Source organism: Meleagris gallopavo, chromosome 9 (genome assembly GCF_905368555.1).
Source record: "Meleagris gallopavo chromosome 9, MGAL_WU_HG_1.1, whole genome shotgun sequence".
Lineage (NCBI taxonomy): Eukaryota > Metazoa > Chordata > Aves > Galliformes > Phasianidae > Meleagris > Meleagris gallopavo.
This window is the reverse complement of record NC_139412.1, coordinates 3,537,363-3,667,989: the sequence shown is the minus strand read 5'-3', so window position 1 is coordinate 3,667,989 and position 130,627 is coordinate 3,537,363. Positions and strand designations below refer to the sequence as shown.

At 46.9% G+C, this 130,627-nt stretch overlaps 1 protein-coding gene across 2 annotated transcripts; it reads left to right on the top strand.

Annotated features, from left to right (window-relative positions):
• Positions 1-24,317: 24,317 nt before the first annotated feature.
• HS6ST2 (heparan sulfate 6-O-sulfotransferase 2) lies at positions 24,318-126,664 on the top strand. 2 transcript variants are annotated; one of them, XM_085230560.1, is made up of 3 exons: positions 24,318-24,985; positions 110,262-110,315; positions 124,010-126,664. In XM_085230560.1, exons 1-3 carry the CDS (start codon positions 24,471-24,473, stop codon positions 124,707-124,709), a joined length of 1,269 nt encoding a protein of 422 aa, XP_085086686.1. In that variant the 5' UTR covers positions 24,318-24,470; the 3' UTR covers positions 124,710-126,664. The 2 variants fall into 2 exon arrangements, with proteins under 2 accessions (XP_085086686.1, XP_003208379.2); XM_003208331.4 differs by lacking the exon at positions 110,262-110,315 and having other exon boundaries at positions 24,319-24,985.
• Positions 126,665-130,627: the final 3,963 nt, after the last annotated feature.

Genomic DNA, 130,627 nt, shown 5'->3' with positions numbered 1-130,627 from the left:
CTTCATCTGTGCACAGTTCCAGGGGGAATGCTCTCACTCTTAGATGATATTCAAAAGGAGTTGGTTTCACATCACACAGCTCCTTGGTGGTTTGCTTTTTGCAGCTCCCCAAGCTGTGCTGCAGAGCGCTACAGCTTCCAGAAAGCCTTGATTTATCTGCAGGGAGACGGCCAGCACATCTCTCCCTCCCACTCCCCCACATCAGAATATTTTCAATCAAAAACTTGGTTGGAATATCTGGGCACCAAGAACCACCATGCCACTGCAGCGGATACAGCCGCATGCATGATGGGCATCCAGGGAGCATCAGCACCTCCCATGCCTGCGGAGCAGAGATCCTACTCCCCTCACCTTGATCATACAAAAACTTTGCTTTGTGGTTCTGGAGATGGCAATTTTGGCATTTTCAGAGCACGAGGTTCACAGAGGGACAGAGGTTGCAGGAGTTCTGTTTGCAGTGGGGTTGGGAGAGCAAATAGCAGTGTTGCGTCCTGCCTGCTGTGTGCATCCCTGGCAGAGCAGAGAATGGGCAGCAGTAAAGCTATGCTTGCCACGTGGATTAGTAATGCCTCTTTTACAGCTCAGTTTTAATGTTTTTTTTTTTTGCTCTGTTGTTATTCTGCTGGTGCTTTGTTAGTTCCATTTAGTGCTTAGCAGGGAGACCGTCACAGTCCTTGTTGCATGCAAAGCAAAGCAATTGCTGTTTGCTTCCAGAAGTTCCTGTTTGCATTTCTTCCTGTTCTCAGAGGCCCATTGGAGGACGATCAGGACCTGTTCCCATCCTGAGCACCACACAGGGTGTGGAGAGGGAAGGTTATTCGGATTTGTATGAGCAAATTCACAGTCTGGAGACATGCATCGATGCTAATTGATTTCCTGTCTCTTTTCCATGTCCAAATGATCTGCTATATCACTGCTATAAATACCAATAATCTCCTGGCTGGAAAACATGGCACAGTGTCATCACCTCGTTACAGGGTGTGCAAAGGGCAGGAGGAGCACCACCTGCTGCTCAGCTCACAGCAGCCTTCTCTCCTTGGTGACAGGTGCGTGCCCTTGTGCTTCTCCTCTCCACAGGGCACTGGGGGAGTTGCCTCCTCTTTTCTCCCCATGCAGGATTGACCAAGGACTTGTGTGACAGATATGTCTTGACATGTGTCTTAATGGAACAGTTGCAACTGGAAGATGCTGCTGCCCATTCAGTGGGCAGATGTGTGCAGAAGCAGTTCCAGGCAGCTGTGCCCATCCAGCCAACAGGGGATCCACGGGATTATTTTTACATTATATCTGTCATAAAGAGAGAAACAAAATCTCTGACCCTTGGAAAACAGAAATTAAGAAGGAACACAATGAAGAAGGAACATAAGGACCATGTGACCTCTTGTGAAGTGTCTGGAACAGGTTGGATATTAGGAAACACTTCTTCTCCAAAAGAGCAGTGCTGCACTGGCACAGCTGCCCAGGCAGTGGTGGTGTCACCATCCCTGGAGGTGTTACAGAACCACGGGGATGTGGCACTGAGGGATGTGGTTATGGGCATGGTGGGGGTGGGGTTGGGGATCTCAGTGGTCTTTCCGACATTAATGATTCTGTGGTTCTATGACACCACAGTGGGGAAGGCTGAGCAATGCATTTTGGCTTTTGCATTTGCTAGGACTGCTCTGATGGTTTGATCTGGCCTAGAAATCACATGGTTCTTCTGCTGAGTCTTGCATTATGCCAGATTTCTTTACTTGACCAAAGACGCTTCACTCGATATCTCTTGAAGTAGAAGTTCCAGGTGTCAAAGAATTCACCACTTCCAAACTTACAGAGATGTTTCCATGCTAACAGGTTACAGTATGGCACTCTTTACTGTGAGTACATGTGGGATGAAGAGCCTTGGATGCGTGGAAGATACGGCCCTCTCTCATGTACCCAAGAAAGACCTACTTTGCAACACAGTTCAATCAACTTGCTCAACGACTGACCTGATTCATTAGGCTACACAGAAATGTTTAATCTCAGAAATCAGGGACAATTCAAAGAGCCTAGAGGCAAGGTGAGTGACAGGGGCTGGGTGGTGATGTGGATCGAATAATGCAAGGGCAGATCCTGGTGAATAAGTGCTGAAGGAAAGTGAGATAATTCATGTCAGTCAATGTAAGGCTGTGAGAACAAGACCTTGTCACATTAACACGACGTTTTCTCATTAGATTACACTCAGACTCAATAAAAGCAATACTATTGACCTAAAATATGTAGATGTCTCTATGCAAACTTTTCCTATCCATCAAAAATGCTATTTAATCATTAGGGCACACATTTAATAATAATAGTGGCCTCTGTCCAAAATGAAATCTCTTTATCTTATTTTTGTTCCCAAGGATCAGCTTTTGTCCTGAGCTTTTTGTTATATTTTTATCTACAGTGTGGAAGAAAAAAATTTTGAATGTACTGATAAGATTTCCAAGTGATTACAAGACTGGGAATGTGGCGAACAAAAAACTGCTCACTGATACACAACCTGGGCAGTAGCTAAGCCAAGTGCAAGAAGACAAATATGCATTCCAAGACATGCAGATGCAAGGCTGAGCATTTAGAAAGAAAAAATGTAGGTCAGGCTAGTGGAGGAGGAGGACGCTGTCTCAGGAAGCAATAACTCAGTAAGGGAACAGTAGAAAACTGAATGCATGTGATTTCCCACTTGTGGTTGCAGCTGAAAGACCAGTATGTTTCCTGAGTATATGGCTAAGTATAGCAGGCAGTAGGAGTAGGGAGTTGTGTTACCTTCGTGTTTGGCTCTGGTGCACAGCTGCTGGGGGTTTGCTGGGTTCTGCTGTCCGCACGTCAGAAAGTATGGAGACACATATATCTCCTTCTCCTCCAAATGTCTGCAGTCACTGTGCAGTGCTGCACTCTGGTCCTTTGGTTTGACCACCCAGCATCCTACCACGTGGGCAGAGGGGCATGGGCTGCCCACTGGGCAGGGGCTGCGGCCACATCAGTGCTGCTGTAAGTGTGTGTTCACCCACACTTTGCATCTCACCGTGTTTGGTGCCTCTCTGGTCACTCCATCGGTCAATGTGACAGCTGAGTGGTTTTGTCTGTTATAATATCTGTTTGCATGCAATTTGTTTTCTCTTATCAGCTTGTCCCAGGTCTCTCTTACACATTTGCAGGAGTTATTTATATAGAACACTTCATTTTCCCACAGGTCTCTCTGCCTAAAGTAATATTGTAAGCTAATTCCCTCTGGTAAGCAGTCTTATCCAGACTTTCCTTGTTCATCTAGAATCCAGCAGCATAGTTTTTAGAGATCTGAAGCCCCAGGATATCATGCTGGAGCAGCTGAAGCCAGCACAGGAGATCAAATATTAAAGCAGACGGGTCAGAGCGAGGCATGGTGCTCCATGAGGCCTCCCGAAGCTCTCTGCAATGCTGCTGATTTCTGCAGAGACTTTTTTTATTGGATCCCATTTGCTGCATGTTTGTTTCACTCATTTTTACTGTAATTATTGTGTCTTGGATTTTTGGTTTGCCCTTCCTCACCAAAGACTTGTAGGCAGCCTTGCCAGTAACAAATAGCTCCTGCTTTTAGCATACTGTTATTCCAAAGGTTAGGTTATCTCCTTGACAGCTTGACATTCAAGGATCACAAAGCTTCTCCAGAACAACCATGCACGGGATGATCTAATAACGCTTTGACAGGTTATCCCACAAAACAATAGGTGGGACAGGAGGTATTTTATCTTGCTGCTCTGTGTGCTACATGTCAAAGGCATGAAGGCAGGAGAGCTTCAAAACAAACAGCGCTCTCAGGGCTGGTGGTTGCTGATGCAGTGACCTGTCTGATTCCCTTCCACCTCCCACTGCTTGGCTGGCACCAGCCTTGGTGCCCTTGCAGGCAATTTTATGCCAACTCCTGACTAAATGCTTCATAAGAAAAGCACCAGCCAGACCGAGCTGTTAGTTTTTCTATGAACTGTGCCTTTCAGCTCATTGCTGCCTCCTCTATTGTAATTTAGAATGAGATATTGTCGTGTTCTTGGCAGTAATTACACATGCATTATTATAAAGGTTTTGTTGATTAAAAAGGTAGAATGCATTATTTTAAATGGTCCAAATACTGTTTCCATTAAGATAAAGGGATTATTTAGTAGAATAGAATGTTGTTGAGCACTTATTTGGCATTTTTCCTCTTGAACGCACTTCAGCAATGTTTGTCTAGGAAAAAAAAGTCTTTTGTAAGCCTGGAAGACAGTGCTGGAGCTCAGAATTTGACATTTCATCATCTTCTGCTGGTAGACTGGAGCTCTTTAAAATGGCTTCCCAGTTTTGTGCAGTAGAGAAGGTAACCTGAACAGTTTCACATGCCTCCTGTGCAGGAGAATTGTCCAGTGCTATAATCACAAATCCAGAAGAAGACATTTCCCTTTTTACAGAGCCTGTGTCAAGGTTTGTGCCCAAGTGCTCAGGACTTTGAGTGGCCCTGAGCATTTGGAAATGTGCTATGGAAGGGGAGACACTGAGTACAAGGGGCTGCGAGGGGGGAAAGGTAAAAAATGTACCTTTAATTGCTTTTCAAATGATTATCCCGTTGTCCTTGGTAAATGTCACGTTGGAAGATGCCTCATACAACTTGTTATCTTCCCCTTTAAAATAAAGGTTAGTTTAAGCTTATTGAGTAAATTAATTGCCATTGCAATGTACCATGGAAAAAATGCTTTCACTCCATCCTGAAGACAGCTGTGAGGCTGTAACTCTCCTTCTGGATATAAGAATAAGTTCTTTGCCAGGATAGTAATTATCTCAGCATCTGTCTCTTCCTTTCTCTGCTCCGAGAGAATCGAAACCCCCTGACAGGGTTTGCAGATCAGAAAACACGAGGGAATTCTCAGGCTCACTCCCTGAGGATTGATATTTATGTCCTCACCTTCCCATATGCTGTCCCCTTTCCTTCAGACCAGAAATGGGAGCAGTGCCAGTGTGCACTAACGATGGCATGTTCCCCATAGTCTCCTGTCCTGGCATTCACTGCAGGTGAGTGTTTGCAGGAGACGAGAGGTAATGGCCTTAAATTATGCCAGGGGAGGATCAGGTTGGATATTACAAAAAAATTATTTCAGAAAGAGTGGTGCTGCAGTGGCTCAGGACTGCCCAGGGAGAGGTGGAGTCACCATCCCTGGAGGTGTTCCAGAACCATGGGGATATGGCACTGGGGGATGAAGTGAGGGGCATGGTGGGGTGGGCTGGGGGTTGGACTTGGGGATCTTGGAGATCTTTTCCAGCCATAATGATTCTATAATTCTGTGGTCCAAGGCAGAGCCATCACCTTGTGTGTTGACTGCTCTGCAGTGCTTGTTTTGTAGTGTGAACAGATTGCATAGCTGGCATGTGCCTTCCTCCTTCCAAGTTATTGACCATACAAATTAATTAAACCGATTCCAATATTGATCTCAATGGCAGTGTGTACTTTGCAGCCCAAACTGCTTTCTTTTAACTACTCATTGTCATCAATATCACAGCAAGTTCTTTCTCCACTTGGGCAACTCCATCTATACATTGTCCACATGATGACCACAAGAGGAGGCCTTGCAAATTCTTCCTCTTGTCCAAGCCTTTCCCTACTGTTGTCTAAAGTGTGATCACTTTTTCTTATGCTCCTGGCTGAAAAAAAGAGGGCAATATAGGCCTTGCAAATTCTGTAGATACAGAAACAATTATTGCTGAAAACAGTGAAATCACCCTCTATGTGTAAGGCAGCTTTCTCTTTGAAAGCCAGTGCTTGTCAGGATGTATCTTCCCAGGGCAGAGCTCCCTGATCCAGCCCAGGAGCACACGGAGCCTCTGGGACCCCTCCTTGTCCTCCTCAGAGGGTAAGGCTATGTCTGCTGCCTCTCCAATTGCACTGACCTTCCATTGGCAATCACCACCCTTGTCTTCTGCAGAGGTGTCAGTTTGAATTTGCGTAGCTCCCGGGGGTCTGATACATCTCTCTCCCCTCCCCCCCTAAGCTGAAGAGAGCCTCTCTGCCCATTTCCAGTTTATCACGATCCTCTGCCTTGGGACTGACACTGTAAGATCTATTAATTTCTCATTGCTCCAAGTTTAAACTGAAGACCCTCCTGTAACCCACTCATAACCTTCACAGGAGAGTGGAGTATCCTTGCCAATTATCTCAGAGATAGCTTTATAAACTCATTCCCTCCAAATACATTTTACAGCGGGAATAACTCATATGAAAAAAAGATTCACCTTCCTTTCAGCAATGTCACCCGAGTCACAGCACATTCAGAAAAAGTGGAGGCACCAGCAGGAGTTGTATGAAATCACACACGCTTCTTCCTTGCTCCTTCTTTTCTCTCCACCATCTCTCCTGGCTGTCAGAGCTCTCGGTCACACCTCCAGTAAAAGCATCCCTATTTCTAAGTCCTCACGCCCTTTGACATAGTCGATTTGTTCTTACCTCCCTAAGGACCAAAAATAAATGGGAGATTTCTTCATTATCTTCCAAATGAGATGTGAAACTGAGGTCCTGACCACTTGTGATCATTAGAAAAATCCCATTGGCACTTCTTGCAAGAGCAAGACCATTAGCCCTGATGTCCTGGCAGAAGTCCAGTTTGGGTGATTATAATTACATTTTGCCTGCTTTTGTAGCTTCAGATGGATATTATGCCTTCCTTCCTTGGTGTCCTGGGTCCCTGTGCAGGGCAGAGATTGCTGGTGCATCGGTGAGGGCAGGTTGAACCCAGGACTGCTTCGCCCAGGTGGGTTCCAGCAGAGACAGGTCACGGGCTGCTTCTCTCCCAGCCCCACATCTTGGCTTTTCATTCAGCCCATGACTTCTATTATATGGGACTGAATAGTAGGTGTTTATTTTTACGGTGCTTATTTTTGTGGTGTTTTTGAGTTTTTACAGGCATGCAATCAGGCCAAATAACATGCTCACCTGCCCCAGGTGGAGGAGTGTGATTTTTTTCCAATCTTTTGCATGTTTTCTTCTTGTACCTGTATATAACTAGTAGTTCTCTGATCATAGTAAACCCTAAGTACAGCCCGAGTTTGAACCATGCTGGAGAGGAACCGAACTGGGATGAGTTAGCCTTCAAAGCTGCCACAGTGGGAATTCGGCATCCCAATCCCTTTGAGGCTGTGTTTCAAAAGCATTCATGGGGGACTGTGAGCAGAATGCCACAAAGCTGGGGAACACAGCTGGCACCCTGTTTGCTGGCTGGGTTCTGGGTGGGCTTTAGGAAACTCGGAACATCTTGGGTAGGTTTTTCAGATACACACATGGCAAAAATGGTCCCAGTGCTAAAACTGCCTCTAACCACATTTAATGCAAACTCAGTTACATAGATGATAACTGCTGCTGCCTTTATCCTAAAACAGGCACTTTCTGTGAAATGCAGGTACTTTCTTCAGTTAGAAAATGCACTTTTAATGTGCCCGTGCGCTCAGTTCCTCCAGGGTATGGACACGCCAAGGACACTGCTCAGTCCTGGGCTTGCTGTCCGACTTTCCTGGAGCTGCAGATCCGCTGCCCTCCGGATGTGCTGGGAAGCTGCCCAGCTCTTTAAGACCTTTTCAATTCCCGTTTTAAATCCGGAGTTTTGGTCTGAGTTCATTTTTTCTAGCTTTTTCTCCTGTGTTTGTTTGCCCATTTGGCTGGCTTGGTATGTGTTTCATTTCCCTGGCTCCTTTGGCGTTTCTTTGAAGTCTGATGAGAGCAAACATTTGAGCTGCCTTTCCTAGTGGGAAATTCCTCCCGTAACCCCACGGGTGCCAGCCTGGCTCTGCAACAGCTTGGCGAGGCAAAGGGCTTAGGGGGGGCATTGCAGAGCCATGCACCCAACATCATCCACAATGCTGATTTCCAACGCCATCAAATGTGGATGTCCAAGCCAAGCCGAGGCCGTGAAGTCTTCCCAACAGCATCATCTTTGCCATTGTGCAGCACGGGGACAAGCAGTGGTCATGCTGGAGGCTGCATCCTGGGCACATTTGTGTGTGCTGTGTCACCAGGATTCCTCACCACTCACCGCTGCGTTGTGCCTCGGCATCTGTTGGCATTACCCCTCCTTGCTGTATTATGGAGTGGCCAAATACTGTGACAGAGAAGAACTTGTAGGAACAAAAGATATTTCTCCTTAAGCAAAGTGTCGCTGGGAAGGGCTAAGGCTGTAGGAAGCTTTTACTCCCCTATCTGTATTTGTAATTAAACTTTGCATTAATATCAGATGAAATTAAGGCTCAGAGCTCTTTCCGTACTAATCGGGAGGGTGGTTGCTGCTGAGCATCTGTGTTTAAAGCAGAATTGTACCTGCTGATCTTGATGAATGGGTCATTTGTGCTCTGAGTTTTCTCTGAAATGAGGAGGAGAGTACACAGCCCCGGTGCTGATAAGACATGCTGTTATTTTGTGTTCTGTAGCCACTTCTCCAGGAAGCCGTTGCTTCATTTGCATTGCTTTTTTAACCTTATATGCTCAGTGGGCCCAGGCGAGGCTTCTTTCTTCTTGAATTAAATGTAATCAGGCTGAGCAGTGAGGAAGAAATGATGAACGAGGACATCATTTTGGAAAACACATATCTCCTGACTGCTTATCTCAATGACATAAGAGGACTTGAATACAGTATGGAAAATATATGCAGATAGGGGCTCAGCATATCATGCTGGAGAATAATAGCTCAGAGGGCTAGACCTGGCCAGAAACTATTTATTATTTAGAGCATCACTGCTGTAATTTATAAAGGTTGATCATTAAAACTTTAATTCTCTTGGAGGAAAATGGCTGAGGAGTTCTGTCATTTGTCAAAGTTGCAGAGGAAAGGGACCAGGGGCAATGGAAGGAGCAACCTTGAGTGAAGAGTTGGTGGCAGTGGTGTGCAAATTTGGTGTCACTGGGGATGGAAAAACAAATTGCTGACCTGGCTGAGATTATACATGGTCCTTAACACACGGCCAGGCCCAGGACTGGATGGATTTGCAACAGGGAATCACAGGGGACAAGGACAGGTGGCAGGAGCGTGGTGCGAGGAGGGGACAGGTCAGCAGTGCACAAGGAGCAAGAACCAAGCATGGAGATCCTGGGCCGGCAGCGGCGACTCACAAAATGTTGCAGCATATGAAGACTGTGGGGGGCAAGAGGAAGAGGAAACTCAAAATAAAACTTCACAAAGTGCTGAGGTTGTCATTGGGAAGGCTGCTCTTCCAGCTCAGGGCGTACTTGTTAATGGCGCTGTAAACTGGGTGAATAAGGAGGAGAAGAAAGGGGGAATACCTGCCAAATAATTTGCTTTTAAAATACGCCAATGTACTGTTGAAGTTATTTATTTGTGATGTGACTTCCTCCAGATAGAATAAATCTGATAAAATCTGGCCATGCAGAACTGAAATAGCATTCAAGCAGGCTTGTTCAGCACAGGTCAGTGTGCAATTATGGAAACATCCACATCTTCATCTGGATCACAGTGAGCCATTATGCCATGAAAAGGAAGGAGATATTTTGCACTGATAATATGAATCCCGTGAGAAACAAAGTGCCTTTGCAAATCCAAACCATGGCCATGTTGTGGTGGGGAGTACAGAACATCCCAGAGCAAGGCCAGGGAGAGTCTGCATTAAGGGAGTACTAATCATGGTAAATAAAAATGGCAGAAAAGTCAGCATTTAGGAAATAAATGGAGGGCTTGGCCCCAGCTGAATGCCTGCTCAACCCCGAACAACCCCCAGACTCCCACTGTTTGAACTGCGAGACTACAGACAGTCTGCAGTGCTAATTGAAGAATGCTTATGAATGCAGCGTGGCACAGTTTGCCTGACCTCCATGCTGAACATATTTCATTGCAGGAAAAGGCCCTGAATGTTGTACGAATCCCGACACAGGAGCAGTAAATCAGCTCCCAAGGAGCAGCCAGGAAGCGTGCAGCCCTCCTCGAAAGTCTGCAGCAGCCGGATGCGGGAGAAGAAGAGCTTTGGTTAGCAAGCTGCGCCCTAAATGAATTGAATTATGAGAGGGTATTAATTAGTGTCTCTGCTTATTGGCATTGCCATAAGATTCGCCACTAATTCACGAAGCGACTGGTTTGCCTTGCTTATGAAATGTGTGCTCTGGGATGCAGCCCCCCGGTGCACTCCTCATGCTCCCGGTGTGCAGACACAGCCAAATGCAACTGTTGGGCATGAAATTTATGAGCTCATGTTTGCTGCTGGCCTCCCTCACTCCTGGGAGGTATCAGTCAGAGCCAGCCCAGCCTGGTGGTAGCTTGGAGGACTGCATTCAGAGTCTCTGAGGAATTGGGTGCAACACTCATGGCAAAATGATAGATCAAGGTTTGGCAGAGCAAACTGAGAACTGGGACTGGTTTTGGAAATCCACCAATGGCTTCCTCTCTGAAAATGACAGTTATCCTTTTGGTGTTTCTTTCCCCTTTCCTTTTTCTTTTATTTCACTTTCAGTGCATACAATTTCCAGTTTTTATTAGGTTCCCCTTTGTTTCTGATTTACCTTGGCCATTAACTCTAAGTCAGACTGCAATGCCACGAATCCAAGGTGTTCTTCTGCCTATCGAAAAGCTGCTGAATCTTGGAAACTGATCACGAAAACTCAGCACGAGAAAGGGACAGCAGCTGGAGCAACACCTCCTTGGAAAAGGAGTGGCAGAAAACTCCAACACAAATGAGGTCTTTGAGCATAAAATGGTGTGTGCAACAGGTGTCCTCCTGCACTGGGCTGTGGTGGCTGCTGTCTAAGATCCAGACTGTGCCTGGAGCTTCCTTAGGAAGATGCCATCCTCTCCTTTGTTCTCCTTCCATCTGTCAAATGGGAATAGAGATAGCACTTGCAAAGGAAAGTCAGGCAGGGGATGTGTTCAGCAGCACCCATTTGGAAGACCACTGTGTGTGATCTTAGAGATCACACAATAAATGGCAAAGTGTTATATATGGCAAAGGGAACCTCTGGCTTATAAAACAGCTGTTTTTGGGAGTGCCATAGAAATCTGTCAAGTGTTCTTCCTTCAAAAGATGTTACTGTGCAAGCCAACGGCTCCTCACTTGCATGGAGATCAAAAACAATGCCTATGAGTTCAGAAAGTGTGAAGGGGACATAGTCTTCCCCTCATATTTGCACACTGGTCCGTACATTGCATTATATAAATCAGCCCCCCTATGGAATGCGAGTGTTCTGAAATATTGTATTTGCTTTGGATCAGTTCACAACCAGATTGCTTTTATTTTGTTTCATAAGAAGTTGAGATTGGAGATGTATGGACATGTTACTCTTTATGTTTGCATCTGCCACGCTGGCAGGAGAAAAATGGTTGCTTGGGTTTTGTGAACGTTCTCCAATTATTTTTCTAAAATGGTTTGGATGAAATACTGTTGGTTCATATAATTAGCTGAAATAATAAACTGGCAAGAGTTTGTTTTTGTTTCCGTTCAGAAGGAAAAATACTGCAATGAGCTCAACACCCTGCATCTTGGCATGCACTGGAATGCTGTGATGTGTACAGTTCCATTCGGATCATGGGCTGCACCCAATCCACTGGTGGTCCTGGTAGGGGGCAGCGAGCCCTGTGAGCCCCCACCTGCAGAGACTTGGGGGAAACCTGAGGGCTGGGACTGGGATTCGAGTTCTGCAGACTGCAAAAGCGATCAAATTTTGAGTTTGCCTTGAAAGTGTGTTTTTTTTTCTTAACCCTTCTGGATGTGACAGTACCGATTTTTACCCTTGACTTCTGCAACAACCCTGCCTTCCCTCCCTGCTCTCAGAACACTCCTCCTGCACAGCATCTTCTGCTCCTCCATCCTGCAGGAGCTGTGTACACTTGGACTGAGGATCAATCACCATAATAGCTGTTGTCTTCAAGGTTTATTAATGCATTCCAACTGAATTCCTGTTTTCCTGCTAATAACCCTTCCAGTGAAACACTTTTGTGGATACACAATTATTCATGTGGCAAACTTGCCACTCGAATGCTGGTAGGTAATTAGTAAGCTTTGCATCCAACCAGAAGCAAGTCATTTTTAATTTCTGCAATAGGCTTGAAGCTGGGATTATTGCATTGCAGGATTTTTACTTAAAGCAACACTCTGGAAGGAGGAACAGCTGCTGTCTGTTGAGGGAATGAGGGGGGCACAGGTGCTCCCCATAGAGATTCATTTGGTCCCACAGTTCATATTAGTAGGCTGGTCTCTCTGCTTGTGTTTGCAGAGCTGTAACTGGAAGTACCAGAGGTCTGAAGTGAAGAAGGTGAAGAGAGGCGGGGTTGGTGTGCTGGCCTTTCCCCATTAAGGAGAATTACAGGTACTATTCTACCAGTTTAGTAAATAGCCACTATCTGTCCCCAGCTGATTTTGGTAGACAGGTGCTGCACAGGACTGGATGCTGAGCACAGCTTCAATTTCCCATAGCAGATGTGGCTGCAGGACAGCACGTGGGCTAAAGATAGTATGTGGTCCTCTGCTTTGTCATCCTCTGTCACGTTAATGCATGTTACATTGGATGGCCAGGATAGCTGGCTGAGCTAGGAGTCATCTCTCTGCTTCAAAATACCGCAACTTAAACGTGTTTATTCTTCACTAATTCATTTAGGTGGAAGCTGGAATTTGAGAAGGTTAAAAGTGAAAAGGCCCGATTGCTGTAAAGCACAGATTTAACTTGTGGTTTTCTATTTCTTCTTTACACTTTCCTTATTGGCCTGAGGCATGATAACAGAGCTGTCATTATCTTCAGGCTGACTGTAACAATCTCCTGAACTATTCACTCTTAGGAAGCCAGTGCCTCTCTCAAATGCAGCATTGCTGTGGCCAACATATCCTTCTTCCAGACAACTGAATATGGAAAAGAATACGAAAGCAGAGACAGTCAGTCACCCCGGATGGTTGTCAGCATCCGGATGGATGAATGCAGAACTTAAGAGCGGCCATCTTCATCCAGTCACCTGTGTGCCTGAGTCAGAGGTAACTCCTAGGGAAGTGGGGTGCAAATCCTCTGGGACTCGTCTGTGGACTTGTGGTAGAGCTTAATTATGAGTACCCTGTAATGCTTCTCCTCTTTCTGCCCTCCATATGTCACATAGATCCTGCAGGGTCCCCTCCAATACCCCTTGCCCACCCATCTCCTTCACTGTGAGCAATGCATCGCCCTGCACGTGCTGCTCCAGCCCTGACCCAGCAGCAGGCACCCATCACTCTGCTGAAGTCAGTTCAGCCTGCTTTTATTCATTTCTTTCACTATGCCATTATGGCCCTCATCAGACACAGTGCTAATTAACTCAGTCCCACCCTAACAACTCCTGCCTCCCGTATCATCTCCAGGGTTTCCAGTGCAGAGGGGTCTTCAGGCTGTGAGCACCTGGGGATTGTCCCCAGCTGTTGTGACAATCTATTGATGGGACACTGCTGGTCAGGAGGGGTTGGTGCTGCCCCTATCCACCTTGAGAGGGCAGAAAGCTCTCAGCACCTATTCTCAAATGGAAACCTTCTGTTTCCCTCTTGTTTTTATGCATTACAGTCACATTATAAAGAAGTCCTGTGGAACATTCAACTACTTACTGCACAATTAGAATCATATTTGTATACCTATAAGTAGGTCACCAGTCTCTTAGGTTAATGAATTATAGTGGCATACACACCGGTTTCTTTCATAAATCACTGGCTTTTAGCGTATCCACTGAGATAATGGAGGAAAACCGTCTAATTTTGATCTATCTAGAATGAAATGTGAACGTGTGTAATTTGCTCTTACAAAGTGTATCTAATGTTCTCTACATCTTTATTTATTTGTGCTGTTTCATGCTGCATATCGCCTAAGTGGCAAAAAAACGCAGAGGCTGTTGCACTTAGAACTAAATGACCCACAATAATACAATTTATCTGCGTTTATTTTACATTGTTCTTCATGACAGATATTTTAATCACCCATTGCTGATGCACTGATTACAAATCACGGTGAAATCTGGGGCCCAACTGCAAGCTCCTTGGGTGTGATGCAAGAATATTTGGGAGAGCTGTTTTGCTGTGTAAGCCAAGCAGTTAAGTGGGAAGGGAGGACTTGACTCAGGCTGGAGGCTGTGAATGCTTTAGGACATAGTGGGATGCCATTGTGTAGCATCTGCTGAGCTACAGCCACTGCAGCTGCTTTAATGCCTACCCAAGCTCAGTGCATGGGCTCCACCAGAACTGACTGTGTCTCTTTTATGCCTGCCTCACCCGTGTTTTGGCTGGCAAGGATGTTTGGACAGACCCATCAGCACCTCACTGAGGGATGCACCTCACCCTGGCAGACAGGTGGAGAGTGTGTCAGATGAGACCATTCCTTGCCATAAGCCTCGTGGTATGCTTGCTGCAAATAAACAGCATTTGTTGGGAAGTGCAAATGAACTGTCTGGATGAGGTGCTGGCTCATACCCATTGCCTAGCTGTAAGTCGCTGCTCTCCATTCAGCCCCTCTTGGAGCAAGCATAATGCAAAGCAGATTTAGCTTTCTGTCTGCATGAATGTCTGCCTAAGCATCCCCCTTAGCTGCCAGTCTGGAAAATGCTGCTGTTGGAGAGGTGACAATGCAGGGAGTGCATCCTGAGCCAAAGCAATGTGCAGGTGAAACAGGGCTGCTGGAGTCACCTTGTGCAGAGCTACTGACTGATCTGGAAATGAGTTATTGGTTAGGAAACGGGCTCTGCTTGGAGCTGTGGAGCAATTTTGTGTTGATTTCCAAACAAGATCTGAACAAGCAGGTGAGCATCTGAGTTTAGATGGCAAGCAGCTCCTTGGTCTTGCCCAACTTCCAGCCATGCTGCAAGCTTGCTCTGGCGTGCCATGCCTTACAGCTCACAGATGCGGGGTGAGCTCAGGGTCCCTGCAGACACCAGGGCTCTGCCAGCAGGTGGGTTTGGCCCCCCCCAGAGAGGGCTGTGTGCCTGCTGTGTGCTCCTTGCAGCCGAGCATCCCTGTGTGGGAGGTTGGTGCTGGGAGAGGATGCTGCCAGAAATACGCGTGGTGGGAGCCAGCTGCTGTCACATTGCTCATCCCAAACGAGTTTATGAAAGAGAGCTGGGTGGAAACAGTTCTTTTTTTAACCTTAGTTACAACCTTATGCTAAAAATACTCCTCTTTTCAGAAGCAGCTTCTACCTGAGAAATGAACAAACAGAGCCTTCAAAAACTCTTGTGAGTTTCTATGTGTGTTTTAGCAGAAAACCAAGAATTTTTATACTTGGGTTAGTCGGTTATTCTTGCTTCCCCTCCCTCCCCCCCCCCCACTTGAAATTGTTTTCTGACAAAAACTTCTCCAGCCTGTGTGGCCTGGCCAGCTGGAAAGCCTGGCTTATTACGAACATCATTACTTACTGTTTGGTTTTTGGTAGCCCCAGGAGCCCTCAGCCCATGGGTTGCACTGGTCTTGGGCGTTGAGTTGATTTGGATGCCATGTCTGGGGATGGAGGCACACAGAATGAAGTGGAGGGAGCTGCACTTTGCATTCAGCAAACAACCCTGGTGCCCCTCAGCGTGAGCAATGGGAAGCGGTGCAGCCCACCTCCGTGTGTCAGTTCTGCCACTGCTCAGCTCTGCTCTGGAGGAGCGTTCATGAAGATTTACATGTGTCAGGCTCCTACTTCAGGAGAGAAATCTGTCAGAAGATCATAAATGTTCTGAGCGATTTATGTTCACTGGTTTGGGCGCCTTAGCCCCAGGAGTAGATAAATTGTGGCTTAATGTTTTATTTCACACTTTCAGGGAATTTAGTGCCTTTGGAAAGCTCTGGGTTGATAGTCCCAGAGGGAAATTCTCTCTTGGTGGGATGGATAACTCATGGGAAGGGCGATCCCAGTGCTGCGGGCTGCTCCCTGGCACCAAGCAGTGCATAGCAGGAGGTGCTGGAAAGTGTCTTTTTTGGAAATATTATATCTGAGTAGAGAGCATTAATCTGTTTATAGTTCAATGGGAGTTTGGAAATCCTGCATGTCTGAAATGACAGCAGATGGCACAATAGAGGGTTTAGTTGAGTTTTAGGTACGCAGACAAGTTAAATTAATTAACAGTAATCTCTTTAAAATGCATGGCAGAGTAATACCAGCCTAGTCTATAGAAAGATTCTTAGGGACTTAATAAAGCTCTGAGAGTAATTAATTATGCAATAACCCATGGTTAAGCAGATATTATCATCCAGTCAGTGGGCAGAATTTGTGTTTGCTATTTGCCAAAGAGGACCATTAGTGTTTGCTTTGCTGGTGCCTACAAGGGGTGCCCACAGTTCCCCAAACGCCCACATGAGCACAGGATGTCATCAGCACAGAGGGTGAACTATTCCAGTGTAAAGCATGTGGTGTCAGAGCGGGTACATCGCTGGGGAAAATGGAGAATTTTGCTAAGAACAGACAGTTAGCTTATTACCTTATAAGCACCTATCTAAGCTCTGTTCAATTAATGAAACACGATTTAAAGTAAAAAGGATTGGTACCAACCAAACCACTGAAATATAAGCTCTTCTAATTATGCTATAAGATAATGTCTACCAGATTAAAAATTTAATTAGCTTAATTTAGGAACAGAAAAAGCATTAGACTTATAGCTCTGAAACACACAAATGATATCAAGGGGAAGGGGAAAGAAAGTGAAAATGGGTTGGGCTTTGAGCACGTCCCCGTGCCTGGTGTTTGCCATGGGAGCTCAGAAGATCCCATTGGGTTTGGGTGGCCAGGTTGGCTGCAGCAACTGCCTGGGATGAGGGGCTCTGGATGCGAGTGCCTGGGCACTGCAGTGTCCTTGGTCTTCTCCAGCACTCCTTTCTAACACCAGCTGTATGCAGTCCCTCCAGCTCTGCTTTCAGAAGGGAGAAACATGCTGGTTATAACAGGCACTTTTGTTCTGTTGGTTTTTTTGTTTTGTTTTGTTTTTCTCTTTCCTTTGCTCTATTCATAGATTTAAAGGCCAAAACAGACCATTAAGTCCAACTAATCCTACATCCTGCTTGACAAAGGCCATCCCGCCCATCCCCTAATTCCTCAATACCAGGCCTGACCATGACCGTGTGATTATATACAGTCAGGAAAATGCACTATGAGAGCCTCTGTGTGCCCGGGCACGGAGCAGGACCCCACTGCAAACACCCAACCTTGATTTAAAGACTTTAAGTGATGGATGATTGATCCCATTCCTCCCGAAACCATTCCAACGCTTAATTACATTTACAGTAAAATAAGTCATTGGGACTGATGGCATGGGGAGCTGTAACGTGCAAAGTGCACGATGTGTAGTTGTGTTTGGCTGTGAGGTAAGGAATCCAACAAATCTCTTTTATGCCTTTTCAGGGAAGAAACAAAGACATTTCAACCATTTGCACAACACAGAAGCTCTTCAGCGTGAGTCCTTAAAGGGCTGGAGGCTTGCTGGGAAGCTTTGAGGAGGAGAGTCATAAAGAACAGAAGGTTTTACGATGCAAGGTTGAATGGGAAACTTTTATTGGAGAGGCTTGGCCAGCTTCTGTCCCATGGGAGAAAGGCGGAGGAATCTGAATGTACTGTTTTCTCTTCTGGAAGGTCAAAGCTATTGCACACAACGGCAAAGCAGCATAGAAGAAATACCCTTTCTCCTCTGTCATCACTGTCAGAAATGGAGGAGGGGAAGAAGTCCCACACACCACATTTCAGCAAAGCCCTGAAGGTAAAACTGATCTGTCGGCTTGAAATTTATCTTAATGAGCAAAATCCAGCCAATGGAACAGGGTGCAGATGAAAGTGACAGATGGAATCATTTAAAGTTTGATTCTCTGCATGAAAGAAAACAATATTTCTGATAAGTTTGTGTGTGTTTTGTTTTTTTTTCTTTTGGTAGATAGTGTTCTGCACAGAGTCACAGCCTCCAACTGGCAATCCCAGCTCCTTGGCAGATGATTTTATCCAGGGTCAGACTCACAGCTCTTGAAAATTCAGAACCTGAGGGAGTTCTGGAACTCCTCAGCTCGTGATACACCACAGCACTGATCCAAAAGCCGGGGGCAGCATTCCTTGGCCAAGAGGTTTGTGCTGGATAGGAGCTGAGACCCTGAGTCTGAAGCTGCCCAGGATCAGTGTACTGAGAATACCAACAGCCATCAACCAGGCAGGCTGGGAGAGCATACAGAAACGTATCAATTTGTTCCCAAGTATTTTCAGGCACAACCAACTGCAAGAATTTACCACTGCTATATAAAAATATAGTCTGGGACCCAGGCAGGTCTGTAAAAATTGCGTGAAGCTGGAGGATGCATTTCCTTGTGGGAGATGTGCTGAATGTTGATGCTGAGAGGTGCTGTCATACACCCCTTGTAACAGTATCATGCTATTGCTTATCCTTAATAGGGGAAGGTAGGCAGAAGGAATAGAATCAGTGCTGTGCAATAAAATAATAGCTGTTTTACCATTTCCTTGCGCAGGTAATTTTGCTGGCTGTAATCTAGTGCAAACACAGCACAGTGTGTGCACAGCACCAGCAGACCATGCCACCCGTGGCTGAGCAGGAACAAAAGCATTACCATTCTCCTTTCCCCAATTATTTCCCGATTTGATCAATCAGCAGTTAACAAAGGTTCAAGACAAAATAAAAGAGGTTTTCTGTTAGCTCCTATAATTTAAAAGCCTTCTTGGGTTGGATTTTACAAAGCAAAAGGCAAGTGCTTGACCATGCATGAGCACCACCAGCAGCTTCCAAATCCTGCTGTCCTGTAAGACAGACCCACATGGGATGTGTTAGCACCCTGCCATGCTTCTGGGTCAGCTGGGAAGAGAAGAAAAGCTCTGCAAGGAATTTCTGCAGCTGGATTCCAGCAGCAGATGGAAATAGCTGCTCCTATTTTCATTTGGAGAAGTGGCAGCGCTGCACATGCAGGGCTGGCAGTCAGAGCTGGGATTCAAAGAGCAGCTGTGCCTCCGGGAATGCAAATGCAGAGCAGGGCAAAATGTGGCCCCAGGCCATCTGGCCCCAGTGGCTCCAATTTGGGATCAGGAGGTAAGGATTTGTGCTTCCTGTTTTCTTCCTTTTAGCTATTGCAAAGTGCGTTAACACTGAACACGAGGCATTCTCAGGAAGCAACGAGGCTGCTGTGCTCCATGTCCTTAATTTCCACGTGGCCCAGCTGGGGTTTGTCTGGTTTGTCTGCTGAGTTGTATGTTGATTCTTGCCTAAATCCAGAAGTTTCACTGCAATATAACATGCATATTCCAATTCCCTCATGGATTTGCGATAGCAGAGGAGGAAGATAGAGAGAAAGGTGACTTTTTTCTTCTTCTTCTTTTTCATTGTCTTTTGTGAGAAGTCTTTCACACATCAGGATAGTGGAAGTCTTGCTTAATGCCTCTTGTTTTTTTTATATGGAGGGGAACGTTTGCTGGATGCTCTTTTATAAGACTAGATTTGAAATAAAGGACTGAAAATTTATCACCACATCTACGTAAAAGGTGAATTATTCATCTGCTGTCTCTGGTAAATCTGCTGTTGCAGAATCTCACTGTGAAACAAGAGCAGCTCTTTGTTTCGCTGGGCTATGAGATCGCTCCCCGCAGATCCATCAGCTGCTGCTCGGAGGCTCCGCGTAGGAAGCCAGCCTCAGAGCTTCCTTTCCTTATTTGATTATGCTCAGAGTTCTTTTGACTTCACATTCATTTATTCTTCAGTTCGTTTTGCAAATGAGGTAACCACAGGAAACCATCTGTGGAAATTTAAGACTTCTTCCTGTGATTTTGTTGTTCCTCCGTGTGATTCCCCTCTCACACAGGGTTAATTCCCCAATTCTGTGGTTCCTGAATTCAGCATCAGTTTCAAGAAGCAAATGTTGCATCTGAGGTGCAATCTGTATGGAGAATGACTCCAAATTAAGTTATTCTTAACTACTCATGGAGTGAAGAGTGTCCAGGCAAAAGGGCAATACCATTTTACCTGCATCCTTTTCAAAGTCAATGAAATTAATTGCTCTATCCTTCACTAAGGAGGGCAGATTTCATAGGCTGCTCAGATTTCTGAGTGCCTTTGGACCAAATCCCTCTGTATTTATTCCATACAGGACTATCTATTGTAATAACATTAGGTAATATTGCGACTTTACTCACTGTTCCTTTCAGAGCAACACAAAATGATTTCCCTCTTGGCTTTAGAAAGATGCAACAAATATTGTGAGTGTTTTATAATCTTCCCTAAGGTGTGAAACTGCTTCTGAAGCCCACTTTGCATTACCTGAGTTAGGATTTTAGCTACCTTAATAGGGAGAATGCTGCAGGTTTTGTTCTGAAAGAAGTCACAAGGCTGACGTATACAAGTTGGTGTACAAGAAAGTAAAAAGAGGTGGGGGGATTTGGGAGGACGAGGGTTTTGCCAGGCTGCAGTAGCAGACTGGCCCCAATTTGATCTCAGTGCTAGGCACAAAATGTCTCTCAGGCCGTATGGCCTCTGTGCTCACCCCCTTTCTAATGCCAGCTAATCTGCTGGTAAGTCCCTCCAAAGAGGGTGCTTTGTACTTTGCACACCTCACCCATAATCTCTTTCAGGGCCTGGTTGCTCTTTGGCTCCAATGCCAGATGGAGTTAATATATCCATCGCTGTAATTATTCAGACAAGCAAACAGTGGCAGCAGTACGGCCGTCCCAACTTCTCACTTTTCCCACTGATTCAGTGGCATACTTGAAAGAGTCCTTTCATCCCCATGGATCCTGTTCCCTGGAGTTGTCCCAGGCTGTCCTCATCAAAAGGGAACTTGATGTTTCAGCAGTTTCTCGGCCAATTTCATGCTGGGATAAGAATCAGTGGTGATGAGATAGAGAGTGAATGAATGATACTGACTGTTGCCCAGAAGCTTGGTGCATGTCCAGCCCCTCCTAGGGTCCTCTAAAACCTTTCACAGATCTATGTGTGAAATGGGAATTCTGCTGACAGCTCGTAAGTTGAAAGTTAGCCTTCCTTTTGGCCAGCTCCAATGGATGGTGGAAATCCAAGGTTCATTGCAAAGAGCAGCCTGGATGGATGGCATCTGAGGCCATGCGTACAGAAGGAGGCAATTCTGAAAGCCTCCTGCACCCAGCAGATACTATACATGTACCTCCCACTGAGCCCATCACCCCACACGTGATTTCTGCAAAGCTTATTTAATAGTCAGCAGCGGAATGAAACCATCAAGGATTATCTTCCAATCTCAGGTAGGTCCTTTCCATTTCCAGCTCATTAGCTCCAGCCTTTAAAGGTTGTCCAGTTTCCTGCTCTTTGGTTCCAGCCTTCAAGGGTTGCCCAGTTCCCCATGCACCATAGAGCTTTGAGCAATGTTTGTATTTGTGAAGATGTACGGGGAGGGGTAACTGCTAGATGAGTTCAGAAGCTGGAAGAAAGAGGAGCTTTTGGACACTCCAGGCTCTCCTTGAAGCACTGCATGATCCAGAGAGAGACATTACGCTCTCGTCAAGTGTGCTTGGTGTTAGGAATGAGCAGTGGTGATGCCATAGTGACTAGAAGTGAGGCTTTGAGGGCTTTGATGCCCATGCTACAAAGAATATGCAAACTTGTATTATTCATTTGATTAGCTGCTCTCTGATATGTCAAGTCCATGAATAATCAAGCTTCATTTTCTAATTAGTTTTACTCATCACCCTGCTGCTCCATGCCTTTGCTTATTTGCATACCCTTTTTCCAGATAAGGGCCTTATGCTGTGAGGCACCAGGGAAGCTCCTGTCCCACGATCCCATTTCCCCAGCCCTTTGCTGGATGTTTCCTTGCTCCCAGCTGTTCTCCTCTTCCCACGTAGTGCTCTGGCTGCAGGTCTTTCTGCTCGTGCTTTTCTTAAGCCTCATTTCCTCCAGCAACAAGGTGGTGTGTTCACATTGCCTGGCTGACCTGGCTGACATGTTTTGACTCCAGGACTCTACCCAGAGTGGGCAGAGAAGAAAGACTATCAAAGTTTGTACAAAGCTTGTGGGAGCAGGAGGGGTCCTGCTGTGCAGTGGAGGGCAAAGCTGGAGCATGAGCTCCATCACTTTGGGGATGTGCTGCGGAAAGAATGGTTTTGAATGTCCTCAACACAAATGCGTTTAACCATTGGCTGTCTCCAGCCAAGAGAAATCATTCCATAAAAGCAAGCTGCAGAAACTAGGCTGGTGACAGTTATGATGATTGTTTTAAGAAATATGCTATTTTTGTAACATAGGAGGCTCTTCTATAGACATTTCATTTGTCTTCTCCACCTTCCTGCACAGATACTCAATAAGAATTATCATCTTACAAGCAGATTTAGCAAAGCAAAGGGCTTGCTTATGATTCATTTAACCAGGTTCTTCTAATTGTGCCATTGTACAAATATGGTTTCTCCTCTGATTTCAGAGTAACCCTACCTTGGCCGCTGTGGTTCCCAGCAGTTGGTGTGTCCCTGCCCATGGGGTTCGCAGCTCCTGCTGACATGAAACCACGATCCTCCCTATGAGGCAGAGGTGTTAATGCCCAGCAAAGCTCAGTTTGCACACTGACAGCCTGCTTACTTTGGAGCTGCCGTGTCTTTTCAAAGCAGTCACCATTTGTCAGCCAAACGCAGAGGTGAAATTCAGGTGCTGTGAAGGTCTTTATGAAAGAGACAGGGGTGTGATAATCTGTACCGCACAAAGAGCTAACAAGAGTTTCCTACAGCTGCAAAGATCAATTTTGTGCTTGAGGCACGAGGCTTTGCATTGATCCATCTCTGGGCAAATACCTGGTGCTTTTACATACAAACCACTGCTTTCAGAAAGGTTTGCAGGTGAACGGGGTCAGCCCAAGAGGAGTTCCTGCACCAGCTCAGTTTGATCCTGCTTTTATGTCCGTTTTGTCACTTTAGCTCCTTTTGTTCCAGCAGCTCCTTGCCTTGTGCCTGCTGACCAGGAGCTCTGCTCCCATAGGGAACCAGCAGACCTTCATCTCATTCGAGGCAATCTTCATTTTGCTGGTGGCCCCGGATGAAAGCTGGGAGCATCATTTGCATACAGCGGGTGAGAAGGCAGCAGGCTGGAGGCCATCACTCATCGCTGAAAGGATGATCATTGTTTGTTTAGCTCATTCCAGAATAATGGCTCTGCTGGGAACACCAACCCAGTATGCATCATATCTTTTATAGTATATATTAATTTAGCGTAGACATTAGGCCATCATTATTCCCTCCTTTTAATTCTCATGTCTTAGCATTTGGGATCAGTTTTAACCCAGCACACGTCTTTGTTATTTCATAGTAAAATAAATAAAGCTGGAGGCAAATACTTTTTTTTAAATACAAACGATTGTGAGGAAGTGATGGATATAAAGCATGGAAACGTCTTTATAATTTTAAAGCTTGAATTTCAGAACACAGCGTTTTCATTAAACGCTGCAATCCATTCATTTTGGAGAGACAGATATAAACACAAGCAAATTAACTCAGTAGTTCTCATGCCTGGAATCTTTGTGATAAAATTGCCTATTACTGTGAGTGTAAATGTTTTCAAATAGTTGAGGCATCAGGAAAAAAAAGCAGGAAGGGCAGGATAGGCTGCTCAGGAATAGAAACCATGAGGACATCCCCTCCAAACACCTCACATCTTTGGTGAAAGGACTTTAGGTGGGCTGTGAGAGTCCCATGGGAGGAGCAGAATGAAGGCTGGTTGGGATATATGTATATATTTTTTTGTTCTTTTTATGATCATTAACGGTCTGGGAGGGTGGTTTTGAATCATTTTATTTGCTAGCTGTTGTGAGCATTGGAAAATCCAGCTCTTAGCTGATCGGGTGAGCAGAGGAAAGGAGGCAGCACATGTGCCAGGGTGAGAGCAGTGCACACGCCAGGAGCCGAGGGATGAGCATCATTGGCATGGCATGAATACACGAAACGCTGGACCAGTGCTGAGTCCAGTGAGTCCTTGTGATTGTTGTATTTAGAGAGCTCACACGGCGCAGAGGGGTTTCAAAATACGCCGACAGAGATAGCGTGTTTGCCACCTGAACACAAGGAATCCACTCGGCGTGTGGAGCACCACGATGAGCCCGGCACCAAAATCTGGGGGTCGGGTGGAGAAAAAAGCGCAGCGGGAGCGGGACTGGGGGTGAGCACAGCACACGGGCACAGGGAGGGCCGCGGGACGGACTGGACTCTCTTCAGCGGAAAGGCGATCCGCAGGTTCAGGCCCGTACGTGCGGGGTGACCGCGCGGGACGAGCCGAGCGGTGCGGGCCGGCTCCAGGACCATTCGCTCCGATACCGGTACAGCACCTGCGCGGCAGCGCGCACGTGGAGCACCGCGGCACCCCCCCTTCGGCGGCGCCGGGCCCGCGGCGGGGCGGAGCGCGGGGCGGGGCCATGCCGAGCCGGGGCCGGGGGGGGCGGGCGGCGGCGCGGGGGCTGCCGGGAAGGGCCGGCGGCGGCGGCGGAGGGGCGATGGCGGCGGAGCGCGGCCGGGGCGGCCCCCGGCGGCGGTGGCGGCGGCTGTGAGCGGCGAGAGCGGTCGGCGGCGATGCGCGGCGCTCCCGGCGATGATGGAGGACCGGTCGCACAAGGTGCTGCTGGCGCTGGTGATGCTCTTCCTCTTCGCGGTGATCGTGCTGCAGTACGTCTGCCCCGGCACCGAGTGCCAGCTGCTGCGGCTTCGCGCCCTCAGCCCCGCCGCGGCCGCCGACCCGTACCGGGCGGAGGACGAGACGCCGGCCCGCTTCGTGCCTCGTTTCAATTTCTCCGCCGGCGATTTGCTGCGGAGGGTGGACTTCAACATCAAAGGGGACGACCTGATCGTCTTCCTGCACATCCAGAAGACGGGCGGCACCACCTTCGGCCGCCACCTGGTCCGCAACATCCAGCTGGAGCAGCCCTGCGAGTGCCGCGCCGGGCAGAAGAAGTGCACCTGCCACCGGCCCGGCAAGCGGGAGACGTGGCTCTTCTCGCGCTTCTCCACCGGCTGGAGCTGCGGGCTGCACGCCGACTGGACCGAGCTGACCAACTGCGTGCCCTCGGTGGTGGACAGCAAGAAGGAGGTGCGGCTCCGGCCCTCCAGGTGAGAGCTGCGGCGGATGGGAGCGGGCTCGGGGCGAACAAAGCCGTTCCCCCGCGCTGTGCTCTGAGCGTTTAAATGATAATGACCCGCAGGCTGCCGCAATTAGAAGGAGCTTAGCGAGCTGCCGACGGCGTTGTGGGTCGGGCCCGGGTTGCCGTGGGGCTCCTCGGGCTGCCCCGGGGCTCTGGCGCATCCCCTGGCCGTGCTGCAGCTCCGTGTGCCCCGAGGATGAGTGCTGCTGGGAAGGGCTGAAGTTTAGGTTATGCGAATGTTGTCAAAGCGGGGGTTGTTCTGCGTCTGAGTGTTAGCTGTAAATATTTGTGCTGCCCTCCAGCACTAACCCTGTTTATTTTGGGTTTGCGTTTTGGATTTTGACAGCGCTGCTCTCTTTACCCCTGCACTTTCCATAGAAGTTGCCAACCGGACCGCAGTACACCTGGCTGCCCGGCCAGAGGTGCCCCTGCATTCCCAAAGCTCGTTCCACAGCACTGCGATGGTCACAACACGCAGCCCGTCCACGGCTGAGCGCTGTGCAGCACTGCGGTTGGGGTTTAGGTGTCCCTTCCCATTGCTTCTCTGAGAAATGAGGAGCTAAGGGTGTCGGTCCTATTGTGCTGGGAGATTAATGGCAGGTCCCCTCACAATAAGGGTGCTGGTATACATCATGCTGTCTGAAGTCAAGTCTGAGAACAGATCTGCTTGAAATAGAGTGCGATTTCTTTCTAGAATTCCTTTTATATAGTGTGACACCACACTGCCATCTAGTAGAAAAATGGTTAGCGTCGTTATCTTTCTGTAGCCAGGATGAAGCTCTTCCTGAGACTCAGCTATTGTGATTCTTGCTCTTTTGTTTTCCTCCCTTCTTCAAAATTCAATTGTTTTTGTGGCACTCCATTTGCAAGCATCAGGAGCGAATTCGTTGCCCTCTGGGCATATTATCTCCCGAGTTTCCCAGGCTATGTACTTTATTTTACCTGTTCTATGAGCGCGTTGTTTATCAGCAGAAATGAAAACGTGTAATGCTGTCTCTTTTGCAGAGCACCTTCAAGTGAGCATTCTTTCCCCACCCCAGAGATGGCTCTGCCCTGCAAAGCTTTGGGGCACTGATTCCATTCCCTCCCCGGAGGCATTGGGTCCCCTTGGTGCTCAGGGTTAGTCAGAAAGATGGGACAGCCCTTGTCCTGGGCTGTGTGAGGCTGGGCTTGGAGAGCTGAGTTTTTGTCAGTGGCTTTTGGCTTTGATGGATTTTTTTTTTTCCTTTTTGCATTACTGAATGTGCTTTTCTGAGTCAATGTAGAAGTGTTACATGTACCTTCCCAGCAACGCAGCGTGATGGTTCCTTGTCCAGCAAAGCCACGTGTACCATCAGAAGTGGCTTTGTGAGGCCTCTTGACTTGAGATGGAAACCCAGAGAGGGGAAGAAGATAAAGCTGTGATGATTTTGTGTTAGGTAGAGATCTGCTCTCTAAAAGCCTTTGAAATTGTTACATTTTTAATAACCTAATTACACAGCTTGCTTAGTAGCTACAGTTATTCTCCCAAATAATGTCTTGACAAGCAATTATTTGGACTGCAACTTCTAAATGTTTAAAAATACAGAGGGAGGCATTCTTAAATGAACAACAATCCCTTCAGGTCTTTCTGCACATTTTAACGTCCAGTCTTTAATTTTATTTTGCATTCTCGATTTAGCAACGTTCAGCTGACAACCAGTTAATTAGCACCTATTTGGAGTGCCGGTAACGGACAGAATAATAGCTCCTTTCAGAGCGATGGAGGTGTGGGATGAGGTGGCTGAGCGGAGGAGCCGTGTTGGCTGCGGCTCTGAGCGGGGCCAGCCTGGCTGTCCCTGTGCTGTGGTGTTTGGAGGAGCAGCTTGGAGGGGGGTGGAGGAATGCAAGGCCAGGGTGGGTGCATCAGGGCAAGGGGCAGGATTCAGTCAGGAGCTGGGGAGCACGGCATCCTCGAGTGAAGCTCGGTGAGGGTGGGAATTCCTGCTTATAATGAGAGTAATTAAAAGTGAACCTGCGATAAGGGTATTTTGAATGGCTCGGCAGCTGCATTTGGTGCTTTGTAGTTACTGTATCCTGGCTGCCTAGCCTTGTCTGGGAATAGCCAAATGAGAGATAGTTGTTCCAGCAAACTTTCTGGTTTGCATCTGTATGTCATTAGTTTGCACAGAGGTTTGTGCTGAGGAGCATGGGGTGTCTGCTTGAGGCTGGTTAAATTGGCAATTTGCTGGATCATTCCCTAGGAGCCTCTGCTTTTAAATAAAAGTTCAGCCTTTGTTTAGGAAGTCCAGAAGAACCCCTGTCCTGGATCTCTAAGGTTCAACATCACCATGATGTGACCTGATGAGATCAGCCTTGGGGCTTTGCCTGGGGAGAATCTAGTTGCCTGGATCACTTCTTCTTCAGGCACCGCTCTTAATCCCATCAGTAATCTGCCTGTGTTTTCTCTGGGAATCACAGAGTTGAAATTCCTGCACTGGAGCTGTAGAAATACTCAGGATGGTTCTTAGTGATAGGTATATTTTTTTTACTTTGAATTTATCCCAACAATACTTTCCTGCCTCTGAGCATGTCAGTTACCAAAACTTGCTCTGCTTTGTAGTGTGCTCCTTAGTATGAATTAAGTATATAAATAGAGCTGCTGCCTCGTCCTCCTGACTGATGACTGCCTGTCCCTGCAGCTGACTTTGCTTTCAGTTGCCCTTAGCAAATGGGCATAGTAGGGAGCAGGAGTGCTGCAGCATTCTGAAAGCTCAGAAAAGCAAAGGGGGAAAGCACAGCCAGAGCTGGTACTTTGGGAGTTCTGGATTTGCTGCTTGGGAGACTGGTGGAGTGGGCTGATGGCAGTGGTGGAAAGGAAGGGGCTGTCTCAACCACTTGGCATCGATGGTGAGAAAGGAGAAATGTGCCTTTTCCTAGTCATGAGTGACTGACTTGGGTCACTTGATTGATTGTGGAAGCCTCAAAGCTTTTGGCACGCTGAACTGAAGCAGCATTCAAAGCAACTGTGCATGAGAGCATCCCACGACTGAGATTCCACTCGGCTCTGGCTAATTATTATGGGAAGTATCTACTGAACTTGTCTATAGCAATAAATCCAGTGGCACCGCTGCAAGAAACAAAAGGGCTTGGGGTTAGGCTGGAAAATGTAATGAGACGTGGGAGCAAATGCAGTTACCTGTGTTTTTAAGTGATGTCATGACTTTGTACCCTCACTTGGGTGAGTTGTGGCAGTGGGTAGGGGTCAGGCTGTACTTGGTGTCCCTTCTGGCTGGTATTGAAGGAAGCAGGAGATGTCCTTAATGAGCTCTCAGAAGTCTGGAGCCAGCAAGTCTGGAGGCAATGTTAGGCAGCTCATGCAAGCCTGCTGGGCCGGCAAAAGGGCTGAAGTTGCTGGCTTTGGGAGAATCTGATGCTGGCACCATGTCCTTGTATTCTGTGGCAAAAAAGCCCTGGCACTGCGTGGGTGTCCTTGCCATGTAACTTGGAAGAGTTTAATTAACATCAAGGGACATCTTATGAAAATCTAAGTAAAAGATGCATTCAAACGTTTGCCAGCGTGCTGGAAGCATTTATGGTGTTTGGCTCCTTCGATTGAACAGATTAATCGCCTCACTCTTAGACAATATGGTGGGAGTTACATTTGCAAATCTTTCTTTGGAGGTCGCATGTGGGGCTTCTTGCTGGTAGAGCCCCTGGAAGAAGGTGGCTCACTGCAGGCAGTGTGACCATCAGCTCTGGCTCTCAGCTGCTCCTGGGGCGTGCCCCGTGTTTGGCTTTTTGCAGCTTCTGCTTGAAAGGGGAAAATCCGTGTAGCAGAAGCCGCTGCAGGAATTTTGCATCAGTGCAGCATTTCCCCTGTCTACAAGGGCTTTAGGCGAGTCCCAAGGTGGTCTGATGCACAGGGCTGATAATGACGAGATTCTGTCCAGCTTTGGCAGGAGGTGGACAATTAAAAACCACTGGATGCTGATGGAGCAGAAGCCCTTTCTGCAGAGGTGCCTTCCATCTGGGGAGCAGGCATACCCTGTGCAATGTCAGGGCTGGCTTCTTGTTGCTGCTCATGCTGTGAGGCCGGTAGCGCTCCTGCATCTGGATACTGCCTGAATTAGGCAGGGCTATCGCTTAACCACAACGTTGGTGATGAAAAGGCTGGAAGTGAGCAAAAGGAGAAGGGCAGGGAGCAGCCCGCCGTGGCCATGGGGTTCCCATTCTGTCACAGGGCTGAGCTGGGCCTGGTGCGGTGTGATGGGGCAGTGGTGCAGCCTGCAGGCCGGGGGCCCTGAGGGGATGGTGGGAGCACTGCCATACTGCAGGTTGCTTGGCATAATCCCCTTACGAGGCCTGAGCTCGGAGGCCTTGGTCGTGAACTTAAATTCACGTTTTTAAAGCTTGCACGATAGCTCCCTAAATTGATGATGCCTGTTTGCAGATGGCGTTGGACTTCTTAAAGACCATCTTAAAGGGATTAAAAAAATTCATTTTCCCTATTAGGCCTTTTCAGTTCTGCTCTAAATGTTTAATAAAGCGCAAAGTGACTTTTGGTGATTTAAATGCGGCGATTTAGTGCGCGTTTCCTGTTGCCTTTTATTTTAAATTCGAAAAATTTGTCTGTGGGGGTGAGGGATGAATATACTTCTGCAATAAATAGCAAGCAGGGATGGCAGCAGAACAAGAGGCGAGGCAGTGAGGGTTCCCTGTGCTGCTTGTTCCATTTGTTATCCAGGTCAGCCCTCCCTGAAGAGCCGAGTGGGGATGGGAGCACCATAGCACAGTGCTGTTGAACGGAGACACACCATTACTTTGTATTGAAAAGGTGCCTTTCTGCAAATATGTGTGGTTCTTGGTTGTTTTTTCTTTCTGGAAATGTATAAATATTAAAAGGAAACTATAAATATGTGCTTCAATTGTATTCTTTTATTCTTCTTCAATTGTGATTCTTCTTCATAACTTGATAACCTTTGGTAAAGGTTATTGAAGGTACTTTGAATTCGAGCATCACCATCATCATCAAGTTACTTATTTTTATTAAAAGACAGATTTTTAAGTTTTACGTTGGTTTTACATATTAACTGAGATTAATTTGTCCTCATTTATTTAATCTGAATTGTCAGGAATCATGTTCTCTACTGATGTAAATGTCAGAAAAAAGGACTTATTAGTAGATTTGATTGCTTTTTAAATTTAACTAGCAGAGATGCACTGGCATGCCTAAGAGAATTGGTCTGTTTCTTGTGAACAGTTCAGTGCCTAATGAATCACTTCAATGTACTTTTCTGAAGGAAAGTGGAGCAATTTAAATGTGCAATGCATTGATTTACCTCAAATGGATTAGGCCTCTGTGTGCAATCCTTTGCATTAATTTACTTTTTCCATGACCATAATAATAAAGGCAGTGTTTCTGTGTGGTATCAGCTCAAATTAACTCACGCAAGTTGCTAGAAAGCAAAATAATAATATGTGGCTGACCACTGAGTGTGGGACTGGACTTTTCTGCAAGCACTCATCAAGGGTAAGGATGAGAGAAGTCTTTCCAAGGCACTGACCTTATTGTGGGGAAAGAAGCGTAGATGTAATCTGTGCAATTGTAAAAGATTTTGTGTGTGTGGCCAGATCTGTTTTATAAAATAACTGTTGTAAAGATAGAAAATTTGTGACTGCAGTAGTAAGTTTTCTGTCTCGCTCCCTGTAACATCCAGTCTGAGCAGCTGCAGCCTTGGGCTCTGCTCCCTGAGCAGCTGGGAGTGAGGATGCACAACTCTGGGCAGTGCCTTATTTAACCGTTTAGCTGCAGGCATGGCTCTCTGCTTTGCCTCATGCTGTGGGCTTGCTGGGGCTGAGCAGCCCTCCTGACTCTCAGCCTTTTTTGGAATTACCCGTGCATGCTCCTTATGTACTGGAGGGGATTAATTTCCTCCCACTTCTCCAGCCGCTGTTCCTCCTTGCTGGACTGCTGCCTGGTTCCCTTCCTTGCTCCCTGTCTGCAGCTGGAAGCCTGCCTGGGCACAGCTGGCGAGGACAGAGGTGTAGGATGGGGTTTAAGGACGAGAGGGGTTTGGTATGGGAGCAGCATGCTCCTGCCTTCCTCCTCCAGCATGGTTTACTGCTCATGATTGATTTGCTGATGCTGGCAATTGTACAGTGTGTTCCTGGATTAATAGGGTAGCGCCGAATTATTCAGGCATTATTGAAATGAATCACATTTGAGATGAGTAATAAGTAGCAGACTTTCGTATTTATGAATAATTAACACAGTAAAGTTTTTCTTAAACAGACATGAAAAAATGATTTAATTTGTACTGTGAATGCTCTGTAAAATTAATGAAAGATAATTGCATTTTCTAATGTGAGACTAAGAAACCAAAGCTATATATATATATATATGTATCTATTTGCATGTAAGTTCATATTGCTGATATAAGTAGTAAATCTGGAATTCCTTCAGCACATTTGCACTGGGTGTGACCTGTTTTTAACATCCAGTGGTTTGGTGGATTTTGGTTGTTGGTTTTTGTTGTTGTTGTTTTGGTTGAAATAAGGAGTTGGTAAACACTTGTTCTTTCCATATGCTTGGGTATCTCTGGCTGGACAGTGTATATACTCATATAGCAAGCTAAAGTTTTTGAATGAGTGACAATTAGGATCAGCTTTTTCCTTCTTCCTTGAACCCAGTCTTCTCCATCATCCATTCATGCTTTTAAAGGCAGAATCCATTTGAGGTATTGCTTGTTTACAGCTTTGAGTGGAATCTCCGTTTATTTAGCCTTGAAAAAAAAATCATTAGTGCTTAGGGGACCTACGAGTCATAAGATCCATTAGTGATGAGACTCAAATCATATTACTTCTTGGTTCTCGATGGCTTATGCAACTCTGGAGGAGCCAAACTTTTGATGTGAGAGCACTAAATATAGGCAGCTATGAGAGAGAGGATCTTGTAGCATTAAACGATTTTGTGCATTTACATAAAAGCATGAAGATGACGATGCCTTTCATGAGATCCTTGCAGCAAATGTTCCTAATTTTCCATAATCAAAAGGACTGTGAAGTTTTTATGCTCTCAGAGGTCTGAGTAGCTGGGAGATCAGTTCTTCCTTTATTCCATTTTTGCATAGGGTAAATTAAAACATTGCAAGGCTCCCAGCAGCAGGAGTCTGCCCTTTGAAAGTGCAGTTTGAACTGTAGGGTCCTTCAGCAAACAGCCAAATCAAGTTGGTAAAGCACTCTCTGGGAATGATTGTATTCTTTCTTGTATGGCAGCTGTGTTAACCCTCTGTTAAGAAAAGCAAAGTTTCATCTGTCAAAAGTTTCTCTGGTTGCTTTTTCAGGTTAACTGAGGAGAGAGCATCCTTAAGCAGGTCTAGGTGAGGTTAATCTAATTTATGTGATACTCAAAACTCTGCTGCCAAAGAAACTGAGACTTAGGTGGAAGTGCTTATTGTGTTGCCTTCTGTTTGCTGTCCATTCACCCGTGGGAAAGCTATTCCCGGGAGCAATCCTCAGCTCTTCTGGGGCTGTATTTTTTTGGGAAGATGCTGCTGGGTCCTGCCTCCGTGCTCAGTGCCCACTGAGGACTGCAGTGGGGTGGCTGTGGGCAGAGGCAGCTGTCTGTCTGTCCCTCAGGCAGCCTTCCACCTCCAGCCCATGGCACTGTGGAGAGGGAGGGAGGAAGGGGCTGCATGGCTTCTGTGTTTTGCAGAGCTTTTTTTCTGTGAGGGTGTTGGATCTCATCAGCAGTGGGAGCACAGAGAAGTAAGACAAAAGAGCTCAAGGAAATGTCAGACGCAACAGGATGTGTCTTCCTGACGACTGCTGAGTGATTTGCAAAAACATAAATGGCATAAATTAGCCTTTAACTCTTTCAGTTCTACTATGCTGCCAGCTGGTCACTGGTAAGACAAGAAGCATCTGTGTTGGCATGCCCCCCCTCCATTACATTTTCTGTTTTTCTGCCCTGTGGGAAGCTGTCATGTTGGTTCCCTTCCCATGAAGGGAAGAGGAAAGCTTGCTGACTGCACAGCTGCTGCATGTGGACACGCTGCTCACTGCCTTCACACCACAGCTCTTACATCAGTTGTTGGTTTCCCCCCACTTCCATGGGTGAAGCTGTCTCAGGCTTCACTCTTTGGACAGAACAGCTTGGAGGAGTCAGAAGCACATAGAGTTGTCCTGAAGTATAGTCTAAGCATGTCATAACGATATGTCTGTTGGGCTGGCTCATGGAAGAGAGTGGTGAGAAGAGCTAGGGTCTGCTTTCTCTCCTGCTAAATAAGAAAGTTTGGGTACATAACACCAGATATCCTGGCCAAAGCCATCAGGACTGCAGAATTGCTTTTTCTGCTTCATGCTTGTGCGTTGTCTGCTCCCAGTGGGCTGCCGCAGCCACTCGGGGCAGATAATCTAATATCCTTGTCTCTGGAATAGCGTTCACTTCCAAACGTACCCTGTAGAATCACTCAAACCACTCCTTCTGGAATGGGTGAGGCAGAGCCCAGGTGAGTCTGTCTTGAGAATAACTAATGCATTTTGCAGACTGTGGTTATAAATGCCTTTTTTCTTAACCCCGTTTACATGGGAGGGAAGGCACAAATGAAACCAGAGGAGCTGCACGTGCAGCTGCTTCCCCTGAGAAGTTGTTGGCTTGCATTTCCTTCTGCTAGTTGAATTTTGGATGTCAGCAGCACTCTGGACTGGAATATGATCACTCCCAGAATGTTATGGGTAGAGTTAGATTTATAGGGTGGAGCTGAGATATAGCGGTAATACCTGCTGGATTTTGGAGGCTGCAGCTTGCTGGCAGCAGTGTAGAACAGGGCTGTGTCTGGGAATGAATTTTAACTGAGGAATAGTTTGGCAAGCTGTCTTAGCACCCCGTATTTTGCAGGACATCCAACATGCTACCACATGCAAGAAGAAATTGCAGTTTTTCTGGAAATAAAGTCACCAGAAAATGTCTAGGAAATGCTTTTGTGCACTGCCCTATGTTTGGATTACTGAGCTCCTTTGTTACTTTCAGGGACAAAAGTGTTTGAGTAGTTGTCCTTGTCTGTGAGTTGGGCGAAGTGTGTTGGGCCTGAGGCTGGTACAGTACGGCATTTGGAAAAACCTGCCCTCCATCTTTTTATTTATTTATTGGGACACTTAATCCAAGGCAACTGAGAACAGTGCTGACATTTCAGGGTGGTTCCTGCTTTGCAGAGTTAAGGTTTCATGCGTTGGAGATGTCTTTGCTCTGGTTCTCCGTGCTGTAATCCTCCTTTTCCTACAACTTCAACTGCTCAGAGCTGCAGCTGTGAGCGTACCACGAGGAGCAGAGCGTGTAGGGGTGGAGATTGCTGAGACAAGTGAAAACTGAGATTCCCCATTCCAGGGCCCAGAGACTCAGAGAGCAGTTTGGGTAAGTAAGCTGATGCATCCATGTGGCAGTGTCTGTCCTGGTGGTACGTGGGCTTTGAGATGGAGTCCTGAAGATCCAGGAGCAGCAGCAATTCCAGGCTTCTCATAGCAGTGAAACCTCTGCAGCAGTAGATACCTTTGCTGGGCAGGTTTGGTTTGGAGCTTCAGGAGGGTGTGAGTTTGGACATCTTTTCCATCGGCCTATGGGGGAGTGGGGCCAAAAGACAAGCTCCACCTCACCCAAATTCAGCCCTCGTGTCAGCCAATCTTTGCTATAAAATCAGTCAGTGTATCCTGCAGCACAGAGGTAAAACGACACAGAAAGGACTTGAAAATAGCTGAGCTCACAGAGAGATAAAAATTTCTCAGAGCCTGGATTATGGAAGGATCTGGCTATTTGTAAGATAAAAGCAGATTCTGCCTTGGTTGTGGTGCTGAGGGATTTGTGGGCAGCGGCCGCCTGGCCCTGCTGCTGCTGCTTCTTTGTAACACTGTGCTTTTTCAGGCCGGCTTGTGTACTGAGCTGCAAATTAATTTGCTTTGGAGGCTGCCACTATATTCTTTTTTAAGGAATCTAAGGTTTTCCTGTTTCTTGTCTGAAGGCTTATTTTTACCTTTCCCACCACATTTTGTTACTTTCCTGGAAAACACAGGATGGTTTTGCTTCTCCTTTGCCCATCCATCACCTGAAATCACAGTCTCCCTAGGGTGAATTGATTCCTGCGATAAACCTGTGTATTCAGGGAAGAGTTATGGGTGTGAAGTACAGGATCATACTTTATTTTTTCCCCATACAGTAAAAATATTTAATATCCTATATATAAAGTTATATCAAGCTAAGTGAAATTCAGGTCTCTTTACTTCTGTGATTAAAAGATCTTTTTAAGGTTACTTATATGCCTCGTGGTATATGGTGGAATCCCAGTACTTCTGCTTACTACTTATAATGGAAGCCAGGTTGCTTACACCTGGGCTCTGACACCTCATGATGATCAATACTCCAGCTGAAATCTGATCATCAAGCAAAAATAAAGCAAGAAGGAGCTCTGAGCATTAGGTGTTACTGCTGTGACTTTCTCCTCTGTACGTCCAGCTTGCTTAGCTTGTTTCCTTATAGAGGGCAGCTGAGAGGTGGACACCTGATGTCACCGCCTGGCTGCAGTGGTGTGGGCGGTCCATAGGTGATGGTGAGCAGTGCGGAGGCACTGCCTGTGATTGGAGCCTTTTTGCAATGTGTGAAGCAATGCGTTTGGATCTTTGTGCGTGAGCTCTTGGTGTGACCGTTTCTATTAAAACCAAAACCAAAACACAAATAAAACAGGCATTGTATTTCATCAGGTGTTTTTCCAGTTGCTCTCTGTTCATAGCAAGCTGTGCTAGGTTAGGCATCAAGTAAGGGGTGTCCCTGCAAACACAGGTCAGGTAGAAGTCATTGCTCACACGAGCTTTTGCAGATGGCTTGCCTAACCAGGGCTGCATCTTTTACAACACAGCTAATCGCTTCTGTTACGGCAGAGAACAGACTTAATTTACTATGAAAAGTGGGCATCTGGGATGTGATTTAAAGGCAGCAGTTGTTGTTCTGGGCTGCTAGAAGTCATTGCCTTTTGGTATATGTGGGAATTTGTTTTGAGCTGTGTTATAGGGCTTGAGAGAGGCACTTTCTTCTGAAAGTGGATTTCAGTAAGGCTGAGTAATATGCTGTGGTTCAAGGGCATGACCTGTACTAATGTCAGTGGTCCTGAGCTCTACAGTGTGTTGGAGTCCGTTTGGGATGTTTGGAGAGGAGAAGCAGAAGAACCTGGGCTTCTTAGCTCATGTGGACAGCATCCATTTATTTTACAAGCTGCTTTTCATCTTTGGACCGTTGAGATGAAACATTCCTTTCTGTTAAGAACAAAAGCAAAAGCCTTCACTTTAATGCAGGTACCAGGGCTGGGAGTGCTGCAGCCACTTATTGCATCGCTTGGCTTTGATCCTCGGCTGCGGCGTAGGAGTGCACAGCACAGCTCAGGAAGGTGTGGTGGTGAAGTGCTTTCAAGTCCCTGGTCTAGACTGACGCCTGTGAGTGCTCCTTGAGCTGGTGGGGTCACTGACAGCAGCCCCATCCCCTGCTGGGTGCAGCTTTCCCTACAGGCATGCCCCACAGGCAGGGAAATGGGCAGAATTGCTGGAAGGAATGCTAAAAGGCAGGCTGTTCCCTTCCTTTTTTGAAGATTCTCATAGTGGTGTTTGTTTTCTGCTTGCTTTTTCTGTTAAACGAGTGCAGCCTGTTTGCAAGCTCTGCTGCTCCTTGGGCTGGGAGCAGGGTGAGTATCTGCCTTGCAGAGATTTTTGTGGTAAATTCTGTTGCTGCTGTACTTGAACACTAACCTGAGGGATTTCTTCCCTTCTCTTTGTAAACAAGTTGTTTTTGTGTGTGTTGTTTTGTTGTTTTTTTTTTTTTTCCTAATGGAAAATTTCAGCTTGTCCTCCACTTAACCACAGCTCAGGCTTCTCCTGGAAAATGGAATGAATGAGTAACACTTCCCTCTTTTCTTCTTCTGTGTTAAGCTAATAGCATTGTCTGCGGGTTTTGATTGCATTAAGCCCTTCTGTCCCCACCAACATGGCATCTTTCCGTGACAGGAAAGGACAGCCAGGACTGCTTGGAGATGCAAGCCTCCAAACCTTCCTCCACGGCGTTATTACCCTAAAACTTCAGAGCTGGGAGATCACTGCTTTAGGAGGTAAATGGGAGCAGTTGAGCCGTGCTGCAATGAATTGTTCCTGGGGCCATCACCTGGCTGCCAGTTGTGATTCCCAGCAAATGTTCTTCATCTTTTCACCTTTCATATAGGCTTGACGTCCTCTGAATTGCTGTGTTGAAACATGAGTTTCAAAATCAAATAGCAAATGACTGCACTATAATGGATGTTATTGTACTAGACATTATATTACAGAAGTCACTGTGGTTAAGTGGAGTACCTCTGGAATCTTGTCCTTATCAAGACGTTTATGTTCCCCTCTAATTTTTGTGGAGAGTCATTTAGATGTTTTCCAGATTAGAGCATAATGGAACTGTTAGCTATAAATGTTCAGAGGAATCCATTACACACAGTGATTTAGTGGTTAGTCACAATTACTTGGGAGCTTCAGTGTCCAATTCAACACCAACCTTCAAAACCACGTGTTGTGGTCATCTTTTCTGCAAGATGCTCCTCCAGCATCCTACAGGAGATAAAGACCATCTGCTGCTTAGTGTTTCGTATAGCATAATACAAAAGCAATTTGGAGGGGACAGGGAGATACTGGAGAAACAACTCTGTCAAGGGCAAGCCAGCAGCAGGCAGTTTTTCCAGTAGAGTTTTAGCTTTTTTCTTTCTGCTTGATTAAAATCCACAGGATTTCAAGGTGATGGCCTTGAAAGCCTTTGCATTGCCTTAAAATAAATGAAATGGAGTACGGAGCAACTTTTGTATAAGAAAGACATCAAATTCGTGTGCCTTGGCATCTCCGAACAACGTTGGGATTAACATGCAAGCTCATGCAATTGGGAATCCCAGAGCTCCTCTGTCACCTTTGTTTTCAGAGTAGATCTGTTTCTGCAGTAGTTGGTGCTGGAGATGCCCAGAGGGCATCTGGATGTATTTCCCTGTCAATATTTTAATGGCGATGATTTAATAACATGCTTTAGAAAGGACACGAGATTGGGACTGTTAAGATTTTGCCTCGGTTTGGGATTCTTCCTCAGTATCTGGAGGAGGTATTGAAGGTTTGTGCAGGCTCGCAAAGGTCAGCGCTCTGATCAATAGCTGAATTTAATGATAAAGCTTTGTAAAATATTTAGTTTTTTTTTTATTATTATTACCTAATTTGGGTCAGATTCGTCTTTCTTCTGACCAGCTGCTTAGAAATCTGAAGAGTTCAAAAAGAAAACTGTGTAACACACACAGTCGTCCAACCCTTTCATTTTCTTTGCTTTAGAAAGTGACTTTGAGGGCCCTTTTCATTCATGAGCACAAGGTGAGCTCTTAGAAGGAGGTAACATCAGAGGCTCTCAGTTTTGTGTTGAAATTTGAGTTTTCTGGGAGCTGTAGCATGGCAACAGGGTTGCCAGGAGTTTGAACTAGCTGGGGAAGGAGTTTGTGCTGCTGTTGTGCCTTCAACAGCACATCCTCAACTTGCTCCTGCAGGCATCCAAGTTCATGGGAAGGCCTAAGGGATGCTGTGGCCTGGGCACAAATCCTGGGGCTCTGCTCTGCACCAGATGCTGACTCAAACACCCCCATTGCCTTCAGCCTGAGCAGAGCAGGTCTCATTGTGCACAGTGGTGCTCATCCCTGGGAAGCAGATAATTCATGCCCTGCATCCTCCTGAAGAGCAGGATCGGCTAGCTGCAATGATGAGAGCTGCTTTCTTGCCCTGTCAGCTCTTTTTCACGCAGTTAATGCTGGGACCACAGAACTCTATTAAGAGTCGTATGATGGGATGAGAGATTAAAAGCCAGTGTGATACGGCACCGAGTGCTCCAGCCTTACAAAGAAGTGCTGCTGCATCCTCCTTAAACGGCTGTAATTAGCAATTCCTGCTTGTCCTGGCCCTGCAGGGTGCTGTATGGGGAGAACAGCTCTCCAGCAGCCGGCCAGGTCACTTAAACAAGCACACAGCTTCTGACATCCTTCATTTTTAGCACTGGTTTTTCACATCTTACTTTAAATTAGCAGTTAGCTGGGTTTCATCTCGGTGATGGGAGGCCGTTTTGTGATCTCTGAAGCATTCCGTAATGTGGCATCATACAGGAGTGGCAGGACATAAAATAGAACTGTATTGCTTTCTAAGTGTGTTTTTAAACTTTTTTTTTTTTCTTTTAAACTGATTCCTTTTGGCAACTCAACTGAGCAGATGTATCACTGCTAACATTTTCTTAAAATCAAATCTGGTACACACAGTTTTTTTTACTGTCGATTTTAAAGGAGTAATTTCTTTCTTTTTTTTTTTTTTCCAGTAGACTGTGTTCATTTTGCTCTCATGACATTTTTCCAGTTTAATTGCTTCAGTACTGCATTGCATTCCGCTTTCACTTTTTAATTGGCAATCATATTGTGTCCATGGTGGAAGAGAGAGAATTGTAGTCAGAGATTTGGACCGCTGTGGTTTTATTTCATGAGGACAGTGGGTGAGAAGGGCCTGGCTTAGCTGGAGCAATGTGGGTATATCAAGATGATTTTGAGGTAGAAATTGACTCTTCCCAGTGGGTGGAGGTGCACTTCCTTCCTGCCTTTGCATGAGAACTTAGATCCACCTTCCCTGGGTGAGGTTTTAGCATTTTTTGTGCTTTTGCTCAGTTCTCATCCATTTAAACCACTCATGCTTTTCTGTTAGCGGATGAACACCGAGGCTCTGCTGAGTTAGTGTATAAATAGCTTTTGATATAGGAGTCCAGCCTATATAAATGTAATGTCTGTGATGGTTCCTGCACTTAGTATTTTAGGGTTCTTAGGGTATGGCACAGACTGCTATTGATTGCTCCTTACAGGTGCCCGTAGTTAGCATAAAACAGGAAGCACAACTTGTCTTGTGGACACTTATAAATATCTCAGAGCTTCTGAGGACCCTGGGAATCCTCATCCTGTTTCATCTCAGCACCTGGGGAGATGGTGGGAAGAAGCTGCAGCCCTCCAGGGATGGGCACTGCCACCAGCCCTCCAGGGATGGGCCCTGGGGGTGGCATCCCAGTCTGGGCAAGGAGGCATGAAGGAAAGCAAAGCAAGGTGTGCTTCAGCATAACAACTTATCACACCCCCCCCCACCTGCCCAGGCGTTGTTATGCTGAGGTCACACTGATGGAAATGTGCTGTTTGCATGCATCTTTCCTCTACCCAAAAGCCTGCATGCTGCAGGCTTTTGGAATGCAGCTTAATGAGAGGCAGGAATGTTTGCACCAAAATGGGATGATGTATCTACTTTGCTGGGGTTGATTTATAGACCCTGGCTCTACCTGGAGAAGTCTGATTAGCATTATAAGTCATGCAGTAGATGTTGAGGAAACTTACACAAAAAAAAAAAAAAGGCTGGGAAATTTGAAGGAGAATTCTGGGCTAAATTGCAAGATTGGTTCTTAAGTTCATGTCCCCTGGAAAAAAACCTAGCCCATATGGGATATTTATTACTGACATTCAAAACATTCTTGACACAGCATCTGCATGTTTAGAGGTGCTAGCAATAACAAGATACTTCATTCTAAAATGCAAGATATTTCATTCCTTAATATGACCCTTGGAAATAATAATGGAAATTCCACTGAGCAGCTGTGATTGCAGTTTTCATCTCTGTGATGCACGAGATCTGCAGCAAATGTTAGGGCCTGACTGCCAAAAGAGCACCCATGTGAGCATGCATCTGTCGTGGAAGTCAGATCTGTGCCTGAGCCTGACTGAGCTCCCAGTGGCCATTCTGCAAACAGTGGCAGAGTGGCTGTGTATGCAATTTGCTTCTTAAAAGTTCTGAGTGCTGTTTATTTTATTTTTTTCCCCTCTCCAAAGGAAGATGCATTGCTTAGGGGAGAAAGGGAGATCTTTTCCTGAAGGCTGCTGCCTGGTATTGATAAAATTTGTTATTGAAATTGATTGTGACTGCAGTCCTGCTTGAAGTCAAAGGGATGTTTTTTATAGAATAAGAAGTCTTTTTTTTCCCCAGCTGTGTTCTTCCTGGAAGAGCACTGCTTGTTGCAGCTGTTGGTAGCATTTCAGTGGAAGGTATTGATATCTTTGGTTTGCTTTCCCAGGTGTTCCCCAATACATGCTGAAAGGGTCCTGTGACCTAAATGAGTACAGTGCATGGATGAAGGAAGGCAGCCAAAGGGAGAGGAGAAAGTGAGGTCATGTTTTGGGATGCAGCTGGAGTGAATGATGCTGCTGAGTGGGGAGGTGGCAGGTGGCCATCTGCTCCCCTCCTGGTCTCTCTCAGTTGACCTTCAGTTTGTTCATCGGGGCTTTCTCCTACACTCTGTTGGAGAAGCATTCATGGAGAGGGAAGACCAACCACTATCTGCTTCCCCAGAGCTTGCTCCTTTATTTCAGACCTTGCCTGTCTCCTGGGCTGGTCTCGCATCATCTGTCCTTATCCCGGAGCAAACGCTAATAGACCCAGCATCCGTCCTGCTGACGCAGGCAGAGGGTCCTTGAGAGCAGGCAGTGACAATGCAGAGTTGGCATTTTCCACTAGGTCTGCTAATTAATTAAGGTCACATGTTCTAGCTATTAGTTTGGCCGTTGCATTTCTCCATTAGGCAGGCAGTGAAATGACCTGGGAGGCCTGCAAGGGAGCAAAATATTACCAGCTGAACTTGCTAGGTGCATGCTGGTGATGCTGAGGAGCAGCTTTCAACATCTTTACGTAAGCAATCATTGCTTAGTTTTTGTTTTCCTATTTTTTTTTTTAAAGCAAAACTGGAAGAAAACCCTAATTTTAATCAAGACTTATTGTTGAAATCTTGAGGACATTCCAGTGCAGAGTACATCACCTCCGTGATTGTCTAGACAGGTTACCCGTGTCCCTGTAAAGCAACCTCATTATTTATTTATAGTTATTTATTATAATAAATGTGATTGCCTGCAGTAAGACTCAAACTCCACTGAGTCATATTTCAGATCACACAGCTGTGTAGTTTGAATTTTTCAGAATGCATAAAACGTTGGCAGCTGCAGACAGGAGCAGCAGCCCCGTTAACTCTGCTGTCTCCAATAGGTGCTGCCCCAGAAGGAGAGGTTCCACCTTTGTGCTTTCAGGGAGGATGAGGAAGAGGTGCCCTTGCAGCCAGCATGCTGCCTGACCTCTGTGATGCCCTTGGATGAAGTGGAAAGTCAGATATTGCTATCAGTAAAGCTAGATATCTGTGTGTCCTTTTAAATAAATAGTGTTTGGATCTTATTTCTTTCAATATAGGAGAGATTTGAACAGGCAGCAGTCTCCTTGCTGTGCTTTTAATAACAAGTGTTCAACCTAGAAATGTTCCTTGGCTTTTTCCCCTCACTTTCTCAAGTCTTCAGCTTCTGGGACTGCTCTGGCTGCTTTTCAGGCTGTTCTGGACCTTCTCTGTGAAGCTTTGAAGCTTCCATTCCATTTGATATTGGGCACGTGCTGCTTGCATGTGCCTGTCCTCTGGGTAGAGGATGCTGTGAGTTCAGCTTCTTGGCTCTAGGGACAAATAATCTCCTTTATTTATCCTAAATGAAGTGTAACCACCGTACCCATCTGTTCATTGAGGTGGAACCCAAAGCGTATGCAGAAGACAACCTTGCCTGCTGCCAAGGAACGGTGGTAGATTTTGTATGCATTCAGAGTGACAGGATTTCATACAGTAGATCTCTTTTGCTCAGCTTTGGTTAGGTTCATCTGATGGCAACATATGGTCAGAATGGTTGAGCTTGGCAAGAAAGATGTTTTCCTTCCTATGAAACTTAATTTTATTAAAGTGTGAAAGAACATTAAGCCTGGCATTTTGCGGAATTACTTGAGGGAATTGAAGCTGGTTGTTCCCAGTGTAGCATTCTATAAAATACACAAAGACCAGAAGGAAGGAATGATTCACTTCTCAACTGTCAGCTGTGGTGCAGGAATGAGGTGAAGCTGGATTCGTGATTTGAAAATCTGTTCATCAGCACTGGAACTTGTCAAAACATAATTTCAGCTTGTTAATTTTAGTGAGCTCCTGAGTCAAAAGTAAATCATAAGGATTTGTGGAAGGAGAGCAAAACAGTGTTTTACAAGGAGTGCTTTTTTAAGCTTAATTTTTTTTTCTTTTTCTTTTTTTTTTGCAGGGAAGATTTCATAAAACTTCTTCCTGTTGTAAAGTTAATGTGATCTTGCTCCAGTAACACCTGCCTGATTGCAGAATTTGAGGTTTAATCAGGCACCATCAAATTCTGTTTTCAAATGTGGAGCTTAAACAGTCTTCTAGGCTTAAGTTAACCTGCTCACTTTCATCTCAGCGCGCATAAAGCAGCAGGTAATCATTGTGTGCTTTATTTCTCTCATTAACATTAATAGGTTAGCATTACAGCTTCTGCCAGACCACAAATAATTAAGGGGTACTTTAAGTATGACTTTAAAAGAATTTCCAATGGTATGCAGTTAGCTAATGAATATCTTGAAGCAGGGACCAGGGAGATGACTTAAGTCCAGATCAGCTGAAAGTTAAACATAAAGCCTGTTCGAGTTTCTTGGTTAATTTTATCCATAAAACCAACTGCCTATTCTTCATGGGTGTTAACCTGATTATGCTCATGTTTTAAGGTTTAAAGGAAGAAAAAAAAAAAAAAGTAGAAGATTTAAACCTGAGAAGGGAATAATGAATGAGCCTTTCTGCTGTAATTAAGCAGGCTGATTAAACAGACAGCGGGCTGATTCAGGCACTGCTGCTCAATGTATACCTGGTCGTGTCCAATCACTGCTGTTGGATGGGGTTAACTGGCTGCATCCTGAACAAGACTAACAGAGACTCTGTGATGTGACAGGTGGACCTGAGTGAGAGCAGGAAATGGAGTGGTTTGGGAGGGAGGTACCTGGGGGAAGGAGCCCTCCTGTAGTGTTATCTGCTGAGATGTGTCCATGCCTAGTAATATGTGCAATAATGCACATACTGCATTAGTTGTGCAAATTACTGGAGAATCTCAGGATGGAAGAGACTCTATGGCTATCAGCTGCTTAAAGGTAGTTCTGCTGGAGTAGAACAGCTGAGCTTTGGGTGGTTTGGGTCGTTCTTGGGCAGCGCGGGGTGTCTTCCTGCCTTCTTCAGTACTGCAGGAAACATCCACAAGTCCAGCTGATCTGGAGGAGAAGCAGGAATGGAGGGATGTGTGGGTGGTGGCACAGAAGTTGCTGGCTGGGAGAAGGGCTGTTGCCCTCAGTGTTCTGAGTGGATCTCAGCAGAGCAAGGGCTGTTTGTCAGGGTTGGAGAGAGGATTTGCTGTAATTGAGCTGTGAGATGAGAGGGCCCCAGGAGGGAGCTGCTGAGGAGGAAAGGTTGTTCGATAAATGTTATGCAGAAACGATCTGCACGCCTGAGATACAGCCTGGCTGGGAGGATCTCAGGTGGTTTGTTAAAAGCCTGTTGGATGAGCATAGAGATGAAGAGAAGATGGGGAGAGGCGGCAGGGGAGGGGAGCACACCTGAGCCTGGGAGAGGGAAGACAGCTCATCCTCCCCTGCCCTGCTTTCCACCCCTGATTAAACTTTACTCACTTTAAAGAGCAGATGCTTCCTGGAAGAACTTCTGTTAGTGGAACCGTTCGTGTTGGATGTTTCTGGTGCTTCTTTTACTGAAATGGAACTTTGCTGTGATTTCCCGTCTCAAACTCCAGATAGGAATTATAGAATCGTGGAATCACTAAGGTTGGAAAAGCCTATGGAGATCATCTAGTCCATCCATCAGCCCATCCCCACCGTGCCCACTAAATATAGGAGCAGTTGAGTTTATTCACTGCTTTCCTATTAATTTACCCTGTGTCATATCCATTCAGTTGATATTTGGCAAGATCTTCAGTCATATGATCCATCAAATAAATGCTCTTTAGTTCAGATAAAGAGCTGCTGTAGTAATTGGGGGGGATGTATTTCCCTTTTTCACTGCATCTTTTTTGCTGGTGTTAAGAACAGTGTTAAATAAGCAACAGTTTGAGGAGGGGAAAGACAAAACCCAAAAGCATTCAGGTAGATGAGGACAGTAAGCAACAGGCAGCAGTGGGAATGGCCCCAGTGCGGCCAGGAAGGAAGGTGATCATTCATCACTCTCCCAGTTTGTTAGAAAGATGTTTGAGGAAATTAAAGTGCAGTGCAAAAGTGCTTGGGGTTCTTGTCCCTGCCCATGCATATGTTTGTGCTTTATTTGCAATTACTCTGATATTATGTATGTTTGGCTGGTAGCAAGCACGTGAAATCTAATATCTGGCTCAGACTGTGCCTCTTTTATTTATAAACAGCTTTTCTTTTGCGTTACGCTGATGGAGCGTGATACAGAGACATCTTGCAATAGTCTATTTTGGTATAAGGTGCCAAAGGAAAAAGAAAAAAGAAAAAAAAAAAGAAACATTGATGCGATTAAACAACTGAGATGTGCTGACTGACAGAGTGCACAGGAGGAGAAGCGTTGCTGGGATCCAACCGGTGCTCAGGGATGTGCTGGTGTCCCAAACTGGGAGGGACGTAGGGGTAGCAAACAGGTTTGTAGTGTGCTCAGACTGCTGGTCTGGGTGCTGGGCTCCCTGCTGAACCTTCCCCATAGACACACACAGCTTTCTGTCTTCTCCCACCTTCCTTTTTCTTCCTCAGCATCTCTTTTGGCTCTCAGCTATATGGATTTCAGCAAGTTCTTGCTGCTTTCAGTGGAGATCTTACCAAATAAAACCAAAGCACTGCTGCTACTCCTGGCCTACCTCAATGTCCTTCATTTAAATTCCCAGCCCACTGTTTGTGCTTTAGAGGCAGCTTATACTGGGGCTTTGACAACTTTCGAGTATTAAATGGGCTTTGATTTGAAGTCTGAATTCAACATAATACAGCTATGGCTTTTGGAAAGTCACAGTTGATTATTTCTTATTCTTCTGTAGGTGGCAGAAAGGCCTTAAATATTTTCATGTTTTATTTGGAGGAGAAATAAAAAATGAATTGAGACCTGTCCAAGCAAGCTGTCCCCCCTTTCCCCCATTTTTCCTCCTTAGATTAGTAGAACAGGCTGGAACTTTTAGTGATACATAATCAAGTTGCAAACTGGTATTCTGACCGCAAAGGCGTAATCCTCTGCAGGGATTATGGTGTGCTTTGCATAGTGCCCATCTGAGGATTCAGTGATTCAGTGGGTGCTTCAGCCTTGCTGGTATCTGTAGCACTATAGGAAAGGCTCGTGAAAGGGGGATTTTAGCAATGTCTTTGCAATAGCAGGGAGGGAAGCGGGGTGCAAGCCTGGGAGAACAAGGAACACCACTCATTGCCCGGAAAGACATGCTTGTAGTAGCACAGTGACAAAAACGTGCTGCCTCTTGGGTTAGGAGTCCTGTAACTCGTATGGATTGAGTTCACCCCAAAAAGGAAGAGCAGGATGAATTAATTGTTGTGGGCTACTGAAGATGCACAGCTTCTGGAGCCAACTCAGGTGGTTCTCACTTGATTTTCCCCCTGATATTGTACAGATTTGGGAGCAGGGTGAGTTTAGAATAGAAATGCCCGAGATTAGCATCCTGCAAAGGAGTGAGGTAGTTATCCTCCTGTCATCCTGTGCAGCCCTCTCCTCGATGGCTTGAGCAGTGCTGGTTCTCCATAGCCTCCTGCTGTGTCCTTCTGCTAAGCCGTGTCCCCATCTCACTGCATGCCCCAGCACGAGTAGGTGCACCAAAAAAAAAAAAAAAAGTAGAACAAAAAAGTGTGTTTGTGTCATCCTTCATCAGCTCCCCAAATGCACTGCTCACTATAGGAGCACGGATGGCAGTGCCTGCCCTGTTGCGTTGTGCAGGCTACATGTGCCAGGGATGCTCTGGGCTGGGAGACACAGCTGTTGTGTTGTGGCCCCATTAAATTGCCAGGCGCATTGGTACAGCGATGTGAGCCATGTGATAGCATCTTCACATCTGCCAGGTCAGAACGAAGACCTGTCCAGCCCCTGGCCCGTCCCCAGCAGCAGATGCTCAGGGAGAAGTATGAGAAAGAATCCAAATCTATTCCCTCGTAGACTTTATTGAAGCTGACAACCCAATGTAAACTCTCAGGCGCTGCTAGTGTCTCTTTATATGTATTTGGCAATGCTTACAGTGGCCAGAACTGCTGGATTTTCATTACTGGGACTCAAGATGTTTTAGCAACGAACTGTATGCACATGCCTTCCTAGGCCAGCTCTCTGCAGTTGTTTATAAGCAGCTGTCTGTGTTGCAGTAAACCAATCGGGACTTGCCATTAAATCTTAATTAGTTAACAAATGGTAATGTATTTGCATGATCTCTGCTCAGTCTCATTTATGTGGAGTGGGAGATAGCTGTGTTGGCTGAAAGGATTGGATGTGCCTGAGCGGAGGGGAGGAGGGACAACGTGCTGCTGATGCTGGGAGCGTTTCTGTACAAGAGAAGTGCTCCTTTGCCCTGCCGTGCATGTGCTGGAGGAGGCCCGGCTGTTCCCCGTGACTGGGGAAGGATGTTAAATCATCGTTCTGTCCAGTGAAGGCGCTGGGTGAGCGTAAAGGCTAAATAAGTGTAAAAGATTTAAGCATTTCTAATTCATGGTGCAGCGCTCACAGGAGAATGCGCTCGCCAAGACCTGCAGCATCTTTTCCTACTGAATGAGCGGGTTAATGATGGCAAATTCGGGTGTGCTGGGGACGTGTGTGAGGTCATTTCTTGTGGTTGGCTGTAGGAAATATTTCAGCTGCAAAAAGCCACCATTTCCTTGCGGCTGCTTTGGGTTCTGCTTCTACAGTTGAGAGAGCACAGTTTTTTTTGTTTTTTTTTTCCTGGGATAGTTTTGGAAAATATTTAATTAAGCAGCTCTAATGAGAGGCCATTATAACTGCAAACAGAATTATTGTTATCATCATTTCAGCTGTTAACATTTTAAGGGCAGTTGTTCACAAACTGTTCAGTAATTAGGGCCCAATTCGCTGTGGAAGAATTGCAGTTGTGCTGCAGCAGCAAGCATGATGTGGGAAGCAGCAAGCGTGCAGGGGAAGGAGGTGGCTTCCTTGGTGGATGAGGTGATCTTAGCAGTCTTTTCCATCCATAATCCTTCTATGATTCCTATGATGAGCAGTAGGTGCATGGACCTCTTGCTTTTCTCTAATATCATCTCCCTCCAGTGCAGGTAGAAGACTTTGGGTCATAGTCATTGTGTGGGTTCCTCCAGCCTGTGAATGATGCTTTAGCATTTGCCATAAGATGAGGGGTATGCACCTTTTTTACTTGTGCTGAACAACAGCCAGAGGTTTGGGGTAGAGCTGTAGAAAGTTGTTCTTGTGGCACCGCTGTGATGCTGGAGGTCTGTGGCACTTCTGTGAACACAGCAATGGCGGTGCATTAAGGGCCAGGTGGGCCTTCTGAGCTCCAGGAAATTAAACAGTACAAGGATGGGAAGAGCACAAATTGCCTTTCTGTTCTTGGTAAGAAGCAGCACCTTACACAGCTTGATGCATTGCAAGACATTCCTTAACTAGAAACAATTTGCAACTCTGCAGGGCTGTTCAGCTGTAGCTATAGTTAGAGCTGCAGCTATAGATAGCATTAAATTTATTTAAGTGCTTATAAAGTGAAACTTAGCATTTCCTCCAGGACTTCTTTTAGAGCAAGTATGTTTGAATTGCTCAGCACTTTCCGAGCCTCGTGTCTGTGCACTTTCACACTGAGCTCATGCCTTTTGCTCTCCATGTTCCTGCTCTGCGTTCAGAACACCACCACCCTCTCCATGCTGTTTCATCCTGGGGTCCTTGGTGCAAAAAAGGTGGCATTTTGGGGAGGATTTGGACCTCATTTCCTCAGTGAAGCAACTCCTATTAAATCATGTGCACTCTCCCTGCCTCAGCTTGTCGCCTTCCCCGTAGGAGCTAGATGATGATTGGTATGTTTTCCTACTTGCTCTCTTTGAATAAGCTGCAGTGCTTCACAGCAAGCTGGGAGATGTGTGGGACTCCTACAGATGTCCCGGGCCCTTCATGGGTGTGTGGTGAACCAGGCATAAGTGGTTTTGTATCAACGCTCCTGCGGTGCTGTAAGGGATAAGCCACGATTTGTGATGCTGGAGAAGCTGGTGCTCGTTTTTCTCCCATCCTAAGCAGTCTGCTAGCAAAGGAATTTATGATAACAAAAATATTTTTTGTGCAAAGTGCAGTAACATAGAGCAATAAAGCCCTGTAATTGCTGCAGGAATATTCCATGTTAAACCAAACTATCAATTATAGTTTGCAGAGAGGTTTGAGAGACGCAAAAGGTGGTGCTTTCACGTGGAAAAAAATATTCATTATCTTCTCTCAAACACACCTTAATTGCCAACATCGAAGTTATTAATTAAGCAATAAATCTTGTAAAACTGGATTGGCTCATCCCATGCTTTTGGAGAAGGGTATGTGAGAGTGTGAGCCTTCTGGATCTCAGCAAGAGAGCTGCTGAGGTGAATCTATTCCTTTCTATAGGGGCTGATTCCAAGGAGTTGATTTAATGAGAGATGTGGTGGGTTGGGGGTGCAGCCTACTTGTTTTAGCAACAAAGCTGTGACAGAAACAGCAACCTCTTGGGTTCACTGCAAGAGTTTGAGGTTGGCATCGCTGCCATGAGGGTTCCCTGGCCTTGGGGCTCAGTTCCAGCTGCACCAAAATGCTGTTTGGAAACAGCCCTAGCAGATGTTGTTGGCAAGGGGAGGCACAGAAGGAGTGGGAATTCTGTTTTGCGTGTTTGTTTCCCATTATTTCTGGTGGGGTTTTTGTTTTGTTTTTGTTTTGTTTTTCCTGGGGGAGATTCTCCCTCTCCCCCTCCTCCCCCTTTCCCCTCCTTTTTTTTTTTTTTTTTTGAAGCTGTGTTTTTCACACTATAGGTATCCTTCTACAGTGCACTGGTGCTCATGTCTACGTATGTTTTCTTCAGAGGTGTCTTGTTTTGATGCTAGCAAAAGAGCATGGATAAAACTCAATTTTAAAACTACAAGTTTAGACCTGGAAATTTAATTTCTTCAACTTCTGGTAATTCAGTTCTTGCTGAAAAATGGCTTTTTTGTATAATGTGGTTGGTCAGCATCATACCTTGCATCATACCAGCACAGGGAGAATCTCAGATCAGTTCTGTTGTGTATCAGATGCTCCTTGTTTTCTTTCTGTTTTCCTCTCCTGCTATTTGTTGTATAGCTCTGGAACTCCCTGCAATTCATGCTGAAAAGCTGTCACAGCGAATGGCCCTCACCGTTCCATGTGAAGCTTCAGCACACAGCTGTACTGGCAGTGTGCTTAACGCCCTTATTGTGCTTGACCCTCATTTTGCCCAGGTGTGGGCTCATCAAAGAAGGATGAAGGTCTTTATTCTGCTCTATGACTGTAGAGAATGGCATTACCCTCCATTTCACACTAGCTATGGAGGAAACTATGCCTTGGAAGTATTTGTCTCATCAATTTGCAAAGACATCTTTATTGCCCTTGGTGGGTCATAAAGGCTGCTTTCCGAGAGGGATGTTTACTGTAAAAGCTAATGAAGACATCATTGCTTTCTGTGGCATCTTGTAGCTTGTTCTCCAGAAAGAGTGATTGACTCTTTGGTTATGGCTGTATTTTAACTTGTGCGAGGTGTGTGTTTATGAATTCTTTATCAGGTTGTTAATGGTGGAGCTGAGGGAGCAGATGAAGAGATCGTTGTCAGAACGGTGCTTTGCAGCTTGCAGGAGGATACCTGGCTCCGTTTGCTATCAACAAGCAGATGCTACTGTGTGTATCATTTAAATTCAGCGTTTCGTAATTATTATTTTTTAAGATTCCCCTTCCCTCGTCTTGGCGCAAGTAGGAAGAGCGTTCCCAATTACGCTTTTTATGACTATAGATTTTCCACTTCACATTCTCAAGAGCGTGGAAACATGATTAATGCAAAAGATTGTCAAACAGCATTAATCACTGTTGATTTCTCATTGATTCCTGCCCTCCCCTTCTCCCGGGGATCCACGTGTTTGCACTGCCTGACTTCTGTGCAGTGAATAAATCCCTTTGCCTCTGTCGGTGCCCTCCGGCCCTGCGGTTCAGGGAGCACGGTAAGAGCTGCTCACCTGGGAACGAGGAGCTTTAGTCACAGCAGAGAGTGAGAATGGGAGGAGAGGAGCGATGCTGTGCTTGATGAAGCTTCGCTGCTGCACGTGCTGAACTGCGGACGCAAAACATGTGGTTTTACATCTAATGTGTATTTTCAGCCAAGGTGGCCTTTGTGAGACATAAATGACATAAGGTGAACAAACTGCTTATTAAGGTAAGACAATGAAGGCCCAATTTTAAAAGGTTAAGATGTACTAGAAAGTATCCGTGCATCCTCCAAGTCATTAATGCTATACGGAATGCACAGCGTGTGGTATTTTGAAAGGCCACTGTAACCTTTTCAAGCATGAAGCATGCTAAAAGGAATCTATTTCCTTACTGCTTTGAAAAAGGAAATCGTTCTTAAAAAGTCTGGTTTCTGTTTGTTTAAAAGGAAACCTTATCTTGGAGTGTAAAAAGAGAGGGAGGATCCTTACAGTGAGCGGCGAGCTGCCTGCTGCAAGGGAACGAGCCTGGAAGTATACAGGAGATGTGAAATTTTGCTTTTTAAAGAGAAAAATGTTCTCACTGCTTCGTTTTCTCCCCTCAGATCCCTAGCTGAATTTTAAGCTTGGCACAAGCTTGTTTTTGTCTCCGTTCAGAACTATGAAGTGCTGCTGGTGGTGGGCTGGTGGGCAATACGATGGGTAAAGCACCACGCAAATCCCATCTTAGTGATGTGCTGCTACTTATGGATTCTTTGGAGGGGGTGTTGCTCACCTTCCTGCCTTCCATTTGCAATTGCATTTGAACGGAGAGTGTCATGAGGAGCTCAGAAGCCTGCTGGGACTCGAAGCACCAAGCTGCCTGTTGCTGAAGCCCACTTGCTTGTTGGGTGTCAGGCTGAAGCAGCTGGGCTGCGCAGCAGGCACCTTGCTTTTGCTGCTGAGGTCTTTGGAAAACAAATTGATGTTAAACAAATGCAAGTTTTGACTTAAGCCCGCAGGGAGGAGAGTGAGCCATCTTTCCATAAGCTTAATATTAGCACTGTGAAAGAACAACGTAATTGCTACTTGTAGTCTGTCCTTGGCATCTGTTGGCTAAATGGCTTCTTCGGATACATGCTGCATCTCCTGCTTCACTTAATGCAGCTAAGCTCCTGATTGCAAGATGCTTTTTCCTCATGACTGTTCAGCCGTTGTCTCCTGCAGCGTCAGTGGAATTAAGGAGCATCAAGAGCAGGGTTGTGCAGCCAGTGCTGCTGCTTCTGCCCATGAATCTCGAAGGCAAACTGCTCCGGAAAGCAGAGGTTTTGTGTCCCTTCTGAACACGCGGAAAGAGATTCCTTATGTTGAGATGATCTCACTGAGTGGGTGTCTTAAGAACTGAGTGAATGATGTGCAATGTGCTGGGGTTTGCTGCATGTGGCATGGGAGGGGCTGCTTGCTTTGCTGGAGGGGAGAGGGAAATTGTGTTCATCCAGGGTTTTTGAGCTCGGAGTTCAATTTGCAGGCGAGGCTCTGCAGGCTGGCAACCAGGCAGCTGTCACCCCCGTCTCTCCTTGCGGAGTTACAGCTCCACCACCCATCTCTAGTTCTCGTTTTCCTGAAAGCCAATCGCGGTTCCGGTGACCTATCTGGGACTCCTGAGGGACTGTTCGTGGTGCGACATGTTCAGAGATCAGCTCATAGGAGGACACGCGAGGCAGGGGAGAAGCAGGGCTGCTGGCAGCTTCCCAGCTCGCTATCAGCCTTGGCTGAGGCTTGCAGGCATCGAGTTGCACTCCTGTGTGGAGGAACAGTGGTTTAATGCTTGATAGCGATCAGATCGGGAGGAGAGCAGAGCACCAGGCATCCGACAGGTTGTCAAACCTGTCACTTCCCAGCCTTTTCTTCCCCTTGACAAGGTTAGCCGCTGACTGACAAGGATACACTTTGCCAGAATGGCAGCGGAGCCTTTAGAAGGAGGAAAAACGCTTTCAGAAAATCCGTTTGGCTGCTTTCTGTATATCGCAGCATCTCCGGGCAAAGCAGCGTTCTCAGGGGTGTCTTTGCAATGACTTTGTGAAGTTGCTGGAGGAGCAGCAAGGCACAGCATCTCCTCCCCAGGCTCAGCTGCTTGTGGAGCGAGGTATAAGTGGGACAGGAGCAGTGCTGCTGATTTGCAGTGGGCGCTCCTGCTTTGGGACTGGGCGTACCCAGCCGTGTAAATACACCCTTGGTGACACTGGTGTTAGAGGTGATGAAGCTTTGGGGAAGATGGATTTGTCTGCACGAGGAAGATGGATTTGTCTCCTGACACCTCACTGCCCACCCTTGCTTCTCATTTCTTCTCCATTTTGTCGTCCTTTTTTTTTTTTTTTTTTTTTCTCCGTGGTGTTGCAGGGCTGAAGTGCCACAGTCTGCCCATCCATTTGTTGGGCAGTGTTGACTGATGAAGAAACACAAAAAAAACAGCAGAACAGCTCTAGCTAAATACTTTCCTTGCCTGTACATCCAGCATCACCTCATCCCCACGTGCCTGCAGGGCACCTCAGCTCCAGGCTTTTGTGACACAGAGTGGTGTTCAGGAATGCTTTTCCCTGTGTTGTGTGCATAACCATGTAAGTCAGTGCTTGCTGCAAAAGGAAAGTCTCTTTTCCCAACCAGTGGCCAACGTCAGTTCCGTTAATATTAATGCTGTAGGTTTCCAAAATCTCAGTGGGGTCTGCATTCACTGTAGGAGTGGAGGACATTTGTTAATCCATTTCCCATGACATACATTATACTGCCTTGGATCTGGCTTAGTTTTTGCACTTTCAGATGAAAATCGTAAAGATGATCGTCATAAGACATAAAGAAGTTAGCACGCACTCATCTATTTTAATTTTGTTTGAATGATGCCATCTGCTTTTCTGAATATGGCAGGTAGTTGGAGAAGGGGAATGTACCAGTTGGGAACTGCAGAAACAAAACAACGGTATATTTCTTATTGCTGATGGATTTTTATTCCTCCCCTCCAAACCCCCCTTTTTTTTTTTTTTTAATGCAGCTTCACTCATGAGTGAGAAAGCAAAAATCAATGTTAGGGAGAAACAAAGGAAACAAAGAAGAAAAATGGAATTATCAAATTAGTTTGGCTAAGGTTCACAAGCGAAGAATTTGAACGGCAGGTATGCTGGTTAAATGAGAGCTGTGCATCCCTTTGCATCCTCTGTGCAGGGTCTGTTCAGTGCCCTGGATTGCTCTGAGCTCTAATTGCAGCAATGTTTTCCTCTCAGAACCAAGTGGCCAGGTATTTGCAAGGAGGTGGATGTTTGAGTGCTTTTGCAGAATGCATCAGTTGCTCACCTGTCTTTGTCCCTTGAGTGGCTGAAGGCTGCTCACCTGTATCGCTGCCCAAGGAGGCTGTGGATGCCCCATCCCTGGAGGCATTCAAGGCCAGGCTGGATGTGGCTCTGGGCAGCCTGGTTTGGTGGTTGGCGACCCTGCACATAGCAGGGGGTAGGAACTGGATGAGCATTGTGGTCCTTTTCAACCCAGGACATTCTGTGATTCTATGATCTCTGCTGTAAGAAGTGCCACTGGGGTGTTAGCTATCCCAGCAGGGAAGCACTGACCTCAGCTGTGACATACACATGTGTTCCCCTCCCCGTATGGGACAGCTGCTTAGGACTAATTGCAAGACTTGCAGTGGATGTGATTATTTTCCTGCTGAAGTATTATGATGACAGAGTAGGTGTGATATGTGGAAAGGTGTGCATTTGGGGCACGTGCTGCCCTTTGCCATGGGATCCCAAGAGCTGTAAACTGCTTTTTTTGTTGGCGCTTTTATCGGCAAGGTGAGAAGCAGCTGCTGAGCTGAATGGTGCTGCACAAGTTGGCTGTTTGATATTCATCATGCTGCTGTAAGCATCTGTTGACAGGTGGGAAGAGTTCTTGGTGAGCAGACTCATTGCTTTATTGCTTACCTGGGTGTAACTGCTGCTTTGGAAGGCTGACAAGTTAGCAAAACCCACTGCTTTGCCTTGTGTGTGGAGCTGTTGTGTTTGTGGGTATGGACCGAGCTAAACTGATAAGAAAGTCATTAAGCAAGTGCTCTAGACAGGAGAACGAAGAGCTGAAGCTGAGCTATTGTCATCCTGGTCCTGCACAGGAGCACGTTATTAAAACTGCAGTTACGCATCAGCAGAAGTGGTGCTGTATGGCAGTTGCTTCGTTGTTCCTTTCCATGTCATGTTGGGAATTAAGCTTAGCTTTGCAAGATGATAGCAGTTTGACACCGGTATTAGAACCCAGCCAGGTGAAATGACTTGCTTTGGAGGCTGAGAGGGAGCTGAGCTCTGCAAGATGCTTGCTGGGAAGTTGCGTGACTTAAGCGCGTATGTTGATGGGGGGTTCGTGGGGTCTCTACTTCTCTGCGAGAGGTTACCTGTGGCTAAATTATATTTAAAAAAAAACTTAGAAAAAGAAGTAAAAAACCAAACTTCATCTTTTGACTCAATGCCATATATCTACTATATGTCTTCGGAATGTCTGAGGACAGTCTCTGACCTGCGCAAATATCAGAGGTCCGTACAGTTCCTTTAAGGTCACTTGAATAACCCCATGAAGATCAGGTTGGCATTGCCATTGACAGATCGCCTGGAGATTTGCTTACTGAAGCCTGTCTTCAGGAGCCACTGTGTCTTGGTAGAAAAGGCTGTAATAAAATTGTTCAGTTCCAAACACACCGTTCTTCATTGTGACTGGTAATCAATAACTGTCTGTGCTGGTGTCGGCTCGGGCGCTGTCTCGTGGGGACTTAACTGTACAGCGAGTCCTCTATGCTAATCTGCACCTATAAATAACGATCCAGCTTGGCTGCAGACTGCTGCCTCCTTCTTGGGGGCTGAAAGGAGGAGCCCGAGCTGTTGAGGGGCTTGCTAAGCTTGATTAATTTGGATTCTGGATCTGTTTTTTTTCCTGAAAGGAGACAGGACCTCATATATTCAGCCAGACAAGCAGTGTGTTTGCAGCGTCCCAGCAGCATAGACGTCTTTGCATTCCTCAAGGCAGAATGAAACAAAAGCTGCAGTGTTTCTGGCCACTGTGCTGGAAAGATGAGTTGTGGCCAACCCATCTCGAGCGTGATGGAGCGGCTATAGGACATGTCCCTGAGTGCTGGCACCATAAAGCCACCGAGCCTGTGGCTGGAACGGCCTCAAGTGGGTGCGTGGGGTGGGCTGGGGAGAGCTTATGTGCAAGGGAGATGCAACACATGCCCATGGCAGAGCGTGGGTGAGTGCTGCTGGATCGTGATGCTTAGGAAGCAGGAGCAGAAGTGTGGAAATGTGGATGCAGCTCGGTGTCTGCCCACGCTGTTTGAGAGCACGGCTTGCAGTGTTTCTCTCCATCAGCTGGAGCTGCCTCTGCTGCTTCCCTCATTGGGGCTATGTGGGGAACCAGGCTGGGGAGGCAGTGCAAGGTAAAAAATAACTGAGAGAATGTAGCTGTGGCATGTGATACCTCTGAATGGAGTGCTTGCCAAATTGTGTCCACAGGGGTGAAGCAAGAATGCGCTTTGAGTCTTGAATGGCGAACTGTTGGGGAGAGAGAAATGAACCACAGCAGTTTTTCTGCCTTTATGCTGTTATCCGAATTGTCTTAGGATAAGGGGGAGGCTTAAGACTGGCTTTTGAGGTGTCCTGACTCAGCACAGTGCTCTGCATGGCTGTAATAGAGTGTGGGGTGATGCTCCAAAACGTGAGGTTTTGGGATCTTCCTCCCTTTGGCGTTGAGCTTCCATGCTTAAATTGCAAGCTGGCAGAAAATGCTGCCAAAATGTCATGTAGATGAAGCAGCTTCCGAAGAGCTTTAGTGCCACAACCTTTCCCAACCCCTGCAATTACATTTTAATTCAATATTTCATTGGAGTTTTCAAATAATTTTAAATTAATAGGCACCAGATTGTAGAGGGAAGAGTTGGCACCGGTCTCCGTTTTGCTTACAGTCTTCTGCACTGCAGATATGTGCTCGATACACACAGCTGGGGAGCCAGGTTTTCTCTAAGGACAGCTGAATGACTGCTGTGAGCAGTCACAAACCAAAGCCAGCCCGGGGCTGGGATGCCCAAACTGGTCCCAGTATAGGAGCTTCAGGGAGAAAGGTGTTTGGGTTTGGGGAAGGAAAGTGGAGAGGAGGAAAGCATTATTTCAGTGCCATCGTTGGTTTAGGAGAGCCAAAGCAGTTGCCCAAAAGGTCTGCCCTGGTGCTTGCTAATCCCACTGGTTTTCCAAGGAGAGCACAGTGAGGATGGGCACCTTTGTGTCAGACTGTTAAATACAGTGAGACTGCCTTGATTTAAGCCTCCGAGTTTAGATCAACAAGCAACAGCCTTTGTTTGAATAACTGACTTGAGTTTTGGTTTTCTATTTGTGTTTATTAAAGTGATTCTCATGGGCTGGCAGCCATAAAGTGTGCTGAGAGAGTTGGATGGATTTGTGTTTGTGTTAGGATTTGTATCATTCATGATATCTTAATTGCAGTTGTTTTGGTTGTGATTTTTGTACCAGATTCTCTTTAGAAGGAAACTGGGATTCATTGAGTGTGCACAAGAATAGCACTTGCAAAGCTCCAGTGCATCATAATTATCCAAAGCGTGTGAGATGCACACAAAGAATGCCATGACACCCTTTGCACTGGAACTGCTCTCCTAATGAGAAAGTGCAGAAAAAATGGGATGGATGGGCTGTTCCTGCCATGCCTCTAAGCCTGGGAGGCTGAGCAGGAGCCGTTGTGTCTTCACCAACAAGAAGAGCCCCAGAAGTTCCCTGCTTTACCTCATTCTTGTTGGTCTTCCAAGCCTGAGAGAAGGTTTTTCTCCATAAAACAGAAGCGAAAATCCTGTTTCTGGGTAACAAGTGATGAATAGATGTACCTGAAGTCTTTGGCCATTAATAAGAGTGAGAAAATGTGGTTTGAGAGTACTGTGCTCCTAGTGCTGTGGATTTCCAGCACAAATCATTACGGCATATTCTTGTCTTGCAGCCGTATTGCTTTCTCTGGGAATCCCAGTGGGAAATTGATGGCAGAGGTGTAAGTGCAGGGTTTGAGCCACTGCAAGTATTGCTAATAAATTCACCTTTCTGTCAGCTGAGGAGAAAATAAGCTGCTGTTAATGAGAATCTTTATCTATGAAAGTCAGTTAGGAGCGGAGAAACCATAGCATCGTCTGAATGTGAAAAAATAAATGAACAAGCATAAAGAAATAAAAATCCCATTCTGAGCATTTACTAAGGACAAGATTACAGGACAACAAGCCAATGTTCTTTAAGACCTAAAGATGGGCACTCTGGTCATTAGAGCAAGGAATTGGCTCTCTCTGGGCCACTCTGCTTCCTGATACAGCAGGGAAATGCATTAGCTTTATTCAAAAGGGATGCATGATTTTTTCATCCTATCTGTAAGCAGTTTCATTAACTTTTCATGATCAGTAAACAGTGAGAAAGAAACAATAATGACAGACTTATTTGAGGTCGTATTTTGTGTTTTTGTGGATATAAAAAGAGCCACAGTTATTTGTTAGCACGGATTGACGTAAATTAAGCTTGACGTTGCCAGTAGAATTTAAAAAAAAAAAAAAAAAAGTTAATGCGATTAGAGTGATTTAATGCTGACTTTACATGGAAACGTTCTTAATATTTAATCGAGTTAAACACAACCTCAGTCATTTTCTTTCACGACTTAATTTCCCATCCCACCGTGGCACTTGTGGGCAGCAGTGTGTGCCAGGGCACTGCCATGGGCTGTCCCACGTCTGGGCTGCCCCTCCGTGCTCTCACCTCCTGGTCCTTCTGCAGTGTGGGCAAGCAGATTTGCTCTTTGGCTGCCAATGTTAGAGCTGTCCCGTAGGATCGTGGTGATGGCTGGAACTGTCTCAGCTCCAGCTCTCTCTGAACTTTGCCTTTCCTTGCACTGAAGCTCATCCACTCCTTTATTTTTGACCCATTCACTCAATTTTCTGAGATCAAAGTCACTGAATGAGGTGTTTTGAATCAGTGCTTCAACTGCACCTCATGTTTACTACAGGCTTCTTCTCTTGGACACGGGCCCAGTTGCATTTGCATGGAGTTGGAGTTTAATTAACACAGAAGCGTGGTCTGAGTTTGGTTGTGTTTTTTGTTGTTGTTGTTGATGATGAAAAGTCTTAAGTGGGCTAGATGCATTAAAAAAAAAACCCAGTATATTTAAACATTATTTGTTGATTTACTAAGCAAAGGAAAGATTGGGTTGGATGAGTTAGCGGAGTCACTTTTCAAGCAATGTGTCAAGCTATTTATTATAGCTATGTGAGGACTGTAAAATACTCATCTGTAGCTGACACCAGGGAGATCAGGGCGGCTGACAGATTTTAGGATGCCTGTAAAAATCCACTGAACTCCTGTTGGTGCTGTTTGGATCCGAGACAATATTTGAGTTTCCTGTGTCTGTGGCTTCTACTGGGTGGAGGTGCTGCTGAGCTCTTGTTTTTGGTGGCCTATCCTTGGGGTCTCTCACACAGAGGGTGGTGAAGCACTGGAACAGGTTGCCCAAGGAGGCTGTGGGTGCCCCATCCCTGGAGGCATTCAAGGCCAGGCTGGATGTGGCTCTGGGCAGCATGGGCTGCTGGTTGGTGACCTGCACATAGCAGGGGGTTGGAACTGGATGAGCATTGTGGTCCTTTTCAACCCAGGCCATTCTTTGATTCTGTGATTCTAGGATTCTCCTGTTGTGTTTGGTGGCTTCTCCGTACCTTGAAGTCTCCACCTGAAGGCCACACATCTGGTCCCTCTGATGGTTTTACTGCGGTCTGCTTGCTGATCAGGCAGAGGATTTTGTAAACCTGATTTGCCATTGGCAGCTCAAAAGCTCCCTGTTGGGAGTTGGGTTTGACGATGTGTTTTTATAACCCAAATTTAAAAAAAGTAAGCTTTATTTGCCTCCTGGAGCTGTGGCTGGAGGTGGCCCTGGGGTGTCTGTTGTGTGGGTTGGTGCTACGTGATGCAAAGCAGCCTTCTCCAGGTTGATGGCTGCTGTATGGATCCCTGGGTCCCACATCAGGGTAGGGCAGCGCTGGGTTCTGTACGCAGAGACACACCAGGACTTGGCTAGAAGGCGGCATCAGCTGCTTTAATGTCCTACCTCTGACTGAAACAACCTCCCTGTGTGGGAGATTATAAATATTGCTCTTCTCTTAAGGGAAAATCATGCACAGACAGAGACAAGCACGCATAAATAATTTACAAAGCTGTAATACACTGTAAATAACAAGCCTGCTGAATAATGAATTAACCCAACTGCTGATTCATAGGTAAATATCTCTTGTAAAGCAGATTTTTTTTATGGGTTTTTACAGCTTAGTTAATATCCCCTCGTATTTTGCTCAGGTGGAGTGTTTTGGTGGTACTGTGCCTATCTCCAGGCTGCTGCAGGCTGAGCTGTGGGACTGGGAACAGCACTACATTTGCTGTGGTCCTGGTGTTTGCTCTTCTCTGAGCAGTGGGAAGAGCTGCTCAGCAGCTCCAGTTGTTTGTCAGTGGAAGTGTTGTACTCCTAATGCAGATGATATTGAACACGTCAATTTAATTTATACCTGAAGAGATGGGTGCTTTCTCTCTCACTCCTGTTTAGCGTAGGCTGGTGGGAAAGGCATTTCTCTGCGTTGTGTTCCATCAGTTCTGGGGGCACGTTGCTTGTCAGACACGTTGTTGCTTTGTCTTATTTCTGATAGCTTAAATAATTGCTTTCATAAAAGATAACTAGATTTCTTTCATCTGGAAGTGCATTAGTTGTAAATTGCATTTTCTTTTTAAACTTAAAAGTACAGATGTCAACACTGATTTCCATTGGCAATGCACAGCGCTGCTGTTGGAGTTCTGTTTTTAAAGGTACGTCTTCAGTGCTGAAATAAAATGGTCTTAAAATGAGAGTTATTGCTTGGATGTGCACATGGAATCCAGTAGACTAGGCTGTCCCAGAAGGACGTCCTAAATTGGGTGATCTTGGGATGCTTTGCTGCAAGGAAATGGGCATGCTGCAGAATATGCAAGACTTTCATATAAAATGTAAGAATGTATTTCTCTCCTTAAGTGCTCTTGTCTTCACTTTTAGCCTGCCATGAGCATCTCACCCCATGTAGGAGAGTACGTATGGGGGTATTCCTTGCAGAGACTGCTGCTTGTTTCTATCTAGATAGCTTGGGGGGGTAGGGGGTACCTGAATTTAGCCCTATTTGCCTTTATTGTAGCTGCTCTACACAGATTTTTCTTATATCTGGTTTAAATATACACACACATACACACACGTATATATGTATATATATACACAACTAGCCCCACTAGGGACGTGTTTTGTGCAGGCTGCGGCAAAATTGATTCTGAAACAACTCAGCATTCTGGGTTCTTATCTCCTTTCTCTCCCATGCTACCCATGGACATGAAGCCCTGCCATGCTGGGTGCTGTACTTAACGAAGGAGCAGGTAATGTTCCCCACGCTCAGGAACGAGGGGAAGTGCTAATTGGCTGCACAGACAGCTCTGCCCATGTGTTGCACTTCCCTTGATTGCTCCGGGTGGCCCCGGACCCCAATTAATTTGGGAAGTTGGTGCACACGCAGCTGTTCCCTCCTTGCCCTTCTGCCAGAAATGAGCTGCTGGATTTTTAGCCTGAAAATGTCATGTAAAAAGTACCACCAAATTACTCGGGATGTAACTTGGGAAAGGAGAAGAGTGTGATCCAGCTCATAGCAAAGCACTGGTTTTTGTGTTAAGGATGTTTCTACAGTCTGGCTGGCTGGAGAACTCCACTGGAGCTCATGGAACCTTCAAGGCACACCAGCGGGAATAATTTACAATGCAGAATGCTACTTCCTTTATTTCAAAGATTAAAGAGAGCCTAATTTGGGGGAAAGAAAAGTGTGTGAAATCAGTTCTCAGATATTTGTAGCTTCTCAATACTTAAATTCCTCTTGATTAAGAGAAGATAAAAACGCTTCTGTTGCGTTCTGCTTTTTTGCCCATGAAGCATTTTCCTTTATTCTTGCGATCCTATGTAGAGGGATTTCCTGGGGGCTGAGGAAAACTTCTATTGTAAAGAAGGAGAGAAAGAATAACCAACTGTGAAGACCTTCAAATAGCTGGGGAAAAAAAAAAAAGAAGAGCAAAAGCCTTTCAAGATTTTTTTAAAACAATATTTTTTAGATAAGGATATTTATAGTTCCAGACTGAGTTTGTCCAAGAATAACGTGCTGTGAGCTCAGTTGTGCCTGGTGGGCACTGTGTGGGTACCATCACGGGATGTTCCTGGAAGGGTCTGCAGGCTGCTTTGCCCCCTCTGGCTTTGGGATGGTGTTCCTACAGAGATGGAGAGTGGAAATGAAAGAGACCAAGATTGCGAATGGAAAATCCTATTTAAAAATTTTGTTCCCACCACTCTGTAGAAATCATGATCTCCTATCTGAGCAAAGAACAGCCTTCTGTTTTCCTTTGAAAAAAATGAACTGTGAGCAACTTTTCGTAGAATGGCCTGGGTTGAAAAGGACCACAGTGATCATGTAGTTCCAACCCCCTGCTATGTGCAGGGTCACCAACCAGCAGCCCAGGCTGCCAGAGCCACATCCAGCCTGGTCTTGAATGCCTGCAGGGATGGGGCATCCACAACCTCCTTGGGCAACCTGTTCCAATGAGTCACCACCCTGTCTGTGAGAAACTTCCTCCTAATATCTAACCTGAACCCCCCGTCTCAGTTAAAACCATTCCCCCTTGTCCTATCACCCTCAAACAGCCGTTCTCCCTCCTGTTTATATGCTCTGTTCAAGTATTGGAAGGCCGCAGTGAGGTCTCCTCAGGAAGTCCAGCTGGAGTCCAGCTTTGCTGCCTGGCATTCTCAGACTGATAAAGCTGGTGAGACCCTATGGGCATCGGTTTTGTGCAGACTGAGGTCTGATGAGCATCAGTGTGCAAAGTGCTTCCTTTCCTGACAAGGAGTCAGACCATCTGCTGCCTACCTCCATCCTGGTGGAGCTCAAACCTAACTTCCTCTCTTTTTTCTGATTATGATCTGTGGTTTTCATATCTGAGGGGAGAGGAAATTCTTTTCATAGTAAATAATCTGAAGGACAGGGTAACAACCGTGCTGCTTCTACTTTTCCCAGATAATGTTGTTGAGCATCTCATAAAACCATGTATTTGAGCTTCCACTGTACAGCTAAGATAAATAGACTTACTCCTAGGTTAATTATTTTTGGTTGCATCTAACTATTGTCAGCCTGAGCCTCGTTTAGTTAATGAGACTTCTCTTGCCACCTCTGCCTGCTGTCCCTCCCAGGACTCGCCTGCCAGTGGGATGCTTTGAGCACTGAGCTGCTCGCTGAGCGGTAGGCAAATGCTGCCAGGGAAACAGGTGATGGGGTGAGAGGGTGAGCAAATCCTGTGACAGCACATGTGGCTTTGAAGGCCAGGCAGGGCTGGCTGCTTGCTGTCTCTTGCAGCACCAGGGCCTGCAGGCAGCGACTTCAAGTGACCTGTAGGAGGGGGTTCGTGTTGGCTTCTTGGGACCACAGGCAGCGTGAGCTCAAAGGCTGGACAAATTCACCTTAGGATGTGAGGCTGGAAAGATCTTTGTCCTGAGGAAGCATCGCAGCCCTTATGTTTTAAGCCAGCCTTGCTCTTCTCCTGGATCCTGCTTCAGTATGGGCAAAATGACTTTGATGTGCAGCTCTGTGGGCAAATCCAAGAATGCCAGCAGGTGAGAGGGATGGAAGGGCAGTGTGAGAGAGCACACCTCTTTGTACCACTTCTCTATGGCCCTCATTCCAGAGCTCAGTGGTTCTTTCTCCTGGTCTTGGACTATTGAAGAGCTGGGCTGGGAAGCAGCCCTGTTCTGATGGATGTGACAGAGCGTAGGAACACCCCCACGCCAGCTTTCCTCTCGGAGTTTGTTAAATTTAAGCTTCTTTAATGACCTGAAATTACAACTGACTTTAGAAGGATTAATGTGTTGTCTGGAGCCTTCTCAGCGGAGTTGTTTATCTGAAGGGAAGCAGATGCATCTTCAGAGGCTAGCAAGGCTTGAAGCCTGAAGTTGGATGCTTACGGGCAGCATGTTACTGTGGAAATGAGCTGGCCTGAAATGCATTTTGGCTAAAAACTGAGGCTGAAATGTTTATTAGAGCCGGAGGTTGTTGCAGCCTCTTGGGGAAGACAAATCCTGATCATTTCCAGGAGCATGCTAGCTTTTAGGAGTGGGATGAGGTGGTGCTGCTGCTTCCAGGCTGGTGTCCTGGCCTTGCTGCAGTGTCCTGGGGCAGAATGAGATCCGGAACCCAGTGGTTTTTAAAGGACAGGGAAGGAATTGCTCATCCCAACGGTAGGACGTTCCTCCTTGGTGTCAGGCTTTTCTTCAAGTGGAGTAGAATTGTCTGCCAGGTGATGTTTTGATAATGGCATGGCCCAGATGAAAAGCCAGTGTCTGATGTCACCCGTTTCCTTGTGCATGTGTGTTATATACGTGCATTTGTATGTGTAGTGTTTGCTCTGCGCACAATTGATGGATTTTTTGATTGCCCTTTTCCTAAAGGACAGTTTCTTCTGAATTGCTCACATGCTGTGGGTACACCTGGCTCCTCTTCTGAATCCATTGGGTCCTTTTGCCCTTGGATGTGCTTTGTCCTTGTTGGAAAACACATATTTGGTATGTGCTGGGCTAATGCCACGTCGCCTCTTATGATGGGTGCGAGAGGGAGCGAAGCAGGAAACTCATTTAATACCAAGATGGATCTGCTTTTGATTTTCCTCATTTTTACAGGGAGTTGCAAGACTTTAAAAAACCCTCTTTTTATGTTGTTCATGACTATTTTTTTCACTAATTTGACACTCAGGGATGTTGTTTTACATTTCGTTTTAGTCTCTAATCACAGAAAATTATAGCTGGCCGCACATGCTGGCTTTGCATTCTTGCATCTTGTTTATGTTCATTTGTACTAAGGGATAGCACTCACTGCGTCGGCCCAATTTATTTTTCTCCACAGCAGCAGGAATTTCCAATACTCTGGAGCTTCATTACCATGTGCAGGAAGCAAAATTCAAGGTTATCTTATTTGAACTTTATGACTTCTTGATGTGCAGTGTTTTTTTATTTATTTATCGAGGGTTTATTAAACCTTTCAAAAAAAAAAAAACAAACCAAAAACAAAGCCAACGAGAACAACCTGCCCTTCAGAAGAAGTGCACGATGTGTGGTTTATTAAGAAAACTTGATTTAATATTAAAAATGTAAGGAGCTTGAATTGTGAAGATCCCAAATATTTGATTTCCACCCTGAGATGTGTGGGGAGGAGAAGAGGAGCTGTTGGAGCCGATGCTTTGACTGCAGATGTTTGTAAGTATGCAAAAAAAAAAAAAAGCCCCCATGTTTTCAGAGAGAGATGAATGCATACATTTCTGCTAATGGTCTTCCTTGGTGGTTTTGTGTGAGATCTCATTTTAACTTCAGGATTTTACCCCATGACCTTTCCAAACCTTCCTTTACTGATGAGTAGGAAAGAAGCATTTTTTCTCCTCCCCAGCTAGATTAGAAAGTTTAATGAACTGTTGTACAGCAGCCTGATGTTTTTGGTGGCTGTTTTTTAATGATGATAAGACTACTACTTAATTCTTCACACACCCATGGTGGTCAGAACAAAATCTCAAGATGTTTCATATGAGTTTATAGTCAATTGTTTGCTTATTTTCATGGTGAAGAATCTCCACAAGGTGGATGAGAGCTGTAGCTGCTTCCTTCCATAGGAGATGGACCTCTGACACCGAACTCACCCTGCTGCAGCACACAGCATGAGAGGTTGTGTCCTTGCTGATGCCTCCTAAAGCAGAAAAGCACCTTTTGGGATGGTGTAGTAAATAGAACTCACATTACACTTTAATATAGGGGCTGAAGGATTTTACTGACCCTTTTTTCCTTCTCTTTCCATAGAGTGCAATTTAGCAAAGCCTGCTCTTTGCTTTATTCCAGCAAAAGGAAGCTTGGGGTGCTGTGGTGGTTTGCTTTGGCTGTTCAGCGCTGTGGGTTGGTGGGGGAACTGGGGTGGACTGTGAGATTTCTGCTACCTGACCCTCCCCTGGTGCAACTTAAGAACCCCTACCTCTTGTTCTACCGAAGGTGATAGAGATGGCAGCACAGGACTGCAGCGCTGTGCTCAGACAGCAGGGCACACTGGGTGGTGGCTGTGCAAGTGCTGTCCCATGCCCCTGTGCCAGGCTGCACTGCAGGAGCAGGTGAAAAGTACCCGAGGGCTTGCAAGCTTCCCTGCGTGGTGTGCTGCAGGTTCTCAGGGCTCGCAGCCTGCTCCCATTACCTCGTGCAATTCTCCATCAGTTGCAGAAGCACCAAGCTTCTCTCCTTGGTAAAATAACCAAGCATCGATAAAGGATTAGTGAGGGATTTTAATTTAGCGCAAATAATTGGATTAAGCTTGCATTTGCTTCCCGTTAGCTTTGGATGCACCGATAGGAATAGACAGGGGCTGGCTCTGTGCTGCTGTGTGGAGCTGTGTTTCAGGGCTCTGTGCCCTGCTGTGCAGGGGAGCAGTGCTGTAAGAGAAGAAGATAAACTATCAGCTTCTCATTTGTACACATAATCCATAGGGGGCTGGAGCTGACTGCCAAATTGTAGGACTCACAGCCTCGAGGGGTTCTCCTCCTTGTACCACTCCTGGGTGATAACAGATGTTTCTCTTACTCAGACTGAGGTTCTGTGGTATTCTTCTCATGCCTGCAAATGTAAATTGCAAGTTCAGTAACAAAGAAGTGCTTATATGGCATGAGGGATATTGCCTGATGCTTTGGAGAATGGGAGGAACGCAGGGGAGGGGGAGGAGGAGGGGGCTTTGCTGGCATGTTGTCCCCAAGCCGTGCATGGTTCCAGCTGGGGCTGTGCTGGGAGCCCAGGGAGGATGCAATGGGCTCTGCAGTGGTCAGTAGTGGGATGTCTCTTTGCTGGAATTGTTCCTCTTGTAAAACTCAGCTTAAATCTCCTTGGAGGGAGGTTTATGTTGCACGAGTGGCTGCTAATTTTTGCGAAGTTGCTTCAAAGAACTGCCTTGAACATTCTTATTTACAGTCAGCATTTGTCCTAGGGATAGATTTCTTACAATGGGTGCTTTGTAAAACTGCAGCGTGTGGAAGATCTTAATTTTTTTTATCTCTTTCTGATGTACCACTTCATTTGATTTTTTTTCTTTCTTATCATTCCCACTGAAGGGTTTGTGAACCGATCCCTTTATTTTCAGAAGAGAATACCAAACAAACAGTGATTAGCATGAAATGCGACTCATGGCTTCCTAAAGGATGTGCCTTAGTACCAGTAAACAGTTGTAATTGCTGTTAGATGAAAGTACAAATTGAATATATTCTCATAATAATTATAAAGAGATAGATAGTCTCAAATCTAATTGGGATTAGTACAACGTTCAGTTCTTTTTTTAGTGTGTGATCTGTGTAAAAGTCAAATGTAGTTATAAATGTGTTTGTAAATGCCGATTCAAGTCAGTGCAGAAGTCAGGGATGTGAGGTTGTGCTGTGCTGGCTGCAAAGGATTGAATGTGGAGCTGTGTTACAGCTTTGGGGTGGTACCACATTATTGCGATCTCTGCACAAGACCCCCAGTGACCCAAGGCTATGGGTGAGTCTTGGAAACTCTTCTGTTTTTGCCAGAATCACATGTGAGGATGGGTAGAAGGGGGGTGTTTTTGAAACATCAGTACTTTAAATCAAAAGTATCAAAAGACATACTTAATAAAGACAACACTGACTGTAATTCATTACAGAAAATCTACATTTATATTTATGCGGCTGCACACCGTCTTGTAAGTCATTGGCTCCTCTGAGTCCAGTTATATCTGAGGGGATGTGCTGGGGTGCCCATATGGCGTGGGCGTGCTTCCTGCAGCATCTCAACCTGATGGATGGGGGTCTACCAAAGGGAAGTGGCAGCTCTGTTCACACTTAGCCTTCTAGTAGGCTGGCTTATGGCTTGCTGGGAAATGAGGGTCCCCTGGAGCTTCCCCGATGACCTGACTGTCCCCAGAGGCCTCCAGCTCCTCTCTGGACACCCATGAGTACTGCTCAGACTGGATTCTTGCATTGCCAGCCGTGGCCAGAGGCTCTGCATTCAGCTCCTTAACAGGGGAATTGTTTTAAAAGAGCCAATTTTGGAGCTGAACTTAGTAGGCTTGGATGTCATCCAAAGCTCCGCAGCAGTAATGCAGCAAAAACAACTGGTTTAAAGTACATTAAATATGCAGGTTGGCTCAGAGTTGTGAAGTCCTTGCAGACAAAGGATAGGTGAAAACTGATAGCTTGCATTGTGTGCAGTATATAGCATGGTTAATCATTTCCAAATAAACAACCAAGCGGGGAAAAATAGTGAAGCGTACCATCAAATTGCAATGTTACAGGAATGTATTCTTGGCAAGAACTCCTTCGTTTAGGAACTGGAATTGTTACTAAAATCTGAGCCTTAAAGTATCCTGAAAGAAAAAAAAGAAGCCTGTTTTACTTAAACAAAAGCAATGCATTCAGCATTTGCTAGAGGCAGATTTTGAAGAGAAAAAAACAGCCTGAAACTAGCACAGGAATCCTAATTAGTGCGTTTTCCTAACAATAGCATCGTCTTTCCGAGTGAACAGAAGAGCTCAGCTGAGGAGTTTTGAGCAGAGGGCTGTTCTGGTTTGGAGGCACAGTGCAATGAATGAGCACTCGGTCTCCCCAGGAATCCATCCGGTTGCAGTTCTTCCTTGGTAAGCACACATGAGTGCTGATTCACGTGCATGTTTAAAAATAACAGCAGTTTGGTTTAAAATGGCAGCAGGAGGATGATTTTCATCTCTATAAAGTTTTTTTTTTTTTTTTTTTTTTTTTCCTTCTGTCAGCATTTATAGGTTTTTGTTCATGGATATTACTAGAGATTTTATTGTGTATTTTTTTAACAACAAAAAACCCACACCAGCAACATCCCCCAAAAGCACCAGCATGGCCCAGTTTGGTTTGGAGTTGGCAATCTTGAACTGACTGTAATATTTCATAATGATTGAAGCTGACAGTGTACCCTTTTTATGGTACTCAGATAAGGGGTACTACTTCTTAATTAAACACCAATTCAGGGGGAAAATAGGTGAATATCTGAGGGCAGGCTCAAAAAAAAAAAAACCCGTGGATGTCACATGCAGATGTATCTGTTATTTTCGTTTTCCACCGTGGATTATAAAAGCTTACATGCATGCTAAGAGCTGATGAGTCAGGATCATGAGTTGGGCCAACAAGGAGGATGCCTGCAGTAGGCAGAGGATGATGGGGAGGAGGTGAATGAAGCTTACTCCAGTACCAGGGAGCCTCCTAGTTGCAGTCTGTGCTCTTGCTGATGAATTTGACCGCTCTGATACCTGCAAGACTGCAGTTTTCTGCAGTATCTTTGTAACAGGGGAGGTTTGCACTGTATGGGTGGGCTGTAAGCTGGGTGAGAAGCTGGTGAGAGCAGCAGGTACAAAGGGCTGCTGTTAAAGGTTATGTTTTGAGTTGGTGGCTGGGTACCAGCAGCACTTGTGGGTTGATCAAGCCTTGCCCTGTTCAGCATCTCCATGCTAATATGATAGAAGTGTTTTGCATCTCCGTGGTTATAGAGAATATAGAGGTGGGATGTGTCCTGTTCTTTTCGTACCAGAAAGCCAATTGCTTTAATTATCTTCATCAACTTAGCTAATAGGGACAGAGAGGATATTTTCTAGTTTGGATTTTTGTTTGAAGTTGAAAAATTGACTGAGAGCTGGAAAAGAAGAGGGAATAAGCAGTGGTGACGTACAATCCTGTCAGCCCCTTCTGAAAGCTTTGGGGCAGTGAAAGCGAGCAGCAGCAGGAGTGACCCCACTGTAAGGCACAGAAGAAGGAGGTTCCCCCTCTGACATGAGAAGACTTGAGGACTTCTGGAGCACCTAATCAAATCATACGCTGAGCTGCAATTGATCTCGCTGGGAAACATTCCTCTGAGCGTTAGATACACTGAAGTAAATCTTGGGAATCTGGCCTCTTGTGACTGGAGACAAACATACCAGTTTTGCTTTACATGCGTTTATGCACTTTTCATTATAGTAGCTTGAAGTACCAATAAGTTGTTTAAACAGTGCCATTTGGCATTTACCTGCTTAAGCTGCCTTAAAGACCCAGAATCTGTCCCCTGGTGTTAATATTTCCCCACTTCAAGCCTCTGTGGTTTCTGTGGGGTGACACAGGCTGAGTTAAACTATGGTGTTTTTTTAAATATTTTTATTTTTGGCCTGTGGTCACATTGTGGCAAGAGCATGGTTACCAGCTAATTGCAAGCAATGCCTCTTCTTGCTGCAGATTGAGTTGTTAGAGGAAGAAAACTGCTGGTGCTAGGCCAGGATTTATTAATGACTGGCAGCTGTGGGTCTTCATATGCCTGCCTCCTGCCAGAGCCAAGTACTTACGGAGTCATTAAGGTTGGGAAAGACCTCTAAGATGATCTAATCCAATCGTCCACCTACCACCAATATTGCCCACTAACTGTGTCCCTGTGTACCACATCTACGTGCTTCTTGACTGCGCTCAGTCATGGCGTTGCTGGTTAGGGTAAGGATGCATGTGTTTGGTGTTTGTTTCTAAGAGCCAAACAGTAAAACCTACTATTGGTGAGGGTGGGAATGAAGGGGCTGAGTTTTACTCCTTCAGGATTTGTTCTTGGCTGTTGCCCATAAGAGCTCTTCCTGATGTAGGAATGAGGATGGAGGGAAGCATTACAGTAAGGAATGTAGCGGGATGTGTGTGCGAGTGCTTGAAGAGATCCTTTAAAGTGTGATTCAAAGTCTGACTTCTGTAATGAGAGGTTTTAATTTGGGCAGAGTCACTGAGGCAGAAAGGAGGAAGCCCAGCCGGTGTTATCTGTGAAATAAAGACTTCATTTTGTATGTTTGATTTGATCTGGGTTGGGCTTCTGCTTTTTCTGTGTCCAGAAAAAGAAACTGCAACAGTGCTTTCATGTTAATACTTCTATTTTAGACAAAAAACAGTTTGCCTGCTTAGAAGTAAAGGTTTCAGTCCCCATGGGAATGCCTGTTATCTGGTTACAAGATAATACATGGCCGAGGCATGCTAAAGAGTGGTAATACACTAAATGTTCCAGCTGTAATTGAACCACACCAAGCATCACCTGCTCTTAAGTAATTAATGAATTTGAACTATCTACATACAAGGAGCAATGTGAAGAAATAGGGCTTGTTTGTCTCTGGAAGAAGGTCCTTGTAAGGTCTTGCAGCATGTATTTTGACCACGTGATGCCTAGCTGGAATGGCACCATGGACCTAGTGCTTGAAGAATCTGAAAAACAACCTGGAACCAGTGGAACCCAGCATTCCTCCTCTGCTGAGCATCCTACTCTCTGCAGCCTTTGGCCATATCCTGCCATGTTCAAATGCTGCGTCTCAGGGTGGTTCCAAGCAGGAGCTGTGCTTGGGCTGAACCAGCCGCCAGGAGTGGCTGGATTGGTTTTGTGTATACCTGTAAGTCAGTGCTGGTAGAAACATTGCTCTCCCAGCTGGTTCTGTTGCTGTGCTGGGTGACCCTATGTCACAGTGGCTTTGAGAGCATCTCCGAGGTGACACAGCATAGGTCACTGAGCTTCATTTCTTGCAGTCTACAGGAACTTGAGGGGAGGTGTTTCTTCCTCCCCATTTCAAGGACGTATTGCCAAACTGCCTGGTGACATTTGGTGAAGTGAGAAACTCCAAGGTAATAGTATTTTGTAGGTCAGCAGTGGCTTCTGAACGGGAAACAGAGAGATGAAAGAACAAGGCTACGGATCAGATTTCAAGGGACCTAAATAGACTGCTGTCGGTGTTCTCAGATGTGATTTGATCTCAAAGCAAAACAGATCTTCGCTTCATCATTTTAAACCAATTTCATGCTTGGGCAGTTCTGCCTAGTTCTGTCATCTCAGCACTGCGGGTCGCGAATAGGACCCATGCAACTTGCAGAAGCTGAAGCATTACAGCTCACACCCTTTGCGTGCTCATCCCAGCGGGTGATGCAAAGCTGTAAAGGCCAAACATAGTTTCTTCTGATGTCCACAAAATTGAGACCTTAAATCGGGTTGTTTAAAAGATTGCAATGTCTTACATATAAGTGCTGTCTTGGAACAAAAATAGAGGCTGCCTGTCTGACTTCAGGGATTTAGCTGTGAGGCTGTGACCTCTAGAGGCTAAAAATAAGCAAACATCTTTCCATCATTCTCTGTTCCTGCAGAAATGTGCTCCTGTGGTGACATATTTCCATGGTATCTCGTGAGCTCATGGCGATTCCTCTAACTTAGGACATCTAGCTACAGTACATGCTGTAAAGTTTTCACTGTTGGTGAGAAGATTAGCAGTGGGCAGTTTGTTTGCAGGGGTTGTTTTTGTATCTGTTCTTAAGCCAATGCCTTGAGCAAGTAGCAGATGTATGGCTTCAGTAATACTTGTGCTTAAGGTGCTACATTGATACTTTTTCTTTTTTTCTTTTTTTGTACATGTGTATTTATATGTACGCTGCACTAGTTTTAACTTTAAGTAACTTCTGTTATGGCACTGGAGATGTTCCTGGATGGAATATACAGCTGCATTATGTTTACATGTTGACTCATGTCCAGCTTGCCATCCACCAGTAGTGGAATTGGTCTCATGGTCTTTCAGCTCCAGACACTTCAGAGTAACTCTGATAGACCATAACCCAAGTGGAGGAGGAGAAGTTATATACAAGGTTTAAAGCCATGCTCTTTGTTCCAGAAAATCATGGGTTTTGTTGCAAGTCTGGTAGTCCTGCCCATGGATGGCAGACCTCTGCCCTACAGCATTGCATTCCACAGTTGCAGCATGTGTTGCAAGGGAAAGGTTTTTTCCTTAGCATTTTAACAGCAAATATCTGATATTTTTGTGCATGTAGACCAGAGAAATAGAATCTGTGGATCTAGTTTCCCTGTTAATATCTGTTGCTTCCTCACAGTCAGATGGTGTTTTCTCTTGTTGATACGGCTGCACATCAACGCAAGCTGTTCTGGCGGAGCGCAGCCCTGTGGAGGCCTGGCTCTCAGCATCTCCCAGCATTGTGTGCTCCGAAATTCATCTCTGAGGTTGTTCCCAGAGCCCTGATGTGGGAGGAAGAAAGCTTCTTGGGATCACAGCTGGCTTCTCTTCCGCAGGTGAGGCCTACCTGGGCGGCCAGGCCACGGGTGTCGGCATGGTGTCTGTCTCCTGGCATGGAGCACTCTGACTGCGCCCTGCCAACCCTACTGCTCACATCTGCATCCCTTTTTGCATCTGTGGATCTCACTCTTTATACTTATGCACACTTGGTGTTACTTGTGACATGAAATTAGGAGGGTTTTAGATGGCAACATGGATTTCTAGCCGTCCCCCTAAGGCAGGACTGACGGAAGCCAGCCAAGTGCCAGCTCCCACTCTGGAAACTCATTAGGATCACACAATCATTAAGTTTGGAAGACACTGTGAAGACCATCCAGTTCAACCATCAACCCATCCGCACTGTGCTCGGTGGGACCCACCTGGCAGCTAGCTGTGCTCTGCCTTCTGATAACTGTCTAAATGTGGTGTAGATTTGGTGAGCCTTTCTTCTGTCCTCCTGATTCATGCTTTTACTGTCCTTTTTTGTTGTTGTTGTTAATGATCTTAGCCTTTTGTTCTCAGTCTGTTTGAAGACTAAGTTGTTTTGTGTGCCATAGTTTCATAATGTTCATAGTTTCACAGAGCACTGCAGGATGCCATTATTTTCTTCACTGCCTTTGCTGAGATACTGAGCAAAATTTTGGTCATTGGCCCTGCCACAGGTGGAGTGAAGGTTCCCTCCCTAGTAGGAGGGAGAGATGCCTTTCATAGTGAGTGACTGCTGCATGGCTTGCACAGATCACGCAGATTATCTTGGACAAAAATTGGAATTATGGACCAAGCAGATTGAGCAGAATTAGAAAACCCTAATGAACATCTAGATAGCTTTGTGATATGATGTTGCCATAGAAACGTAGTTCATAGCACTTCATAGTCAAAACTTTGCCAATGCTCTCATAATTTACCCCTTTGTAGAGCTGTTGTAAGCAATGGAGAGCCCTTGGCTGGAGTATTGTAGGGATTCTCCATTGAAGTTGGCAAGGATGAAACTGAGCTGGAGTGAGCATCGAGCATAGGAGAGCCTGTGCTGTGCCTGGAGAGTCCTGGTGAGGGCTGAGCCCCCCAAATCTGATTGCATTGCACCCATGGGGAGCTGCGCTTTTTGCTTTACTGACAGTGCTGAGATGCGTCATTGTTCCACTTGCTCTCTCCTGCCTCCTTTCAGGCTTTGAGTGAGCAGTTAATGAAGGACAGGGCACCGAGGTCGGTAAGGAAGGGGAATGCAAGCATTTTGTGAGGTGCTCTCCATGTGCAGCATTCTGACTTGCAAAATAAACTGTAAAGCAGCTCACTCAGGGCAGGCAGCGAGTGCAAACCTGACTCCAGGCTGAGAAAAATAAGGGGAGGGGGGAGGAAGGATTCCCTGTTGAGTGCTGAGGGCTGCGCTCTGGCTCAGGGCACTGCAGGAGCAGCGCTGCAGGGAGCCCAGCCCCCAGGGGTCCCTCTTCTAACAAAAAAACAAAACAGCCCCCCCACGTTCCCCTGTGCTATGGGGACTTAATTAAACAACAGCATGTGGTTCTTGTGCTGTTGGATGATAAGAGAGTGCCAGATGATAGGGTGTAGCAGAGCTTTTCTTCCGTGAGTACTGGCATTGTGCTGTGAAAATGAGAAGGCATTAAAAAAAAGTCCTCCCGATTAATAGTGGAAGTTGAGTGCTCTGGGTTCTTATGGATGAAATTAAACATTGTACGTCTGATGTAAAACGCTTGCTAGACAGGTAATTAAAAACATTAGAAAGTAATTAACTGGAAGTACCACATACCCACCTGATGATGACTGTGTGAGCAAACTTGACTTGCAGATCACTCTGGGAGTGGTGGAGGGGGTTTGGGGTGTTGTCTTTTGGGTACCTGCTTTAGCCTGGAGCTGGAGCAGCCCTGAGCAGAGTCCTGGTGCCCGTCCTGCATCTGCTGGTTCCACCCTTGTCAACCTCACCTAGAAACATTCATTGGAGGAAATAAATAAATTATCCATGTGCGAGAGCTTCCATGTTTTCGCTCCCTGGTGGGGGATATGCAGAGAATCATAGAATGGCCTGGGTTGAAAAAGACCATAAAGATCATCTAGTTTCAACCCCCCTGCTATGTGCAGGGTCTCCAACCACCAGACCAGGCTGCCCAGAGCCACATCCAGCCTGGCCTTGAATGCCTCCAGGGATGGGATGAGACACATTGGGAACTGAAAGCATCTCCTGGGGGAAGGATGTGCAGAACTCGGACTTGCTCTGCGCTCATACAGCAGTGCCAGCTCTGTGTGCTTCCCTGCACCCGGACCTTGCTGGGTGATGTCTGCCAGCACGACAGCGTGAAGCGCAGCAGAGCTGTGCTTTGTGTCTAATTAGCAGTGAGGCTTCTGGTTCTGGCTGCAGCCAGCCCTCAGTCCCTGCAGGTCCCTCTCTCTGCACAGCTGTGGCTCTAGGATTGCATCGAGAATTTTTTTTCCTTTTCCCTGTGTTTCTGCCTTTCCAGCAGTAGCAGCACTAGGGGGAACATGGGTGCTCAGAGCCAGGAGGCCTGCTGATGCCTCACTCTGTGGCCTTACAGCCCTGTGGTTCCTTTTCTGCAGGTTGCTGCTGTGGTTCTCCATTGGGTTCAGTGGTCAACTCGCAGATGTGTTTTTGGGGAATGAAGAAAACAGAACAAATTAACATCTCTCTAGCCTACCTATCCTGTATCTGGACATCTTCTAGTTGGAAGCACAGCTTCCAGTCTCAGACATGGGGTTCTGCAGGCACTGGGGAGTGCAGGAAAGGCAATGTGCGCAGGCTGTGTCTATGGCACGCTGTGGTGGGGGTGGCTATGTGCTAAGCATCTTTGCTCATCTCCAATCCGTGCATGAATAGAACGTGATATAAAAAGGCTGGAGACCTCAAACCATCGAGCACATGGGGGAAGGTTAAGGGAGGAGAAAGGATAAGAAAGTTACATGTCTGCTTGCCTAGAGTGGTGTGTTTTCCTCGCCATGCGGAGGAATAGCAGGCACACTGCCAGTGTGAAATGAGTGCTTGAAAGAGTGAGCAAGACCCTTTGGTGCTTTTTTGTTGCCTTGCTGACAGGTAATAAACAGGGCTCTCCTCCTCATTATTACTAAATCAAAACTCTATTGATTCCTTGTGTGAAAATCCAACATGACATAAAATGTTTTATTTATGCTTTTCACCTGGCCTCGCCATAAAAATGCTGGTTTTGTTAACAAACCAAGTGAAACCGATGGCTGAGCCTCAGGCCCTGAGAGCAGCCCTGGAATCTCCCCATCGACGCGAGGCTCAGCTGTTCTGTGGTGCTCTGACAGAGCTGTGAGTGCGTTGCCTTCAGTGCTGCAGTGCCAGGACCAGCAGCAGGACAAGAGCTGTGCAGGCTATGGGCAGTAACAGAGGAAGTGACCTGCAGAAGGGGTTGCTGCTCAGGGTGCTGGGGATGGAGGCATCACGTGCAGCGTAGCACTTCGCTTGTCAGCACAGCATTAATTGTAGTTGTTTAATGCGGTGATTAGTGTTGTTTGTTCAGATGTCTAATGTAGCAATTAGCCTCGGCGGGGTGTTCAGTGGTAGGTTAAGAGTGCTTTCTTCCTGCCAAGGAGCATTCTGCATCTCCAGAACTAAAGGTGTCAGCGGTGCTGTCTGCAGCTCAGCTCTTTTGCCCTGCGTGGCTTTACCTGCAGTGCTCTGTGCTCTGAAGGCTGGACCTCAGCCTCTCAGCAGGAGGGGATTTTGACCCAGAGAAGCAACCCGTGGTTAAAGCCTACTGTGATATGCCAGATGTCCATAGCTGCTGCACAACCACCCTGATGCATTATCTGGGATCATGTCCCTTGATTAAGACCCTGGGAGAAGAGACAAAATACATCCCTGGCGCTGAGAGAGAAAGCTATTGATTTTAGTTCCACCGAGTGAGATCGGTTTCTGGGGTTTGATGGATGACAAGCTGAAGCGTAACACAATGCCTGAACTGTGGGGGACTGGTGCTCTGGGGGCTGATGCCATCCTATTCCCAAAGCTATTAGCACTGCCAGCTTGCTCCTGTCACTTAATGGTGCTGCCCTGCTTCGGGCCGTGAGGGAGAGGCATCACAGCCCAGGCTTCACAATAGATTGGTTAATTAGCAGAATGCTTAAATTGCAAACAGCAGATTAAAAGGCTGAGGCCAAGAGGTGCTGTGGCTCTCGAGGGAGGGAATAACGTGTGAGATTTACGCACATGGGCTGCACAACGTCAGCAGCTTGCTCTGGGACTTGCTGCCCCTCCAGCAGTTTGGAAGGAGAGCCCATGGGCTTTGTGCCTTGTTCCTGTCCCACTCAGCTGCTGCAGTATGTTATGAGCATACTCAGTGGTTCTGGGGAAAGAGGAACCAGAAAGTTGTTTCCAAGCTAAGTGAGCTGTTCTGGTGGGAACAATTTCTTCCAGTTCTTCATCATTTGGGAAAAAAAAAAAAAAAAAAAAAGCAGCTCCTTTAGGCTGAGTTGCTTCTGAGGCTTTCTGATTGTTATCGGGAAAGCAAGCACACTTTTTCCTGTTTTTCTTCTTCCAGTTTTTACATTTAAAAAATAGCTGCTGGCTGTGTGAGCATGCCATGGGAAAGCAAAACATAAAGGTGCAAGAGATGCAGATGTGGGCCAGGCCTTGTGCAGCTACAAACCCGCCTCTGTAGCATGCGGAAACACCAGCAAGAAAGATTTGCTGCCTCCTTACCACCCCAAAAGCCACTCCTTGAGAAAGGCAAAGCAGTTCTGGGGTTTGTCAACCTAGGGAGGATGGCTGTGCTGAGAAATGCTTTCTGTTGACTGTTTGTAGAACGCGACTATATGTTGGTTGCTGCTTCATGCCCGGAGGCTGGGAACTTCAAAGTGAATTATGCAAGCATTGCACGTCCAGACCAGGAGGGTGGTTGCTGGAAGGAGCCTTCTTCCCCCCCCCCCCCCCCCCGCCTCTTGGCAGCCCTTCAGGCAAGAGCAAGCTGGCTGTTGCGGATGCACTAATTCAGCCCTGGGGCAGCAGTGCTGTGGCCAGTAACGACAGCTTGGCTGGACATGGTTGAGTGGCAATGCTAACGCGCAGGAGAACAAGGGAAAACATTGCGCTAAAGATGTGTTTTCAGTGTGTGGTTGGGCTGTATCTCCTTGGGGGGGTTTTCTGGTGTTGCCTCCCATTCCTGCACGTGTCTCCCCATGTGGGGATCCATCCGGCAGCGTTGTGTCCTCGTGCATCAGGCGGCGGTGGCAGTGTGCTGCAGGCTCTCAAGCAGCAATCGGACCCTGCAGGTGAGCTGTCAGCCCCAAAGCCTGTGGTCTGGTAGGGGCTGCTGAGTGGCACGTAAGGAACCATGAGCAACAAGCATCCCAGGGAGGAATGCTGCAGCGAAACTGCACCCGCTGCAATTCCCGGCACGCTGCGATAAGCTCTCTTGATTTCTTTGTGAATTATTTAAAATGCAGGAATTGCAAACAGAAGCCTGGCTGGTTTTGTTGTGTGCACAGGCTAGATTAGAGCAGGAAGCTTCATTACGATAGGCTTAGATGTCTTCAAAGGCTTGGATGTATTTTCCCCTTCATTGATAAGCAATATCGATCTCGGCAGCAGTTGCTTGCTATGCTTGGCCGCAGGATCGCGGCTCTCCTGTGGACCCAGGATTGTACATTAGCACAAAGTAGTGCACTTACTGTTCAGTGAACGAGGGTGTTGACTGCAGACTGTTAAGCATTTTCTGACAGTGAATTAAAGGGGAGATTTCTGTTTTTCTGTGCCAGGTAAGCAGCTCACAGCATTGATGCCCCTTATGCTAGCTAGCAGAGTGCTGCTGAGCAGAGCCAAGCAGGTGAACTCGGACCTGCTCTGCTCCTGCACAAAGCCCTCCCCAGTGAAAGGCAGTGCTTACCAGTGGTCTTCGTGTAGACATCTGCCTCCAATGAAGTCTTTCTTTTTAAATCATAGCTTTACATCACATGTTGTGGTATAACAGGAAGAGAATAAAAAAAAGAGCACTTATAACTAGTCAACTACATGCAGGAATGGATTTGTAAAAGTGGGTCAGGTACCCAGTTATAGCAAGGTACCAGTCATGGAAGAACAAGATCCTAAAGGGAAGTGCTTCCCAACCTGCTGTGGTGTGAGCAAAGCAGCTCTGCTCAAACGCAGTGCCTGTGAGCATGGCCATTTTGCTGATGTATGTGTGAGAACTGATCCTGATGGACTGTTCCTCGTGTGGTGCATCAGTGACACCCACCAGATTCCGTCATACAGCCTGATGGAGTGTGAGATTGGGGTCTTTGTACCCTCGAGATGAGATGCATGCACGTGGTCTCTCTTTTCCCCCTCTGCTTGCTCTCCTGAAGTTTTTGCAGCAGCAAAATAACACGTGGCTGCTTCTGCCTATATTGACTGAAACAGAGAAGTCATACTGCTCTGACTTTTTTCTTTCACATTGTGAACTTCGTGGATGCGCTTGGGTTAACTGAGTTTTTGGTAGTTTTCCTCTTACTTGCTTCCAGAATGACAAAGACCTAAATGTTTTTCTAAGTGAAAACTCAGATGCCAAAAGCTGAGGCTATAGGAATTTAAAATATTGTGAGGTGTGTCATGAGGTCACGTGAAAGTCAATGAGACTTGATTATCTTTTCCTTTGCACTCACTTAAATCCACATTAACCCCAGTTCAGCTGCTGGAAGCTGGCATGAGAACAGCCTTGACTGTGGCATTCAGAAGGTTCTCATGTTTGCAGAGAGGGGTTTTGAAAAGATCTTGGATGCTCCCATCTTAGTGCTGTTCACCTCCCATGTCCTCAGCATCAATTCTGCCCTCCTGTCACTCGGACATTTGGTTATAGAGCTCCAGCACTGCTTTCTGCTTGGTTAGAAACTGACCTCCCCAATACATGAACTATAATGGAAAGCACAGGCCCTCCAGGCCATGGTCTCTAAATCTTGCTTCCATGTTGTCCCTGGATTTTCTCAATGTTTTTGTTCTATTCTTGTGCTCTCATAGCTTATAGTTATGTTTGCTGCAGCTGGAGGGGATTAGAGCTCTTCCTTCTCTCCTTGGCTGCTTTGCTCAGGGGAGTAGAGTTGTTTTCCCAGACCAGTTGACAGGCAGTGCTGAACACAATGGCAGAGGAGTCTGTGGCAAGCATTTTATATCTGGAATATACTAAATCAAGCAAAGTAATTAAAAGCAGTTGTCATGTAAAGGTGAACAAGTTGAAGCCAAGAAATACTGGAGTCATTGCAGCCCTTCACTACTGTGCCAATTGTCTGGGAAGATGGAAGCCTGCATGATGGAGATCCACCCTCTGCAGATACAGGTCAGGTCACAGGAGAGCTGGGGGACGAGAGGTGGTGGCAGCTTTACCTATAGAGAGCTCCCATTTCAGGGTGGTGTGTTCTGAGGCTGATTCTTCAAAGTCCACTTTATCTTTTATTCGAAACGCTGATGTGTTTAAATGAATGGTGCATGGTGCAGTGCAGTTGCTATAAATAAGTGAGTGTCAATAGGAGGCTTTAGGAGATGAAAGGCTCATTGATGGGAGCCAGCCCTGATAATGGCTCTGCGGGTTCCATCAGAAGTCTGCAGGACACAGGAGAAGAATCAGTTCTGCGATCTGTTGCAGCTGCTTTTTCATCTTGATGGTGGTGTTGGCTCTGTGCGGGATGGGAAGTGGGCAAATAATGGAGAAACCATTTATTATTATAACTATTGTAAAAAGGTAGGGGTGATGGGACGGTGCAGGTGCCTATTATAAATATAAAATAATAGTACAGGTGCCTATTATAAAATGACATCTTACAGAGCGTTTTTGTGCCCCGGCTTCTCTCTGGTGGCTGCAGGAGCCCATAGCTGTCAGTAAACATCCATCCTTTCAGCTCCTGCTTGGCATCCTGCGTTTGCAGTCTCTTCTCTTGTTTTATTTGCAAAAAGCAAAATATCAGCAATGTATTCCTTCCCCATGCCTGCGTCTTTTGCCTGTGGCTCTCATGGAGATACGTATGCCACACCTTGCACCAGAAGATAAATGTTCTAATAATGGATGCTGTGCATCTAGATCTCTAGGCGCAGCAGGGAAGCTCTGAGTGCAATAAAAGCAGTGTGCTCTTCTGCCTCACCGTGCCCTGCTGGAGCCCTGCAGAATGAAGGGGAAATGTGGGGGGTCGGGGAGGAAAGGGAGCACAGGATTGCACTGACAAGTCAGTGAGCTCAGTAGAATTGCACTGATTTGCAATTCTTTCTGCTTTGGAGACCATCTTCATTCAGGCTCCTGTTGGGTTTCACTGCTCCCAGCACCTGCACTGAAGGCAGCTTAGATGAGAGATCAAATAGCTCTATTGCAAGGCACTGCCTCTAACTTGAGGGCTGTTTTCTTTGCGCCCAGTGAATCTCTTTCTGCGTTCAACATCAGCTGACAAGGATGTGTTTTATTTTCACATCTGTCGCCAGATCAGACAGCAGGTTGGTGGAGGGTGATGTTTGAGTTCTCAGATTGGGATGTGTGAGAGTGCCTTCATTTGGCGTTTCCAAGTGTATTTTTGTCCCTAAAAATGCTCCTGACAGAGACAGATTTTTCTCAGTGAGGAGGCTGATCCCTTCCCCATGCCAGGTTGTCTCCTTGGTTTTGTCAGAACGATTTGTTGGCTTCAAATTGAGGTGGAATTGGGTCATTTTTGGTCTTTGGGCATGTTCAAGGTGCCTCTCACCACTGCTTTGGTGCTGTCCCAGTGCAGTTCTGCCTGCATTGCCCCTGTCCCCGTGCTGCTCTCACTTTTTTCCCTGGATATTATTTTTAATGCCGCCGGGGCTATGATGATGGCTGTTTTCTTTTCCCCTCCTGTAATAATTGATGCTTCAGAAGAACTGAAATAGACAGCCCTGCCTTCCTGCTGGATTGCTTAATGCATTTTAATTTCATTAATTAAATTGTCCATTTGGGTTGCATCAGTGGCAGGGCACAGGAAGCCAGGTCCCGCAGCAGAGCGGCCTGGCTTGCTTGCAGCATGCAGCCTTTTAGCATCTGGAAAAGGCTTTTGTTAGAGGTATGGATTGTTGTTTTCCCCTCTGGAGTGGCTCCATTAAGTCTGCAGCAATGGGGAATTAAGCATTCCCATTCTGCAAGTTAGGTTTGTGCTATGTGGTGTCCTTGTTTCCAGCTCCCAAATAGGAAGTCATTCCGCAGCAAGGTTCTGCTCAGCTTCCAGAATACAATGTTTGAGTTTCCTGGGCCCTGTGCTGCGTTGCTGAGCCCTGTGGTCACGCTGTTCTTGCACTTAACCCTATGCACAAGGCTGGCTTCTTTTGGGAAGAGAATGTCTTATGTGTGCTTTGTCCCTCAGGCCCCCTCCTGTGCTGCTGTAGTTGATATGAAACCAGAAGGCAGCATCACTGCTGAAGTGGTGTAGCTCACCTCCTGGCCCAGCAATCCTGCCTGAATCACTGCATTCCTGTCTCTGAAAGGTGCTTGCACAGCAAGCCCAGAGGACTGGAAACTGAACTCTTAAATAAAGCATTCAAGACTGAAGACTTCTAAAGTGTTGCCTGTAGTGGGTAAAGCAGATGGACAAACAAAAAAAACCACTTCTGCTGATTTGGTCTTCCATCATTTGGCAAGAAACGAGCTGGTTGCAGTACGAAATGTTACGGCAAGCAGTGTCATGACAGTTCATCCATCAAAATACTTGTCCTGCTAATGGCTACAGCTGTTTTCTTGCTGATGGTGCCACCTAGCAGAGGGTGGCCAGTTGCCCTGGGATCAATTAGGCAGCTGTCTCCCTCACACGCGGCAGCATTGGGGCAGGAGATCTTCAGGGCCAGCATGACCTGCACAAATCAGGTGTGAGGTTTGCTGACCTGGACACAGCAAACATGTCTTGGAAAAGGCAATGAAATATGGTAAAGGCCAAGGAAAACTGATGGTCCTGGAGGTGTTCCTTGACAATGCTGCTGATGGGCAGGATTGTGCTTGTGAGAGCTTCCTATGGCTCCCGTGTGCTTGGGAAAGGAGGAATTGGGCACTCGGAGGGTGAATCATGGCAAGGAGAGCAGTACCTGTTTAGAAAGCAGCTGGCTGAGTTTCTTAAAACTTTGAGATAAAGGGTTGAACTTAAATTTAACTTTAAAATGGGATTCTCAAGAGCTGCTGGGGCTGGACTTAGCGAGCGCTGCTGCATAATTCATTGCTGATTTTTATCACATCGTTTAAATAAAACAAACAAGCAAAAAAAGCTGTCAAAGGGTCAACTGAAGAAAGTCAGCTGCTGTCAGTTACCTTTCCTTCACTCGCCCTCCTCCATTCCAAATGTGCCAGCAATGAGCATCCTGCAGGCACAGCAGCCCACAGACTGCAGTGAGGGACTGCTGCCCGTATTCACAAGTCCCAGTCTTTGGGAATGGGGCTGAGCAAAGGTCCTCTCTTCAATGCAGGCACACATTTGAGAGTTGTGGGCTGTTTGGCCGTAGCTTGGGAAATGGGGCTGGATTTCAGTGCCCAGGGCTGCGCTGGGCTTTACAGCTCATTGCTGCAGTGCAAAGGGTGTTTGCAGAGACCCTCATGGGGCACAAAACCCTCGTGGTGCACACTCCGAATTATACACACTGGTGTGTGTTCTGTCCTGGCACCCAAACCAGCAGCCCCATTCCGGGGTCGGGCTGCAACAGGTGGGCCAGGGGTCTTCTAATAATGGAAAGGATTCAAGAGAGTTAGTTCTGTTGGGCAAGGAGAGACTTGAAAGTGGCATTATGCTTAATGCCAGCCTTATGTCCTGCAAGGCAGAGGGCTGGGATTGCGTGGTGTCGTCCAGAGACTGTAAAACATAGCTGGCATCAGCACAGCATGGCAAGAACCTGGCCCTTCCCGTTGGCCATCTGCCGCTGCCCACGGGGCCTGTGATTAATAAAGACTTTTTGCAAGGAAACTTCATAAAAGCTGCGTTTTATTGGGTTGCTTTTAGGACTCTTGCTACTTTGGTAGTTAGCGTTTCTCCTTCAGACCGGCTGACATTCAGATGGTGTTTTTTCTGCAGTGAAATGGCTTTTGGAGTGAATGATTCTTCAATCCCGATTTGGCAGTGGGTTGTCGGTTGCATTTCCAAAGTGGTTCACAGTAATTGTTTGTTTTTCTTTAGCTCTCTTATCGTTTGCAGATCCACATGGGAAGTTGTGTGACAGTGTTTTGTGTGTGTGTGTGTGTGTGTGTGCATGTGTGCAATGCTGAGGAGTAGGAGAGAGGAGCAGAGGAAACGTTTGATTGCTGCAGTGGGTGTTTGTTTCCAACACCTTTAATAGATGTTAATTTAGGTTCACAAAATAAATTGGCTGCACTTGTGATGTTTAAAATAGAATGCCTAATTTTGCTAGCATCTGGCAGAACTCCTGGTTTGGTGAGCACAGGCAGACTGACTGCTGCTGGAGGTGGTGGGCTTCTGTCTGAGATGAAGGCATCGTGTGCCCATGTTCCTGAGCCACCACGCTAAGGTGATGCTGTCTAACACAAACACAGGTCTGAAGAGATGGGTCAGTGTTTGAAGCTCTGGGTAGAGCCTTCAGATTGAACTGTGAATGCGGTATTGGTGGTGTCCAACCCTGCAAGCCCAGGGAGTCCTTCCTGCATGAGAAGGAAACCTCCACCAGGAACCTGCTATGATATTTATAGAACTTTGTTTTCATAAACTGCTGGTTGTTCAATAGGGCATAAAACAGCCAGTATGAGATAGTTATTTGCTCTACAAAATCATTTTGCTCCCTAGCTCCGATTTTACACAGTGCTTGCTGCATTTCATTTAGTTCTCTAAGAAATGTGACACAGTAGATTAACTATTGATAGCAAGATGTAGTGCTTCCTCCATCATCTCCCTTCTAACCCCAGATGGTTCAATTGTGGCAGACTCTAGAGCCTGTACAAAAAATCAGGTTCTGAAATGCCTCAGCAATGAGGGGTTTTACTGGGATGTTTTAGGTGCTTCTCCTTAAAGTTAGTATCCAAAGTGCTGAAGTCTTTGCTGTGAGTGAAGCTCGTTGTTCAGTCTAAACGTTGGATTGACGTGGTGACGGCACCTTCAGAACAGTGGAATATTGCCATCGTCAACCTAAGTTAATGTATGTTGCCAGTATTACATCACTAATGATGTGGCATACACTTTACTGTGCAGCCAGCTAGGAAATACTTAATAAGTGAATAACAATACCGGAGAAATGCTGCTGGTTTTTGCACAGGACAAAAGCCCCTCTCTCTTTGTCAAACTCCTGCTAGCTTGGAAGGCTCTGCTGTCTCTCATTGGATGTTTGGAAGAAATGCTGATGTAGCATCACAGCTGTCAGGGTGCTTCCAGCTGCGGGATTTCAGCTTTGAAATAGATAAAATGCAAAGGTTCGGGGCAGTGAGGGGAGGGAGCTGTGAGCCGGGGCGGATGGTGTTACAGTGTGACTCAGCAGGCGATGCGAGGTGGTCAAAAATCTGCTGGGTAGCAGGGAAAGGTGAGCTGCAGGCACAGGGAGAAAGAGCGATACATCCTGTGCTGTGCAAAGGGCAAAAATTGTGGGCTCACCGTCAGGCTGGTATGTGTGTGTGGGAAGCTGCCAGCAGGCAGCAGGTAATGAATGGCAGCAGCATTGCAGGTGGAAGGCAGGTCAGGGTTTGCTGCAGCTCAATGTGGTTTTCAGACCTGGGTTTGTTAGGGGTTGGGTGGCAAAAGGGGCTGATCTCGAGGGACGTTGTAATCCACGTGCAGGAAACAGTGCAGACAAGCTGCCTGTGTTGCCCTGATGGAGGGCTTGAGTGATAAAACATTTGTTTCCAACAACGATGCAAAATAATGAAGAAATGAGCCAGGCTGTCAAATGCCAGCTAACTTTTGCTGTGGTATTGAAATAAAAAGAATAAGATCTTTTTTGTAAGCTATGCAAAAGCAGTAGCAATTAGTGAGAAGCAAGCGATTTTGGTGTCCTTCCAGCGCTCTTTTTAGGGGATCGAACAATGCTTTTAGGAAAGGATGTGTGTGCAGTGGATGGGTGAAACCTGGGATTAGTAACTCAGCAGGAGAAGCATTTCTCGTGCCTTTTTGCATGCTGAGATCCAGGACTGGCTCTGGATGATCTGGCAGCCCTGTGCTGGAGAAGGGACACTCACTGGGGAGCAGGCAGGTTCTCTCTGAAGCTTTGAGGCAGAATCTTTTGGTGTGGGGTGCTTGTGAGCCTGGGGAGGGACCTGTAAGCTATTACACAGTTGCCCTGATAGATGCACCACAAACTTGGTTATCCTGCTGTCTGCAGCTCACATTAGCACAAGCCTGGGTAGGAGAATTTGGGATCATGCTATCAACTCCGGCAATAGCTGGCCTGGGAAATTTGGAACTGCTCTGTTTTTAAGATAGTTAGATAAAAAGTTTAACTTCTGTTTTTCAGCGGCTTTCAGTTCCTCCTTAGAGGACCGAGTGTAATTTCAGGTCTGCTTTGCTTGACCTTTCAGCTTGGAGAAAGGCAACCTTTATACATGATGCATGAGCATCGTTCTTTGAAACCTGCAAGAAGTGGTTTGTTCATTGAACATGCAAACAAATTACTTTCTCTGGCCTTGAATTTAAACGGACGTTAAGCTCAGAGAACATCTATATTTAATAGTGTATAAGAGCCGGAAAACAATTTGTAACCTTAAAGTGATGTAATTAAAAGAGAAGCCCTCACTATGGAAGGAATTTATCCTAAGAAAACCCTTGCTTTTTTGCTTTGCTCCTTTCAGAACCAGAGATGTTAAGTAAAGCCAGTCATTTTTAGATTGATGTGAAGCTTCAGCATGTCTGCTTGGAGCTTGGTTTCAATTGCTGATGCATTGTGAACAGCTTCCAAGGAAGCAGAAGCGAGAGGACCAAGGAGCTCAGAAGGGATGGAGAGCTCTGAAATAACTGTGTACTTGGGTAATTCCCATTGGCAGCCCTGGCCAAGTTAAGGTTCTTTGCTTGTCTCACATTTCTTCTTTTTTGCAGCTGTGTTTTGTCCCCTCTTACCCAAAAACATTACAGTTTCAGGGAAGTGGTTGCATTCTGTCATGGCAGCTTGCCATCGGCTGTCTGAATTGTCAGCATAAAAAATTATGGCTGCAATCTAGTGGTGGCCCTTTGCAAAACCGACTGTAAAAAGCTGAACTGTGAAATGCTTTCCTCCTTTCAGAAGGAAGGCCAGGGTTATTGAACGCAAGCTATTGCGCATTAAAATAGCATTAATCAGCTTGACTAAACAAAAAATCTCCCAAATTCTTGCAAAATCCGTATCGGAGATGAGGTCTGTAGCTTTGTCCTTGGCTTGTTTTATTTTTACTGTGTGAGATTTCTGCATTTTCTTGGGTTGCTGCAAGCACAGGCTCTTGTTGGAGAAAACCAGTTGGCCGGAAAAGAGGTTTTTTTGAGGGACATGGGTTATGGGCACAGTGGGGAGGGGCTGAGGGTTGGACTTGGTGGTCTTAGAGGTCTTTTCCAACCTTAATTGTTCCACGATCCAGGCTTAAAAAAAAAATCCTTTTAGATGACAGCATTCAGCTAATAATTTCAAAATTCTTAATATTCAGATATCCTTTCAGTATTTTTTTTTCCTCCTAACTTGCAGTGTGCAAAGATTGTGCTTCTGGAGAAATTGGTTTTGCGGAGGAAATGAGGAAAGTGCATTCTCTGTCCCATGTCCAAAGCAAATGTGGCAAAGGGTGCTCATAGGATCATAGAATTGCTCAGGTTGGAAAAGACCTTCAAGATCATCAAGTCCAACGGCAATCAGACCATACTACTGGCTCCATTTCTGTGCTGGTGAATGGTAAAATAAGCACTAAATATATGGGAGCTGCCTCTGACGTGAGAACAGAGTGGTTCCTGCTGTAGCGGAGAGCTTTGAAGGCTGCCTTTGGGTGGGTCTTGGTTGAGGTTGGGATGTTGGCTGGGTTAGATTGGAAGGGATGTCTGCTGTCTCTTTTCTGACCATTTGCTCATAGCAGGACCGGCTTCAAAATTAAATGAGTTGGCCTGAAGAAAATGCAAGGTAGTTTGCATTTCTTGGAGAAAATGAACTCTTGTGCAGACAAACATCTTACACTTGGGCAAGTCACAAAATCTGCCATCAGAAAAGGCATCTGAAGTTGTCTGCTTAGGCAGGTATCTTCCTAAGGTAGCATGGAAGCACTTGAGGCAAGCCAACTTCTGCACACTTTAATCTTTGCAGAGCTCCAGGCAGGAGCAAATTTCACAGCAAAGGTGCTTGGCTGAGCATGCAGCCTGCAATGCAAATTGTGCTGGCCCTGAGAACACCGGCTGTGAGAACACCGGTGGGTGCTGGGATGGCATGGGAACACCGGGCTTTGCTCAGCTAATTCGCAATCCAGAGTGGCAGAGCTGTACCTATAAATACAGGGAGCAGAGTGCTTTAAGGACCTGTATATCAGTGAGCGTGGCGTGCTTAACATTCGCATAGGCAATAAACACCATTTGCTGAAGATTTGTTCAGCAGTTCTCATCATCAAATCCACTTATTTTAAAAGATGTGATTGGTGCCTTGGTGAATACATTGCTGGGGGAATGCTCCTTTCCTTCTCCAAGTAAGTAGAAGGAATATCAAGGTCGCTGGTGTTTATCGCAGCAATCCGGCAGTTAAAATAACATTTGGGGGAGAGGTGAGAAATGAGCGTTAGTAGAATGCATTTTTATAGTTTAACAGCTATGATAAAGCAGTAATTCAAAATGTAGTTTGTTAATGGCTTTTAACTGTCTGCTCTCTCCTGGTTTTGATTGCAGATTGTGCTTAAAAAAAAAAAGGGTACAGCAGAGGTTTAGTCTACTTCGTTATGGCTGGAAAGTACTTCAGCACGTTCCATATAACTTTTTCTTGTTTGCTTGTTCTTCATCTCTCCTCTGCTTCAGTGCAATCTGTTTTGTTTTGTTTTCCCTCTCCTTGCACTGTATCAACTTCCATTTGATCTACTAAAGAACCCTTTGACTCCTTTGGAAGAACTCATTAAAAATGAGAAGTAATGGGAGAAGGCGTTGAGTGTCATTGAGTCTTCAGTTGTCAGTATCTGGCTGGAACGACCCTTGGGGGAGACAATAAAACATCAGAAGCGTGTCAGTTCTCAGAGAAGTGTGGTTTGTTTGTTGGTTTTGGTTTTTAAGTGTTGAAGCTAATTCCGAGGTCGTGTTAATAATCACTCCTCGTTAGCTGGTATGAATGCAGCCTTGACTGCAGGCTTACTGTGCCGGTCAGACATGTGAGTGGAATGTTACACGTTCTTTACTTCCTCAAGTTTACTAATGTAGAGAGTTGCTGTTGTTTTTCAGGGCTGTAACTGAGGCTGTGGTGCCTTGGGATGAAGTACATTAACAATTCTGGTTTTTTTCCCCATTTTAAGCCTGGCGGGGTTGAAGCAGCACACGGAATGCATGGCAGTGATTACAGAGAGGGGCAGTGGGGGTTTGGGGAGTGTCTGCTAAGATTCCCTCGCCTTCTTAAGGTCTGCAAAGACCTCTCACCTTTCTAAAGCCTTCTGAGTAAATGTTTTTATGCAAGCATATGAAGCTCAGCCCTCCGCATTTAAATTAAAAATCATGAGCTAGGCTTTGGAGTATCTGAAATACCATTAAGTGAAGGCTTAAGGCTGTCATTTTTTTTTTTTTTCCCAGTTTGATCCCACAAATCTCTCTTGTGCTTGGAGTCCTCCAGAAGCTCACCAAGTCCCATTGATTTTCACAAAAACTAAGCATGTGCTTAAGTGCTTTGTAGGATCAGAGCCAAACTTGGGTTTGCTTTAGTTGCTTATACTGAGCGCTCAGGGATCGTATTTTCAAGCTTTTCCCAGTTACCAGGGAGTGGAAATCACTAATTTTTTATCGCAGTTCATATTCTCATTTCACCCAACTGCAGAGCAGAGCTGCCTGGCACTTAATACAACGCATAGAGATAACAACCCTGCAAGGAGCGACCTGTTTGTCCTGGGTCCTTTGAAATGGCTGTCTCTATCTTCTCCTTAGAGAGAGAGGAGAAGCCATGAAAGCCATCCCATACTGCTGTCCCTAGGAATAGATGGGAAGCAGAACGTTCCATCAGGCTGGAGGAACCCCTCAGCTGTTTAATAGTGTGCTCAAGTATTATAAAACTATGTTTTACAGAGTTCTTTTTATTACGGCTATGTGAGGCTTGATCGCATAAAGTTATATAGGCAGCCAACAGACTGGTGCTGAAATGAGGTTCTTATGGCTTTGTTTTGATTTCCACAAGGAAAAAAGAATGAATTTGAAATGCACCTTCCAGCTGCAGATAGAAATCTTATTAGAAGCAGAGCAGACTCTGAATTGGAAGTTCTGCTTGCCACAGGGTGTAAATTACAGCTGCCCCCATACTGGTTACTGGGGGGGGGGATTCTTGGCTGGGAGATCTGGGCCTTCAGGCAAAGCTTTCTGTGCATTGCCATGGCTGTTATGGGAGCTTTGTCTGAGTAAGAGCTGTAAGATAGAGCCCAGCCTTCTGAGCAGTGTGTAAACCAACGTTAAATACAAGCAAACCTTTAAAAAAAGATATACGAAACTGGAATGAGAACTCTTGGTTTGTAGTGGAATTATGGCTACAATTAAGAGTGATAAAAATCTGTTCTGCAAATGCTATCCTTGTGATGCTAATCAGTCTCTTTTTGTTTCTCTCCTAATGCTTTTCACCTGCAATGATCGAAAATGCTTGAAATCGCTGGATATTGGGCATTTTGCATTCTTCATCTTAACTCTTATGGAAATTCCTGCTTCAAGGTAAGGCCATTTTTATGGGAAGCATTTGGATCTGTGTCTTTGGTCTAGCCTAGAGTTTGCATTACAGCTTGGGAAGGAAACTGCCAGCAACTGGAACTGATCAGTCTGTGACATACTCCATTCAGTTCCCTAGGATTAGACAGTGATGCTGCAAAGCACTCACCAGACAGGCTAAAATTCAGCTTAGTGTGCCATGTTAAAGAGTTAAACACAGCATAACAGGGTCTGCCGTACATTTCCAGCTCTCAGGATTCCATCATGTCTTGAAATTGGTGTGGGTATTTCTTGATGTTCCTTGCTATGAATTAAGGTTCTGCTGCATCACTCTTCTGCCAGGAACAAACAAGGTTTTTAATTCTCTAGCTCCTAAGGACAATTTTAAGATAAGTGTCTAAGTACTCTGAGAGCATAAGTGAAATATGAATGATTATTTTCAAGATCTGAGGATTCTTGGGGCTTTTCTTAGCTTTTGAAGGCTTGATCTTGGCTTCCCTTTGGATGCCATTCTTCAGTTGCTCTCCTACACAGCATTCACTTTTTGGAATGTTGCTGGTTTTGGTCTTCCAAGGCTTGTGTTTAGGTGTAGCCTAACTCTTTGAAAGGATAGATAACAGCAGGACAAAGAGGAAAATGGGTTTAAGTTGAGGGAGAGAAGGTTTAGGTTGGATGCTTGGGGGAAGTTTTTACTATGAGAGTGGTGAGGTGCTGGAACAGCTGCACAGAGAGGCTGTGGATGCCCCGTCCATCCCTGGAGGTTTTGAAGGCCAGGTTGGATGGGGCCCTGGGCAGCCTGGTCTGGTATTAAATGGGGAGGTTGGTGGCCCTGCATATGGCAGGGGGGTTGGAGATTCATGATCCTTGAGATCCCTTCCAACCCTGGCCATTCTGTGGTTCTGCACCCCTTTCCTGCTGCTGCTTGCACCCTCTCCAAGTCATTGAGATGGTCCCTTGGGCACTGTGATGGCCTCAGGAGCTGCTTTTCTTTCTTTCTCTGTATTTAATATCCCACCTCAGTTCCTTGGCAGTTCTTCCAGGTCCGCCTGATCGTTCTTTTCCCATTTCCATGATGCAGCAGGTTTTTTCGTCAGGACACAGATTGCTGTTCTTATTCCGTGGAAGGAGATGTAATTACAGTGCAAGTGAGCTACATCCATCATTTCCAGTTCAGAGCCCATCCGAAACTTCTCTCCGAGTTTTGGGTGCATGAAGTCAAGGCTTGTTTTTGCTGCATCTCCCTTCTTCTTGCCAAAGCAGTAGCAAACTGGGGCAGAAGCTGGCCATCCTCTGGGCTCTTGCCTTGCAGGAATTTTTTTGGGATGTTATCATGTGCTTTCTTCAGCATTACAGCAGTTTGTGTTCCTATCTTTATTTCTCTGCAATAAGCGTGGAAGCTTCTGAATTGAGAGCTTGAAGTAAAAACACAGTGGCACAACGTTGATTTTTCTCAGCTGGAATGACTGGGCTGGGAAACAGGACAGAAGAAGCGAGGTGAGTGTCTGCTGGCTCAGTGCAAGTGGGAGCTGCATTGAACTGGGATGGTGTGCAGCGAGTCAGCTCGTCAACATGCCTTAGAAAACATCAAAATTAAAAAAATGCAGCGAGGACAAGGAGGCAACTATTGCTTTAGCTTCCCCTCTTGTACATGCAGTTGCATAAATGTGCTAGATTATGATTATCTCTGCCTCATAATTAGCAATTTGCATAACTGCTTGCTGTGAACAAGAAGTCCCATCAGTGTTATGAAGGATTTATTTAGCTGTCTGAATGTATTTTTGTTATCCGGTGCAGAAAGAAAACAATCAAAATGGAAGCAGTCCCAAAAGCTTGGTGTTATTTCTAACCCGCACGCATAATTAACAGGAGTACTAATTGTTCAGCACCAGAAACTCATTTGTTTCTCTATAGACAGGAAGAACATTAATTCTCAGAGCGCCTCTCTTTCTTTTTCCCCACAGCCAGCAGTATCATAAAGTCTGCAGTTGGTTGTAACCAGATTGCATTTGTTGTGTTTGCAGTGTATCGTTAGCCATAGTCTTCCCTTTTCCCAGGCTTCTGTCTGAGCAGTGAAATGTATGTAAATGTATGTAGTCAGGGCTGCGTTTCAGCTCCCAGACAATGGCCCCTTGTATCTCTTCTTGTCACACCAAGCAAAGGCTCAGCTGAGGGACCAGGCAGTGCTGCAGGTAGCTGCTCCTGCTGGGATCTGCCTCTGCTTTCTGTGTCTGCTGACAGTTTCCAGCAGATAAAGTGTACTTTGGCAGAGGAACTTTGCATACGTGCTCCTGGTTTTTGGCGCGTGTGAAGGACTGGACCGGCGCTGCACAAAACGAGTGCTGTGCTTGCACTTGGGAGATGTGCCCTTCTGAGCACCTGAGGGGTTGTGCTTGTTAGGTAGTGCTTGGAAGCTGCTGAAGTGTCCTTCTTAGGCAAGTCCTGCTTTGTGCCCCGCAGCCTGAGTGATGTAGGGCTGTGTTGGTAAGATGGAACTATGTTGTGGGCCCTACCTGTGGGAATTTTCCTGTTTCTGAATGTCTCCTAAAATGATTCCTTGCATGCAGCTCAGCTGTGTTGGTTTGTTAGCTGTTAGGACCCGGTGGAATACATGTTGCACGTTATTGCAAATATTTAACATGTCCAGACTCCAGACATTTCCATGAAGGAAAGTTCCATACAAACATGAGGAAGAACCTCTTCACAATCCAGAGAGCTTGTAGAGTCTCCTCTGGAGATAATCTGTGCGGCCTACAGCAGGGAACCTGCTATAGGGGATGGGGGTTGGACTCAATCTGTAGAGGTCCCTTCCAACCCATACAATGCTGTGATTCTGTGAAGGTCGAGGGTGCTCCTACCCAGGATCCTGAACACATGCTCACTGAAATGGCAGAGCTTGAAACTCTATAATACTGTGTAATCTAAGAGCTGAATGATTTAATATGCAATCAACCCAAAATCTCATTTAAAGAAGTGAATGTGCAGGCTGGCACCAACGTAATTTACTTATTTTTATGCACTGCTAATAAATATGAACTATTAACGGGTTTTTAATCTGATTCCTATTTATTACAGGTTGAGTGTGAGGCTATAAATAATGCTCTCTTCAGAGGCACGAGGTGCAGAGCTGCCGTCCAGTCCTGCAGCCAGGCTGTGCAAGGCAGCACATATTTGCAATGGTGATCAGAGCCAGCTCAGCAGGGCACCCAGGTGATTCGTCAGGCAGGTTTTCTGCATGGCTTTGAGGTGCTTTTCTGGCAGCTTGGCACTACGTTTCCTCTGCAAGCAGGGCTTGCTCTGACCACATGGGTTGAAGTGGGTATTACGGGGCTGTAATCAGTGTGGGTTTTTTTCTGTTAATTCTTTCTTTCTTTACTTTTCTGGAGCCTTTTCTCCTACAAGGTTGAATCCCCAAACAGATGGACTTTCTAGGGGTGGTGGATTGAATAAGGACAAAACAGAGATTGTTTGTTTGGGGTGTGCCCTGGTTTTAGCAAAGGGGAGAAATGAGCACCCCTAGCATCTTAGTATAGCAATAACTAGGGCAGGAAAAACTTGTGGTTTTCCTGCTGGAAATCTAGCTTCTATTGAGGAGAATTAGAAAGAGGCATCCTCATTGCTCACCTGCTGCTGCAGGTTGTGAGGGATGCACCTCGAACTGGGGAGGCTCATCCAGAGGGAAATGCAGGAGGCAGCTCAAGGGCTGGGCAGTGGGATGGTGCCATGTAAAGCTTCCCTCGGCTGGAAGCTCCCTGGTTGTTTTGTCTCCAGTGTTTACCTTACCAATACTCCAAAGCTCCCCGAGGAAAGGGAGCTCTTGGTGACAAATAGTTTTGTCAAAAACCCAATTTTCCTTCAAAAGTGCTCTGATGGAAACTTCATAGTAACATGCATCGTTGGTCTTACGTCTCCCTTGTTTGCGCACACAGATGTGATTTATTTTGCCCTTTGATGTATGGTCTGACTCCCACTGGAAGCCACTGCAGTTGTGATTGAGTTGTGGGAGTGACTTTTTGGTGGTACCCGTGGGAATGACTCTTTGGTGGTATCCACCATTGCATTTAGGAGTGGGGCAGCCCGCGGTGTGAGGGCTGGCTGGTGGAGTCACAGCTGGCAGAAATGAGTTGGAAAGCAGCAATCTAACATCTGCACCAACACAGACACGGTATAGGTATGGTGGTAACTCTGCTCATCGGTGTGTTATGATTTTCACACTGTGATTTCCATTCCATGGCTAAGATAAGGCCAGTGCTCTGGCTCTGGGCAGCCTGGTCTGGTGCTTGGCGACCCTACACATAGCAGGGGGGTTGGAACTGGATGATCACTGTGGTCCTTTTCAATCCAGGCCATTCTGTGATTCTGTGATAAGAACAAGAAGGTGCATGCCCACGGAGCTGTGTCTGGTACCAAAGGGCACCTCAGGTGTTTTTTTGACGTTTACACTAACAGCTCGTGGCTCCGTTAAAGGAGGTGAGGAATATGATGAATATTTTATGGTGCTTTACAAGCGGAGGAGGAAAAATATGGGAGATTTCTTGTGTAATTGGTGCCATGTCACCTTCGTTACAAGGGCAGGGAGGAGGAGAGGCTGCTCAGAACTACCTCCTGCTGTCAACTCAGCACCACTCAGCACTTTGCTTTCTCAGATCTTTACATGCATGTTTCCTTGCCTCATAGGAAAATCAATAAACAAACCCCCCCAGACCCAAAGACCAGCTCCTTCCCAGGGCACAAAGGAGTGAATGGGCTCCCAGCACAGCGCTGGCAGCTGTGGTTGGTTCCCACTGAGGTCTGCAAAGATATCTGAGAGCTCATCAGGCTGCGGTGAGCAGTGCTGGCTGCCAGGCAGTGCTTCAGCATCCAACTTTAGCATTCATCCTGCTTCCTGCTGGCAGATAGGTGTCTATTGAATGCAGCCTGTAGCACAGACTTGGCTGCCCAGACGATATTAAATGAAACGAATTCGCAGTGCCTGCAATCTTGTTTGCTGCTTTGTTATGTAGTCTAAAGTAAGGCCGGGTCAATACCACATTAGTTTGGGCTCGATGTGACCTATCTGAAGCCACAAAAGTAAATTCAATTTGTGTTTATTTCTGTGCTGGAGTCTGTTCTTCTCAAGCTTGACAAGGAATTCATCTTACCTTGTTTTTACTGATGCTGAAAGGAAGAACAGTGGAAGGACTTAATCCAGGGAAGACTTTGTGCTAGCTTTCAAGTGCTCCTTGTCTAATGTTCCTGTGCAGCTTTGGCCTATTGCTGCTCAGCTAATCCATCTTACAGTAATTCTCACTAAGTCATTTGCAGTCCCTGTTCCCCCCACCTCCAATTCCCAAAAATTTTTTTTTATACTGAGACGGAGCCGTGGAATCATTCATTTACACGTGTAAACACTGCAGCTCTTATCCAGGATATTTTTCCCCTCTGATGCACTGGAGGCAGTAATGCTCAGTGACTTCCCAGAGGAAGGGCACGTGCAGTTTTCCTCTCTGATGCCTGAACCATGACTGCTGGAGTCAGTGCATGTCTTTGCAGTGACCCTGTCTGGCTCTGGGTCAGGTGTTGGGGAGCATTTGAAGTGAAAGCTATCAGCTTCTTTCTAATGGCTGTATCATATGGCATAGATGTTTCCTAGTTCGGAAAGGATGTGAGGGCTGTGATGCTGGAAGTCATAATGCTTTGTTAATTGGATTGCATTAAAGCACCTTAATCAAACTGAAAGGGAGCATCAGCTGGATTTTTGTGTCTGCCAAACAAGTGCAGTCCTGTAAAGATGAGAGTGGTGTATGGGGACGTGTGGGTGAAACCAGTGTTCTCTTGGAAGGAGCTGTGGGATGCTCATATGGTGTTGTGGCAGTGGGAATCGTTGCCTCTTAGCACTGTGGGTTTATGAAACAACTCTGGTGGGCGTGAAGTCCGTGTAGGTAGAGAGAAAGATCATAGCATTGTTTTGGGTTGGAAAGGGCCCTGAAAGGCCATCTGTTCCAACTCCCATGCAGTGAACAGGGACTCCTACAGCTCAGTCAGGTGCTCGGAGCTCATGATGTTAAAAGTTCTATGTTTTTTTGTGATATTTTTTCTAAGAATTGCTTATAAAGGACCGTAGATGAGATAATAAAGATATTCCTTTGCCTATTAGTCTTCTTTTGCACATCTCTCTCTTCTCTGGGCAGCCTGTTGGCTGCAGAGCTGTTGCCAGCCGCTCAGACACGGCAGGTTCTTTGTTCCCCCTCACCCAGTAAGTGATTTGCCATTTCGATGGCAGATTCTCATTATACAAGAGGGAAGACGGCCAAGGCAAGCATTTAAAACTACTTAAGACTTGGATTGTGTCATCCGTATAATTAAAAAACACTGCTTGGGTCATTGTTTTGTTGCAGCTTTGCCACTGTTGCTTTGGCAGGCGCTCAAAGCTGGTTTCTTACCACTAAACCCAGCGCAGGGACTCAGCTGTGGTGTGTAAGGGGACCCACTTCCCTTGGAGCTGCAGCTGAAGGTTGGGCTGCAGCTTGGTGTCCCCAGTGCTGCCAGTCATCCACCCCAGTGAGCTGGTCTTAAATCGAAATTGGCTGTTAAATTCCTGTGATAATTGGGATTTGTGTTTCCAAAGGTGGAAGATATATAAAGGAAAATGAGTACATTTGATGAAACATGCTTCTTGTCTTCAGCGTTGGCAGGGAAAGGAAATCTTACAGTTGCAGCCAAACTTGGCAGTATCTCTGGACATCCCATCCTTCATGACAAGCTTGCAGTTTCCATATTCTTATTTTCATCCATGGACTGACAGAAGAACAAAAGCTGTCATCCAGCGTCTCCTCTTGTTCTCCTTCATAGTTCTGACTGATCTGGCCATTTGTGGACCCACCTGAGTAAGGAAATGAAGAGGATACCATTGCTTCTCTGCAGATGGTTCCTCGCTGTCCTCGTTCTGCAGTACACTTAGGAAATCACTATCAGAGCCAGAGCAAATCAGCAATGCAGATTTGACTCTATTCTGTCAAATTATCGAAATCACTTGTGTTAGGATTGATTAATTTGGATGCTAATTCGTAGTCTACAAGGGATTGTCACTGGCCCTGTGGTAGCTTGTCCATTGCCTGGTGACAGTAACTGGCATTAGAGGGAGGTTGGCATTTTCTAGCTGTGTAAGTTCGGACAAGTGTTAATACTGAGATGATAATTTTGAAGTAGGCATTGTGCACAAAATTTCCAAATAGAAGTGCTCCTCTTTGCAGACAGAGGTCAGGGCTGGCTCAGTGCGGGTGCTGTGGGACCAGAGTCACCCTGCAGGGCAGCACGGGGCCCTAGAAAGCCATGAATCGTTTCCTCTCATGCCTTTTTATCCAGCAAAACGTTTTGTTGCCTTATTTATGACTTTTTCCGTAATGTGGGAGCCTGGGATAAAAAGGCTGAAAGCTTCCTCTTATTTTTGCCTGCACGCCGCCACGGCTTTGCGAGTTCTTTAGCAGGATGAAAGTTGTGGCTGAGTCTGGCCTTCCCCTGAGTTGTTTCATTATGCTGTTGACATGAACACTAAATCCTGCTTTCCTTTGCTGCATGCTGAAGGTCACTGCTGCAGTATGATCGTAATGAGCCTCATAAGCCAGTGTCTCATCTCTGCAGGGCTCTCCACAGATTGCCCAAAAAAACCCCAACCATTTATTCTTTAACGTTATCAATCTGCAGATGCTGAAGGCATCGTGTGAGCTCAGAGTCTTGCAGCTTATCGATGTCAGATGTTGCTTTGATCTCAGAGAACTCGGGGGTAACACGAGGAATAAGGCAGTGGAATAAGCAGGCTGTGTTTCCAGCAGTAAGTGCAGCGCACAGCGAATGAGCGCGCTGGAGGTGATTCCTCTTGTGTCAGTCCCTCTGCAAACCAACCCGGCCTGCAGCTTGCATGCAGCACCAACGGTGCACGCTGCACAGAGCTGTGCTCACTCCTCCCTGCCCTTAGCAGGATGAGGCTTTCAAAGCTGTGTGAATTTGGAAGTGAGCCACTGAGGTAAATGCACCTGCGGCTTTTCCGCTGTCTGTCTGATTGTGGTTTTCGACTTAGCACCTGCCCATTTAGAAACCATTAAAATAATAATTTCATGTTCTGCTGACTATCCTGGCTGTTAAAAAATATGGAGGGATGGTCTGGGAATACCCAGACAGTGTTTTCTTGGAGGAGTGAAGTTGTCATTGCATAGATTGACATCAAGAAGTGATGGTTTGCTTAAAAGAAGAAAAAAAAAAAAAAGAAAAGAGTTTGTTATTTGGATTGTATGAGTTTGATTTAATTAAAAAATGAAGAGGGAGAAGATAAATTACCCAGTCTGCAATAAAGCAGCTAACAGAAAGTGTTTCTCAGAGCCTCTCGTGGAAGCTGTACAAGACCGGTGCTGTGATTACAGTGTGGATCCAAGGGAAGAGGGAAGTGAGGGCAGCTCATGGGCTGTGCTCTGTCCCCTGCACTGACATCTGCACTGAGGGATGGGGTCCCTGATGGGTGAGTGGGTGACGGGGCTGGAGCATCAATTTCCACGCACTTTATTGCTTGTGTTGCAGCTGCAACATTTCTGCTCTGAAAGCGTGCCCTGAGAGTGCAAGGAAGAGCTTGGGAAGGCTCAGGGACTTGCTGGGCTCAGCAGCTCTGGGCATTCACCTTTCCGGACACAGCTCCTTTTCCCGGCTTGCCAGCACAGACCGCATCTATCGCCATGCGCTCCCACTGCCTGCAGAATGAGGCTGTGCTGCAGGAACGCAGCTGTCTCGGCTCTCACACTTTGCACAGGTGTCACAATCTCTGCATGCAAGTTCACTCCAGTGCTTCAGACGAACATGCTGCTCCGCAGGCAGTCTCAGGTGAGCGGGAGGAGCTCATCCCCATGACCTGTTAGGTGTCAAGAAGCTGCCTGGAATTTAAAGCCTACCCAGTGAGGCTTTCTGTGCAGAAAGGGGGGGCAAAGTGTACATTTCTATAGGCTAGATCCTTTCTCCTTCACCCTGATCTTCCAGGATCAAGCCCAGTGTCCTGCCCTGCGCTTGGGCTGCTAGCAGTGATGCATTGGATAGGAGGGAAGGATCCTGCCCAGTGTTGCAGGGCAGAAGCTGCTGTGCCCCGAAGCAAGGCGATGCTGGAGCTGCCCTGGGCATGCTGGCTGTGCAGAGCTGTAACCCCAGAAGAGTCAATTCACTCCCACTCAGCTGTCTGCAGGAGGGTGAACTGAATGAGCTGTCATTAGAGTGTGGGAATTTTCCTTTGGATTTGTGAGTGAAGAAGAGGATCAGTGCCCTTATGAGGCTGTATTTAGGGCCATATTTGTTGCTCAGCATAGTGAAAAAGAGATTACTGCAAGAGAGGGGGGAGGGCACTCGTCTGTGATACAGACAGCATATGACAGCTGATTCAGCCCTAAACCAGGCAGCGGAGCATGCAGAGCACAGCACCTTGTGTATCTGTGTGCTCACTGTTCCCAGCACCCCTGGGTGAGCGCTGCTTGCTGACGGTGCAGGCATCCTGCAGGGGAAGGCAGCAGCTGCAGAGCTGGTGCTGCACAGAAACCAATTAGCGGGGCTTGCTTTACAGCAGGAGGGTCTTCCCAAAGCACGTGGGCAAGGGGCTGTGCAAGCTCGAGGGCTGTCTTACACCTGGGTTGTTCTTGATGTTAAAACTTCACCCGCCACACTCCTGAGTTAATTCCCATCCTGTCCCCAAGGCAGGCTCTGCTGTACCTTCAGCATCCTTGGCGTGCTGTGAAACCTCTTAAAAACTTGGTAGAGCAGAACTTTCTCCTCTTCCCTCCAGCCTATGGCGTGCAGCAGGGCCAACCTCTGCCAAGGCTTCAGGAAGGGAACGAGAAGGCAGGCGGAGGCATGAAACCAACTGAAGTTTGGTGCTGGGTTTTCACAGTTGTCTGCATGGGATGAAGGGATGGCTCTCATCATTTGTTCTCTGGGAGAAGAATGGGCTGACGTGGAGCAGCAGGCAGTTTGCTGGCCGCATGCTGCTTAATAACACATTCAGTATTGATTAACTGTAGTTTTAAGCCCATTTGGACAATTCAGCCACTTGACTGAGAGGTTGAAGCACAGTGGAAGAAGTGTTAATAAATGTAGTTCCCTGTTTGATCATGAGTTTAAATTTAAAAAGTCCTTCGTGTATGAAACAAGTTATTGTGTTCCCAGGAGGAAGGCGGTTTGATTTATGACCTTTTAATGTCCCAAATACAATTAGCTCGCCATCAGTATGCAGATACTATCACGGGGTCTGGTGACTTGAATGACTTCCAGTTCCCCCTGTATCGGGAAGAGGTGTCACAGCTAATGAAATTCTCCCAAAAAGTATTGATTCATTAGACAACACAATCCTTTGACTGTCCTTTGCCCAGTGAACTGTCAGGAAAAATGCATCTCAGGATGTCAGAATGTTCGCCCCGTTTCTCATCACGGTGCTTTCTCCTCTCCAGTGCTTGCTGGGATTGCACACCAAGTTGTTCAGTGCCCATGTGAGTGCACTGGGGGCTTTTGCATATCCAAAAAGAACAGGTTTTGCTCTGGTGGTCCAACCCTGTGCCCCAGGTGGTGTGGAATGGATCTGCCCTTCCTAACAGATACGACCTGCTGAGCTGAAGGTATTCATCTGGCCATATTCAGGCCACGAAAATAGCGTGTGCATCTTGGAGGGATGTAGTGGGTGTATTCAGCTCAGACTGGCTCTTAGGAAGGGATGTTCAAGTTTTTATTGAGGGTTTAACCAAAAATGGATGATAGTCCTCTGATGTTACCCCAGGAGACTGTTGGCAGCACACATGGCTTTGGGGTTTGTTGCTGTGAGTTGCAGAACAGCTGGTAGCTCCTGCGTGGCACAACTGGGACTCCTAAAAGGGCAGTGACAGCCAGAATTCTGTGCAGGTACCTCCATAAAACTCTTCCCTGTGTCCGCGCTGTACTTTCAGCCACTGACACCTTTCTGGCACATAGATGAGATGGGGAACACAGAGTCCTGGGGGGGCTTGGCCAGCACCCCCAGGAGCACAGCTTTCTGCTTCCCTGTCTTCACGGATGCACCTCAGGCTGTTTTCCTTTCATTTGATTACCTCGATGGTAGCTGCAGCGTTTCCAGATTCTTTTATATTTCTTTCCTATCCCAAACAACCGCTGGAACAGCAGGAAATGTTAAAATAGCAGTGGAGAAGCAGGGCGATGCAAATCCAATGCCAGACTCACCGACAGACTGTGCCTGCTTGTGTCGTACGGAAGTCTTTACCCGTCTGGTATCCGGAGCAAATGAAATTTGATGAGCTTTGTGCCTTTTCTGAGGGGGAGCTGCTGGGTTGTTTTCTTGCCCTCTTCGCATTGCCGGCACCGTGCATCAATTAATCCATGCTAAAAGGACTTAGAATGAGCTTGTTATTTTGTGGGCTTGGGAGGTGGCTGCTCGCCAGATTTGAGCTCGTTTTCAGATGTTTAATAGATAGAAAGTTGATCACTTGGCAGCCGACCGGGCACCCTGGAGCTTCTTCCAAGACTGTAAAGCACGCTGGGATCCAGCAGCCTGGGGAAGGGCAGGTATTTGGGAGATGGAATAGCTTCCAGCTTAACTGGAACTGAGCACCTGGATAGCTGCCTTCACTCCAGATTATGGGAGCTCTGGCACAGCTCTCCTTCTGCTAATGCGGAGCTGTCCCGTTTCATCTCCCTGTCAATACAGCCAGTGATAAGCAAATAGAAAGATAATCACTGGCAGATTAGTTGTTACTGTGGGAGATTATGGTTCAAAGCTATGCAAATTTTGCTTTCTTCATCAGATCCAACGTGCGTGTAGACCTAAATTTTCTTGTTTTATTGGCCTTGGATGCAATAAACTCTAGCTGAAAAATATATCTGGAGCCTATAAATATGGATTTGTTTGAGGCAAGATGCTTCCTGGCCAAACTCAGAAGCATCCTTGCCAGCAGTTGATGAGGACAGGCAGTGTGATTCTGGGAGGGTATTTTGTTGTCAACCTCTGCTGACACCTTAAAGGACAAGATGAAAGCTTAGCTGAGGCAGCAGTAACCTCAGTCAGGAGGAGATTTTGTCCAGGAGAAGGAATATAAGCAATAAACCATACTCAAGCTTATGAACTGCAGATGTGATAATGGCAGAAGCTGTGCAGAAGTCTCTTCCACTGTCCTGAAGTCTGTGCCAAGGAACAGCAGCAACCGTAGTGAAAACCTATAGTTGTAAGACACCAAGGGAGAATATTTTGTGCTGAGCGAATTTGATTGGTTGGTTTTCCTCCGATTTTGGGTTTTTTTGGATCTCCTGGACTCCCATGTGCCTTGCTCACTGTGGTTTGGGGATGTACTAAGTCAGGCGTTTGCATACTTGAATGGTCCTTTACAGAAGGCAGAACTGCTTCTGGCTGTTGTCTCTGCAGAGCCCCCAGCAAGCCCAAGGAATGGGCAGAATACCTGAAAACTCCGTGTTCTTAACAGGTTGTGTTTTCCAAAATCCTTTTGCAGACTCTTGGGCGGTGTGAACCCCACTCCATCACTTCACCTCGCCTCTGTGTCACGAGATGCCCTTAGATGGTGATATCAGAACACCCCAGAGGAAATGTAACAGGGCATTTGTTTGGCAGCAAAGCTCAGAGTTGCTTTTCCCCTTCACCATCCATTGCACAGCGAACAGAGTCTGGAGAGCATGGGGTTTCCTTGCTGGGGAGGCATTTGATCCATCAGCACCTCTGGGGAAGTTATCTCTGTTTAAAGGAGGGGTCCTAGAGTATCACAGCTGGGCAGAACCCTAAGGGCCAGCCCTGGGGATGCTCTGCTGTTCACTGGCACCCGATGGGCAACGTGCTGCTCCTCTCACACCTCAGTGCTCAGGTGAGCATCACAGCAGGGATCCAGCTGCCCTGCAGCACTAGCCAGGGCCAGGTTTGTGTGCAGCTCTGCTCCTCTCCCACCTGCAGGGCCTATTTTGGGATGGCCTATTTTAGGATCGCGGCGTCTCATCGCTAACGAACGCCGCAGTGCTGCTGAGATGGTGGCTCACTGTTCCTCTGAAGTGAGGGCTCTGCACAAGTCACTACCCAGCGGTTCAGTGCAGAGTTTGGGCTGCTTCTGAGCAACTGACAGGGCCAGGGGGGAGGAAAGACACAACAAAACCCATCGGAGGAGGAGGACTGCAAGGCAAGCTATCTCCATTTCAGCCTTAGGTATTGGATGGGAGGATCGGCAGCCTTGTCTAGATAAAAATATAACATGTTAACCACTGTGGGTATGTCGGCTTTCAAAAATGCTAATGATTAAGTAATTACTCATTTTCTCCTGCGAGCATCCTACCTATTGAGTGCGGCACAGCAACAGAGCATTTGATTATACCTTCAGCGCTCCGCTAAATCTCCTGGTTGAGGGCAGCTCTTAAAAACACTTACAAATGGGAAGTTATGGGTTATTGTAAATGATCCAAGGCCTGTTATTTAGCTGTGATTGGTATATTTGTATGCAGAGCAGAATGTGCATTGTTTATCGAGGCTTTATATCCCTACGAGCGCATCCTGCCCTGCTGAAGACTACCATGAGTTTATGCAAAGGCACTGTTTTACCAGAGTGACTCGTTAAAAGTAGAAGTGAAGGTGTTTCCAATTGCATTCCCTTTAAGTTGTCACAGGCTAAGCGAAGCTTGCAAGTTATATGCTGGAATTAAATCCCAATTAGGCTAATAAGGAAAAAGCAATTGCAAAAGTACATATGTGTCTATGCTAGGGCTACAGGGAAGCTGTTGTTAGCTGTGGTTAGCATGGGGAAAAGGTTTGAGAGCCCTTTTGTGCATGCAGAGGAGTTCTCTTCGATGCTTATAGGTTTGTCCCTTTGGTGTATAATTGGAGAACAAAAAACTTGAAATAAAACAGAAGAGCAGCAGCTGTCCTGTTACTGCCTGAACTGGTGGTAGGGTATCTCCAGTGTAGGGTCGGCAACAACGTGCATCAGAGGAGTGTCGGAAGGAAAGGGGTATTTGGAGACTTGTGCGTGGTGTGAGCAGGGCATCATTCCCCAGAATCTGGAGCTGCTCCTCCCAGTGACTCCATTGGTGTGGCACCAAGTCCAAAAGTTTGGCTGCAAGTCCAAAGCTGGGGGGGGGGAGGTTTCCTGGAGTCATTTGGAGTAACCATAATGTATCGTGTTTGCCACAACTGGTCTTCAGTTGTGAATTTTTAATTATGCCAGATCATTTTCAGTAAATGGAACTTCAGGCTCAATTAGTGCTGTCAGATCCAATTTTTCACCTGCCTACTATTGAGCTTGTCCTGTGTTGTTTGCAATAATTGCCAAATTCCCAGGAAAGACGAGCCCTGCAGAAGATGGATACCTGCAGCATTTCCCACCCCACAGCCCGCCTCAGGCAGCGGTCAGGGTGTTGGGTCCAGGGGCACCGAGTGCTTGGTGAGCATTCTGCCTGCTGGGAACAGAAATGCCTGGCATTGAAGGATCAAAGTCTGTGTATGGGAGCACCAAGGACCTGCATCTTCATTACAGTAGCAGGGCGTTCTTCCAGTGTGATGGTGGTGTTGTGGGGCAGGGGAGCGCAGGGAGGTGCTTGTCCTCTGCACCGCCGTACCCTGGGGGCCTTTCCTCACCCCTTTCTCTCCTCCTGCTCTCGTAACCTGCTGGGTTTGTGTTGCCAAGCATTAAACAATAATGCATTAAATAGTGTTGCTCTGCAGAAATGGCTTTTCCTGGTCTTGTTCCATTTTTACGCCTGGTTTGAGGCGGCACATCAGCTCCTGTTGGCAAGGGCGCAGTCCTTGTGGGGTCTCTGGAACATCACTGCTGCTCCTGGGACATGGTAAGCACTGCTGCTCTGCAGAGCCATCGAGTGGGAGCTGTAGCTGACAGTTCTGTGCTAAAAATGACTGCAGCTCCATTAAAGTAAACAGCCAAAGGGCAGACAGCGTGGGGAGAGGGAGGGATCGCCTCCAACTGAGAAGTGTGCAGCGTGCCTCCTGCCTGCCACCCTTCCTACAGTGGGTGCCGGTGTGCCAGCAGTGCTGTGACTTCCCCAAGTCTGTGTTGTTTTGCTGTACAGCTCAGATTTGGGTCGCAGAGAGTTTTCCAAGAGCTGCAGATCAGTTGGAGAGGCAGAAATGTAGCATAGGCAGGGAAGATGAAATACATGGCTGGAGACACTCTCTGTGGGGTACACGTGTTTAATTTCAAAGCAATACATAAACCCCCGCTTTCCCATGGATTTCTGCAGTTAGTCTCCTTTTCTGCTGTGTTATTCCCCACTCTTTCCCCTTCTGCTTTCATGTGGGAAGGACCAGCATGTGAGCACAGAGGCACCTTACTGCCAGGGGAGTCCCTGTGCCCCTTTTGTGGCTGTTTGTGCCCCACTCTAGCAGAGCAGGGGATGTTCAGATGAAGAGGCTGATTAAATAATTATGAGGAGGCTGGCGGCGGGGAGGGAGACGGACAGACAGCCTGCTCAGGAGAGCCTGATTTCTTCAGCAAACGAGGCTAAAAATAAGTTTAATAATGTTTTACTGAGCTTTTGCTTCAAAGCAGTCTGCTGAGTGCGTCTCACTCGTCCCTGCTCTGTGCATCCGACTGCTGTCATGTTCTTGGCTGTAATTTCCCAGCTTGTAGGAGCCCCTGCTCTTTCAGAAGGGCCGTGAGATTTTTGCTAATCACAGAGGGCTGACCAGACCTGTTTTAAAGGTCTCCTAAGAAGGGAAGAAGAAAATAAAATGAAGCAGGCATCCTGTAAATAGCACAGGGTTCACCTGGGGAAGATGGAAGCTTGTGCTCTGATTGCCAGCGTTTGAAGAGGCATCTGCACAGCGTGAGCCTTCCCAGGAACAGAGTGCACACCGCTGGCTGGACAGCATGGAGCTCTGCTCAGTGTGGGTGCCACAGAATCGACCAGCTCCACTGGTGCAGCAGCGATGAAAAGGATGTGGCTTTGATTTCCATGCATGCATAAAGCAGATGAGCTGCCTGGTGCTGCCTGAGCCATCTTCCCCCCAGCTCTGTGTTGGGCACAGACAGTGACCAGGTGAGGGTGGAGCCCTTCAAACCGTGCACAGCCCACATGCTGCTGGGGGATCTGCATGCCCAGATGGGGCTGAGCAGCAGTGCCACTCAGCAGCACTGGGTGCCTTGCATGGAGCGTTCACTGCGGTCAGAACGACAGCAGCAGAGCGCTCCGCTATTAATTAACTCGTCCTGCCAAGAGCAGATATTGATTTGCTTTTACAGGACTTTGATGAGTCTTGATTATGATTCTATGGAGGTAGGAAGGTTTCCTGCCCTCAGAAGGCGAGAGCAGCTGTAATTATAAAATAATTGTGCTTGTTTTCTTCTAAAGTAGTATTTTATTATTTGATGAATCCCTTGTTTGCACGGAGTAGACAGTGCGACTTCACAAATTACTTGTTTACTGTCATGCCTTGATTTATAATTCTCCCTTAAAATTTTAGAGGCTTTTTTTTTTTCCCAGATATGCATTCAAATTACTGTAAAAGTAGGTCACATCGTCTTCTGCAGATGTTACCCTTCCCCTCACACTCGCTCTCCGCTGGTACACGGGCTGATAAGTTTCTGCTGATGACCCAAGGCAGTGCTCAAGAAAGGTGAACCAATCTCATAAATCTTTCACCGCAATCCTGCTGCGTGTTAAAGGCTCGCACGTAGTTTGGAATATTAATTAACGAGACAGTTAAGCTGCGTTTCTTAACATTGTGTTTGCAGTCTCTCCTGCCTGGTGGAGCTGCTCGCTCCGCGATGCCCTTCAGTGTGCGATCTCATGGCAGGCAGTGGCTGGGCTGCTGAGGGGGCACAGCTTTTGCTGGTGGTCCCTTAGCCTTGCCTGGGCAGTTCCCCATCCCAGGGATGCCTGTCCTGCTCTGCCCTGCACTGGGTGGCAGAGGGGTGGCAGCGGGCAGTGGGTGAGCAGCAGGGCTGTGCAGCGCTGGGCTCAGCAGCTGCTGTGAGTGCAGGGGGTCAGATGTAATGACGAGCAGATTTACACCGCTGCTACTTTGGCGCTGAATAAGAGATTTCCCTTAGGAGCTTTTTAGAGAGAGGTGCAAAGAGCTGTTAAGTCATTAGTGCGATTTCCCATTGTGGCAGCATTATTCCTTGTTATCTCCACTTTATTGCTTCTGTTCCTCGCGAGCAACTACTGACCCAATAAATATTTGTCCTGAACGTATTTTCTGCATCCCAAATGCTTACCTTGGCCTTTCATGTCCAACTTCCCAGATGCCTCCAGCGCTCCTGTTAATTAGGTGCTAATTTATGATTCCCTCTGGCTGTTAACGATGCATACCCCAGCACTGCCCATAGCCCTCCCCAGGCTGTGATCGCCTGCAGTGACCCCACTGCTGGGTTGCCCACCCAGCCAGGATGGTGCAGGCCCTCCATCATTATTCTCACAGGCAGAGATGCGAACTGCTTGATAGCTTTTCTTCATCCTATTCTTATAATTCATTCTTTGAATATTCACTAGAGCTTTTCTGATTGAAAATCAAACTGTTCAGAACTCCCCAAAGAGAGGAGCTGGCTCCCGACTGGCTCCCATTAGTGCATTTCACAGCTATCAGAAGGAATGTTCTCCTATCTCCCTGCCCTTGTTCTGATTCATTAATTAGTGATATTAATTAGTTGTAATATATTAATTATGAACGGATATTGCTAACATTAAGGAGGCTGAGTGCATGAAGGAGGTTCGTAACCTGTGTGTTCGCCCTGGCTCTGTTTAAGCTGAATCGAATAAGCAACCATAGAAACATAGAATAAATACTCTGGATTGGAGGGGATCATTGAGTCCAACTCCTGGCTCCATACAGGGCCACCCAAAAGCAGACCATCTCATAGGATATCCTGAGTTGAAAAAGACCCATAAGGATCACCTAGTCCAGCTCCTGGCTCCATACAAATATCCAAACTAACCCCTTTAGTGAGAAAAAGATGCAGCAGAGAACAAGGAGTTGGTGGAATATTCTGCAGCTCTCAGAAGGTACTGGGCTAGTGGGGGGTGGTTCCTTTCCCTTCTCCCTCACTTAGATTTAGAAAGGTCACTAAATCTGAGTGCAGTGCTGTGGCCGTTGTGAAGCAGTGGTGGGACAGTCCCAGATGGAGCCTCAGCCCTCCTGTCACTGCTCCTCTGCCTGCCCTGGGAAACCACCATTTAAATCAGTACCCATTTCCACAGTATGCACTGCTTTCATAGAATCATTCATGTTGGAGTAGACTACTAAGGTCCCCAAACCCATCCCACCATTCCCATCACCACATCCCTCAGAGCCACGTCCTCATGGTTCTGGAGCACCTCCGGAGCTGATGACTGCAGCGCTGGCCTGTTCCAGTACCTCACCACTCCTTCTGTTCCACAATTCTCTTCATGTGCTTCCTTGATGTATTTGGATCTTCCAGCAGCAAGCAGTTGCACTCACTGGTAGATCTGCAGACCAGGACTCTGCACGAGGCAACCTGCAGCGCTGCCAGAGGGCTGCATGGCTGGGGCTGCCCGTGCCCCCACAGAGCCCCTGCCAGCACAAGGTGAGCGCTGAGCCAGCTCCTCTGGGGTTGCACTGCAGGCAGAGGGTAGGGCAGTTATCACACCCCGCTGTTGTGTGCTCTCAAAACTTGTGGTAATTGGGTGATCTGACAGCATTTCTCCCTCACACCAAATAGAAATAGGCGTTTTGCACACCAGCTGCATCAGCATGGCAGTGCTGGAGGTGGGGGGCAGAGCAGCTGATACCTCTGTAGTTAAAGTGCAGCGTGCTGATGTCATTCTAAAAATTGCTTTTCTGCAGTGTGCTAGCTGTGTGCAAGCTGTACTGCAGATACCCCCTGCTGCTGTCAGAGCAGTGACCTGCTTACCATGGGGATGGCTGCTGGTAGGATGCTGCCCTGTGCCAAGCTCTGTCATCAGGGCTCCCCAGTGGTGCACAGCAGTATGACTCCTCCAGCTGGGGCAGCTGTGAATTCCAAATTCAGGCATCAGAATGCCTTTTTCTGTGCTGCTTCAGTGTTCTTTAAACGTGTGTTTGTGTTTTTCTTCTGTGTGCATGCATGGAAATACTGTGGTGAGGCTTGAAGAGGCAAAGTAAAGGAAAAGAAAGGCTCTGATTTTGCACCGGCGGTTCGCTGATGAAATATAAAGATGCAGTGAGCTGATTAGTGATTCTGGTAATGTAATTAATGCCTCTGTTCTCTCATACGTGCAGAGCTGGAGGTCGAGCTGAGTGCTCAGTGAAAATCTGCCCTGAATGCACAGTTGGGTAAGCTCAGCTCTCCCTCCTTAGTTATGATTCCTTCAGTAATTCCAAATGAAAGTCGATGTACTTGTAAACGTAAAGCAGGGCACGCTTACGAATTACGAGGGCTGGAGAACTCACAGGGGATGTGAATGTTAATTTGAGCACCGGGTATGGGTGGCGGGGGGGGAGGGCGAAGGAGCAGCAGGGCCAGGGCTGGGGAGATGCCTTAGTGGCTGTCGCTTCTCCCGGAACAATGGTGATGGAAGAGCCTTGAGGTCCCCATCTCCATTCCCCAGCTCCGCCAGGAGACCAGCCCTGCACGGTTCTCCTGCTGCTTCTCTCCTCTCCGGCGTTATGAGCCATTAATGTGGCTCATCAACCAAACAGGGGTGAGTTGTTTTTGCACGCAGCGTGGTTTTGGCATGCCCTACGTGAACCCTTTCTCTTCTCCTCCCCCCCGCCCCGTTTTTAATACACATCCCATTACCAAAATATTAGTGACGCCGGATTTGCCGCCTTTGGTTTACCGTAGATAACTGCGTGGAGTGTTCTTTCCGTTTTGATTCAATAGTGCATGACAAGAGAATCCAATTTGTTCAGATTTAGATGACATGCCTCCAATTATGTAATTCCATTAGGAGGTGCCTGCAGCCAAGTCTGTGCTCACGGTCTCTGCAGACATAACTATAATGGGACGTGTTGCAATATTGCTGTGTGGCAAGTGCAACTTTGATAGAGAGCACGACCTGTCTCCCTGAGTCGTGTTTGTGGGAGCGGAGGAGAAGAAAAACGGCCGAGCTGCTCTTAGGGCTTTAATCCGGCCATAAGTTATGTCAGTGCTAGAACAAAGCTTTGCAGTGAAAGGTGAATTTGTAATGGCTATGTGTTTTATGTATTCAAAATCAGACAGTAAATGCAGCGCTTTGAATACGATCTTACATTCGATTCCATAAACGGAAGATATATTGGTTGCAGTTTTTTCTCTTGAATACCATTTCACGTTTCTATATACTTGGGAATGCTGGATATTTATGAGAATATAAAGCCGTGATGAAAACATAAGACTAAATCTTAGCACAGTTACAACTTGCCTTAAATTATTAATCTTTAAGAAGCACGATAAAAATTCCGCTATGCAAATCCTGCAGGACTGGGGTTTGTGTTTGTTGTTGTGTTTGTCCGTTACCACAGAGCTATCTAAATAGCATCTTTAAGGTAATTGTGCGGCGTTGCTGCAGACTTGCAGTTTGTGCAGGCAGGAGGGCAGTGTTGGCGGCAGATGTGCCTGCTTGGGGAGCAGGATGTCACACTGCTCGTAAATAAAGGTGTTTGGCTGGATGTAGTATGGCTTGCAATCCAGATCTCTGCTGCTGGGCAGCACTGCCCCAGTGGGGTTCAGCTGTGCTCTGCTGGATGGGGCTGCTGCTGTGTGTACTGAGGAGGCTGCAGAAGCTAGAAGGCATTTAATAGCCATCAGAAGGTCAGTGTTTTGATGGGTGTAAGAGAGCTCGCGCTCAGCCTGGCCTTTGGTTGCTGCTGTGGCTCCCTGCAGGAATTGCTGGGCAGCCCAGAGGGATTCTGGTCGGGGTACGCTGCTGCTCAGGAGGGCTTGGCTGAGCACAGGTGGTTTAAACGCATCGCGTTCAGTAGAAGGAAAGCTCCCTAATCCTCACTCTGGGAAAGTACTAGTGATAGCATCTCTACTTGCACAATCTTTGGCATGAATATATGAAAGAATTTAATAATGTTCTAGGTTAGAGAATGGCATGCATATGTATACATCTTTAAAATCAATCTTCCCTGACTTACTTTTCCTTTATTTATGTTGAGAGAGGGAGCCAGCAAACGATTTCAATGCATGATGCACCCAATATCACCTTTCACATAAAGAGGAAAAATATGCTTCCTCCACTGATACGATGAGACGAGGATGCATTTCGGTGTCTAGAGAAAGTGTCATTTTGTTTCAAATAAAGCAAAGAGAAGCCCCGTCTCGGTGTGTCAGAATGAGTTATATGGCTGCTGCTGGTTTAACAACAGCATGGCAGGATGTGGCTGAATGTGCTGCTGCTGGACCACATCGTGGCAGCTGGGGGTGGGGGGAACCTCTTGCCCCCCACTGCTCTCATCCTTGTCTCTGCTCAGGTGTGTTGGCAGCAAACCCAGCTCAGGTGGCACTTGGCAGTGCTGCGATGCAGCACCGCAGCGGATGGCTCAGCCTGCAGCTAGGATGGAGTGTATCAACCTCAGGTTCAAAACCCAGCGTAATTTTGTGGGAATGAATTGTTCCGATAAAGTCGGTAGAACAGAGTTTCTTAATCTTCTAAATGGGAGAAGACACCGCTGCCTGGCGCTTATTGGATTTTGTGCAATTTGGGGAAGAAATCAGATTGTTTTATATTAACCCCTCCAGGGATGAACACCTAGCAGGGAGGCCTTTGTCACTCAGAAGCAGTCAATTTCCAGGTTTATTTATCTGAGCACTCCAGCTGCCGGCATGGCTGAGAGCAGAACCCATGCTGCTGCCACGCACGCCTCCATCCTGCTGCAGACATCTCGAGCTGCTGCAAGCCAAGCTGCTCCCAGGGTCTGCATAAGGCTGATGCTTTGCCTTCCACCCTGGTAACTAAATGCCCAGGTGGGTGTCCCTGTTCTGCAGGGGAGAAGTGCTCAGGAGGGCACCTGTGCTCCAAAGCAAGGAAATGTTCAGTGTGTTATTTTCTGGGACACCTTCCCAGAGATGTTTCTTTGTGGTAATTACAGCAATGATGCCATAAGCCAGGGCAGCGTCTCCCCTCAGTATTTTAGGCTTGCAGTAGTGAAGATGAATGGTGCAGAGTATCAGGAAAGCTTTCTGAGAGTAAGTTTTGCCACAGCTTATTAAATCAAGAGCCCCTTTGGAGAGGGCAGCTCAGGCTGACAGGGGAAATAGCCCACACAGCACGATGACAGCCAAAAACAGCCTATTTGTGACTCATGTGTTTCCACCACAGCTCCCTCCCCGTGTCCTGCCTCTCCTCATGCAGTGCTTGAGCCGAACTGCGAGCTCCTCCTGTTTGCCAGGGGGCTGTAAACTCTTCAGGGCTTTGCAGAAGACGTGTGCAAGCCACAGGACAGATCCAGCTGGAGCTGAGTCTCCCGTAGTCTGCAGCTGTGTCCATTATGGGTCATGCACAGGCACAGCTGGACATGTCTGTGGAGCTGTGGTCAGCTGGAGGGGGCTCCAGGTCCTTGTCCCTTCACATGTTGCACAGCACTTCTGGCTGTGCTCTTCTGTAGCTTCTGTTTCTCCGTGTGTATTTTATTTTTTTATGACAAAGGGAGAAAGAAACACACGAAAGGGCAGCTTTGCTGGTAGGTTCCATTTCTTTGGCAGGATAGTAGACCAGCAAGGAGGAATGGAAAAGCTTCTGGCTTTGCTCCCGTCTGATCCCCCGGTGCTGTGGGACTCGCCATTGGCAGGAGCCAAGGGAACACACATCCATTCCCATCCCTTCCCCTTTTGGCAGAGCACACAGAGGGAAAGAGAAGGCAGTATGAGGGGCTGTCACTGACACAGATAGGATTCCGAGTTAAACAAGTGAAGCCCTTCACTGAGATGGAAGTAGCGAGGTCAGTTCTTTTCCCTCTTGAGTAGGAGGAGATTCCTTTATCCCTGTACTTCTTTTCCAGGGCAACGATGCTCTCTCACTTCACGCACCCCATGCTTTTGGGGTGTATAGAATTGTGCTCAATGTTGGTTCCTTGTTGGAAACACGTTGTGTATTGGCCTGGAGGAGGATGACTCACGTTGTGTTTCTGCTCCCAGAGCTGGGCTCCCAGTGTCTTTGGTTGCAACGGCTCAGATGTTTGGGGGAAACACAGCAAAGGCAGGACTTGAAGCTCACTGATTGGTGAACTGGAAATTTGAGCTGAAAAATGTGGCTGTACTGTAAAATTCAGGACACCATCTGTTTCATTGCTTGCTCGCAGTAACATTTGTACTTGATAATTAAAATGTCACACACATTTTTAGCCAGCATAATCCATGCAGGAGTAGAGCTGTGTCTTATGAAAATCATTTGAAAGATGCTAACAGGTAGAGCAGTGCTGTTTTGAACCATTTCTTGCTGCTTAAGGAGAGGATTTTGCCTTTTTTTTGTTTCTTATTTTGAGAAGTGAGGCAGAGGGATGGGACCATTGGCAGCTCCTTTTGAAAGCTCATCAATCTCATCCAGTCACCCTGAATGTTTGTGGTTTGTTGTGGTTTCGGTGTGTTCATTCAGTGCTTGGGTCCGCTTGTTGTCTCCTCGGAGTGGAGAATTGGAGTTCCTTAGCTTTGTTCTTTTCATTCTTTATCTCCCTTTAGCATCAGCAGGGGTGCATGCAGCCTGGAGAGAGACCCAAGTGGAGGCTTCCAGTCTTTTTCATACACCGGTGCTCCTTGGCTGAGTGGTTTGTTCTGTATCACGCTGGGGCTGGCAGTGCCTCTCCTGGTTTTATGCAGGCCTGCAGGTTATGTTGGGCTTCAGTTGAGATCAGTTTGTTTGTAAGGATTTCCCAGCTAACGTAAGCAAGGCTTTTCCTCCAGCCGGCTCAGAGCACAGAGCCTTTGGTCAGCTCTGTGAGTGTGAAGCTGGGAGTGGTGTGTGCAGCAGGCTCGAGGACCACGGCAAGAGGATGTTGAGAGAAAGGCCAGGCTTTGATCCATCTTTGTGTCATTCTCAATGCGGGAGAGCTGAGCAAAAGGTGAAGCAAGCAGTGCTGTCTGTGGGCAGAGCATCTCTGTGCTTTTTGCATGGTGATGCTGCTGGTCACCCTTCAGCTGGCACAGAAGGGAGCGGGGCTCCTGCTCTTGCCTGGCCTGGTGGCTGCATCTCCTCTCTGCAGTGACCTCAGAGCAGCCAACATTTGGCTGAAGCTTGCTTCGTGGCACTGAAAAGATGCAAAAATGGGATTTGGTTTTGTCTGTCCTGAAATAGGATTTTGAACATCATAACGCTATAGATTAATTAACAATATAGGAGGCTGCTGAGATCCATAGGTGCACAGTGTGTCTTAGCTGATAGCTGTGCTCTTGCTAGTCGCCAGGAAAGCTGGGATGCAGGGCTGCCAGCTCAGTCCTGGCATGCTGATCCCTTGTGAGCACGATGGACACATCCCAGTGTTGGGTCAGGGCTGTGGGAGAGGCAGGAGTGTGCCTTCCTGAGGGCACTGCTCAGGCTAAATCCACTGCTCAGCTGGATGTACGTGGTGCAACGAGTGGATGTGGGAAACGGGATGCTCTGCTCTTCTTGTAATACCTGCAAAGCCTTGATTGCTGAGCTGAAATAAAACCCCTCCCAGCTGAGCTCTGGCACAACAAATGCATTGGCAGAGTTTTAATAGAAATGCATTCTGCTTTCTCACGAACATTTTAAATCCAGTTATGTGAACTGTGGGTGGGTGAGATTGTTAAAATCCGGGTGTGCTGGGAGGTACACAGAGCTCACAGCTTTACGGTGCAGCGAGGCACGATTAGAGAGGAAGGCAGCAGAGGAGCTGCTGGGAATGCTTCAGCAGCAAGCGAGCAAGGGAGGTGCCTTCTGGGCTGTCTCCTGGCTTAAATCAAAGGATCTGATGACGTGCAGGCATCCGTGCAGGCTTCCTGAGCCTCTGCACGTGTCCTTGCAGGGTCGGGTTCTGTGCTTTTGCCAGGAGACTGCATTGTAATGTGCGAGGGAAGGCTTAAAGCGCTCTAATCATCTCCTACGAAATTACAGTTTTGTTCCCTGGAGTAGGAAAGTGAGTTTAAATCATTAACGCCACAAGTCTCGCTGATGAGTACGGAAATGTTTGCAAGTGACTTAATCAGTATAGTTTGTCTGAGTGGCCCATTTTAATATTATTGCGCTGATTAAGTTTTCTTAGCTAATGTGTGTCTCATTTCCAGTTCAATTAAAGGAGAATCCCCTTCCACTCCACGATATTGCTGGAGTGCCCTGGTGGGGCAGGAGCACACTTGGTGCTTTCCATTGATACAGATTTCTTCATTATTTGGTCTCAGGGTGCTAAATGAAATCAATGAAAGCCGAAATGAAAACTGCAGCAAGCTGCAGCTGCAGGCACGTTGTCCGTCCTCATCCCTTTCAGCAGTAGGAATGAGAATATATTAGTGCCAGCTCGTTAATTACATTTCAGATGCATTTTCAATAGATGCCTTCCTTGGACTATATTTTAGAAAGGCTGAGAGAGATTTTCCTTGGGTTCCATCTGTCTGATGGTTACAACAAGCGATGTGTGAGTTGCACCCGCGTGCCTTTACTGCGCTGTGCATGTCCTTGGTTCAGCTGTTAAAAGCACTCTGGTGTAACCTGTGTTAGCTGGGAGGTATCTGTAAATGGAATTAGCAGCAGCTGTGTTTCCTCACAGGAGCCAAACCTCCTTCCTATATGGATTATTGAAGAGAACTGGTTTAGGTACATGATGAATACCTGTCCAGAGTTAATTCCCTGCTGTGGGATACGCGATGTTCTGGAAGTTAACGTGGGTGATCTCGAAAGCTCTAGGATCCCTCCAGCTGGGGGGGAGTGGTGTGGTAAAGCAGAGACTGAGGGAACCACTGAGGTTGGAAAAGACAGTGAGCTCACACAGTGCGACCATCAGCCCTTCACTGCTCACATGGCACCTGGCTTTGTACCTGGAGGAACTGGGAGGAGTGTTACTGCTATTAGGAAGTCACAACATGGCATAGCACGCTTAAGGTGTAGCAAAGATGCATACAAATACAAGGATAAAACCTTTTTCATTAATACAAAGTGCACGCTTTTTATAAACAAGAATCTGGATTTTAAAATCTCTTTTTTTTTTTTTTTTTTTTTAGAATATGATAAATATTTAGCATCATTATCCTGGCTCTGTAGGTGCAATGAAAATGTTGGCCTTGGCACATCAGTCGTGCTTTACAGATGGCTGTAATTTCCTGAATGTCAAAACTCCAAATTTTTCTGCTAAGCAAACTTTTCGGTAGCAAAATAGATTGCCTCCATAATATATCACTGTGTGCAGGAAAAAATGAAATCTTTATGTACTGCATTATGAATCAATGAGGCATTAAGATTTTTGGAAGGGTGAGTGGACTCTGGAAAATGAAAAACTGCCACTATTCCATCTCTGTAAACCACCGCTTATGGAGTGTCGGCTTTGCAAACCTCTGCCTGCCACGCCACAGAATATCAGTTACAAGCAGAAACCAATTCCTGCAACAGCATTTAGACAGGGTGAGCAGTGTAGTAAATACTGTCCTTGTTCACCAGCTCCTTTTGGAAGGGCTGCCATGCTTTGCAGCAACAAGCCCAAAGAGGGAGCGGGGAGTGCTGGTTGTGGAGGGAGATGGGTGTTTCTGTGGGCACATCATCCCCTTTTCTATGGGGTGGAGCAGTGGGTTTGGGGCCAGGTGCACCGCCGACTCACCCTTCTGTTGGCCAAGTCCAAAAACAACCACTAAAATAGATATAAACATAAACAAGAGGGCTGCTGTTCTTGCTGAATCAGTTGTGTGCACGGGTGTCCTGCAGAGATCTTAATAATGTAGGCAATTAGGAAATGAATAGCACTCTGGCAGACTGCAGGGCAGCTCTCCCCTGCGCAGGCGGTGCTGTGGGCGATGGGTTGGTGCGTGAGGGTGCCTGGGGCCATGGGCCTGTGTGAGGCTGCATATTTCTCACTTATTTAAAACCTGATTTTCAGCACATTAGCATTCAGGTTCCATGCCCGCACATACATGAACACGCATCTTCAGCTGAAAAATATTAAGACGGAGCCTTCCTCTGCCCCTAAAATGCCGCAAATCTTCCCCATTTGATGAGTGCTGTGAGCCTTTCCCATTTGATAATTTCACAGGCGATGGGTGAGCTGGTGTAATTGCCACTCTTGCAATTTCCAGCTCGTTTTTATGGGTTCCTTTGGCACTTTCCTCCAGCGGCAGTTACCGTGGGCAGGCTGCTGGCTTCCTACCCCCACCATTAGTGTTTCTAGACAAAACATCTCTGTGAGTCATTGGGTGCTGATAGAAGTGAAAACATAATGATTACTTAGAGGAAATGTAAATTTACATTTGCTAAAGGCTTTAATTCACAGCTCTGAAATACTTATCTCTTTTCCTCATAGGCCCTTGTTCTGAGCTAATGCATGCTATGATTCTCCAGCACCATGCTGACACCAGAGCAAAGGGACAGAAATCCCAGTGTGTATAGGTTTGCTGCTGCAGAGAAAAATGGGATTTGTTCCTCCTTCCCTCCCATCTCTGGGAGCACAGGGAAGCACTGTGGGATGCTTTTTGGCTGCTGCTGTCATCCAGCTCGCTGATGTGAAGCATCTGGGGCCAATCTGGAGGCCGACACTCTGTTTCCAGTGCTTTGAGAGTGAGCTTAGCAAATATTTTGGGCTCACCCTGCAGCTGGGCACCTCCCAGCCTGAAGAGCTGCTCCCTTTGGCGGTTTACCTATGGTGGGGCTTCCCAAGCACACGCAGTTACAGCTCTCCCCCTACCTTATAGTTGTGTCCATAGGCGATGAAGCCTCTGTGCGAGTTGCAGTGTTATATATCAACGTTTTGCTTCTCTCTGGGCGACCTCTGAACAGATGCCTGCCTCTCTCAAATTAGCAGTACTTCTCTTTGAGGAACAGTTTGAGGTATTAGCAAATCAAATTCTCTGTGGGCAGCTCTTTATGGGAATTAACCTCACCTAGCAGGAGCTGGGAGCGCTGGGCACCCAGCCTGGTTTAATTGAGTTTGACTTCTCTGGGAGACGTGCTGGGGATGATGGATGGATGAGGGAGACCCACGCCCGCCTCGTGCCCCATCTACTGAAAATTAAAACCCGCCGATGCAGAGGTCAGGTGGCTTTGGAGCTGCTGTGAAGCTGTGCAGAGGAAGGGAGCTGTATGCCTCTCATCCCGTGTGCTGCAGGAGAGGAAAAAGAAACCCAAACTCTTCTGCTTCAAAAGACAAAAATAGTGTGCTCTGATCAGTGAGCTCTGTTCTTTAATTCAGGAGTATGAGCAGCATATGGGAAGGGTGGGGAGGATGCTGGCCATCTATGTACTGATGGTCACTTCTTCTGATTGTGTGCTTCTGGGGCCAGGTCACCAACCATGCGAGTGCTTCTCTTTTTTGAGTATCTCAGTCCTTAACTGTTAGTACCATATGCAGCATCCCTGCTGCAGGGTTTGATTTCATTTTATTTGCTTTTTCACTGGGCAGAGTGCAAATCTCATCTGTCCTATTCAAAGGGAACTTCAGTAGAGTCATTAAGGTTGAAAAACACCACTGGAATCACCGAGTCCGACCATCAGCCCATCCCTGCCATGCCCAATAACTGCATCCCTCAGTGCCACATCTGAATGTCTTTCAGAATGTCCATCCTCACCTGCAGTGTAAATGGGTTGCACACTCTGCTGTTAGACCACAGAGTCCCCAGATGGGCCCCCCTGGGGAAGCAATCTCCCAGAAGAGGAATGTTCTCAAGTTTCCCCTCCTCCCCCACCTCCAGCCAACACGTTGGAGACACCCGTGTGGAATTGCAGAAACCCATCTGTGTGTCCGACTGCCCTTGCCACTTGGCCGAGCCTGACCTAGATGCAAACTGATGTGCTTGAGCAAATTTCTAGGGTAGCCTTAGACTTGTCTGGGAGAGTGGGGCTGTCCGAGCATGTCCCCTGGAAGTCACAGCTCTGTTCTTCAGCTTTGTGCCAAAATGCTGTTATCTTCCACCACAGCAGGAGATTGGGCTGTCCCCAGCTCGTGTGCTCCCTGTGCGTAGGCTGCAGGTTTCTCCCTCTCTGTAGCCCCTTTTGCTTCAGCCTCATTTCTTAAGGGAAATGAGAAAAGGTTGCTCAATCCCTCCCCCCGTGACCCATCTGCTAATGGATGTAATGTTCAGTGAGTGCTTGGCTTCCAGCTTGCATTGCAAGTCCCCCAGCTCAGAGCTCTATCGGGCCAGGCTCAGGTTTCCAAGCTGAAGGCATGGCAGCTGCCAGCACTGACCTCCACCCTTCCTCTGCCTCCACCAGCAATTAAACAGCCTCAGTCCTCCAGTGGGGATCGATACCCCTCTGCTTGGTACCAGCGGAGCTGAAGCTTGGTGTGGTCCTTGTGGAGGTGCTGTCTGCTGGGATCAAGCTTTTCAGTTGGAGTTAAGTCATCCTTTTCCTTTCCCAGGAACAAGTATAATAGGTAGAACTGCTGTGCTCAGGCCCTGGCGGGTTTGCCAGGGCTCTCGTGGCACAATAATGCAGTAGTGAGGGAGCTGTGAGTTCCCCAGGATCTCTGGCTTTGTCAGTGCCGTCATCCCCCCAGGCTGTCACACCTCCTCTGTTTGGCTTCAGTTTGTTGTTTTGTTTTTTTTATGTTGTTTTAAGAAGCTTTTTTAAAAAAAATCGTTAGACTGGAGGGAAAAAATAATTGTTATTCAGCCCCTGTGCTGAGCAGAGGTGTGGGAGGGGTGGCACAGATGCACTGTTGTGAGCACAAAGCCATCTTCCCGAGGGAGCAGACAGCTGAATGCACAGGGTGCCGCGGGGCTGGGAAACAGCTGTGTGCAGGGCAGTACCAGGAGCAAAGGGCTGTCACACACCTCGGATTCCTGATGGCCAGCCTGCTTTCTGAGTTGTCTGCAAGCTTTTGTTCTGTGCTGCGTGGGCACCCAGCTCAACTCTGTTAGAAAGCTGTACTTGCAATGAGCACAACTCCATAAGGCAGAGGAGCGATGCGCAGCGAAGGCTGAGCTCTACCTGCAGACATGCCATCTCGGGCTCTGAAGCAAGAGCTTCAAGGAATGGGCAGGAACTCCACACCCCCTCGTTAAGGCAGCAGAGGGAACAAGCCGTTACGCACAGAGCTAAAAATAATTGCCAGGCTTTGAATCTGCCTCCCAGCTGCAGCAGGAGGATGCTCTGGGCGCTGATGGCCAAATCCAGCCCTGGCTTGGTGACACATTAAAGCTTTCAGGACTTTTTGAAGCTCAGTTCAGATAAATTCACAGCGGTGTGGCTGTTTTTTGGGATCTGCTGTGATTTCAAACTTGGATGAGCGTGGCTTGGGGCTGACCCAAAAGCCGGTGTTCCCAAAAGAGACAGTGCTTTTTTCAGTGGAACTTTAACAGCGAAACTGAAGAAGAGGAGAAATGCTCAAAACATCTGAGATTGACCCCGTGTCTCGAAAGTGGGATTCAGCTGGGGACATACAGGGTGGCGTAAGGAAAAAGTACAGCCCTGACCTTGAGGATGCTGTGCTGAGGCCAGGCAAGGCACCAGCCCTGTGTGGGGCATCCCATAAGCACATGGTGCTGCAAGGAGCCCAGCCACTGCCACCTCTCTGCAGAGCCAAGTTGAGCAGCGCTGTGCAGCCGCCTTCAGCTGCTCTGCTTTGACTTCTCTGACAGCTCCTGATGGAGAGACTCGCCTGGCTGAGGCCGTCAGCCCCCCAGAGTGACGGTGCTCCGTTACAGTGTGGTTTTTTCCACCACCATACACATTTTATTTTTACAACAGCAGCCAAGTGGGGCACTTTGTCACTGCCTGTGACCAAAGAGCACAAAAGGAGAGAAGCTGAGGAATAGGAGCTATGATAAGATGCTCGGTACATCAATCTTGGCTCAGGATTTGTTTCCCTTCGTGCATGAACCCTCCATCGATTGCTGTGATGACCTCAGAACATGGGTTTGTGGGCACCTCACTCTGCCAGCAGCACCCCATGGCCCCATCCAGAAGCACGGTCTTTGTACAGAGGGGTGAGCAGAGCTTTGCTGTGGCCTCTCCAGTCATTTGCAGTTTGTTGCTGTGTGTTACACAAAGGGCATGCCCCAGCTATGGCACCAATTTATCCTTGCTTAAGAATCGAGTCATTATTTTAGTGCAGGGTCCAACAAACTGGGTCCAACAGCGAGAAGTCCTGGCAGGTGTTGAAGAAGGGGTTTGGATTTGCCTTGCTCCTGTGTCCCCACACTTTGCAATGGCACTTTTGGGCCGAAAGTGTCTTTCCTCTGGGCCATGGGCCGAGGCTTTGGCTCACCTGATGTGTTTACATCCCCAGTCAAAGCTCTGGGAGCCAGGTGAGCCCGCAGGCACATGGCTGTGCTGATGGCTGTGTCCTCACCCCAGGCAGCAGGTGCCACCATGTCTGGCCGCTGATGCCTTCCTGGGCTTCTCAGCTTTATTTGGTTTGGTGAGTTTATTGTGCTTCCTCCTTTATTTATAAGCTCGAGTGCCCTAGATGAGAAAAGGAATGGTGACTCTCTACTTTTCCTTTTCCCTCGTGCTATTGGATGCGTTCGGTGCCTGTGATTCACTTTCGAGTCCATCCAGAGACAATTTTCTGTAAAACATTGACATCTAGTGGCTTTTCTGCTGAAGGAAACGGTGCAGATCAGAGGCTGAGCTGCGGGGTGGCTGCTTGTGATGTCGCTTGGAGAGCACACCAACACCCCACTTCACGTTTCCACAGCACCGAAGACACGGCCATCACTGTGTTTGGCATCCCTGTCCTGGAGGAGTGGGCTTCCCAGGCAGGGCAGTTGTTTATTGAGCCACTCTAATTCAGTTTAATTAAGCAAATTGCTCTTATCCTGGTGGGGTGTCCCATATCTCCTGGCTGCCATATCACAGCAATGCATACAAGTTCCCCGTGTGCCGCCGTGCACCAAACAAAAGCCACCGCTTCCCTTGGTCATTTCTGTTACAAAATGCTGCAACATATTTAATTTCCTGTTATTCATTTCTCTCTCCTCTCTTGTCTTTGGATCAGATGAAAGCAGGTGGATGCAATGGGATTTGCCTGGGTTTTTCTGCATGTCAGTGTGAGGAGGTGGGCATCTGCAGACACATCATTTATCTGGCTTGAGAAAGGAAATGTCCTGTAGGAAATGCCCTCCTTGCTGGCGTAGCACTGCTGTAAGACTTGTGCAGCTGCTCAGCACAAACATCAAACAAGCAGCATTTCACAGACAACATAAACTAGTCATGAAACCACACCTTGTTGTCACGTGAAGCTCCCATGTAACTGGGGAGCAGCCTGAGCTTGCTCTCCTGGAGATGTGAGTGGTGTGGAGTGGCCATGGAACAGCCAGAACCAGTGCCCTGCACGGCCTGGGACTTCCACCACAAGAGCTATATTGGCAGTGCTTCTGAGATCGTTGTATCATAGAATTGTTAGAAGAGACCCTTAAAGTCCAACTCCCTGCACTGAGCAGGGACACACACAGCTCCATTAGTGCTCAGAGCCCATCCAGCCTGACCTTGGGTGTCTACAGGGATGGGGCTCCCACCAGTTCTCTGGGCAACCTGTGCCACTGCCTCATCGCCCATATTGTAAAAAACTTCTTCCTTGTATCCAGTCTAAATCTCCCAACTTTTAGTTTGAAACCATTTCCCCTTCTCCTATCAAGAGGCCATCTCCTGAAGCACCCAACACAGGCTTGTTGCCACCTGGGCAGCCTCACAGGGAAGTCTGGGGTTCCCTTCACCTCTCTAGTGGTTAGGGTGGATCAGACCTCCAAGATCCCCAAGTCCAACCCCAGCCACCCCCACCATACCCACAACGTCCCTCAGTGCCACATTTCCACTGTTCCTGACCACCTCCAGGAACGGTGACTCCATCACCTCCCCTGGGCAGATCGCCCCAAGTTTGATTTTGGGTGTTCACGTGCCTTGTGCTCGAGAAGCACAGAACTCACCGCTCTGCCTCTCTCCCCTCTGCAGGAATTTCTACTACATCACCATCCTGCGTGACCCCGTCTCGCGGTACCTGAGCGAATGGCGGCACGTGCAGCGAGGAGCCACGTGGAAGGCATCCCTGCACGTCTGTGACGGGCGTTCGCCGACCACCGAGGAGCTGCCCAGCTGCTACACGGGAGACGACTGGTCGGGCTGCTCCCTGCAGGAGTTCATGGATTGCCCCTACAACCTCGCCAACAACCGCCAGGTCCGCATGCTGTCCGACCTCAGCCTGGTGGGATGCTACAACCTGTCGGTCATGCCAGAGGAGCAGAGAAACAAGGTTCTGCTGGACAGTGCCAAGGAGAACCTGAAACGCATGGCCTTCTTCGGCCTTACCGAATTTCAAAGGAAGACTCAGTATCTCTTTGAGAAGACTTTTAACATGAACTTCATCTCGCCGTTCACGCAGTACAATAGCACAAGGGCCTCCAGCGTGGAGATAGACGAGCAGACTCAGCAGCGCATCGAGGCCCTCAATTTTTTAGACGTGGAATTGTACGATTATGCAAAAGACCTGTTTTTGCAGCGCTACCAGTACATGAGGCAGAAGGAGCACCAGGAGGCGCGGCGGAAACGCCAGGAGCAGCGCAAGATCCTGCGGGCAAAGCAGGCGCACCTGCGGGAGCAGGGAGAGAACAGCTCCAGCACTGACTATCTGGGGAACGTGGAGCGGTGGCGGTAGGGGAACGCTCTCAGGACACCGAAAGCAAAGCGGAACCCAGCGCCCACGTGGGAGCCGGCAGTGGTCCAGATGGAAGATGCTTCTGGAAGCAAAAAGAAGTTAAAACGTTGCCTTTGCAGTTGCCTTTGCAGTAAATGTCGTACTGTACGTGGAACACTTAATCCTAGTGTGTAATTAAATTGTCCTTTTTCGGTTTGTTGGATTATTTATGGGATACGGGAGCCAAGTAAGCTCATCGGAAATGGTTGCTTGGACGTTCATTTAAAACAAACAAAAAAAATCCTTAAATTAGTTATGAATACAAAACGGGATGCTGGCATATGTTTATGATGCTCTGCTGAAATCCATCTGGGAAGCAATCTCATTTCCTAACAGTGAGCATTTCGCATACTCTCACAATGCAGTATACGAGCAAAACCTTTTGATTTTATCTTAATTTTTTATTTAATAATGGGCTTTCGAAGGGCACCGACTGATTATGGTATTTACTGAGTTAATGAATGGACAACGGAGGGAACATTAAAGGTCTGGGAAAAAATACCGACAGGTTTTATGTACAATATTGGCTTTCAAAAAGGTACAGAAGTAATTTCTCTCATTATATAAATATTAAAAATTTTAAACTTTTTCTACCTACCACTGTTCAGACTTTTCAGCTCTGTCTGTCTCATATTTAAAACACAAAACATGCAGTTCTGAGCTCAATGCCAACTTTGAAGACACAGCTTCCAGAGCCTGCAGGGCGCTGTGATTTTAGCCATTCTGGAGGAGTTACATCCTCGTCTTTCATAAAGCCTTTTCCAAATTACAATCTTGTGACAGTATCTGACTGTAAGTCCTTCTTACCCATTAGAGTACATAATGCTGAGCTTATCATTCTTTAATAATTGGTGATATAAACTAGATGAGATCGTGTTGCGGCTCTTTGTATGGCGTCTATAAGAAGTCATAAAGCTCTCTAATCCCAGCAATATTATAAAGAGAATCGCTCGACTGAAGAAGTAGATTTAAACTTGAATTAGGATTTACTTCCAGTAAATCTTTGCTACACAGTGTAAAAATAGGGCTTTTTTTTCTACGCTCTCGAGCCCTTCTTAGTGCCGACAGGTTAGCGATGACTGGAACAATGGGAAGAAGTATTCCATAGCCATAGCTGCACGGGATGGCAAGGCGGGACGCGGGCACTGCTGGAGCAGGAGGTGAGGGGCTCCTGTAATCTCTATGCAAAAAAACAAGCCAACAAAACAAAAAAAAGAAACCCACCTCTGTAAGACTTTGGTCCTCGAGTCAGCGCGGTCGCAGGCTCTGCACGTGGGCTGCAGCGCTCTCGAGCTTCGCACCATCTCAGTCCCGGTGTGTGCGGTGCTTCTCGGCTCTCTTGCACTTTCTCCTGTAAGAGTAGGTAAGCAGAAAGGGGCGCAGAGTGAGGACAGAGGCTGTAGGAACGTGGCCCAGCTCTGTGCTCCGTGCCATGCCACAGCCTGGGCACGCCCCAACCCTGTAGCAGCAGCGGGGAAAAGAGCACCGCGTCGCATACAGCAGTTCTTTGTGTTTGATTTTTAATTATTTTAATGAGAACCACAGTTGCCAGTATGAAGTCTCGGCTGGATTTTGGTTTTGGCAGGGGGGGAAATAAGTCGCTCTTTAAAATGAAAGGCGCTGCTGTAAACAGGGCTGAACCGGGGGCGAGCTGAGGGCCCATTGCAGAAGGTGCATTTTGTTATCCTGCTGTGGTGTGCATGGTTTACAGCGACTAGTTGCATTTCCTTTGTGTATACTGTCAATTGTATATAGAGGATGTACCAATATAAGGATACCGTTTTGTCATAATCATATCAAATTCTGCTGATTCCCACTGTAGATGCTGTCTTACCGTGTAGATTTACAATCCACTGACTTTGATTGTGTAATTTAACAATAGAACTGATAAATAAAACTTAACTGCAGTCTTCTGATTTCCCTGTGATTATTTCCTTATCTGAAGATGTGCTGGGAACGGTGCGGTTCACAGTGAATGCTGATTTTGACACAAATGCAATAGCTGTTGACAGGCAAATATGTGAATTTATAATCATGGCTTTTCTGAAGTGTGTCTGAACTGCAGCCTCTGAGGGCTGAACTCTCTCTGTTTCAGTGATTGGTGCTGTTTTTACTGCTTTTCTGAGCTGCTCAGGAGAACAAGCGGTGCTTTCTGCTGACTTCTGCCAGTGATCTGTGCAGAAAGAACGGTGCTGCACTGGCACAGCTGCACGGGGGGTGGTGGGTGCACCGTCCCTTCAGGTGTTCCAGAGCCGTGGGCATGTGGCACTGAGGTTATGGGCATGGTGGGGTGGGCTGGCGTTGGACTGGATGATCGTAGAGGTCTTCTCCAACCCTAATGACTCTGTGATTCAACACGGGTTGTTGGAAGGGAACTGCTCTGTTGATGTATGTCAGTGAACTTTGCAACCTTTTCGTGTGACATCGTTGTATATTTTAGCATAGCATAACATGTACTTGATTCCAGTCTTTTTTGAGTAAAAGTGAACTGTTTTCCTTTTTCATGTAACCTCTGAAGTGTTCAGGTTACCAAAACTGATGGGAAATTAACAGGACCTGAAGGATGCAGTGCGGCAGATCACAAAATCACCAAGAAAATGAGAAGAAAAGCAATACAGCCATCCAACTGCAGGCAGAACCATGCAGGAACTGGCTCAGCCATGCATGGACCCAAACTGCCAAGGGCCACTTCCAAGTGGGTGATGGACTTAAACCTTCTCCTTGCAGTCAGTGCCCCTTCTCTGCTGAGCTGTGGGCTCCTCGCTTCTCCTTCCTTATGGCACAGCACCCAAACTGCCCTGTGGAACTCAGCTCTGTGTTTCCTGAAGTGCTCCCCCCATTCCAGCAGCTTCATCGGGAGAGAGCATCGTCTCTTTTAATCCATTTCTTGAGTTCAGAATCAACTGCGTTGCTACAATGCTAACACCACTGCTCAGCCATCTCCAGGGATCCGAGTGACGAGTTCAGACCTGAAATCAAATTTGGCTCAAAGCTTTGAGAGCTTTGACCTGTAGGCTTCTGCCCAGGAGCTTCGTCTGCAGCACAGCTCTGCACGGTGCTTCGAGGTGAAGTTCGATCCCTGTGTGTACTATGAGCAATGAAATGCTGCAACAAAATGTATGCAAAGCAAACCGTGTATGGTGAGGGCTGAGTGCTCACGTTCAAAATATGAAAGCTCGGCTCTCTGAACTCCCATTTCCCTCGTAGGACTGCAAATAAAGTCTTGTGAGGATGTCTGTGAGCAATGGTTTCCCATTTCCCCACAGCACAGATTTGGGGACCAGCGGCACAAGATCCATTCTGTCAGTGAGTAACTAGATTTCTGGTAATGAAGTTTAGATTGATGAGAGCTGCGGTAAGGATGAATTCAGGGGATGTTTAGAGCGAACAAAAGGTGAGATTTCAGAATGGCTTTTCATTTCCTTTTGCTCTCCATGCTGTAACGGGTGCTGTGCCACAGCTGCATCCTGTGCTGTTACTTGCTCAGAAAGCAACATATAATATCTGAATTGGGACCTTGGAGTCGAGCATTCAGGCGCTCTGAACAGGTAGGTGGATGGTCCTAAACCATGCAGGAGATGTGTGCTCTGTAGGGAAAAACTGGGAATTTCCCCTCTGGGCATGGCTAGCTGGGAAGCGTATTAATAGACATCATTACATTGGAATAATTGCTGTGGAATCAGCAAGCATGTACATAATCTTTAATGCCTGAGAAATCTCACACAGTTTCAAAATAATTAAAAGTGGGATTAATCTCGAAGCCAGACAATGCCTGCCTAATTACTAATGGATAAAGCAGCCAGAATGGCCACAGCACCCTCAGCTCCTTGCACCCTCTGAAGCCAAACCTCTTTGAAGCAGGGCAGGGTGGAGACCAGATCCTGCACCCCGGGGAGGTGCAGCTATGTGTTGTGCTGTGCACAGGGCTCTGAGGCTCAGCATGGGGCTCCAGGCTCATCTCAGCTCATCCCGACCTCCTGCATAGCCATCCTCTTGTACAAACACAAAATCAATGCAGCTTTGCTGTCGCAGGGCTGTGCCAGCACAGATCACGGCAGCAGGGGTTGCTCTGCTGCAGGAGGAGGCAACAACCCTGCAGTGCTGAGCACCACACTGTGTGCCCTGCCTGCTATGCACACCACCTGCTCACATCCCATAATGGGGCAGGCACAAACTTACATCATTGGTGCCTTTTTGCCTTTTCCTGAGATCTGCTTTGGGTTGAAGGCTGATGTCAGGGTCTCCTTTTCCCCATTCCCAGCACTGTTGGTGCAGTCACACCGTGAGGATGACCTGTGCTGCTGCTGCTGCTCTGGACAGTGCATTTGCTGCTGGCTTTGCCCCATTTGATCTCATCCTCAGAGGTTTTTATGGACATATTATTTTCATTCAGTAGAAAAATGTCTGAAACACTGCCCATTTTAGACATAAGGAATGGCAACAGCAGTGAAGAATCATACATCTCTCTCAGACCTGTGCACACAGATGTGCCACGGGCAGCTCTGTAGCTCCATTTCCAACTCGGGGAGGTTGTTGTCCTCCCCAGGATGGGAACCAACGGGGGCATGGCACAGCTGTGCGGGACCACAGACAGATCCTGATGGGATTGTGATATGCAGCCAAAGTGCCCATCTCCCCATTCTCCCTGGAGCAGGGGAGCAGGAGGGGCTCTGGGCCCTTATTTAACTCCTTTGGCTCCTTCCAAGCAAATGGCTCAAGTCATCGCTGAGTCCTTTCCCAGAATGGTCGGATCTTCCTCAACTCGATGACTTTTTGAAGAGATGAAGGTGGGCAGAGGGGCGGATGGCTGCAAGCCGTTGTGCTCAGGGAAACAGGCAGAGACCCTATTGGTGTTTGCTGCAGATAAGACACAGGTAAGTGAGCTCAAACCTCACACTGACAAGAGCACTGATAGAGATGAACTCAGTGCTGCAGTGCACACTGCCCCGAACCACCCGGACACACCATTGCAATGCACTTTTTATTTTCCTTTTTTTTTTTTTTTTTTTATGGCTGAGAGAATGCTGTGTGGCTCCTGAGTGCACAGAGTGCTGCTGCTGAGCTGTGACTGCTCCCGGGCCCTTTGGGGATGTCGCTGCCCATCTGGAAGGAGTCGCGCCGGCTCTGTGTCAAGCATCACATTGATCTGAAAATTACTTTGATGTCTCTTTAAGGCAGCACAATTTGTGGTTCTCTGCGTTTGTCAAAGCTCATCTCTCTCTCTCTCTTCCCCATCTCAGGGCGGAGGGCTGGCATTATCTGCTATTGCCGCATTGATTTGCTGTAAGCAGAGAATTGCGTTATGGATGGGGGGGGAGGAAACTCGTAATGGAAGCATCAAACTCCCAGATTGCCCCAGAAAGTCTGGAACTGTGCCCTGGTCCCTAATCCCTAACAAAGGAGCCTGTTTGACCCCGCTGCTGTTCTGTCCCAAAGCTGCAGAGGCAACATTAGAAATGAAGATGTAAAGGTGACTCATCCTGTCACCTTTGCAGGCTGCAGAACAACCTTTCCTCGAGGATAACTACAATCTCTGTGTCTGTACACTCAGCTGTTAATACTGTAAATGAAGAACAATGTTTTCCAGCTTCCTGAATCATTGCTGTCAGTAGAACAAGCAGCCCCAGCGAGCTGCCAAGGATAGAGATGAAAGAAATCATTAATTTTACATTGCTGATTTGCACAGAGGGGAAGGGATTGCACCTGTACCTTAATGGAGCTATAGAACAGTTGGGTTGGAGAGGACCTCAAAGCCCACCAGTCCCACCCCTGCTATGGACTGGCTGCCCCCACAGCTCAGCCTGCCCAGGTCCCATCTATGGCTCCTGAGTGCACAGAGTGCCTTCATTTAGGCAAAGGCTCTTTCCAGTATATCCACG

Excerpts from the sequence above, each read along its gene's own strand:
- HS6ST2 (XM_085230560.1), top strand. The coding sequence starts at position 24,471 with ATGATGGAGGACCGGTCGCACAAGGTGCTGCTGGCGCTGGTGATGCTC. Across the intron at positions 24,986-110,261 it reads GTGCGGCTCCGGCCCTCCAG|AGCTGGAGGTCGAGCTGAGT; the intron begins GTGAGAGCTGCG and ends TCATACGTGCAG. Across the intron at positions 110,316-124,009 it reads TGCCCTGAATGCACAGTTGG|GAATTTCTACTACATCACCA; the intron begins GTAAGCTCAGCT and ends TCCCCTCTGCAG.